We start from the raw sequence: 121896 nt of genomic DNA on the forward strand, positions 1-121896 counted from the left end.
TCTGTCCATGCACAGGCATCTAAACAGGGAGTTCTCACCATCATACAAGGTTTTTCTTTCTTGTACAGGTACAACCCATAAACCCAGCTGGCACTTTGGAAAATCAGACATGGCTGACTACAGCACAACCTGACAGCAGTGAGATACTCCGGGAGCATTAAGGTTTTTTTCTAAGATTAAACTCCCTTCACTGGAACTGTTTGCCATTTAATCCTAATTTTGTTCTTTCTAAAATAAGACTGTTTTGATCATGATGAGCAGTGTTTCTCTCAGGACAAAAATGATTTCAAGTGGAGATGTGACGTAGATCAGTATACCTGCATTAAACCACAGGACCAAAGAGTGCCTTGCACCTACGGTGTCTGCAGCAGAACTAGTGGTGCAAATGATTCATTGAGAAACCTCTTTTTCCTGCTAGGCTCTGGAGAGATGCCTGAATATGATAAGGAGCTGACAGGGCACCAGCCACACTCAAATGCCTTCTGGTTCATCTAAAGATGCAGAGCAAATCTCCTCCCCACATTTAACGTCTTTGGGACCCTTCCAGTCATGTCTTTCCCTTCTTACAGTCTTCCAGCTCCCCGCGACTTTCTGGCCCTCCTCAATATCCTCCTCTGTCTCCTTCCCCCCCAAGGACATCTCTTCCTTTCTCAGCCCCTTCTGCTTCCGCCCGGGAGGTTCCTGGGGAAGAGGCCACAGGTGGTGCAGCTTGTGCGCAGCTCAGCCTGTCGCTGGGACATGCTGCCGTCAGCTGCACCTCTTCCTTGCTGGGAGACCCGCTGGATCCTTTCAGACAAAGATTTTATCCGACACAGCAGCCGCAACTCTCCCCCAGTGGCTGTTTCTAGCAGAGAGGCCTGCACTCCAGCATGCGAAAGTGCTCTAACACACAGCACGTACTTTTCCAGGCTCCACCGCAGCATCAGGCTTAATGAAACACTTAATTATCAGACCTCAAAACTCGGGATTTCCAAGTGAGACAAATGGATGTCCTGCACTGGGGCCTGGCTGTGCAATCCTTCCTCTGCTGAACACTTGCACCTGGGGACAGGTAAAACTAGCAGGCTGTGAAACAAAGAGGCTACATAAAGTATGCTTACTGATAGGAATGAGGCCATGCTGGTAACTTGTTCTGCCAGTGTAAGGAAAGCCTGGTTACAGGATCCAAATAGCTGCTTGGCATCTGAGAAGCAAGGAACTAAATCAGAGGTCAGAGACCTAAGCATTAGTCCATGAGTCAGAATAGGAAACACTGAAATCATTGCATTCATTGATTGAAGTAGTCTCACCCAAAACAGGGAGATCCGGCTGGAAGAGTCTGGGATGACTGGACACAAGCAATGGATGCAGACAAGGAGACACCACTGTAAAGATGCCACTGAAACTGTGGCTCTTGCCCGCATTTCCACTTTCAGAACAGTTCAGTGAAGCGCACCAGCAGCTCTCTCCTGGTGCTGAGGCATGGGACCAGACCGTAGGGAGCACTAAATTCTTAGTTTCCAGACAAAGTTGCATACTCTGGTCCAAAGAACAAGCACTTCAAACCATGGTGGCAGCGTGCAGGTTTCACAATATCCATGTCACAGAGAAGCACAGGGGGTTTTGCAGTACTGACCATTTGTTTTGCGCTCAGCACAATTCACCCAGAAGTCAGATGCACATCGTTTCTCCCTCCCAGCCTGCCAGCCACAAAACACTCACCAGCTTTCTTTTCCATTAAAAATTTAACTTCTACCAGCAAAATATAAAAAGCCTCCAGCATGACAAACATGCAGAACAAGAGCAAGATGGGTTAGGGCTGTCACCACTGTCGTCTGTAAATCTCTTTGGTAGCTGGGAATTTGCGAGGTGGAATTTTTTCAGTACTGATCTGCTGTTATCTGGAATGGATTGGATGGTGCTCTGAATTTTTTTATCAAAACTGTAAAACCAGTAAAACACAACAGTTCTGGTTAGAAGAACTCTTTCAGGGTGGAGTGAAAAAAAAGACACGATTGCCGGAGAGTATCTGGTGTTGATCACAAGGAGAATAAGTACTATTTGCCCAGAGAAAACAAGATTTTTCCACTAACCTCTTCTTCTGCTTTCTCAGCAAATTTTTCTGTTTTCTCTAGTCTGCGGCCTTTCTCTAGCCAGTAAATTCAATATCTTGTGAGATCTAGAGAGAACAAAGTGAGCATTAGACAGACAAACAAGGAAGGGGTCAATTATTGTATTAAAATCCCCAAGTGCATTGTTTTAGCACAAATTTCACATTTGGTTGCGCATGCTTTTAAGTGATTCCTTATTTTGTACCTTATAAATGGGCACCAGATGCCAGAGAGAATGATCGAAATTGCAGTGAAACTCGAGATCAAATAAGTTTTTCCCTGACCTAAACCTACTTAAGAAATATCATGTATGCTTTTCCCCCAAATATTTAACAACAAAAAAAGCCTTTCTCCTAATTTGTCACCTTAGGAAGCTGACAAGGAGAAATGCGTGCACAAGTTGCAAAATCTCAAAGCCTTTGTCACTCCCAGTCACTCCCCTATTGAGGCACTAAAGGACTGGAATCATCCTTGCCTTAAAATCATGAGTTGGCTTTCCTTTCCCAAATTCAAACATCCAACAGCTGTAAAAATGGCATCCAATCAACTGCTGACTCTGCCAATTTTGCAGCGTTCCTGCTCACGTCCATCTGTCTCCTCCTGCCACGCTGCAGCACATCAGCAATGCGGAGAGGAGGTAGGGCAGAAATTGGCTTGCTACCCATGTGTGTGGGCCAGTAGTCAAGTAATTCCACTTAACAAGCTGGCCACAGATCCACCTTTCATGTCAAAACATGGGGAGAATTAGGAAACTTTTAAAATTAAATAATTCTACAATTGATGTTCTTCTGTTGTTTTTTTTTCTTAAAAGCTTTTTTCAAATTTTTAATTAGAAACACATTATTTCTCTCCTTTTAAAGCCCTCCTGGATTGAGTTAGTTGGATCAAAGAACAGCAAGTTCTATACAAGTAAGATCATGTTAAGTTACTGAATCTTTTTACGAACTATCTGGCTGCCTGCAGTGTGGCTAAAATATTTTTTTGCCACCATATGAACTGAAGAGAGACTGCAAGTCTTTCATCAGATACTGCTTCCTAAGAAAAAGTCCCTTTAGATATAGCCTGTTGCCTCACATTAACTTCAGGCTCTCTCAAAGACTATTCCTAACTATATTTTTAACAATTTGGGATATTGGAACCAATCTTCTGCTCTGCCAGAGCACTGTCATGAAGCCAGGGAGCTGAGCCTGACCCAAGCAAGGCCCTACACATCTTTCTAGAAGGTATAAGTCACCTGTCTTGCTGTAAAGCAAAGAGCCACTGTTCTTTTCTCTCTAGAATGTCGTAGGAGTTTCATTTTCGCACACCTTGGACTGAAAAAATGTTCTTTTCTGAGTTTTCCCCTTGTGTGATGGGAACTGTACTCCTCTTCACAGTCCACTAATCATAAACTTTGAACCAAATGTGCCAGCTCCTGCTGGCTTTTCATGCAATAGCTAGTTACTGCCAGCATAGAGTACTTCCAGCTATAACCCACCTTAAAGGACAGGAGCCTCCAGTGGTTGAGTGAGCATCCATCTAACCCTCAGAGATGTAAACAAAAGCTGCAGTTTGCATCATGTTATTCTAAGCTGAAAGAACCAGCAGTGAACCACCACCATGGGTCTTGTTCCCCTAGGGCAATGGGATACAGCTTATCTCCATCGGTCAGGAAAACAGAAAGAAGAAATGGTATATGGGCATCAAACTTACAATTTCAGTATTGGCCTACAAATGCCATGACAGAAATCTCTCCTCCTTTCTGTTAGGGAAAATGGCAATTGAAAGGAAGCAGCAGAAAAGACAAGAGAAGTTAGAAAAAATGGAAATTGCTGTATCACAGAGCTCCGACACAGAAATGAGTGATTGCAATGTAACAAACTACCACACACCAGCTTCTCTCAGTCCACATGCACACTCATATCCCAGGGGGACCTTTTTTTTTAAATATGGGGTAGCTTTCCCACGAGTTTAAGAGAAAAATGCTAAATCTAATTATTTTCCACTTTTGGTCAGAAATACCAACAGCAAGCTATTACTGGGCAGCTGACAGATGCTTGCTTGTGTGTCAAACCCTTCAGCTAGAAGCTGAGATGAGTCCTGTTCCTTCTTAAGTCAACAGAACTTCTCTGAGATCTTTCACTATGTCCTAACTAACATTGCTCTTTATGGCAACCTTTAACTATGAAACACCAGGGATTGTCTAAGTTAGACACCTCATTTTATATTGATTTCAAGTTAACACAGCCCTTAAAATGGGGGCAAGGTCCTTAACGCCTTTGAAAAGCCTGCTCCACATTTTGCCATAGATTTGGAGAGTGCAGAAGCATATGGAGTAAGTTTGGAAAGTCACTTGTGTGATCTCTCACTAAAACTCCAAGGTACTATTCAACAACCCAGCCTTCTGGAAATTTTTGCATGCTGCTTACAGGACATGATTCATCCTTTTGACATAAATAGGAAAAATTGTTTGCATCAAAGCTTGATAGGTTGGAAACTTTCCTCTTTCTACATATAATACGTAACAGAATAACTTCCGGAACTGAAGTTGCTGAGGGCCAAACCCTGTCAGTGGGAGCTTTGCTATTTGCTTCATTAAAACCCCAGCGTGGCCCTACAAGAACAATATATACTTTATAACTGCAAGTTAAATTCAGTGTTGTTGCATAAAATATTTTCTCTCCAGCTGACAGCACAGGAAAATTATGCCCTCTGTTGCACCTCTATATTTGTATCCTATATGAAAGTCTTTCAGACCATGCTGTCTTTCTCATCAGGTGGTGGACTCTGTTTGTCAGCCCACAATTTTGCAAATGAGAGTGATGAATTTACTACTTGATCTTAACAGGCATTTGAATTCCACCCCCTGTTAGAAGACCTCTTTATTCTTCTGCATAGGTTTTGGAGAGGACCTCACAGGATCAAACTCTTCCACCCCTTTGATGACTATTAATGACTTGCACCATCAGAAGCTGAGTTTAGCACAGATAATGTCCTTGGATGACCCACCAGCAAGAGGTCATCACTATATATACAGCTCTTAATCCAACACTATACCTCTGATATGCCTGCAGAATTTGGCATTTCACTCCACTATGTAAAACCTTTGGACTCTCTGGAATTCAGACTATTTAACTTCAAAGTTCAGGCTCATTTGCTGGTTATGGGTAGTTTCACTAAGTCACCCAGTGTGTTTACTTCTAAAAAGTCTGTCCCATATCCTGTTTTCTGGGATGTTTATAAGCACTCTTGTGATGCTCACTGCATCTCTCCCATTGAGACAGAACAGGTCTTACCTGGGATGACACCCTGGGATTTGGAAGCTGGAGGACATGTCATTACAGCTCTGTGGATGCACTTTAAACTACCTGATGGCCAAAATATTGTAAATTAATTGCCATTTACCAGTTTTCTGGTGAGGATTTTGCTACCTTCTTAACCTCCACAATACCACAGCTGGACTGCTACCAGCCCCCAAGTTGGTCCACCTGAAGTTACTTCCAATAGATCTGCAGCCACAGCACAACCATCACTACTGCCACATATTGCCATGACTGGATCACCCAAGACTATAACCCTGATGCAAATCAGCTACTGCAAATAAATTTATTCTCTGGTTAGCCACAGCACCCCACTGGTGTTTATAACTACGGCCAGTGTAGATATTAGCAGGTAGGCGGTTTCCTATGGCAGCAGGCTGCTAAAGGGCAGCAGAGTAGTCTTTGCTTCCTGTGGCTTAATTTGCCTGTGTGGAGCCCTGGAAAGCCATGATGGCTGGGAAAAGGGTAGGATAAAGGCATACTGCAACAGCATTTTGAGTAGACTGAAAGAGGAGGGGAGAATGAGGATCTGAACAGCCAGAGGCAAGGAAGCTGCAGCACTTGGATGAGTGAGTGAATCCTGGACAAAGGTAACCACCAAGAACAGTTAATAATAATCCAACACACAGGGGCACATCAGAGACAAGCACTCCAACATGAAACGCTGTTCACAAAAATCTGCAAATGACCTAACACTAATGAAAACAAGCGGCTTAGAAACTGGACGGTGGCGGGAAGACAGGAGAGGTTGTTGTACAACTTGCTTCTCCTGCCCAGACCTGCCAGTGCAGCTGGATTCTGACTTGCAGCATCATCACTTTTCCAGTCTCGGCCTCCTGAACCTGCAAGCAGCCCCTCGCAGTGACCTGCCAAACCTTTGCTATCCAAACTTTTCTTCCTTTGAACAGCCTGATAAGGGGCCAACCTGTGCAGTAGCTTCTCACCATGCCTCGGAGGAAGAATACAATGAGGCCTATAAAGCCAATTGCACTTGTTACCTGAGGCAGCTTTTGAACTCTGCACGGAGAGGCTGGAATGCCCCCTTCCACTTAGCAGAACAAAGGCCAGCCAACCTGCAGGTTTTAAATCTGAAAGTTAAACATGAATGTGATTAATGTGTGGCTTTGAATTTCATTTATTATTGAACTGTATACATTACTCCAGACTCGGAGGTTTTTCCTTTTTATACTGCAACACAAATGTATGTTCTGTTTGGGAGGGGTGCAGAGCAGAGAACACCAGGCAAAAGTATTTCCATATGTATTCCCCAAATTCTCTGCCTGAAGGACTTGAGCGAGCCGGGATTTATACTGTGTTCCACTGACCCCAAAAAAACAACTTGAAACAGATTTAGAGAAGATGCACTGGAGCTCATTGCAGTTGAAATGCTGGATACTTATTTGACAGCCTCCAGGAATCCTTCCAGGTCCACCCTTTCCTGTGAATCTGCTAAAGCTCCAGAAGATTATCAGAGTTAAGCTAATGTGCAGGATGCTGGGTTTGAGGAGATGGGTTGCCCCTGGTAAGAGTCATAAAAATGATCACTTCTTGTAACCAGTGCGCCGACTCAAAAGGCTGAGTCCTTGATCCCATTTAAGTCATAATCCTCTGATAGGAGCCAGAAAGCTGGACCACACCACTCCTGTATGATCCTGCTGGCTTCAGTGGAATGCTGCATGACCAAAAGAATATCCTGGCTTTTACTACTGCGGAAACCTTTAATGTATTTTTAGAAACAGTTAACCCCATTTGTTACATACAAGGGGCAACTGTAAAGTGCACCTGGACACTTACAGTCAGGACTTTTTCATTCTCTGTACGGCTTTGGGTAAGTCTTCTGATTTTACCACAACATAACACAAGACTAACAAAGGTGCTGAGAAATACTTGAAAACTTTATTTTAGGGAATATAGTTCTTTTTTAATTAGAGGGTTTCCCTGGAGAAATCTTAACTCTAGAGTGTCAAATGGCCAGTATCTGACGTGCATCACCTGCCTTTCTCTGGCAAGGGATCTCCTTCTGCAAGTCCTGTGCATTTTCATTCATTCACCCAGCCTTCTGCTGTGCTAGGTGGAGTTCTCATTACATTAGTGATTCTGTATAGAATTGAACAACACGTCTGTATAAACGATGAAGCTACACAATTCAGTGCCCTGACACTTTTACTTTATTTTATGATTTTGATCTCCTGAGAACCACCGTCAGCTTTGCCTCAAAGACAAGACACTAGCTTCTCTCCCACCATCTAACTCAGTCCATTAGTACTGAATGCATGCAGTGTAATCACAGGCCCCAGGATGATGAGTTTATTGAGATCATTCCTCAGTATCCAGCCAGATCTTCAGAGAACTGTTTGCATTTTGATAAGAAAACTGGGAGGAAGGATTTGCAATTGTATCATACACTACCACTCACTTTGCTATGGCTAATTCTACAGGGACCACCATTAAAATGTCCAGTGAGCTGGCCTTTCATGGGATGCTTCTTGCTGGGCTGGGCAGGGAGGATCTGAAAGAAATGGGAGACGATATAAAAATCTCCCCTTTTCCAAAGCTCAGATCTAGATGGCTTCTCATAGTTTTCCATGCTAATTTGCATCTGGAACTTCATTTGCTTGTGGAATGGAGCATGGCTATTATAGAAGGAGAGCTCTGTCTCCAGAAATAGTTTCTGGCTCCGGAGGACGACTGACCTTTGCTCTGAGCAGGAATATGAAACTCTGTTGCCTTGGGACACCTTTGAATCCTTGTCTCCTATGCTTTAGCCATTACTAGCCCTATGATTTCAGGTCATAATATAGGAATACAGGTTTATAGGAATATAGGTTTATAGGAATACAGGAATATAAGTTTATCCTAACAGCACTAATAACCTTCCTGGCTTGCCAAGCTTATTATAGAGTAATGCTTCTTTAATTCTTTACTTCCCAATCAAAAGGTTCAGACAGTGGATATGGGAATTGTAGCAGTGATTCTTAGACCTGATATATGTCCAGCACTAATTTTGCTAGAGTCTTCCTGAAATATGTATAGAAAAAATATTGACCACTTAGGACCTTTTAGGAGCAGGGAAGCCCAGAATATCATATCATTGATCCACAGCCTGAGATCAGCCCTGCAACTTCATCCTCAGTCTGAAATCTGGCAAATGCTGCGCACTTGCATGGAGCTTAGAGAACCGAGCTGAAGCTCTGATCTCTTAACTGCAAAGACAAAACCTGCTGCATCTCCAGCTCACCTTGGTGTAGCACAGATGCAAACCAGACAAAGCACAACAACCACATTTCTGTCAAATGAGTGAAAATACATTATACGGTGCTTATTCTGGCTATACAACTTATGCTTGGGCCAGAAGGACAAATAAGCTTTGAGCAGGGGACTGGAAAAGAATGCTCTTACAGTTCTGTGATCCTCGATCTGGCCATAAAGCACATATCAACATAGCAGTCAAATGTAGCAAAAATGTAAAAAGCATTCGGTCCAGATCCCATAAACAAAAAAATCTCTACAGCTCCTCTGCAAAATGATGCTTGCAACCCTCACATATTGCTCCCAAGCCCAGAAAACTGCCTGTTTGCTGGGGACATCTGCATCACTTTTGCCATTGTCTGCCAGCAAGAAGGCCTGACCTGCATCTGAACTCATTCCAGGGATATTTCAATAGATCTGCAGTTTCCCAGTAAGCCCAAAAGTCCTTGGTTAGGACATCTCTGTCCTGTGCAAGCTAAACCAACTCTCCCATTTTTAATTTGGCATGGCTGGTCCTCCCCCAGTCTCTTTAATTAAATGCAAGAGGAAGAAAATAGGTCTGTCAAGACCCACCGAGTGGCCTCTCTTTCTATGTGCTCACGTGGCTCCATTCTTGGAGGCTGACCCAGGACAGAGCTCTGCTCTTCTACATATATTTTTCAGTGGAAGCATTTTTTTTCCTTCCATAGATTTATTCAGACTCCAAACTTCAAATCCATCAAAACTGTCACGGACCATTTGCAGGATGGGAAGCTATTGTGGGTCCAATCAGCGTGGGTGTCACAAACAATTATCTGCTGCAGAATGATCCCAATTAGTAAACACCCTGCTAACAGGCCACCTCCCCAAGGATGCTGATTGCCTGTGACAGTGTTTTTTTCAGGATGTCTGCTGGAAAACTACAACTCAAGCCTTTGTGGGCTGGCTTCTGGCAAATTCCTTGTTAACTCTACAAAAGAATCTACACATGGATAATTAAAAATAGATTGGAGTAGAAATTTAAAGTACATTTAGCTTTGTCACCCAAACCCTTTATAACAAGACCTACTTCTCATCTGGAATAAAATGGAAATCTATTCCCTGTCTTAGCTTGTACAAGGCACTCTGTTTTGATGCTTTGCTCTAGGCTTTTGGAACTAAATAAAGATTTCAATATAAACACTCCTTTCCACTTGCACCTTTCTTCTCTCCTTTTCTGTTGGTGCAAAACCCTTTTAAAGAGTTGCCTGAAGGACCAGGCTCAGCCAGTGTTTGAAACCTAGCTGCTTACTCCTTGCTTAAGGCATGCTGCCTTTTCTGCTGTATGCCACTGTCTAAAAGAACAGCCTTTAACAATCACAGAGCTGTTTTTATGGGATGAAATCACAAAGACAGGAGTAAATGAAGACACAAAACTAAGTAACCTTTTGACCACCCAGTTCTCTCCTGAAATGGACTGGGGAGTGATCGGAGATTCCTCTTCACCCGCATCTACTGTCAAATCAAAAGACAGCAAGCCCAAATCAGGCGTAACCAGGAATAATACCACTACATGTAGTGGAACTGCAGAGAGGCTGAAGAGAGGAAGAACAGAACTCTGCTTTCCACCATGTGAACTCAGCCCCTGCAGTTCATACAAGACAGGCCAGAGGACAACTAGCTGTAGCTATAATTCAATATGTCGTAGGTAATGCCATGAGTACAGAAGTCTGAAGCTGCAGTATAAGATCATGCTGTGAACTACCAACTGCTTGGATCAGAAGATTTCAGCTGAATGGCTTTCACACTGAAAGCATCTCATATAGGCATTACTGCCTATAATATAGGCATTACTGCCTATAATGCAAAGGTTATAGTCTGACCTGCTTTGTACATCCTAGCCATCATTTTAAATGCTGTAATAGTCTCTGCTTCACACTGCTATCAGCAGATGCTCCAAGAGACTAAACTGCCAAATGCCACATAAAGCAATATAAAAAGCCATACCTCGAGCAAAATGTACTGAAGAGTAGCAGTAAGTTGCAATTTCCTCACTGGTGGCTGTTGAGAAGGGCCCAGGCAGCATTTGATACAAACTGTACAAAGGAGATGAGGAAACCCTTCACCCTTCTCCAGTCCCAGAAGCAGCAAGCCACGTGCAGTGATGCAGGATTGTTTCAGGTTTAGCACTTCAATTCTCACAACGCTGACTGTGTTTTACAGTGTTGCGGATGATGCAGGTGGAGACTCACCCAGAGCAGGGAGAACGATGAACAAAGTATTCCTATTCTCCAGCCAGGTGGTCAGAGCTTTATTGGATGCAAGTTGGACGGAGAAATACACTGTTGAGGCACACAGATTCCTTCCTGAATGGGCCACAGTACGTAAATGACCTGCATGCATGCATCTCTCCAAGAACAGGAGCTGAGTATGGACTATGCATTAATGGTAAAGTCATCATAATTGGACTCCTTGGATTGTGAGTAGGTAGCTTTCTGAAAGAAAGTTCATATTGAATTAAATTTGAATTCAAAATTCATATTGAGCCACAATTGGTTGGGCTAGACAATATTCACATCTACTACAGGGCAGCGTAATTCCTTCTTCTGTGGGACTGTTGGGTAAAATCCCATGACCTGCCTGTAGTGAAATCTTAGCCATAATCCACAGAGTCCAATTATATGGAGGTAGGAAGACTGATTTGGTCATCAAGGCTGCCTCCCAGCCAGCAGTTGTGCTCCCAAGGAATGGGCTGTAGTACCATACTCCATTTCCTTTCAAGTGTGCCAAGTCCTCCCACACTGCTCAGTAATACTCCCACACCTCTGCGATTTTGGCAGGCTCCTGTACAGCCTCTCTCCTTCTCCTCTGGCCTGGGGTAAGCAGACTCTCTTCTTTAATATGTGGGGGGAAGTAGATTCATTTAACTCATCACTCTTACTTTCAGGTCTGATTTCAATCCAGTTGATTGGTAGTTTCTTGGCAGTATATTCTACCCCAACTATATCTTCAGCAGGGATAAACTGTCAAATCTCTGTAGATTTCCAGGGACCTATGCTGCTTACCCTAGTCTACAGCCTGGCCCAATAACCTGACTTCAGTTACCTTGTTGTTAGTTTATCACATGCACCCAAGTATGCAAGCCCAAACTATACACTGCTCACTTTGCTGTCTCTCACCTTAAAGCTTTCAGGGTTCCTCCTTCCTAAAGAATTTTGCTTTCAGGTGTTTTTCTCAGATAGAAAAACTTATTTTCCTGCTCTAACACTCCATCACTTTCATTATTTTTATCCCACCAAAACTACCAAACTTCCTGGTTTCTGCCATGCTTCATGTACAAGGTACTCAGTAATGTTTGCAAAACATGGCACCTAAAACTTTCATTAAAATGCTTTTTACTGCTTTGCTAGTGCACAGAAGGAGCCCTCAGCAAAACAGATTAATCAAAAACTGTCATCAGTCACATTGGTCAAAAATCTGCATGATCAGACCCATGTATCATTTGTCATTTCTACTAATCCACATGACTGAGTTCCTATCCAAGACAAGCCAGTTTTGGAGGGAGGGGAAGATCTTGTAAGACCCTGTATCAAATCCTCTACTAGGCTCCAACTGCAATATATCTAATACAGTCCCTTTGTCCAATAATTTGCCTTTGCATGATTGAGGATGAAATTGCATAACTATTCCCTCCCTGCCTCTCCCCCAAGCACAATACCCTGTGGTTTGCAGCAATTTAAGACTTAGTTCAAGAATTTGTCTCACTTTACTCCCATCCTGGTGGTCCACACTAAATCCCAACTCTTTCTCCTTTGCTTTCTTATTCCTTCCTTCCTGATCCACCATGGCCCCAGCATCCAGAGCTTCACCATTCTTTTTCTTCACCTTCAGACTGCAGAGTCATCGGGACAAAATGTGAGAGAAGATCTGCAATATGACCAACTCAGTTTACACAAATCTTAACAGTGGTGGTATTGCTTTCCTATCCACCTCCCTCTTTCCAAAGGAGATTAAGACAGACTCTGAATTCCTGTCTTGGTTGAAGAGACCATTCAGCCCTCTGTAAAACAGCAAGGGGTATGGACACTTGTGAAGTAGGGAGAAAAAGCAGGCTGGCTGTTTCCCAGGGGAAGGGCTTTGCACATCAAGCTGAAGACAGAGAATCTGACTCTGCTTTAAAGAGGAGGGACATTGTGTGAGTAACTCCCTCTGAAGTCAAAGGATTTTGCGCTCAGATATGCAAGGGCAGAAACCCAGAGCCATAGAGTCAGCCTTTGTGCCAGCTGATGGAACAAGCACCCTCCAGCTGTAAAACAGCTCTGAACACTGGGATAAAGCTGGAGCCACTGGAAGTGTCCTTGCAGCCGCAAACAGATTTATGACCCAAAATTCAAACAGGAATTATCATTGCAACCACTGCTGATGCCAGAAGACATTCATTCCCTGCCTATCCATCCTGTTTGGCTCACAGATCCCAGTGGTCCTCCTCAGGACAGCCACGCAATCTATGTGAAAGCACTTGACTTCTGTGGAGGCCATGAATTTTCTGCGTTCCCTACTATGCACACTCGCCAAGTCTTGATTTAGCTACAGTAATCTCTGCTGCCTGTTCCCACAGAGAGAAATGTTTATTTTACAGGCTCTGATCTCAAATGGATCGTAATAAATGGCCTGCCTCTGCATCAGAACAAGGTCACTGACCCAATCTGCTGCCCAGCAAACGTGTATAAATTCAGCCAACCCCAGAACTGCAGTAAGAGCCAAGCCTGCCCCAATCACCCTGGGCTGCCAAGCTGGCTGCCTTGTGTTGGCATATCGCAGGCAGAGAAAGCCTGGCCTGTAAATGTGACTTGAGAGACGATGGGACATGAGGGAATTGCACCCTTGGAAGGACAGCAGGCCCTAATTGCTTTCGCCACTGCAGATTCAATATAAGCTACACAACCAAAAGGGAGAGACTTCACAGCTTGGCCAGCGGGAGCTTCCTGAGCTATGAAGGAGCAACAGCACTTTGGTGTAAGAGGGAAGTAGCCCATACACACAGCTGGAGTGGCTCGAGGCTCCTTCACAGGGAAAGTAGCTGATGCATTGTAGATCAACTTGAGAAATGGGAATGTTCTGGCGGAGCCTACTTTCTGGCCACGATGCTTCCAGGCCAGAGGACTCACATGAATGTCTGAGCTGGGCCTGAAGTGTTTTACTGCAAATGGCCACTTTGACACCACCACACGCATGTATACTGCCAGGTTTTACAGTAGGGCTCATGGCACTTCCAGAGCCAACAGCTTCGTAAAGCCTCACATCAAGTTAGCCAGCGATTCAGCATGTGGTCACTGTGCCTTCTTCAGCAGCGGCTCCCTGACCACGCGATCCTGAGATCCTTGGGGCTCTCGTGTGGGACTATGGCCTCATTTCTGTCCACTCAGACAGGACACAGGCAATGGAGTTTTCACCAGTTTCATGAGCCTACAGCAGGAGGGCAGACAACACCTGGCCCAGCATAAAGCCTGCCACTACCAAGGGAATCTGCCAGGACGGTTTGAACCAGCAGAGAGAGCTTGTGCTGGACGAGCATGCTCTTTCATGTGGCTGGAGTGTTTTGGATCCAGTACTAACAGCCCTAAAGACAGTTTTATGGTATCATTGGGGTGAGGACTTTGCTTGAACTCCTTTGGTTTAAGCCTTGATTTAAGCTAATGCATAATTCATAATGGGGATGATAACAGATGGCAACTTGTTAAGCCACAGGAACTCAATCAGTTCTGATCACATGACAACACCCTAAATAATTTAAATCATATCCTACTGCAAGAGCTGTTTGCTGGAGCCCCGTGTTACAGAGAGACGCCAATGCCACACTGTGGGAATCATCTTGCAAGGCAGTTGTTACAAGTCCCCCTGTTTGCAAAGGGAGAAACTGAGGCACAAGAGCAAGTGGCTTCCACATGCTCACTCCACGAAAGCAGATCGCAGGTGTCCTCCTGCTCCTCTGCACCAGATCCCAGCCATGAGGCCCTGGTCTCTCCTTCTCTATGTGTTGTGCATGTTCACAAAGATATTTGCAAGAGGTAACTTCAGACAAAAAGCATTACTTAAAAAAAGGGGCGGGGGTGCCTGTCCGCCACAGCATCATTGCTAATTCCAAGCAGACCTGCCAGAGAAGTTTATCACCAGACCAGACCTATAAGCAGGTACATGATTCAACCAGGACAAAGGGGTGATTCAATCTGTAAGGAAATCCACTGAAATCAATGGATCTAAAAACTAGATCCAGATCTCAGCTTTCCACTGGCAAAAACCCACCTTTGCTCCTGGTTTACCCTGCTATACCAGAGAGGTTGCAGGGGCAGGGGGAGGAGAGTGTATTCGGACCACTTCTGACTCCCAGTTTTCATACTCTACTCAGCAATGTAGCCAATCAAAGAGCCAGTGGGAAAAAAGAGACTTCATAGAAAAGGATTCAAAACCGGAGCAGTCCAAGCCATCATACCCTGAAATACTAAACCCAACTCTTGGACTCCTAATACTGGGTCAAAAAAGCCAGAGCTACATGATGCAAAAGTGATTATCCAACAGAAATTCACAGGTTTACCTTTTGCTGTTGCAGGCTCTGTGTTAGATAAGGACTTTGCTGTCCTCCTGAAGGAAAAGTAAGAGGATAAAGCCATCTCATCTGCTCCGGATAATTCATCAAAAATGCAAGCACATCCACTCTTGCCACAGATCCCATTTTTTCTCTGGGTATGACATGGCAGTGAAATGTCAACCCCCATTCTCATGTCAGAATCTCTCTTTCTTCTTCAGCTATAGGAGGAAACCACCTTTCCAACACATGGCCTAAACCTTGGTGACATGAAGACCCTTCAGTGTCTCTATGAGAACCAGGAGGCCCTGCCAAACTCCTCAGCCACTTCAGGAAGCAATGTGGGATGGACGGCAGCAGGGAGTTTTCTCTTAAGTGTTTCAGCACCTTTCTTTTATTTCCATCAATTCCCAGGCTGCCACATGCACATGAAATCTGGGGCTCTGCAGGGAAGTTTCATTCCCAGTGAGTTGAAGGAGTCTTCTGAGTGAGAATACTCTTTAGGAAAGAAAAGTTCCGGGAATATTCCAACACACTCTGGATTACAAGAATGCTTCTACCATCACAGGGGACAAAGCACCATAAAGACTATAAAACTTTAATGAGTTATTATTATCACCTCAGCATACTTATCTACTGCTTTGAGAAGACACGCTGAGTGTGAGTCTTCTCTGGAATTCCCATCAATCATAATCAGCACAGTTAGTCCCAGCTGAAGCACAGGCATTGGCTGCTAACCGTAAGCATAATTAACACAGACTGCTGCCTCCCGCCTCCTGACATATTACAAGGGAACACTGCCTACACTACATTCATCCTTAAACATCAGTTGACTGCCAGACCATTTTTACTCTTCACTTCTAAAATCACCATCCCCTTTTTTAAACACTTCAAATATAAAAGCACTCATAAGCTGAACAGCTAAATTCTCCTACAGTAACTGTTGCGGGCACTTCATCTCCTGAACAAAAAGGAAACTGCCACCTAAAAATCCTTCTCCATCACAGAGGTGCTTGAAGCCCTTTTTGTTGGTCTAAGCACAACGCATGGAGCTCTTCCGCACACTAGTTCTCACCAAAGCACAACCATGAACTTTCTCTCTGGTTGCACTAGTAGCACTTGGAAAAGATGTTTGCAGAAATGCCATTACACAAGATGGACCAGATTCTCAGCTGGACTAAACTCTTTGAATTCAAGGCAGCTATACCAAATGACATGAGCAGAGATACAGATCTGTGTTTCCTCTAAATCTGTGTGTTAGCAGTGAAAGACACAACAGTACATGGTAACAACCCTGTCCTGATCTTCACGCAATGCTGCAAATCAGTAGACACCTCATGCCATGGAGGATCCTAAAACAGAGGAGCTTCCCCTCCAAAATGATAATCATCCAAAAACTTCTCACAGATGATGCAGTTTTATGCTCAGAACAAGGCCCTGCAAAATGTCTCTGTGCTGCCTGGGGCAGGGTCCAATTCTCCATCACTTTGCTAAGTGACTCCAGAAGTCTAGAGAACTTGCGGCTGGGGGCAGCCAGTACTGAAGCAGGCCCCAAGGAAAGCATGAACCACGGGTTTAACCACAGAGAATCAGTCAAGAGTGATTTTGTCCATTTGAGTTTGGACCTAAGGAAGCCCCCTCTTTGTAAGAAGCAAAATCCATTTTTGCCACCATGAATGAACAGTCCCCAGACAAGGCTCACAGTCTCTCCTTCATCCCCCCATCCCCAAGGCTGCCTATATGAGAGCCAGCACAGCCAAGCTGCTCTCCCTGGGGTGGAGTGCTGAGAGGAACCTCTTACCAGCTGCGATGGACACTGCCTCTCTGCCTCGCCTCAAGCCCAGGCTCAGTGATCAGCCCTGAGCAGAGGCCCTTTTTACACACAAGTTACTCAACTTCCTTTTCTCAGAAGGAAACCTGCAGGAACCCACATCACTCATATGCCCACCTGTTCAGGCTCCTTAAGAATGCCTCTTTCCATCTGAAAAAGCCATCTGACAACTTTTTTTTTTTATTTCAAGCAAGTAATGACACGTCTTTCTTATTGCACAAACCATCAAGGCACTAACTTCAAAAGCAATGAACCTTACACTTCACTCTTATTACAGGGAATAGAATTATAGAACATTTTTTAACATGGGGAATTGGAGTGGTCTGAACCCAGACTGAACTTAATCTCCTAAACAGGCCCAAATCCAAATCTCTACTCTGAGTGCTTCCAAACTTCAGGGCACATTGCATCTGGCTTATGTCTCTTGGTCCCGGGCATGCCAAGTCCTGCAGCTCCAGGCAGGTCCTTTGACACGGTCCCAGCAAACTGGTGTGTTGGCTACCTGCCTCGGGGGAGGAGAGACAGAACAAAACGCAAGATACTGCAACACGGTGACCTTGTGCGATAAAATTGCCCGAGGAAAATGAACAGCCGGGATTGCAGGGAACAGCTCTAAAGAAATCAGTGCCAGAGCAAAGAGTGCCAAGGACAGCGAGTTTAGCAGAGGGTGGTGGAGGGAGGGAGGCTGAGGCCGGGAGTGCGGGATGATCAAACTGAGACAAACCAGAGAGGGAAACGCGACCTGCCATGCCGGGACGGGGTCTATAGGCTATCCAACAGTGTCCCCTGGTGGCAGCAGCTAAAGCCTGCCGTGGTGGCAGGGCTCCCGCCTGGTCACCCGTGGCCGGCGTAAAATGCATGTCTCTCCATCTTCTATTACACGATGACTAATATAAGTGGATAAATAACAGTTGCTAAGACATTTTGATCTTGCCAGTAGCTATAAGGTCAGGGTATGGTTTTGGTCAAGCTGAAGCGTGAGAACTGCAAAACAAATTGTCTACGTGAACGCACACACTCCCACTCATGATTTCCCCGTGGCTACCTGCGGACTTGCCCAAGCTCGTCACTGACAGCCAGACCTGCACAAGCTAATCACTCAGCAAGGAGGCTGCCACACATAAAATGTCTTTTGTGCAGCTGGCCAGCAGGAATCCAAGGCCATCTTCAAAACCTGGCTTGTTGCATTGGGGGGAAAAAAAAAAAAAAACCACCTTTGGCTGTTTTTCCAGCTTTCTCTTTTCATTTCAGTTTTAAAGAAAATTCTCGTTCAAAGGCCTGACCTCAGAAAGGTGTAAATCACTATAAAAATACCAAGTGGAGATTTGGAGTGAACTCAGTCAGGCTTGGAGGGTGCCCTTCCCTCGAGCTAGCCCAGCCAGACAGTACCAGCACAGAGCAGCTCTCTGCTAGCAGCGAGCTTGCAAGGCCAGGGAAAGAAGTGGTGAGGCTGGGCACTAAGTCAGGAACTTTCCACTTTCAGACGGCTGGTTTCTCACCGGCACGGGAGTAAGGAAATCACAACACAGCCAGTAGACCACTGATACACGTGAGCAGTCACTGCATGGCAGACTCCCAAAAACGATGTCACAAACCTCAGAAACCACAGAGGCGACACATACACCCTCCTGAAAGGAGGGATGGAGAAGCAGAGACAGGGGAGATCCAGCGAGATATAAGCCATTTCTTCCCGTGATGGCAAATCTGTCCTGAATTTTTTTCATGGCAAGGTTCCCCTTCCTGGTACCCCAACTTCTCCCTCCATAAGCTGACTTCTGGTGGTCCACAGGCCAAGACTGCCAGGTGTAGCCCATGGCCTGAGGAAACCCATGGGCTGCCAGAGGAAAAGGCAAGCTCAAGAAGTGGGCATGGGGCTTCTCTCCTGCTCACCAAACCCACATGCCAAAGGTGTCATCCGTCTGAGCAGTGCAGAGAAACCCCAGTGCTTTGGGGCTGTGGCTGACCCGTGCTCCCAAGCATTATGGGGGCAGGTATCAGCTGAGCTCTGTTAGCCAGCATATGCTTTCCCACCTAATGCTGTGTTTTAGCTGTCACAGGACAACAAGAGCAGGTGAGGTAACCAGCTCCATGTTAACCCAATAAATCTCTGCATCTACAGCCCCCCGCCCAGGATTCAAAAACCCAAATGAGGCACCTCAGCCACCCTAGCAAGGATTAGGCATAAAAAATATATTTCTTGGATTGGGAACTGGCAAAGGCAAGCAAGCAGAGACATCACTTTGGATGCCTCTTCCTCTGAACACTATGTGCTGTCAGGCTTCTTTACAGTCGGAGCTGGGAATGCTCTTCACGGGCAGGCACTCCCTGCTGTGGGGTACTGTGGATCAGAAGTGATTTTTTCCTTTTAAAAGCATAAGAAAGAGTACCAGACTGGCAGAGTGCTCAGCAGGTGTCCTGTGCCCCAGGACAGTGGGTTCCTAAACCAGAGATGTTTCCTCAGGATCTTAGCAAAAGTGTGCCGAGAGCAGAGCCCAGAGCCTGCTCCTCCTGTCCGAGAGCATGAGGTTTTCTCGTGTGGGTAACTCTGCCCTGCTCTACCCCTCTGCTTCCCAGCAAGAGTGCCCCAAGCCCTCCCTCAGCCTGCCCAGGCCTTCCTTGGCAGCTTGTGGTTTCAGGCAGTCTCTGGGAGGCGTGTACGCACTCCCCTACAATGCGGAAAACCTTGCCTAGGGTTTGACTCACAGTGTGGGCATAGCTACCAGGGCCTTCGCAGCTGTGGGGAGCCAGACAGCGACAGCGCAGAGCAGGCAGTACTGCGATGGTGTAGAAACACAGCTACAGGCACATGGGGCGATTTGCGATCCACACGGGGGGTGCACAGTGAGGGGAGGTGACCCATTGAGTAAGACAGGTAAGAGGTGAGACATTTGAGATCACAGTGTCTTTTTTTTTTTTTTAGAACTAGCTCTGTGGGTCCACGTACATTTAGATTAAAGGGGAGATATCCATCAGCTTGTGCAGCCCCAGGACACTCACCGTTCCGGGGCGCTCTGACCCAAGCAGTGCCTATTTCCATCTGCTGCTCCTTCAAGAGTACGTGCAGTGAGTACATACATTTCCAAGCCACATTGGGTTTTCTTGCTGACAGCAATTATTTTGATAAAAGACAAAAGGAAAGAACACAATCACTCTGAAAAACAGCTATCTTTTCCTACCGCCCCCCCCCCCCCATCTTGCTATAACATGAAATTTCAGTAATCCAAAAAGGAGATAGGGCAGGTTGAGGTTCTCCAGGACATAAAAAAGGTTGAACACAATGTCAGACACTGCCAGTACAAAATAACCCATGCAAGGACAGAAACAAGCACAATATGCATCAGAAATGTGCAGATGTGAAACCATTACATCCCACTTGTTAAAATACCTGTATTGAGCAGTCCAGCACTCAGCTTCACACTAAATCACTCAGGCAGCAGCCAGAGACAAGCTCTGAGCTAGTGTAACCCCAAAGGGCACCACTGAGATCTCTTTCAAACAAGTCTCTGTTCCCAGATTGCTCTCACAACTCCATTACATCTGGGAAGTGTAAATTCTCTGAAATTTTTATGTCATAATTACGATTTTCCAACATTTACATAAAACTTTCATGTACAAGAAAAAACAGATTAAAGTCTTCCACGATGTGTTCAAGAATCCAGCTAGCAGATTTCTGCAGTTTCTTACACTGCTTTCTTGCATACAATGATAAAATCACTCCTAAGTTATTTTTCCCACAATTGATTTCATGCGCTACTGAAGCTCTACATAAACCCTCTCGTGAGGTCCTGCAGGGGATGTTGGAATCACCTACAGAATCTGTAACTCTGACCGAGCTTATAAATCACAGCACATATCAGATTACCCCCCACAAGGCTCCAGCGATCGTCCCTTGGCCACCCGGACACTCAGGAAGAGCAGGTTTCTCAGCCCAGATCCAGAGCCCACCTAGGACCAAGAGAGGGCAGTGTGTCCTGCAGATACAGCCAGCATGCCAGGAGCTCTCAGGGAAAGAAGCAAGAGTCTCATTTCCTCACTACAACCACATAGCATTAGCCTTGTTTCTTATGGCAGTTAGACTCATGCTATCCATTTGGGGTGCATCTGCATCTGTCTAATCCTACTTGAGTCCTCTGGTCAGCCCTAACCAAGCTGGACAGTGAGGTGCAGGCCTCAAAGATAGATAATTTCCCTCAGCTTCATAAAAACTGGGAGTCAGGCAGTAGAATCATGTTCCTACTGAGGACAGGCTGAGAAGCTTGCCTGTTACTAGTCATCAGCAAACCCACATGTGGAAAGGTAAAAGACAATCAGATACACTAGAAATCCAGCTATATTAAGCTTGCCGTTCAAGAAACTGCACGCTTTAAAGAGTGAGGTAATTTGCACCTTTCAGGAGAGGAATAATGAAAGCAAATCGCTGCATCTACTTCCAGAAGAATATTTGAGAAGTACAGAGACTAACTCCCGTGTGCCTGGGACTGGACTGCTCCAGGAAAAGAGCCATTCCCCCCTGCACACCAGGCTAAATCCTCTCCAGGCAGGAAGAGTAAAAGCAAGTTAAGACTGAGGCTGAATGCTGCCCAGAACAGAGCTGCATGCATCTGCTGTGTAGAGGGAGAGGAAGACAGGAGAGGGGGCTGTGCAGCAGGAAAAGTGCCTCTCTTCGCCCTGACGATGGGAGATCATGCTGTAAAAGGCAGAGCTAACGGGGAAACAGCATGCTGCTTCTCCACTCACACTCATGCCCCCATAAATCCACCCCATCGTAAAGACAACGCTGAGGCTCAGAAGTGCGTTACTTTCAACTCTGCCACTAACCTCCTTTGCAGTCCTGGACAGATTCTCCCCTCCTGGTGGAGATGATTACCTTTAAATCAAAGCACAACCTAGAGATGTGGGATCTCTCTGTACATTTATAAATAGCTCACCTACACATTTCACAAGAGGGCAAATGCCAGTATGCAGCTCTAACAGCAGCCCCAGCAATGACAACAGCAGCAGCGAAAACACTACCACCTTTCTCCAATGTGTCCTTATTTCCAGCATCCATCATACTAATAGGGACAATTAAAACCTGGAAGAAGCCCCAGGACACTAACAATTAGTGACTGTAGGCCAGGCCTGAAACATAGTCAAGGATCAGTAGTTATGAATCTGTGAAACAGGCTGGGCAAGTCATAGGAACCGAGCACACGACTGGCATCTCTGGTCCCTGCCTCACTCTCCCCACAAGTCTGGACCACATCTCACATGTTTTCTGCACCAGGCTGTGGCCCTTCTCCTGCCCACACACCAGGCAGAGCTTTTAACTTGCCAAACAGTTTTGCACAGACCACAGTGTGGGAGAGAGGAGAGGTTTTAAGGCATAAATAAAAAAAGACCAACCTGGCCAGTGGAGGGAAAGTGATTCATCACTATTAAATCATGTTGGAATCAGCATACTGTGGTCAGGACTCCCAGTGTTAGGGATGCGTTGCAGATATGGGCTGTGCCACTTGACTGGACCCCATTAGGATTCAAACACCTAGGCAGCCACAACCTTCCCTGTATTGCATGACCTAGTGCAGCAAACATGTCCTCCACCCCGTCGCCCAGCCAAGGCCCACCCTTGAGTGCGCCGACGAAACGAGTTGGATCACTGGTCCACACCACAACAGCAGGAATTGACTGCTCTGTAGGCTGTGAGATGGCATGTGTGCTACGATGAAGTTTCTGCCCCAAATCCTACAAGTCAGGAAGGTTTTGCTAGGTCATCTGATAAGCACAATCTCCAGCAGAACCGGCTCAGATGCTGCTACTGGTCTTGCTTCCAACAATACTAGGAATTTAGCTGATTTTAAGCAAGTAAGTGTTAAATTATTGTGTTGTATCTGCTTTTGCCCATTTGTCACTGTAAAAAAAACTGTAAAACACAGGTAGTGTTTTCAGTCTTGCTTGCCCACAGAACACCTTTCTCTCCACCAAGGTCTTTAGCTTTGACAGAATCAACCTCAAATTAAATAAGACCCAGCCTGGCCAGCAAAAGGGCTGCAGGACAGGATTCATCACTGTTCAGTAACATTAGGATTTACAGACCAGTCAGAGCCCACAGCACCAGGTGCTGTACTGATGGAGTAAACAGCCCCTGCCCCACATTTTTTAAAAGCAGCAGCCAGCCAAATAGAACAGCGAGAAGGAAAGGAAGAATTAACCATATCATTGTATCTCCATGTAGTGTCTGATGGAAATTGTCACCTTGTAGTAAAGTGATTTCCACTATGCTTAGTTGAGGATTGAGGGGAACAAGAGTTTATTTCATGCTGTAGAGAAAAAGTATGGATGTACTTGTGAGAGAAGCGCAGAGACAGCAGAGACTGCAGCATTTGTGGACTGATGACGGCCTTACACAATGTAACGCAGCATGACAAAACAAGGGAAGTTGTTGCTGCAGTAGGTAACAGATGAAAGGCTGGGAGCACCTAGGAGTGAAAGGAGTAGCTGATAACAGGGTATAGCAGCAGAGCTGATACTTGGGTGCGACTCAGCCCTGAAGCGCTTTGCTGGTGAAGATAGAGAGCCTTCAAATGAGTCACTGACAGATCAAATGCATTGGGAAAGGGACATGGCTGTGCATGCCAGAGGGCAGATGAGGCAGGAGGAATCCAGGGCTTTAGGCTCTCACAGCCTTGAAGAACCTCTTGGTATTTCTGAAAACTTAAGCCCTGTGTTTGAACCAAAAATAATCACGTGCTTCCACCTCCCCTGTAGTCCCACCTGCAGATCCCTAAGCACAGCACCGAGGCCCTCCTCTGGCACAGAACGGCTGCTGCCTCCCACCCAGTGTTCAGTTTCAGTTTCAGCTGCCCTTCAGTCTGCACTTAATCATCTGCATGAAAGGACAGAATCTGCCCAAATGAGAAATTGAGAAATCCTGTGCAAATACAACTGAAGCAATGGTAATGTTAAAGAAATTCAAAAAGGGAAAGAGGCTCTTACATCACAGCCCCTTTGCCTAAATACCCCCAGATTTTTAGTCCAGATAGTGGTTTTCACCTCTCCCACCTCCAAACTCCTGCATGGGACTGCTGGTGCCAAGCAGCTGCAGTGCTCTAGTACAAAACCCTGGCAGCAGGAACACAACTTTGGGCTTCCACATCACTGAGGGCAAACAAGGTGGTGTTTTGATCAGGAGGTAGAGGTGACTCTTAAGAGCCGGAGAGGAGTTGTGGCCTAGTCTTTAATATAAACCCTTTTTTTGTGCTGATTTAAGCCCAGCACCACACAGGCCTGTGTTGCCGTGGAACAGGGTAAAGAAAAAATAAAAGGCACCAGATCTGTTAAACGGTTTCCATTTGGTGATTCTCTCCCTCAGCAGACTCCTTTCTACCTATTCTGTGTTTCACTAATTAGAGCTTAAAAAATCCTCCAGCTTCACAGACTTGTTTCTCAAGCTTCAATGCAGAATTTAGACAATGAGAAACTGAAGAACCAGGTCTTGCTTTATAAAGGTCAAAACCTAATTCAAAAGGAATCTGCACAGGGCAAAAAGCCAGCAAGGAGTTCCCTGTCGCTCTATCACATCGCACCACATTTCAGCCTACACCAGGGAAACGCCAACTGCTTTTGTTCCTGGATATCAGATACACGCGCAGTACACAAAACAGCCTTCCCCCTCAGAGTACTGCGTGTTACTACAAGCACTGTTGCCACACTGCACAGCCCTTAGCTAGACTGATGCAGTCCATAAGTTGAGCATATCCTATCAGCATTGGATTCACTGTACTGTTTCCTACCTGCCTAAACAGAATCTCCGTACTGTTCCCCTCCACAGTCTCTTGCTTGTTTGCATTGAATTCGTACTCCTATTCACAGCTCTACTGATTATAATAAGACTGCAAAGTCTGTAAATGGTAAAGCGTAAATTGGTATCACTCAAACACAGAGTGTCATACCACATCTCCCTTCCCTAGAGCAGTGTGTTAACTTCAGTGGCTCTGTATCACAGGATCGGAGGGATCCCTGAGAAGGGAGCGGCATGCAGGGCTGGGACAATTTGAGGACAAAATAAAAGCACCCAAAGGCTACCCTGTAAAACTGCGTGGTGCCTCATAGACTTGTTCAGTGGAACAGAACACCAGAAGTTTCCATTTCAGATTGTTTCGCTTCTAAAATGTCACTGCATGAGTTTGTCCCCGCACAAACTGAGCTCTACAGTCTACTACTACATCAAGTTTCCTCAGCTAACTTGGCTGAAGGATAGAGTGAGCATTCAAGTGCCTGCCTCTGGGTGGGTCTCTCAGGGTGCCGCTGCAGCTTGACACTGAATATCCTGTTTGTATTGTTTCCCCCCCTTGCCAGCAGCTCAGCCAGGGCCACTCCAGCATCAGAAATAATTCTGTCATTGCAGTTCATCTGATACTGAATTCACATGTCAACATGTCATTTATCTAAAATGACAGTAAAGAACTGTAACCATAGGGAGAGAAATGATCTTTAAAAGAAGTGATTTTACCTACAACCACACACATTAAAAATGGATTAGTCATAACTGCAGGTTTTTTCAGGGCTCTGTTCCAAAATTGATTCTGTTGAATGGCTTCACTCTGCATGTCTGCATCTTAGTGCTTTCAGCTTGTTTTAAAGTTCAGCCTTAGCTTTCATTTTCCACAGCTTGTGAAGCTTGTTTCAGGAAGAATGAACAACCTCCTTGCAATTGTTTCGTTTTCCAGCCCAGAGCTGTGGAGACGTGTTGTGAGACTCACGAGACGGTCTGAGTTGAAGAGCTGAAAACAAACCCATACAGTGAAGCAGAGGGGGCAGATCTGCTCAGCCCCTGGAGTCAGCTGTTCTCTCCTTTCAGTCGTGTTTCCCTTAACATACTGTTCCGCTCTTTTCACGCTCACATCATGCTGCTTCCATTCAAGGGAAACAGTAGGAAACTTCATTTTTGTATTCAGGAGACCAGCGGGTACTCAGCTTCTGCTGCAGAAAAAACGGTCATGGTTCAGCTCCTGTTCCCTTTGGACACTAGAATAACAACAGGGACAGACTTGCTGGAGGAGGTACATCAACACCACGAGATCTGTTCACCCTTCTTCTTTCCATTTCAGCCCCACTATGGTTTGTAGCAGTTACAAAAATTAATACATGTTGAGGAGCTAATGATACCACTCCATCCCCTATAAGGCTTGTTAGATATCCATCTTAAAAGCACTGTATTAGAGCTAAATATTGTAATTATGATTACTAGTGTACATGAGTCCCAGCTTGAAACCAAGGTAAACTGCTTCTTTGCAAATCACTGCTGACAGCAGGCTTCGCCCCAGTACAAATCTCCTTTCTAGCTGGCCAAAAGCTGTGAAGGCAGAAAAAACTCCTGCCTAAAGTCTAAAAGTATATTGCATGAATCTGTCAGCCGGTGCTCGTGAATAGATTCACAACTTCTTGTGTCTGCTAAAATCTTTTTTTTTGTGTGAAGCTGCATAGCTACCTGAGGAGTCAAATGCATTTTATCTGTCCATTGCCAAGTGTACTTTTCAGACCGTTTACATAGTTCTTCACTACACAAATGCTTTTAACCCCTCTACTAAAGGCAACCAAACACGATTCATCAATATCTACATATAAGAAATGTGATTCTCAATAATTCAGGGGGATTTGCACTATCCAGTCCCTGAGGGCACTTTCTTAAATCTCACCTATTACATTTAGCTATAAATAAAGCAGAAGCAGGAAACTGGAAGAGACTGGGTGGGACAAGGAATAAAAGGAAGGAAGGAAAGATAAAGTCATTCCAGAAAACCTAAATTAATTCTTCACAACACTATACAAAAACTGGTTTCTACAATATCTCAGATACTCCTTCTTCAGGTAGTAGAGAGTTCCTTAAAAGAGTTCCACTAAAAAGCAAGAAGTGCCTTGCTCATCCAAACCATAAGATTATGGAAACCTTTGTAAACATATTCCTCTTGTCAGTGCTTGGTATGTTTAGGGGTAGAGAGACAGGATATTTCTCACCAGCAAGTTACCTTCTTGCCTCTATTGGGTGATGAGATTTCCTGTAAGACAATGCCATTTGCTTTGCTGCCTACAAAAAACATTTACCCTGCAGCCTGCGGAGAGTGTTTCTGTTCGTATGGCAAATAGGACAGAAGCCTCTTCTTATTATCATGAGATCCAACTATATTAGGTGCCTAATCCCAAACCAGTGAGAAAAAGAGTGTTCTTCCCTTCTAAACGAAGGAGTTGGGTTTCATAGGCTCACTCCACATTCCTCATTCATGCAACAACTGCAAAGGAATTTCTTCTAGCTACTGTAACTCCAGTTTTCATACAACTCCTTCTGTGCTTATGTACCATACAGTGGTGGAGCCTTGTAATTAAATTTTGTCCTGATTTCCCATATTTAGTCATTATTTACAAAAGATTCGTGAACAGTAAGTTTTAGCTCATACTAAGCTTTCCTTGGTAATATATTCCTATGGTACTTCTAACAAAATATGAGAAAGAGGCTTTTTTATCCTGAGTAAAACATATACATAAAATTAAAGATTTGGTGGCAACATAACAAACTTTACATCCCCTTCTATCAAAGTCTCTAAGTATATATGTAACAACCATGGCTCGAAGGTACAACAAAGAGGGAAACAAAATCAGGGTGGCAAAGGATGTTTTCCAACTACATCTGAGATTTTGGATGTCATTCGCCAACAGCTGTAAACAACAAGGGACATCTTCAAGTTCAGCAAGCCAGGGAGTCACTCTTAGTTTGGCCGCACGTGTATGTTCCACCAGAACAATACAGCTGTTTTCTCTTTGAAGGAAAACACTGCATTTGCTGTTTAAATAGTGAGTGAGCTGTAAACACAGGACTGCCTTTAAAGCAAGTTTACCAGGAAAAGCATAAAAGCATTTTCAGTTAAAAAGAAAAAATAACTAAACACTCCTACTGTAACATCTCTGCATAAGTCATTGCAGTTTTCTGTCAAACTCTATTTTTAGGCTACCTGGCAACACCATGGTCAACCCAAAAAGCCAGGTTCGATGTCACAGCGCGACCACTTACCAAAACAGTAGTTTCTGTTCCAAAATGTCTCTTTTCTGTAACATAGAGGTTCCTTGTGTCCAGACATGCTTCAGGATACACATATGATGCATTCTGTAACGCGATCAAATAACTAGTAAATACGTGTCATATCAAATTCCAAGTTATCCAAAGGCAGATCTTGAGGATATTTGCTCCCCACTTCAATTTCTTTCTTTGCCTTGTCTCCCTGCACCTCTGCCTTGTCTCCCTGCACCTCCTGGTGCCCCATGAGGAAAGACTCATTCACTGCTTTTCTTGTTCTCAGTTAGACAACTTTGCTGTTCTTCTCCCTGCAACTTTTCTTGAAGTGACAATGAATGAGAAACATTTGCAAACTGGGACTTTCAGGCCGAATAACTTCTAGGAAAAGATGCACCCATTCTTTCACTAAGCTGGAATGTACGATCTTGTCCTTTAAGTAGTCTCAAGAGAGATGCTGTCAGGGAAGTCTGTAAAAACTAATTTTAGGACCCGTACACCTCACTGCCAGTTATGTCGAGCTGCTGTGTCCAAGTGTTACCCTTACATATTGGTAAATTCAAATTCCCTTCAAACTTCCTTCAGGACAGCTGGACTATAGAGCATAGGTAACTCAACTGTAAAGCATTCTCTTCTTTCTTAGTCACCTGGGATTACAATCAGTTCCGCCATTACTTTTGGTATGTTTTCATTAGTTAGCTCAGCGCAAATTTACAGGAGCACTTCCTTGAAATGAATCTGAAAGCAATAATGACATCTAATAAAAGATATTACTTTTTCCTACAAATTTTCTTCCATTAGTAGGGGAAAATGATGCCAGCTGACTTCATCAGGCTGTGAGGATTAAACCATTATTTATAATATGCGCCAAAAATGAGAAAGTGTAATTTAAATGTTGGTCATATGAGCAGTGAGTCAATATTCAGCATATTAATTGAATACATTTGAAGTACTGGAATTTTTCTGAAGCCTGCCAAGCTTGAGCCATAACAGTTTCTTTTATAACTGGAGATCAGTGTGAATGAAAGACCTTCCTTAGATCCAGAAGCTGAAGCTCAGAGTCATATGCACATTACCTCCATTCCGCTGAATGTCAGCCTACAGGAAAAAAATCAGAGATGAATGAGCAAGATGAAGGAGTCACGATTACCTTTTGGGTCAGAATACAAGGAATATGAGACCACTGGTGGCATACTGCAATCTAAAAATTAATCCGAAACCTTGCCAGTCCAACAGACTGATCCATCAGTTTGTCTCTTTCTACAGGCAAACTCAGGAGACAGACACTGAGCTCTGAAAGTTCATGTAGGTTAGACATCTAAATATTGTTGGTGTCCCCTACATTTGAAAGTGTCCTTTACACTGAATGCCATTTGTATCTAAGACTTCAAGCAGCTGTTTCTAGATTCCTAACCCCTTTCAGTGCTTTCAGTGATATCAGCCACTGCTAACACAAAATAGTTTGCCAGGAAACACGAGCCTCCAAAGATAAATGTATATATGCAGATACCAGCACTGATCCTGACAAATCTCTTATCTTTTTCTTCCTTCCTCCTCATCTCTGGACATAGAAAACACATCATTAAAAGGAGGTGATAAATTTTGCCCGGGAGATTGCCAGGATATCCAGATCTACTGACTTTCATGCACTATGACAGTTGACTAAGTGTGTTTAAGAAATATATGCAACTTTTCTGCTTTGGGCACTAGCAATTTTTAATTTTTTTTTTTCCTATCTGATTGCACTCTACTTCATTTTGTATGGATTTGCATCTCTCTTTGCTATATTATACACTTGAAGAACACATTTTTACAGAGAAATAAGCTGGAAGCTGGCAGTGATGGCAGCGCCCAGCATGCGGTCAGATAATAGGTTCTCAGTGCACTTCTGGAAACCACATCCTCCACCCGGGCAGGCCCAAAACGCCGCCGCTCACCTGCTCCGCCCCAGGACTCCTGTCCAGCTGCCACCCGCAAGTGCAGGCAGGGCAGGAGCTTTCGGCAGGGGCCAGGACTTCGTTTCGCCTCAAAACCGACCCTCATCACCTCAGAGGACACCTGCCCGCCGCCTGCCCGAGCAGCGCCCTCGCACCCCGCAGCCACCCACCCGGCGCGCCAGCCCCCGCCCGCTTTCCCGCCTTGCCTAGCGCCCCCTCACCCCCGCCCTCCCCGGGCCTGTTCGTGTTTCGCAGTGAAAGCCCAGCCACCGCCCCCCCGGCCGTGCCCCTGCGGGACTTATTCACTACTAAGAGCCGTAATTAAAGGAGGAACTACCGGCAGCGGGCAGGAGGCCGGCCGTGCAGCCTGCCCCCGGCAGCCGAGCTCCCGCTAGGCGGGCTCCGCCGCACGGGGCCGGCCCGGCCGCTGAGGCACCGCCAGGCCGCAGCGAGGCCCGACCCTCCGGCCGGGGTCCCGTTCCCCTGGCAACGCCGCTCCCCCCTCACGTGACACAGCCGGCCACGCCCACCCGCTCCCGTTGCTATGGCGACAGCCTCCCCCCCCCCCCCCCCGCCCTCGCATTCCTCCCCCGTCCCCCGCCCGTCCATTCATGCCCGCCCTGCGGCCCCCGCCCCGCTGCCTCCCCCCTCACGTGACGCGGGCCCGGCGTGCGCTCCCCAGCCGGGCTTCGCCGCCGCTTCCGGGCTGAGGGCGGGGCGAAGGGGGCGCGTGTGTGAGGGCGCGCGCGGGGGGGCGGGGGCGGCCGCCGCGGCGGCGGCGGAGGGGAGAGGCGCTCCCGTCAACATGGCGGCGCGCGGGGCGGGCAGCGCCTGAGCCCGGCGCCCCTCGGTTCGCGGCCCCCTCCTCGCCCCCGGCCCGGCCCGGCGCGGCGCGGCCCGGCCATGGAGAGCGAGGAGGAGCAGCACATGACCACGCTGCTCTGCATGGGCTTCTCGGACGCCGCCGCCATCCGCAAGGCCCTGCGCCTGGCCAAGAACGACATCAACGAGGCCGTGGCGCTGCTCACCAACGAGCGGCCCGGCCTCCACTACGGCGGCTACGAGCCCATGGAGAGCGGGCAGGGCCCGCCGGGCGGGCACGGCTCCCCCGCCGGCGGGCAGGGCCCCCGCGGCGGCGACGGGGACGGCGGCGGCGGAGGAGGCGGCTTCGACCCGCCGCCCGCCTACCACGAAGTGGTGGAGACCGAGGTGAGCTGCGGCCTGCCCCGGGCGGGCTGCCCCGGGGCCGGCCTCCCGTCAGCGCCGGCCTCCCCGCGGGGCGGGTGGGAGCTCCCCGGGAGCCTCCCTGCCGCGGCGGTGCCGGCGGGCAGGCGTCCCCCCGGGGCCTGGCTCCCGCGGGAGGGTGCCCCAGGGCAGCCCCCGCTCCTCGCCGGCCGGGGCGGCGTGCCGGCGGCTTCCCTTCCCGCCGCCCCCCCGCCTCGCCGGCTTGCTCCCGGTCCGTGCCGGGGAGTGCGCGCCGCCGCTGTTCGCGGCGATCGCTGCAAGGTGAAGAGCACCCGGGCTTCTCCTTGGCATTCTAGGAATGTGTGGCTACCGTAGGATTTTTTTTTTTTTTTCTTCCCCTCTTGTGCCTTCTCGCATAAGCCGAGTGACTAATGACTGTCTCATTTTTTTTAACTGTTTGCACAATGTGAAGGAAAGTGCAGTCTGGGTGTTGCTTTGGGTACAGTTTTATTTGGATAAGCTAAGCATAAATTCTGAAATAGGAATGCAGTGATTTCAAATATTTCCAAAGCAAAGCCTTTAACTCATAACTTAAATTATAGCTGTGTTCTAAAACGCACCTGAAGTAGATGGAAGTGCTGGAGAACACCAGCCTTTCCCAGTTTCTCTCCTTCCTCCTTGTCTGCCTTTTGCTCTTCTCTCTTCCATCCTCTTCCAGAACTCTGAACTCCTCAGCCAGCAGATACGCTCATGGTGCTTTCCTTGCTGCCTGGAACAGTCTTGTAGCGCTTACCTGTAAAGCCTTCTCCTCCTCCAGGTCTTTTTCCCAAAACTTAGCACAGTGCTCATATGAAAAGAGCTAATTAGTAGTGCCCAGACGATGGAACTTGTGGGGATGAGAACAGACGGAACAGCCTTGCTGTGCAGTACCAAAGGGCCACCTTGCATAGTCTCTGTCTCAAGAAGTGGTCAGTAGCAGATGCTTAAGCACGTGAACAAAACCAGGGAAACTCATGTACCCTCCCAGGCTTCAGTGAATGTTATCCTGGGGATTTTCTGTGCCAGAAGTGGTATCTCTCTGTGTACATGTGTGTATGTATCTATAAATATATATATATGAAGAATACATGCACGTAACTTCTTGTATGTAGCTACACTTGCACAGATCACCCGTATCCATAGCCTTGGTATATTGAAGTCTAGTCTTGAAGAATAAAGATACGTGATCCTGTTCACTGAATTAACTGGGTTAGATCCTTAGCTCATATAAGATGATGATGATGTATGCTTGTGGAGTAAGGTGATCTGTGGGACGGCGTGTGTGCTGTGTAGAGGAGTTGTCGCTGTTTAATTTCACTGATTGAAGCAATAGGGAACTGGTTTCTAAGCTTTGCTTTGAAGGGCTGGGAGTGAATGCGAGTTCTGCTTGTTTGCGTGCAGATTTCTGTAGCCACCAGGACGATGGATTTTCCTATCAGATATAGTTATGGTTGGGACAATCTGGGTTGTCAGTATGACATTTCAAGAGAAGCTGTCAGTGAAACACTGTTTCTGAAGTGCTTCAGAGAAGCACTTTTTTTCCTCCTCTTCTTCCTATTAGAAATGACACTTTGACAACTCTGACTAAGAGGATTTTTTTCACCCCTATTATTTCAGCTTGTATGTCTGATCAAACTTACTTACACTTTGTAGTTTCCTTTGCCACTCATGTTCTTGTTTGCTTTGACTTGTGTTCTTGTTAACCCACAGGAGGGAAGCCAAAACATTTCAGTATAGGCAAATGACTGCACAAAGCAGGCATTTCAGAAGGATTGAAGTATCTTGCTACGTGAAACTTTATATAAATTCAGGCCTCAATTTAGTAGTTGGATTCATTTGCATATGAGCATCTGTCAACTCCTGCACATGTATGCAAAACAGTATTTTTGTAAAGTAAGAGTTATACCTGTAAAAATCTTAAGACTTGGGATTGTTGCCTGTGCTTATTTGTCTGATATTGCAGTACAACCTAGCAGCTTTTGACATATATATTATAGAAGGGAGAAAAATGGTATACAGTCAGTTCTTGGTTTTTTTATTCTTCAAATGTAATCTAGAACTACATTTAATAAACTACAGCTATTATTTAGATGGTTAATCAGTAAGTAGTTTTCCATTCAGCACAAGCTCATGGCATATGGAGCTGTACAGAAAGCCATTGCACAAATAGCTATATTATTCATTGTAGTCGTATACATTATGTTGAAATATATTGTACCCCATACTATCTTGTGGTAATTCAGATGTTATTTCGGTTTTTCTTCCTTGGTATCATTTCTCTTTCTAACAGCTCTTAGAGTGTGTATTCCTCCTTCTCATCATAATACCAGACTTAACTTTTATTTAGTGGGGAGGTAGTGGCATGTTTGATTTTTGAATTTTATACATCAGCAATGTACATGAACATATAAATCAAAAGAGCACAGTTATTAGAAATTTTCTCCTAAACAAAATTTTCTGGTCTAGTAATCTTCTTCATGAATGAAAGTTAGGATTAGATTTTTTTTTTTAATTTAAAAATAACAAGAAAGCTTTAGTCATTCTCCAAGACGTGTAACAGGTGTGTGCTTTGTATTTACATTCTTTTTTTTGCTGAATACAGTTTACCGTGCATATAAGAATAGATTTATGAATGATCAAACACTTTACATTTTCCCTAATGAGTAATGAATCCATTATGTTTGCATATGCTTCTTTGGTTTCTATTACATAATGTTAGAATCTGTTCTGTTCAGTAAGCATGTTGATCAAAGAAAGGCTCGTCTGTTGGTTTTCTTTGAGAACAGCACAGCAACGAGATACATATCATACTAGTAAAAACATGTTTTCTTTAGATAAGATAGTAAAACCAGTGTGAATCCTCTTTCTGTGGTCCAGACTGCTGGTCTTCAGGGGTGTCTGGAAGTGTTACAGAAGCCTGAATTTGGAATAACTGGCCCAGAAGCAAGACAGCTGCTATGAGATGGCCTGATAGGCACTCTATGCTTTCTGTGTGTGAGATGAAGACATAAATAAATTCATTTTCACGAGGGCTAAAACTTCAGCTTCAGCAGGCTAATGTCTTCCAAAGGGCGTACAATTGGTTCAGTTTTAAGTTAATAGCTATGGTGTGCCTCTGGCGTTGCTGTTAGCATGACCATGCTTAACTCATTAAAAGAAAAAGGCCAGACAAACTTGGAAGTGCAAAGGGGGCTTCATATTCGTTTGTGCAGTCTTCCTGAAATAGCAGGAAGTTCAACTTTAGGTTTTACAGTTGGTTTGAAGTTTTGCCCTGTGTAGCACCAAACCACTTCGATAGGCTGAGATCACCTGCGTTTTTACAAGAGGTAACTTTGCCTGTTTGACATAACTTCTATGTTTATGGCTGTTTGCTGAAGTAAATCTAGTAAGTGCATTTTGGCAAGAATCTGGGATTTGTGTGTTTATTCCTTAGGCAGCATACAGATTTTTACAGTGTGATTCTTTGCCGGGGGGGGGGGGGGGGGGGGGGGGATGATACTCATCTTTCCATATGACTGACAGATAAGCTGTTTTATGAACTGCTGCTAAATCGTTATAATTTAAGATAAGACTGTAAATGAATGTGATGACAACGTCTGTCAGTGTGTCCATGAATTGCCATGAGTGCCATAAGTGCTGACTTTCACGAGTTGTGGAGGAATGGGATGGAAAAGAGCAGGACAAATGAACGTGGGGATTGTGACTAGAGAACCTAAAATTGTGGTAAAGGGTAGGAAGCCACTTACACCAAAAATATTGAACATACAACAACGGTTTATATAACCTTTACTAAAATAATCTTGATTTGTTTTTAAACAGCTTCTGAGAGTCATTACTATGACCTTTTGGGTAAATTGTGATTAACGGATTATATTACCTTCCAGCTATTCCTGTCTCCTTTAGCATGTGCTCTTTTGATTTTGATTTTTTTTTTTTTTTTTGGTTGAACTGGATCAAAAGCTCATATACGCCTGATTTTACTAGATAAGGTTTATAATAAAACTTCTCCAAGATTCTTTTTGAGATGCTGTTTGATTTCAAGAGAAGGGGGTTTTGTAAAAGAAACAGGCCAGCGACTGTAATGAGTAACAGTGCCAGGAACATTCTCACTAGTCATGCTGCGGAACTCTTGTGTTCAAAACCCTATCTCTCCTCATTATTAGAGCTCAGTACTGAAAGCAGTTCTGCCACAGATGCGCTGCGTCACGGTGGGTGTGTAACTTAACCTCTGTTTTAGCTTTTAGTGTGTAAAATGAGGATAACGGTGTGTGCTTTATTAGGAATACCATGGATGTTAGGCTTGTGAAGTTCTTTGATCCTTGAATGGAAGGAGCTGTATTTATTTAAAGACAAAAAACGTGTTTAGCCTTCAAGCAAATGAGGTGGATTTCATGCTACAATTTTATAAATTTAAAGTCAGTCTCCTGTCTTGTAAGTGGCGTTGAGCTTTGCAAAAGTGCATATTTCCAGCATTCTCATGTGGAAGTTTTACAGTGTGGCTTGTCTAGGAATTGGCCTTGTAAAACAATTAAGCAATTAAATAAAGCTCTGTGGTGGATTCTGGCATTGAGTCCCTGGCTGGATGCCATCAGAATGTCAAGTGGAATTAGTATTTTAGCACTTCTGGTTTTCCACATCACTCTTTTCAAAACTTAGTGGCCCTGGCATAGAACCTCTTTTTAGGTTCTGGTTATGTTAATGCTTTCTTGAATTTTGAAAGAAAATACCCTGGTTTTCATTCTTGATATAACACAGACTAATAGAGATGCTACATAAAGTTAGGGAAAATAGGGGTAATAGTGAGAGGAGCAGTTGGTTAATTTTAAATGTAAGCTTTGTTTCAAATAACTTATAAACTCATTATCATGTAATGTGGTTGTTAGAGTAATCCTCGGATTGAGACAAGCACTTTATAATTAATGGTTCATCGGCGAAGGTGATGCCTGTGGGGACCGTGGAGGTAGGAGACAACTCTGTATAGCCAACTTCTCAGCTGGCCAGGAAGTGTCTAGTGTTCTCTGGAGGCATTTTCTGGTCATCTTCCCAGTTTACAGTGCTATTCTGTGGCAGCTGTTTAATAAGGAAGTGAAATACTGTGGAAGAATGAGAATAAAAACAAATTAGCCAGTGTTAGAAGTTAATTCCAGCAAATCATTTGGATTGCTTTTGGATTAAGGAACAGTAACTCTTTGTGTGAGGAGGGCAAAGATGGAAAGGAAGTGCCTGTTTCTTTTGTAAGCTCTTATTTTGAAAAAAACACATATTTGTGCTGCCATAGGAATAGTCTTTGGTATGTATGTTTCAGTTATGCTTCATGGGCCAAATTAAAATTAATTAAAAAGCCAGTGTGCTCAGTGTTTCTTGCCACTTGATCTTCTTGCTCGCTACTTTACAGCAGTTCTGGCTTCTCTTGTTTTGATGCCCAGCAGAGCAGTCTTGAGAGGCATTTAAAGATTTTTTCATATTAGTTAATCACAATTTTGTGATTATACATCATAGAACTTGATTTCAAACTCGTTGTCAGCTGCTTAGTCAGTTCTAGTTTCTGTCTCGCTATACATCTGTATGTATCCATAGAACAGAAGTACAGATGAGTGTTTAGCAGTGTTATTGAATTAATTCTTCCTTCCAGAGCCTGACCTTTTGTCACTAAAATGTTATAATAAATACTTTATCTAATGTTTCTGCAGCACTTATCTATTAATGCCTGGTGTTTTGGCAAAGGGAGATAGAAGCATTGACTTAATTTTAGGTACTGAAATGCTAAGCATTTGTGATTCATTGTTTTACTGTATTAAAGCACAACGTTTATCTGATACCACACAAAGTTATTTTGAGTTATTTGGAAATAAGCATGGGGTTTTGTTCTTAAGAAAGCTCGAGGGTTGGGAGAAATAATGGTTTCAACTCAGAGTCTGGCTGTTTGTAGTTATGCTAATGGAGTAAGTTTTTAAAATATATCCACAGACAGTACTGAAAACACGTGCAAACATGCACGATAAGTGTGTTTTCCTTGGTTCCTTATGAATGGCATTCTTAACAGTGCTTTCCATGACCTCTCCCTGGCCTGCAACTAGTTATCAGACTTTAAAATTCATTGCCAAAAGTGGTTGTAACAAATCTGTCTCAGATTCCACTAAATACTATGGTAATAGTAGTATAAAAGGGCAAAGGTGTTCCCCTTTCTTAAGTCAAATAACTCTTTTAATTCAAATATGATTTTTATAGAGCCTCGATTATTTTGTTTTGCTGTAATGCTTAGTGCTGTGTTTATCTCTGAACGACTAGGCAAGTACATTGGGGAATATTGCTTAGTAACATCATATCATCACCCTGGAAATCAGGGAGACCAGTACAAGCAATGTTTTTACAAAATCCTAGTTATTTTCTAGCTTTGCTGAATTTATTTTTATTTTTCAAATTCATATTGTGTTCCTATTCCCAGTCTTACACAGTTCTTGGTTGTGAGAGATGAGGGGAAGGGAGGGGCATGGGGTTTTTGTGGTTGACTTGTTATAATCCCTTACAATTACTAAGAAGTGTTTGGTCTAACCATGCATTCTTGATAATGCACTTGTACTACTCTCAGTTATGGTCAGTGTCTAAAACTTTCTGTGAGAACATCCACTAAATATATCAGAATTTTCTTAGGACGTCTTTATGGTGAGGTGAGAGTCCAAATCAGCTTCAGTTAGGTGGAGTCTGTAATATAGGATTTGTTGTCCTTTAGTGATAGACTGGTATCATTCCTTTATATTAACATGATGAAATAATAATTTTTTTTTTTTATGACAAGACTACATTTGCTTGTATGAAGTACTGCATAGGAAAAAATTGAACTAGAGAGCTTAATTTCTATGCAAAAAGAATAAAACATCCATATATCTCCCCAATGAGCTTACTTTCTCTTAGCAGAACATAAATAACAAAAAGCATTCCTATCTATCGCTGTACTCAAAAATTTTTTATATGGATATTTTCTTGTGGATGAAAATGCAAGGGCAAGATGCTGTGTCTGTTTAGGACTTAAAACAGTTAAAAACTGTTACTATGCTTTGCAAATAAATGTCTGTTCATCAGTAAAACATTTAGGAAATCATAGTGGGTTTTCTTATTGCCAAATAAGAAACATAATGTGGAAATTCCATATATGACACGATTTTCTGAGACTTACTAATATTGTCATATTCATAAAAGGATACCAAGCTTGCTCTTAGCAATGTGGGTTGAATGAGTTTGATCTGATGGCAAGAACAGGCAGCTGGGAAATACTCTTCCATTTTGTTCCCATATCTGCCACTTAACATGAGTTTAAAGAAGTTCTTTAATCTCGTGGAGCACCAGTTTATAAAAAGCAAGTAGATTACAGGTATGAAAATGTAACATTTTTTTTAAACATTGAGTACCTCATGCTTAGTGTGTTCAAGTGTAAGTGCAAAGTGGTAGCTTTGATTTATTTGAAAGCCTTTTAATTCTTACCACTGTGATTCAGTTCGAGGTAACAGAATATCCTCCTTTTGGGAGTTAATTAAAAGAAAAAAGAATTGACATCCAGTTGTGAAAGTAAAAGCTTCTTTTATCAGTAGTCTGGCAGATAGACGGACTGTGAAGTCATGACTTCAGGATTCATAGCTTCTCCCACAAATTGATAGACATAATAGATCAGTGAGCAGAGAAATGCTCTGTCTGTTTTCATGGGTATATGATGTATTTCTCTTACATTGCCTCTACCTGAGCATCTTGCAGTACTTTGCAAACAGTCGTGAATGGTGCGTCAGCATGCTGTGGCAGAGGGAGGTATCACTGTTGACACTTTACAGCTGGGGAAGCTGAAGCATTGAAAAACTGTTCTCCTTTTTATTGCTTAGTATGTGTGTGATAAAAACTGAAAGGTGGACCTAGAGTTTTTGGCTTCTAATTCTGGCTTTAAACATTTTTTCATTACTGCTTTTCAGAGCAATTAAATTTGGTCCTGTTTGTAGGTACCTAGTAACAAAATCCGGTTGTTTTTTTTTTTTTTTTTAACAATACAGTGAAGCATCAAAAATCTGTTTTCTTGGCTATAAAATGGTGGTCATTTTGTGAAAATTGCTTACTAGAGAGGCATGAGAGTGAAGGGAACTGCTTGATCTACTGGTATCTTAGAAAGTCTGAGACTGTTGCTTGTTGAAAGAAGCATGACTTTGGGATTCTGTTTCATAAGTTATACTAGATTCAAGAGCCCATAATGTGACTTAGCTCTGGTGATAATAAATTCTGTTGGTAGCCTTCTATCAAAATCAAATCAACAAATTAAATTATAACTTGACTGTAATTTCATTACTAAGACTGCCAATTACCATCAAAACACTTTCTTAAACTCCTTGTTATTTTATGCAAAGTGACCGATGTGGTAAATATCAGTGGCTTTAGTTAAACAGTGTTTGATGAGTTAATTAGTGGAATACTGCAGGAATACATTTTGAAGCTTTGAACTGGGACCTTTTGGCAATTAAAGTTAATTTCTATTTCACTTCTTGTGTGAGGGCTAATCTTTGTTCTATGTTAGTCTTCCATGGAAGGTTTTATGCTACAGACTTATGCAATGCTTTGTTGATCAGATATTTAACAATTTTTGTTTATTCAGCCTTGCAAACAACTCTGGGAGGTGCCAGGTCCCCAGAGTGAGAATCTTGAACCAGTGCTTGAGACTGTTCATGTGAGGATATTTCTCTTGGGAGCCTGTGTGTGTATGTTTGGATCTAACTGCACTTTCACACTGTGAAAATAAGCCAAAAGAGTCAAGTAATGCTGTTAGAACGGGGGGATCTTCAGGGCTTTTGTGTAATAAGAGCTATATCAGAAGGCATGGAAAATGATGTTAAAGGTTTGCCAGCAAATGTTTTTTGGTCTCAAGATTTTAGCTGCAGAAGGGAGAATAGTCACAGGATGTGCGATGTGCGCCATGATTTCCTATCTTGGAAAACAGATGATTCTTACAGACTTTCAAACCGTTTATCTTTGGATGACCCGTTGGCTGCCAGGAATAGTTCCTTTGCTTTTTACTATTCTATTGGTGGCGAATATCCCTACAAATCCTTAACATGTCAGGTGCCAGTCCAGTATTAAAGTCTGTTCAGCCAGAATTGCATAGTCCTGATTTAGGTCATTATCAACTGGCAGACACCATTCTTAAGTCATCTATCTGAGAGGAGGGAGAGAGTTTGTGTATATATATATATAAAAGTATGTAATTCCCCAAAAGAGAGACCCAGAAAACCACTTTTTGGGAGGCTGACATGGCCTTGTGTACTATTTATTTTCATGTATAGCATACTGTTTCTTTCTTTAAAAGCTTTCATTTCACCTGTGGACCCATGTCAGTAGAGTCTGTAGTGACAATTCCTAGCTCCTCAGTTACAAAGTGTTAATTGTGGCTACCTGTTCAGAGCTGTGATGTGTTGCATTTGTGAATGTTGACAGAGCAAGTAAGATCTTCAGCCCGTGTTGGTTAGTGAGCCAACTTAACATTATGCAAGAGCTGAGCTGACATTGCACCATGCTACAGCAGCTGCTAGCTGCTGTTAATAAATCCCTCGCTTTAAAGAGCCGTACACAAATTGATTTAAAAGTTGGATGGTGAACAGTTTGGTTTTGGTTTTTTTGTTTGGTTGGTTTTTTTGTATGGAAAGACACTAATTATGAAAGAGCAGCAAATGTTTCTAAAGAGACTGTTACTCATAACTAGATATGTTGTAAGAAACGAGACTCAGTCTGCAGTAATAAAAACTGAACATAGCAGTAATCTCCCAAAAATGCAGGGTATTAAATTTATTAATAGTTCGAAGGGAAATTTGAGTTCTAAGTACCTGGGCATTTATTTGAGACTGCTGCAGGTTTCACAGTAGCTGTGAAGCTGCTTGTATGTGATAGGTTCTAAAATTAAGAAATAAATAAACTTGATAATTTCTGGGCAGGGTTTTAGTAGCAGAAAACTGACAAGCAAGATGACTTGTTGTCTCTAATTAGTGGAATGTGCCAAAGATGTGCTCCTTCAATGCAAATAGTTCCCATTGTTATTAGGGCAATATTCCCAGTACTGCACCCATTGCTATTTCTTGTGTTTAAAAAGAAGAAAAAAAAAAAATCTTTTCACTACGTTGTTGGTAGACTCAATCCAGCAATAGGCCAGACGTATCCTTAGTGCAATTTATAATAACGCCTTTATTTGTGGGAGCTGAGTGTACAGTGAAGAACATGTGTAGAAAGAGGTAAATAAAGAGCAACATTGCTTAGATGCAGATGGGGAAGCAGAACAACAGGTGGAGTTTTTCAGCAACAGTTGAAGGTGTGCACTGCTATTAGACTACACCTCTTAATCTGGTGTTAGCAATGGATATTTTTATTTAATGTGGATGCTTTCCTCCAGGGGATGGAGCAACCATAGCTCAGTTACTGTAATCATTTGTTGAAATGTTGCTTTCCTTTGCTACAAGTCTAGGCTGAACTGAAATGGGGGACCTAGCAATTGTGTGTTTATATTATACTCAGTCTACCTTTATTAGACTAATCACTGTATCCTATACTGTTACTGTAAGGGCTTTCTTTATGACTGCACATTTATTTTCTGCAGGAAATGGGCTTGTGTTCTGGATCGGTGTCCTTTACAAAAGCTGTAAACTTAACTGTTGCTCGTTGAATCAATACAACAGGATGATTCCTAGAAAACTTTAGCTTTTAAATGCGTTTGGTGTCTTTTCATTTAGACCTTCAAACATATCTTCTCCAAAACTTGAAGTATTTAAACAGGGCATGATTTGCTAGGTATGAATTATATTAGACTTCCATGCACAGTACTGGATGAGACGACTACAGGTTCAGAAGTTGATATTCAGGTCTGTTAAAGTACAACCTCCCATAATGACAAACTTAGGACTAAATGTAGAGTAGAGGGTTGGGGAAGGTGGCACCTTACTTCCCAAACGCTGGTGTGTTGTCTTTTTCTGAGCACTATTTTGTGTTCCATTCCTATAAACCTTACTGCCGCTCTCCAGAACCTGTTAGTAGGGCCAGCCACTGTGTGCTATTGTCACCTGCACCAGTGAACTTTAAAGGGTAAGCTCTATACAATTGCTGTTTCCTTGACTTAATATTTTTGAATCCTTGTGAAAGTGAATATGACACATTTACTTTTTAAAAAACAGGTCTAATCCTGCAAATAGCAAGTGCAGGGGGAGAGTTGGAAGCATGCTTGTCTGCATACATTGATTTCATTCTTTGTATACATTCATATATATTCATATACATTCATATATATTCATTCTTTGTCCTCCTGAGTTCACTTCTTTCTTTTGGTTTATTCCTTTCTATTTGTTCCATTCACTTTCCCGACACTGTTGTTTGGGGTTTTTTTTCTTAACTCTTGAACGTGTTTCCTGCTTGTCCTTCCTCCCTACATGTCCCTGGCTTCTCTCTCAGGGCGATCTTGTTACTGTCACTGCACTTGTGTTTTCCTCTGTCTCTGACAGTTGCTCCTGGTTGCTGCCAGGCCTGATCCAGACATTCTGTCCTTTCTCCTGCTTGAGTTGTCCGCTCGTCTGAAGGCAGGGAATGTTAGTCCATGTGAACTCTTTGACACGTTGGGTAGCTGGGGTCTACGTGAGGTTAAAAAATAAACAAAAGAAAATAAATGGATAACTTGTCTACTCTTTCATTTGGCGCTACTGAGGCAGTTACCTCATATGGGACTTAGCAAAGAACATGGGGTTAATTCTGTGTTCTGCCTGTACACAGAAATAGCTGCTGTTTAGTGGCACTAGCAAGGAAACTTGTAAAGCTGAGCTGCAGACATCTGCTTGCTTTTTCCCTGTTTGCCTTCCAGAACATTTTCCAGTAACTCATTTTGACTTCAGGAGGACAATTGTAGTTTCCTTGTTGGACAACTATATTTGAGATGTAAATTTTCCTTTGGATAATCAGCTAGTACAAAAATAATGATCCTGATATACTGGATTTTTTGTTTCTTAATGTGATGGAGTGAGAGGGTCATGAAATTGGCCTCCCTTAGAATAAACTTCCATATTCTACAGGAGTTGTTGAATAGAGGATTAATACGCAGATCAATGGAGATCAGGGTTTGTACTCTCCAGTCTCACAGGGACTGGAAGTACTTATCACTTGACTCTAGGATCTGATATGCTAAGGAACAAGATTTGCCACTTAAATAAATAGGCAATTAGTTACCAGTTAGTCATGTAAACATAGTAGTTATCACCTACACGAAATACATAAAGGTATGTAATCCCTTTGCTTCAAATTGAAATACTAAATTCTTTGAAAAACACAAGCAGCCTCAGGGTTGTTGAGAATTTGACATGCTTACTATAAGCACAGCTGCTTTTTCTGAAGGTACTAAATCCTTTAAAGTGTCTAGGAGAGAGAGAAAAATTGTTTCACTTGAACTTCCTTTTTATTCACAGAAAAATGATGAAAATGGGAATTGCTCTGGTGAAGGTATTGAGTTTCCAACAACTAACTTGTATGAACTGGAGAGCAGAGTTTTAACAGATCACTGGTCCATACCCTATAAGCGGGAAGAGTCACTAGGCAAGTGCCTAATTGCATCCACCTACCTAGCAAGACTAGGTAAGTTCTCTTTCTACACATATAAAGATTATCTGTTCAAAGGATTTCATAGACAGTATGGTGGGCAGTTATGTCTTTCGTATTAATCTTGCAGCTGTTTACTTAGCACCCTGCAGAATGGTGCAGATAATCACATCTCTGTGAAAGTGGTTAACAGTGAACTGTTCTACCCAATGCTGTAAAAAGAATGTCAGTCTCTTTTTTTTTTTTTTCCCCCTCTAAAGTAATTTGTTTACTTAAGCTTTTTTAAAAAGTGGAGCACATGTTTCTTTATGTTCTAACGATTGTAGGAATTACTGTTTTTCAGAGCTGAATTACTGACTCTTTTTTTCATTGTGCTGGTTATTTTCCATTCGTAAAAACAAGCTGTCATCTAAATCCATGTTGTACCATGCTTGTATAACTGGTTGTTTTTCCCTAGTGAAATGCTTATACTGCATTAGACCTGAATTTGACTTTTCTGTATTCAGTACTTTGGCTGGGGTTACAAGTGTTACGGAGGTATCATGCCCAACAACTGGTATATAATAAGAGTACAAGATAGTTTTTTTCCATCATGCCTGATGGCAGACTGAAAGGAGGTTATAATCTGTTGGAAGAATGGAAGCTGTTAGGTGGTTCTGGTTTGCTGCTTTGTTTCTAACCTGTGGTAAAAGAGTGTACTTAGATTTGGTTTTGGGTGGAGGCTGTGAAGCAACAGAACTGATGCGAAGTTAGTATAAGTTATAAACTTTGAAGGGAGAAATACTTATGATGCTAATAATGCTTGAAGAATTTGTAAAAGATGGAACATTGGGAAACTTCTTATTTCTAAAAGGCAAGTTCTTTTGACTCACACTTTTTGTGGCTGAAAAAGCATGCTAGGTATGAATGAACAGTAGCACATTTATTACTGCTGGTTTTGGTTGATGTTCCCAAAAACTTGCGATGAGCTCCCTGAGGTAATCTTAAAAAGTATTTTTTTTAAAAATACTTAAAAAAGGACTCTCCTTTCTGTAAAGGTCTTTCTGATTCTGATGAGAATTGCAAGAGATTTATGGACAGATGCATGCCTGAAGCATTTAAAAAGGTAAGTAGGTACAGTAGACCAATTCAAAGTTTGTTTGCATTGTTCATGGTGGAAATAGCATTTTATAATCCAGACTTCAGAAACTATGGTAACTAGTGAGTATGTTCTTAGATTAAAATCACAGGTTACTTTCCTAGATTAAAATCATACATAGGCTTAGATTAAAATCATACAAAGTCCCAGTTCTGCAATCCTAGCCAATTCTGGCACATAGCTTTTCTCCGTCCCTCCCCCCACCCACCCCCCCCTTTTTTTTTCTTTCTTATATGAAGAGCTCTGTAGTAATTAGTGGAGCCTAAAGACAGGTTTAAAGACCCTTGGATACAGCCATTAATGGCAAGTTCAGAATCAGATTTCCTTTAATTCTATTCTTTCTGCTCCTTCTTTAGAGGGTTGCTAAATTCTTTCTTACCTCTTTGAGTGATCTGTTTAGAATTTGTATAAAAACATATATATATACACCTTTTAAAAAGTTACTCAGCCCTAATCTTAAAATACTGAGAATATAAGTGTATTTAAGGAAGATAGAAATTTAAGGGGAAAAAATGTTTTCCATTTGGCTATTAGAGTAATAACTTTACATATAATGCTTTTAAATCACTTGGTATTTTTTGCATATTAAATGAACAGTGTAGATTGCTCCTCCAGAAGGATAGTCTGTAGAAATCTAAGTTCAGAATGGGCTGAATTACAATTTGCTGAAATATTTGCAAGAAACTCTCTTGTTTCTTAAAATGGTACAAAAAGTAATTGTATTTAAAGTATTAAGCTTTTTAACTGCTTATGTTCAGACACAGCTAGCAGAAATTTGCAGATGGAAGCTTAATATCCATTATAAACAACCACATTAGACCAGATCTAAAGAACATGTTTCAGTAGGTGGGAAAACAGCATTAAATACCTCTCTCTTCATGGCACGTGCTTTGTTTTCCAATAGAAACTGCTCAAAAAGTGTGAACTGGTAAACAGTTATTACAGCTGAATCAGTGCAGCTTTGTGGCACACCTCCTTGAAGATTTAATAGTTGTCTTTAATCTCCAAACAAATTATTTGCATATTAGTTGTTCTTTGCAAAGGTTACAGTCTTTACTAATGCGTGGAAATGGAAAACAGTTTGCTTTGCTACATTTTATTTTCTGTCATAAACTGTGATTTAAGGTGTTCCCCGACAAAATTACGAAGTTAATTAACTCTTAAGCCATTAGTGTAGAAAGAACATCTGAAGAACACACCAGACAGTGTTTAGTACACTCTAAGGAAACATTTGCTCTGAAAACAGTCTCAGCGGTTGATAAATTTCTCCTGTTTTGTGATTGTGCTCAAACTTCAAAAACTTACTTTTTTTTTTTTTAGCTGTTGACATCCAGTGCTGTTCACAAATGGGGAACTGAAATCCATGAAGGAATATACAACATGCTTATGCTGCTAGTGGACCTGGTTGCAGAAAGAGTGAAACAAGACCCTATTCCTGTGGGCCTGCTTGGTGTACTTACAATGGTATTTGACTCTTTGATGCAGTTTCAAGTATTGGGGTATTTGGCATTTCATATTTATGCTGCTGCTGCTTTTTCTAACTATGTTTAAGTTGTAGTATATTGTCTTACAATCTGCAGGCATTGCTTGGTGCAGATTTTTAACATCCAGTTTGCAATTCATAAAGGGGTGAGTGCTGTTCAAAACTTTGGAAATTAGCACTCAAAAAAAAAAACCCCACATCTGCTGTCTGCTGTCACTTCCCTGTTTATTTTTTAGAAGTGGTACTTTGAGTTCATCTCCCCCTTTATACAGGTATCTGGCGCACATGATCATTGGGTATTGTCTATACAGACTGAAAGCTTCAGAATGCTTTATACAGTGAGAGCTAAGAGGAAGGAGCAGGGGTCTTCTGTTAAACTTTATTTGTTGCTAGATCTTTAACTGTCAGCCAGGAGAATGCTCAAGTGAAAAAGTCAGGCATTATGACAGTCTCAAAAGTTATCTCGATAAGCCATGCTGTTCATTACCATGGACTTTTCTTTCAAGGCATTTAACCCCGACAATGAATATCATTTCAAGAATCGAATGAAGGTATGCCAGAGAAACTGGGCAGAAGTCTTCGGGGAGGGGAACATGCATGCTGTCTCGCCCATATCCACTTTTCAGAAGGTGAGCATGGCCACGCCCTAAAACCTGTTTTTAGGGTGGATGTGTTTGTTTCAGAAAAGATTGTTTGATTAGTAGGTATTTATAACACAAGAAAGCTTAAATGTGTCACCAAGAATTACAGCAAATAGATCTTCAGTATATGTTGGTCTGTAGAAATGAATTTGTCCTCTCAGATTGTCCCAGTTCTCTACTAGAGGGTGGATTTAGAAATTGGTGTACTTTTGTGTCTAAAGTATCACAACAATCGGATGGGTAGATCTGTTGTATCTAAGGACTGACATCTGTTTGGCTGTTGAGTGTGAAATGACCAGGATAACTCAAAGTGTACAGTTCTAGCAGAGAATTCATGCTTTTCTGACAGCCAAGGATAGGATATCTTTAAGTCAGACATGCTGGCAAGGAGGCAGTTTTTGAGGTTTGCACTGTCTTGTCACAGTTGTTCCAGATGGGTGGGCCTAAAAAAGGAGCCTTGGTGGTGTTGACCTCTCCCTCAGGAAAGAAGTTTGTGGCCATAGAAAGAAAATTCTACGTCTGCTGCTTTGGGAAAAGTTCTTTAGTAATGCTCCACGCTGCTAATGTGCTATAAATATAGTTGCCTGTGAGTCAGCAGCCACAGTGCATACTGTTGCCACAGCACATGGTCAGTGGTGTCAAGCAGAGTCCAAAAAAGGATGATGCTAATGAGAACCTCCCAGAGCTCCAGCTACATGCTTAGTAAAGGAGCTGTTACAAACACATTGCTGTTTTCTTTGAAATAACAGTGCATGCATTTGGGGTGTGGGTTAATGGGCTGAATGTGTCTGTCCAAATCTCTGTTTCAGAAGGTGAATGTTTAGCATTGATTGTTACAGCTACTAATTTGTTAATATTTTAATTGTTCAAGGAACCTCATGGGTGGCTGGTGGATCTGGTAAACAGGGTAGGTAAATGTAAACCAAGCAGAATTGTTATTTGTCACTTGACTTCATTGGGCTTCAGAGATAATTTCTTCTTCCCCCCTCCCCGCTGACTTGTTTTTCCACTCTTCACTTTTGTGACACCCACAAAAAAATATAGTTTAAGATTTTTATCCTGCCTACATGTAGGGAAGGGGCCTTGCTAAATAAATTTTGTTGAGTTGCTGCCTTCTCCCTTAAGCACCTTTACCCTAACAGAATAGCTATGACTAGAGGAAGTCGAGAGCTCAGCTTAGGCTGCAGTGCTGTTTCCCAGTCAAATGTGTTAGACCAGTCAGCTGTTGCTATACGTGGTCTAGCTTTCTTCCCTATATCCATTTTTACCTAAGACAGAGTTTCTGGCTTGATGTTTAAACTGGTAGCAGGTATAATTGCATTCCCCAGTGTGCCCCTGAATTCCCATGAAAACATAAAGCTTATGTGGAATGTGCTGTTCCACAATAAAGGATACTTGCTGGCATCCCAGGAACTCTCAATGGAGTATTGTCTATAAGTGCGTACTTAAAAGATAAAATACTGTAGTTCACTAACATAATACTGATTATTTTATTTCAGTTTGCAGAGTTGGGTGGATTTTCTGCAATTCAGTCCAAACTCAATTCAGAAGATATTGAACTTGGGGTAAGTTCATCTTCTGTCATGAGACTTCTCCCTTTCCATTACAGACTTCATGTAGAACCAGTAGCATCCCTTTTGGCAGTGCTCTTACCTTTGCTTTGGTACTGGGGCAACATTCCCACAGAGCCCTGGAGAAGTGCTGTCAGACTGGAGGTCAAATGAGGTTGTGCATAAGAATCCTGACTGAAGAGCTTTTGAGACTTAACAGAAAAGAGGAAGGGTTAGTGTACCTTTCTGGGTAACATTCAGCCTTCCAGTTAGACATCAATCAGTCTAGTTTCACTGTAAATTCACAAGTATGTCCCTGTTTTTCTGTTTACTTCAGCTGTAGCTGCATTTAGCTGCAAGTGAATTGACTTCTGTCATTTATTATAGAAATCATTGTTTAAGGAAAAAAAATCCTTAGAAAGATGGATGCTGTCTAATCCTAAGCAACTTTTCAAGAGCTGTGTCTAAAAACTGACTGGTTCAACAGTTCTAAACTTTTTATGGTGACAAAGCCCCACTTATTTAGTTTTAGCTTCCTAACCTATATTAAGGAGACTTCACAATCTTTCAAGCTTTGAAGAACAAGGAGGCTAAGGGAAAGCCATGTCATTTAGAATCTTGTCCCTCAGTATTCTCAGTGAAATGCCATTTGGAGAGAATTCAACTTCTTTTCTTGCAGTATTGATATTTGCTAGTTTATAAAGAGAGAGGTTCATATATTAGCATGACAGAAGAATAAGGAAACTTGATTTAAATCCTGATACTGCAATAGAAACTTTGACTTTGTTTAATGACTAATAACTGCTTGTGATAGGAAGGGAGTCTGGTTCAGCATCACTTAATTTAGGCCTTTGATTGCAGTGGTGCTCACTCAATTTCACAATTCTTGATCCAGTGTGATAAGAAACTAATTTTGATATTATTTATTATAAAAAATTCTTCATATGTTTAATTTTTTGATGATAGATATTACTTGAAAAATCATAGGATCATAGAATAGTTTGGGTATATAATCCCAAATATAGTTTGGGTAGTATAGGTATATAGTTCGGGTATAAAGTAAATAAGAATAAAATCATGCATTGAAGAGATCTTGACATGTATATGACACACTTACAAAAGCTTTCTCCTCCTTAATGCTTTGGGGAAGAAATTTGCTGTATGGTTTTAACCTTAAATCTTGCATTCACACTTCTCATTTCTGTAGAGAGCAACCAAAATGTGATGTGTCCCTTTCCGTCTGTTTACTCGTGTGACTGAAACAGGATTAGACAGACAAGACTGAACAGAATGATGAGAGGACCAAGATTAGTGAAAACTGGGAAGGCATTTTTTATTTCAGGCAAAAACATATGACACTTACTGTATGCCATAGAGTAAATCTCTTTCCTGAACCATGTGTTGTTGTAAAGGAGTTGCACACAAAAATCAACTTGTAGCAAATGACTGGAAATTATTGTATGAAATAAATAATACTTATTCACCTTCATTTGCCTTTTAAGGTATAGATCACTAGCCTCTTATATGTGCACCTAAATACTTGCTGTATTTCTTTCAGGCAATCTCTGCATTAGTTCAACCATTTGGAGTTTGTGCAGAATATCTTAACTCGTCTGTAGTACAGGTAAAATGCTTTTGTTATGAGCTCTTTTCAGCAAATAGTAAAGCCTTGAAATGTGATTGTAGTAGTTTGCTCAAATTTAGGTGGAGCTCTCTGTGTTAAAGTAGATATTGGGCAGTATGGTATCAGAAAGACAACCACATGAGAAACAGTTCTTTTTATCATAGGAATTAGAAAAAAGAGAGGACTGAAAATTAGTTTACAACTGTGTTGGTGTGAAACTGGTGACTAATTCAAAAAGCCTTCAAAACTCACTTTGCATAAAGTACAAGAATCATTTTGAGCATCCTGATGGTGATGGATAGAGGGCTCAGACAATGTTCAGATTCATTGTCTAAGCACAGTCACTTATCTACATCTGCAACAGTGAGAAACTTTGCCACTGCCATTAGTAAGCTTCATCAGTGCAAAGCATGTGGGAGAAGAATCTAGCTTTGATGGATGGATTTTGTTTTAAATTTCACTTTTTGGCTGATGAAAGCACATGGATATGAGAGTTTACACTGGAAAAAATTGTGGTACAGGAAAAAAAATCACCATGATATATTTGTGCATGCAAATATACCCCAGGCTTCACACCTACACTCACTAACAAAAACCGTTTATTTCATAAGTGACTGAAAGTCTTTATTTGAAGAGGAGGTGGTTTAGAAGCTACTGGGAGTCAGAAAGGCATATGCATCTAATAACTGATGCACTTTGAAAGTGCATCTTTCCTTTTTCTTTTTTTTTTTTTTTTAAACCTGTATTATGGTGGTCTGAAATGGCTTATTCTCTAATTGCTTCTTTTTCTGGACATACCTAGCAGGATAGTTTTATGTATGTTGTAGGCATTGCTTTATGTCCAAGATAATTGTGAGCTTTCAGCTACGTATTTCGCTTCGCTGCAGCGAGATCTGAGTAATGTAATTGATTTCAGGAAACGTAAAATGATTGTCATGCCTTTTCTCATGTTCTTTAGCCCATGCTGGATCCAATCATTCATAAAATGATTAAATATGTACAGAACGTAGAAGAGAAGGACTTGAAAGACAAGGTAATGTTTTATATATTAAATATTTAGGTGGAACTTACTGTGTGTCTTCGAAATGCTGGCAAAGTAGCCTAGAACAATAGCTTTATTTTCACTGGCAAAAATACAGCCTGTTCTGAATTTTGACTAAATGACATAGAACAAAATACATTTACCCAATTCCATTCAATACCTTTTCAGTAGATGTCTGATGTCATGCCCCTTTTTAAAATATTTTGCTGCTGTTGCTATCAAATATGGTTTTGTTGGTCCCCTTCTGAAGTGTACAGAACACTCACTTCTCTAACTGACTTGAAGAAGTTTACTATTTTGCAGTCTGTTAAATTCTTGTAACTTGTGTGCATGTGACTGTTGCATTAGCTGTTTGCTTCTGAGAATTTGGTAATTGTTGATAAAATGTCCATGTAACTTGTAACTACGTCCTGTATTACCCTGAATTTGGGATTCAGGTCTATTCAATTTTTGAGTGTTTACTTTTTATTTAGACTTACATTGTTAATTGGAAACCAGAAAGTATGCATAGGTTGTGTAACTACAGAGGAGCAATTTAGTGTACCAAATCTGTAGCAGAAGAGTCCACTTTAATCAAATGTTTTGTTGTCTTAGAATTTCTAGTGTACAAGTAATACTTTCAGATGTACATGGTACTGCATTTCACAGATTAAACAGTCTGTATTGGGTCACTAAACCTACTCTTTGTGAATCATTGAAGTCTGAAACAGAATAGCAAAAATAGCAATGCTTCTATTTGTCCTCTTTTTTTTGTTTTACACAGAGACTAGTCAGTATCCCTGAGCTCTTGTCTGGTATCAAACTGCTGTGTATGCGCTTCCAACCTGATTTGGTAACTGCTGTAGATGATTTACGGCTGGACATTCTATTGCGCATGTTAAAATCTCCTCACTTCAGTGCAAAAATGAATTCCCTCAAAGAAGTAGGTTTGTTTTGTGTGTGTGTGTACATGTACATGTGTGTAGGTGGGATGGGTTGTTAGTAAGTCATTGAAACCACAACCTTAAGAAAGAAATGGTGCAATATTTCCTGACAAATTATGTTGCCTTAGCAAAAGCTTAGTTCGTAATAAATACCAAAACAAGTTAATATGACAAGAGTTGTTTGTAATATTAGTAGCCGCTGCGAGGACCATGGCTTCCCAATTAGAAAACAACCAGACATAGTTTGAACCTTTTCTAAGAATTGCAATTTCAGATTGATTTATAAGCAATGGTCTATGCTATTCATTGAATATTCACTCTGAGATAACCCTGATAATTCAGAGCATCCTGTTCCTCACTGAGAGAAAAGGGGGGGGGGGAACGGGACGGGACGGGTTCGGGACAAATGGGACCTAATACTAGATTGGTGTCTCAGTTCTGTTATATCAGATCATTACACTGTGTAATTGTAGGGGGTTTTATTATGGTTTTAAGTGGACACTGTAGTAGCACCTAGGAGCTGGAGTTTATGGACCAGGGCTCTTTGTGCTAGAATCTTAGATATAAGTAGAAGAAGAAAATATTTTATTTTTCATGGGAGTTGTGATTCAAGTATAGAGTTGTTCATTCATCTCTTCCTTCCAGAACTTGTACAATTTAAGTGTCCCAAAAAAAGACATTTCTTTTAGCATACAGACATTGTAAGGTATTCTAGAGTCCCTCTTTTATGCTTTTTGCTTCTTTAGCTGTGGGAAAATTGAGATGTTAAACCTCATTGCTGTTTTGTTCTTAATCATAAATGTCATGTATCCTTGGTGAAGTTATAAAAATGTGGCTTTTTAAGGCTTTAGCAGAAATGTACTCTTTCTCCCTAGAGCGAGAGCCTGTATTGGTTCTGTATTGGATAAAAAATAGGACACTGATTTGAGTGTAACAAGCAGGAGCCTGAGATAACCTACTTCTGCTATATCTGTAGAAATATACCTGGCAGCACAGGCCAGCTTTTGTGTGTCACACTGGGGATAAGAATCTACTGCATCAGAGACTGATGACAAGGGGGTGTTTCTGGTTAGGAATTTGCCTTTAAACAGCTTTTAAAAAAAAAAAAAAAACAAAACAACAAAACAACCAAAAAAACCCAAAACAAACAAACAAGGAAAAAAACCAAACAACCCGAACAACCAAAAAAAAAAAACCACCCTAAACCAACCAACCAAAAAAACCCCACAAACACCTCCTGTGCTCCGAATGTTTCAGGATTCACTTTTAAGCTTCGCAGTAAGCCTTTTGAATAGATTTCATTGTGTGCATGTATAATGCATGTGGGAATCATTGTTAGAATCTCACGTTTTGCAATTTCTAGGTAACGAAATTAATAGAAGACAGCACTGTATCCAAGTCAGTGAAGAATGCAATAGATACAGACAGATTACTAAATTGGCTAGTAGAAAATTCTGTCCTGTCAATTGCTCTGGAAGGTAAGCACTTTCACAAAGACTTTTGGCATGTGCTTTGAATGTCTTAAATTTAAAAATTTCATCTGTCCCTTTCAATATATTTTAATGGAACACTATTAACAAAGGAGTTCAAGGTGTTTGTTGTCTTCAAAATAAAGTAAGGAAAACCCTGCAAATTCTGCTACTATCATCTAGGCCTCTATTTGACATCTGTGTAGATGTCTTCTGCTGTACCTGGGGTTTTTAGTCTCAGTTTATCTTTCTGTGTTGTTAGCCCCTAGAAAAGAGAGAAAAGAGGTTTTGTGGTTTTTTCCAAGTAGTAAGGCCCTATAGGTGTGAACTGCTATCAGATGTATGAAGTAAAACAAAATAAAAATGGAAGGAGCCTTTTCTTTTTCTTTGAACTGATAGATTTGTCTGTAACAGTAAAAAAAGAATTTTCAAATGAAGATAACTTTATTCTTCTGCCTTTTAAAAGAACTTGTTTATTCTTATGCATTTAATGTATCTAATACTGTTTTAAATATGTTAATTTAGTTGCCTTTCTTTGTTTCATAGGTAATATAGACCAAGCGCAATACTGTGATCGTATAAAGGGAATTATTGAACTGCTGGGCAGTAAATTATCTTTAGACGAGCTCACTAAAATTTGGAGAATTCAGGTAAGCAACCAAGACTAGGGAGGTGCTTTTAGACTGTCTTACAAAAGCAGACATTCTAGTGGTGGAATTTTTTGGTTTATAACATAGGCATCTCTTTATTGCAAAGTGGAGGTGTTGAGATTTTAACAGTATAATTAATGCAAAGGCTTTCTTCTACTTCTTCCTTTACCATTTAAAATCAAGTGTTCTGGCAATTTCTTGTAACACAGCTGTTAAATCTTATGATGAGGTTCAGTTCTTTGCAACACGTGTTAAGGGGCTGCAAAAATATTTGGCTTGGAATAAGAGGTTGTCAGCCTGAAATAGGTGATAGAGTTTGTCTAGACCAAAGACCATGCCTAAGGATATTAATTTTCGTGGCTGGAGGTAAAAATTTGAATGCAGCTCACAGTGTGATTTTAAAGAGAGTGGGCTCAAACTGTTTGAATTCCCGTTTGACTTCCTGTACATACATATAATTGACTGACAAGTCATCTTTTCACATTCACTTTATGTATATTCAACTTATCACTGTGTAGGAAAGGTGCTTTGACTGCTTAATGCGAATGACACATGGAAATTTTGACCAGAAACATAATCACTGCAGGAAATAGTTTTCCTCTCTGTCCAAATGTTGACGTTTTTGACTAAACTCATTGAATGCTGTCAGATCTGCTGTATGTGCGGGCATGGTAGCAAGTCTTGCCTGCTTAGTCTTGCCTGCTTAGTAGAGCTGAAGTATGATTCTAGCTCACTCACTTTTATTCTTTAATAAAATGCAGTACTTCTTCCCCCCTTCTGGCTGTTGTTACCATGGTGCTCCCATCAGTGTGGGAGGAGATTTTATATTGCTCACTTTTGAGTAAAGCCTTCAAGAGTGTCAGGGATGGAGCACCCCACACATGAACTTAACCAAACAATAAAAATGGTGATGTTTGTATTGCTGGCACCACACCTTACGGTGGTATGTGCCATTGCAGCATCTTGAAGCTGCTGTAATAATGGCAGACTAACTTGTTCTTTCCTGCTTTAGAATTACTTCCAAAGACCTCTCTACCAGTGAAATGAGGAGCAGAGACAGTTATTCTTGCCTTGTGTTTCTAACATGTCAAAAGCTGTTATTCTTTCTCGTTAGTATGAATAGTAGGATAAGGCTTACATGAAGATTTTTCTCTGTCTCATTTGGGATGAAAACATACCTTTGTGTGTTTTCCTTCCTCTTTTCAGTCGGGACAATCCTCCACTGTGATTGAAAACATACATACCATTATTGCTGCAGCTGCTGTGAAGTTTAGCTCTGATCAGCTCAATCATTTATTTGTCCTAATCCAAAAGGTAAGTTTTCACAGGAATTTGCATTCCTTAGGAAGAGAACTGATGAGATATACTTGTGCATCCAGCCTACCAAAAGACAAATGCCTTGAATACATTTATATTTTCTATATAAAAATATAAATATAATACTGGCTATGAAATAACACTTTTAGTACTAATTTTTTTTTTTTGTTAACCCAAAAGCCTGATGTGCTACTGGTACTGCTAATTGACTTAGATTTTAAGTACATTATGTAGGCAGTGCTAAGGTACTTCAGTGAGATTTTATTATTATATTTAATCTCTTCTAGTTATATTTGAAAAAGAGTTGGGCAAATTAGTACTATAACTCCCAGTAACAGAAATGAGGAAATATGCATGGTGGAAACATACTTGTTTGTATTTTGATTTTCCTGTAGTAAAACAATTGTAAATTGCATTTTTTGTGTACACTTGAGACTTAACAGATTGATAGTGCTTGCTGCTGTAATAGTGAATGTTATTTCTTTGCCACACAGAGCTGGGAGACAGAGAGTGATAGAGTGCGACAGAAGCTGTTGAGCCTGATAGGGCGCATTGGTCGAGAAGCACGGGTGGAAACAACCACTGGAAAGGCATGTGAATTTTTTTTTTTTTTCCTTTATTAAACGTAGGGTTGCTAGTCTCTGTAATTCCTAGGTCCTGACTAATCTTGCACTTCTTCCTCTAGGTTCTGGAGGTACTTTGGGAGCTGGCTCATCTTCCAACATTACCATGTAGTCTTATTCAGCAGGCCTTGGAGGAACATCTGACAATCCTCAGTGATGCCTATGCAGTGAAAGAGGCAATCAAAAGAAGCTACATCATCAAATGCATAGAGGATATTAAGAGGGTTGGTTTATTATTTTATCTTTTCCAAAATGAAACGTTATCTAGCCTTGACATTGCCCTTTCTTTCAAGATGCACAAATTGCGTGTCCCATCTGTAAGTTCTTACCTTGGGGAGTCCATGAGAGGGGTAGGCTTTGTGTGAGCCAGTTTGTTGACCATGAGACTCATAGTAAGTCTCTTGCCTTTGTTTTAAGCAAATTTTCAGCACAAGGAGTGATCAGTTTATGGGAAACTACACGGATGGGCCCAAGGTTAGAATTTGCAAATGGAACCACTATAAAGGTATGTCAGTATTTTAACTGTCCCTTTCATGTGAAAACCTAAATTAGTTTTGTTTGAGTTAAGCATGTGTTCTGGCATGGCCATTAAGTCTCAAAATGCAAATTGATATTTAAATCATAGTAGGTTTGTATTTTAATAAAATACTTAAATTCTTTTCATCTAACATAAAGAAGCTATTCCCGCAGCTGCCTGTGCTATGGTGTTTCCTGGCAGCAGCAGAGATGTACATGGCTTAAAAGACTGCATATACTCTATCCTGCACTGTTCACATAGCAGGCAGTTTTTCTTGAGGTCTGCAGGAATGCTCCTGTCTTCTTTTTTTTCAGTCTGAAGTATACCCGTAAATAAAAAAGGCTTGTACTTTTTTCATTCATTTATTTCATGGTAAATTAAGTTTTGTCTGTGTTGCAACATCTGTAAAGGGTTTTAGTTGTTTAGGAGGCGTAGTATGTTGCTTCTTGATATTGGTCACACTTTTTGTGTGTGGGTGTGTTTATGAATATGGATTTCAAACTTGGAGTTCTCAATCTCTGTAAAACTTGCAGTCTTTTCTTTTGGATCTTCTCTTGTCCTTTCTTGTTCTTGCATTCTTTTTAATTACATTCTGGCAAGAGCCGTAACAGAGGTGCTGCAGTGAGGAACACTAAAGGAAAGCTGTCATTGTAGGCTGGAAGGTATTGGGGTGACCATACAACAGATGTTTAGAAATACATAATTTTCTTATTTTCCTTCATTAGGGGAAATGAAGCCATAAGCTGGGAGGGAATGTAATATTGAGGCAGCATTCTCAAATACATGAGGGAGTCTTTAGTAGAGAGCGCTCTCTTATGGGCAGGTTACTGTAATTTCCCTAAGCATGTAGGTGGTGTTGGTTGTTGTCAGTATTTAAAGCAGACATCGCTTCTCTGAACAAGCAACCTCAGTACTGGTTTGTGTGGTCAAACTTTACAGAAAATGAAGCCTCCCAGAAAAGTGATGAGCAGTTCTAACAATGAGGTAGGAGGGTTATTCTTTGTAGGATCTCTTTCAAAATGCAGCTTAAGTATCCTTTGCTTCCTATCAGAGGGCTCCTTGCAGCACCAATCAGAAATTTCTTCTCATCTCTTAACCTTCAGTAGTATTTCAGGTTCTTTCTTCTATTATTCTTGCTTTAGCAATAACGTCATTTGACTGGATTTGCCCTTTTATGCCCTAACAGACCTGCTTCATCTCCCATAATCGAGGAAGGTGGTGGTTATCATCTCTACCTGGTGCAACTGAGTTCTTTTTGTCTACTTAATTTGCATGTTCTCTAGCAAGGAGGTGGTACTTTGGGCTTAATAATAAGGATAGCAAAATGGCATATATGTGTGTCAAAGGACTTTTGTAGAAAGCGAAGAAGGGGCACCTTGAGTCTGTTTGGAAAGGGACCAGGAACAAGTAACTGAAGCCTTCAGAGCTAGGAGCTGTTGTTTTGAAACAGCGGCATTGATAGACTCCTAGAAGCCTAAAAATTTCTAAGAGGAAAGTTAATTTGTTGTTGAGCATGTACACATGTGTAACTGTTTTTACCTTTCCTACTACTAGTCATCCCAGCACAATAATCCTCAATTTGTGTGGGTGGTGCCAGCATTACGTCAGCTCCATGAAATCACACGTTCATTTATTAAACAAACTTACCAAAAACAAGACAAGGTAAGAATATATGCTGAGATGATTTTTGAAACCCTTGTTATGTGTGTGTGGCTCTGCTTCTGTAGAACATGGAAGTTTGAATTTGGGGGGGGCGGGAGGGGACGGGACAAACTGAAAAACACTTTGACAAGTACAGTTTAGTGATGTAGCATAAACAAACTGTTCAAGTAGAGATGCTGTGTTGTGTGCCATCCATTTGTGTGTGTGTGTGTGTATATATATATGTATAAATCTGTTTGCTGGGAGGACTAATCTATTTTATTCTCAGCTTTTTGTAGAATAATTAACAGGCATGTCTGTTAAGAAATGAACGATGGCTAATGTTTAGCCCAGCTGCTTTGTAATTGAATTGACATTGACTCTTGGAAAACAGACTAAAATACTAGCAAGTCGCACGTGTTATACAGTGGCTGAGCGGAGGTGTGGGACTTTGTTTGCAGTCTGCAGCACGTGTATTTCAGCACATGCTGAAAACAATGAAGTCAGGGGGCTTTGGATGCTTGGAAGGGATACAGCTGACTCTGGTGAGGGGGGAACATTACGCCTTCCGATAAGAGAAACATGTCTGTAGAAGAGCAGACTGCTGTGTACATGTGCCTGTTTATGTATTTTCTTAAAAACCTCTTTTCTCAAGATTGGATTTTTTATTTTTTTTTTTTTTCTGTGCCAAGAGCATTATTCAAGATTTAAAGAAAAACTTTGAAATAGTGAAGTTGGTGACAGGAAGCTTAATATCATGCCACCGGTTGGCTGCATCTGTGGCCGGTCCAGGAGGGCTTGTTGGAGCAACATTAGTGGATGGCCGATACACTTACCGGGAGGTACTGAACCCTGAATTTCTTACTACCTTAGGTTTTTGAAAACATGATGTAGTGTATCACTGACCAAGTTGCATAAGGTTAGGTGATGTTTCGTTTTTGGAATTCACTGGTATGTATGTTCTCTCTGGTGAAAAATTACACTAGTTGTTATTTATAGTTCTGACACTTATTTATTAGGGCTTGTTGTAGCCTTGTTGTTATATTATAGAGCAAGGGAGAGCAAACATCACAATCTACAAGTTTTTTAGCAAAGTCTTTAACTGGTCAAGAGATAGATCTCCCCACCCCGGGACCTCCTGTCTCCAAGCTTGTGCAGCTTCCAGCTTCTCCCCCCGCTTCAGTTCAACTACCCTTGTAGAGACTCTACCTTTGACTGTGGTGTGAAGCTCTTGAACCCTGAAACAGATTTGCTAGTTACGACATGAAAGCCACACACACAGATACCTTGTAACAGTTTGTTGCTAAGGTTTTGAGAATTATTTTTTCCACACTAGTTGTGACTTAGTAACTAGTGTCAAATAATATCAATATCAGGAAAGTAATAGCAAATCCAAGGGGACTTCAATGTTCCTTTTTAGAAGGTAATCAAAAAGAAGTAATGTTAAAAATTGTGTAAAATAGAAATAAATCTCACTGCAGAAACAATTTCTGTTTTCCAGGCTTCGCAAAGTGTACTGTTATTTGACAGCTAAGTTTGCAAAAAATAAAAATAATGCTCAGAGTTCTTATTTCTGAAAGAAAAAAGTCTTAAGCTTGAGTTTTTGTTTCCTCTTTCTCAGTATTTGGAGGCACATCTAAAATTTTTGGCATTTTTTCTGCAAGAAGCCACCCTTTATTTGGGCTGGAATCGTGCCAGGGAGATCTGGGAATGCCTTGTAACTGGCCAGGATGTTTGTGAATTAGATCGAGAGGTAAGAAAAACTTGAAAAGTTGGTGTCTGTGATGGCAGCGTGAATCTTAATGGATCATGAATAGCACGTGTATTTGTTGAGGCACGTGAAACATAATGCATTTTTTGTGTTTGCTTCTTATATGCTTTGTGTAAGCTAATGGAGCCACTGTTAAGTGTTCACTTATGACTAGGATGCTCTTTTAACACTAAATTTGACTGAAGGAGGAATGTTGGCCAGGAGATTAGCTGCAGGTTTATGGATGCTGGTTTGAAAAGGGATACATGCAAGTTTGCGGAGTCATAAAAGAGACATTCACCCATTACGTGGGTGAAAGATGACTATGAAGATGAAGTACCCTAATGCTGCAATACAGCCTGTATAATAAGTGAGGTTACTAGGAGATTAGATTTTGAACCTCTTGCTGTAGATAAAACTTCTGTAAGATGAGTTACTGTAGTATGTGACATAGTTTTCCAATGCTGTATAAAACTAAAATATTTACCATGACAATGGGGTAAAAATACTCTGCCTTTCATTCACAGATGTGCTTTGAGTGGTTTACAAAAGGACAGCATGATCTAGAGAGTGATGTACAGCAACAGCTCTTCAAAGAGAAAATTCTTAAGCTGGAGTCATATGAAATTACTATGAATGGTAAGAAAATGGCTTTGGTCAACAGATTCGGTTTTGAAATATATACCAGAAATTTTCTTCCTAAGCCTTCAAATTAAATATCCAAACAGTTCTGTAAATCAATATAATAAAGGGGTCTTTTTCTATCATTTTGAGTTTTAATAGTTGTAGAGGCAAAAGGTCACCTCCTGTATTTAATATCTCCGTTTTTTGAAAAAAGCATAGAAACTTAGCCTGACCTGAATAAAAAGCTTGCACCTTTTTTCGCTTTCAGGTTTTAGCTTATTTAAGACTTTCTTTGAAAACGTGAACCTGTGTGACCATCGACTAAAGAGGCAAGGAACTCAACTGGTGAGTGTTCTGGCAAGTTCCTTCTTGTATACTATCTGTGGCATCTTGGGGATGAGAAGAGGTGAGACAAGGATTCTTGAGCAGCTGTTTGACATTGTCATGTTTGTATCAATATGCAGATTGTCCTTCTGCCATTAGCATTGTTAAATTCTGAAGCTAAAACTCCAGAATTAGGACAGTTAAAATTCATCAGTTGGTAGCTGGAAGCTGGTATGTAGCTTCTAAAACTTTGCAGGAGGAATGAGTGGACTACTTTTTTATTAATAATCATTAATTCTAGTATGCAGGGAAATATTCCCTTTTTTTTTAAATTTTTCTTCTTTACAAGAGGTTTAGGCTTATCATATTCAAATTCTAACCTACAATAACTTTTAACTCTATGATCCTTCAATGTTTTTGTTAAATTAATGGTTATATGTTAAGTAGTTTTCCATAGGCATTTTAGATCTTTATCACAGAAAGTTAACTTCAAATGCGTAATTTTTTGCCAATTATCATAGTAGGTTTTGTGATGGTTTATTATGTGGTTATTTACCATCTTGACCTTTGTGAAACAAATTCCATTCCTGATTAAATTTCTCTGTGCTCTTGAAGTTTTTAATTTTTCTTTTGGCTCAATTGAGTGTTCTTTGGAACTGGTTTATCTACCTGTAAACAAATTATTTTTTCCTAGTATAAATATACAAATCTGCAGCTATTGATTTCACTTTGCACTGTGCCAAAGCTTGGCAGCGTGTTGGAAAAGAAAATAATTGGTCAAATGATGCTTTTCCAGCAGATGGAAGACTGTTTTGTTCCTGTGGTTCAACTCACTATTGTGTAAGAATTCCAGTCATGTTTTACTGTTGTTCTTTCTTCCGTAGAGTGTAGAAAAACTGGAATTAATAGGGATGGATTTCATTTGGAAGATTGCAATGGAATCACCTGATGAAGAAATTGCCAATGAAGCTATTCAATTGATAATAAATTACAGCTATATTAATTTAACTCCTAGATTGAAAAAGGTAGGTATAGATTTGTACATGAAAGTGCTTTGACATTCGTAGAGCCTTGATACTCTGCATGTTAAAATGTGTAACTTGTTGGGTTCTGTCAGTTTGAGTAATTCCCATGATTTTGGTTTAAGTTCTAATTCATTTGTACGTTTTACCTTTAGGATTCAGTATCACTGCACAAGAAATTTATTGCTGATTGCTACACGCGATTAGAGGTAAAGGACAAATTTTAATTGTTCTTGTACCTACAGCCTTTTTCAGTTTTGCATCTTAGAATAATTGACTATGATAATTCTATTTAAAGAAGAAAAATTATTCCCACAAATATTTCTTGTCCTCTTAGCTCTCCAGGACATATTAATTGTCCATGTAAAACAGCACTTATGCTCTGCTTTGTATTCTAGGCAGCCAGCTCTGCACTTGGCGGTCCAACGTTAACACATGCGGTTACAAGAGCTACAAAAATGCTTACAGCAACTGCTATGCCTACAGTAGCAACATCAGTTCAGTCTCCTTACAGGTAGGCATGCCTCTGAAAGAATAAATATGACAGCAGACATTTGCTCCCAGCTGCTTCCCACATGATTTTGAATGCTAATTAAAATTCTCAGTATTGGTAGTTATATATTCTGGTGGTTTCTCAATTGAGTATTCCAATTACAATGCAATTTGAGTTCCAAAGAGACTTTTTGAAAAAACTGTGTTTTAATTAAATAAAAAACAAACAAACAAACAAAAAAAACCAAACCAAAACAAACAAACAAAAAAAACCCACCAACAAAACCCACTAACAACACCCCTCCGACCCCCCGAAAACCAAAACCAACCAACCAACCAAAAAAAAAAAAAAACCCACAAAAAAACCCACAGACTATTACCAGCCTATTAGTCATATAATATTTCCAGGGCAGCGGGATTTGGTTTTTGTTTTTGTTTTTTTTAATTGGGAGAGAAAAGAATGGTTTTTCATCCTCTAGCTTAACTTACGCATACACAAAGGTGTGTAGCTTAAATATAATGAGCACAGGGTGTGACCTTTAGAAACATGAAGCTTCTTCTGAAGCTGGCTACACGTCGAGCAGTATAACACAAGCTTCTTGGCCTTTTTTCCTAGTTAATTTCAACTGAATTAACTCCAAGTTTAAGGAATTATATTTGAAAAAAGCTAATTCATAGTAGTTACCCGTAGGTGTTGAAAATTAATGTCTGAGACAAGTTACTCTTGTTTTCAATGTTTATCTCTAGGTCAACTAAACTTGTAATAATTGAGAGACTGCTGCTGTTGGCAGAGCGTTATGTGATAACAATAGAGGTAAGATATGTCATTTCTTAATAGGCAAAGGCTAAGAACACAACTTCCAATATTGTTAAAAATAGTAAAACTTATTTAAATCTGTGCAACTCTAGTAACTTTGTTACATACCGTGTCTTTGTTTTCAAGGGTGGTATTTATTGTCATTCTTCTCTTCCTGTAGGACCTTTACTCTGTTCCCCGAACTATTCTACCTCATGGTGCCTCTTTCCATGGACATCTTTTAACACTTAACGTTACATACGAGTCTACCAAAGATACCTTCACCATAGAGGTGTGTGTGCATGGGTTATGTGTGTCACGCGGTGTTGATCACGTAGCTATTCGTGGGTTTTTTGATGCCTGGACTGAACAGAATAAGCTGGTTTTAAGGACTCCAGTCAACTTGAAAACTCTATTGAGAATATTAAAAGTGTGTATAAGGCTACTGTAATGGAAGTGTCTGTAGACTAAGTGTCTTTTGATCATCGTTCCGGGGTGGGAGAAATAAGTTGTTTGCTTACTGTCAGTGGTGGAGCATTTCTACTGCTCTCCTATCCTGTCAGTCTCTTTTGTGGACAATACCTTTACCACCCTAGGCAGAGGAGCAGGAAGACTTTAATGGAAGATTTTTCTTTTTTTCTTCTTGGAATTTACTGTTTCAGCATACTTAATGAACCACTGTCATTTACTTTTACAGGCTCATAGCAATGAAACTGTAGGGAGCGTCAGGTGGAAGGTAGCAAAGATGTTGAATTCGCCTGTGGATAATATACAGATATTTGCCAATGACAGCCTGGTATGTTGACTACAAAGAATTCTCATTCTTTATGAAATTGAGTCTCTTTTCCAGAACTAAATGATAAATGTTTTCTTGCAGCTAACTGTAAACAAAGATCAGAAACTACTCCACCAACTGGGCTTCTCCGATGAACAAGTCCTTACGGTAAAAACATCAGGAAGTGGGACTCCATCAGGAAGCTCTGCAGATTCCTCAACCAGTTCCAGCAACAGCAGCAGCGTGTTTAGTTCATCCTATGCAATGGAACAGGTACAGCATAATAGTCTGAAACCTTCCCTCAGATGTTTTCTGGAGGGGGGGATAGCTGCGGGAGACACAGCTGGGGTGGAAGAGGTACAGCAAGATGAGACAAAAGCTGCTCACATCAGATTGAGTATCCAGTCTTTACTAGTCTGGCTTTGCTTTCAAACTGCAATTGAAACAAAGCATTCAAATACACAATTGCCTTATGCATGTAGATTGGACATTATAATCTGTATTCTGTCACTTATTGTAGCCTGCTTGGTGTTTGTTAATCTCTACAGGGTCTTCTAAACAAACAAGACCCATATGATTTAATTTTGAGATTGTATATTTGTCGGAGGGAGAGATTCCTAGATTTCCACTGTTAATAAAGCAGCACTATGAAAAAAAAACTAATAAGCCTCAACTAGCATGTTCAGATCACTCCTGGTCTGCTTTGTATGTCGACCCTAACTAACAGTTGACTTCAAAAATTGATTGTTAAAAGGGAAAGAGGGTAATGTAAACATTCAAATGCTTCAGTCTAGAAAGTAGCTGGGATTTCTATGGGCCAGGTTGGCATCTAGGTCAGTTGCTTCAGTGAAGAGCTCTCTTAAATTACTTGCAACAGAGAGGGGAGAAAGAGACCTTTGTATTTCTGCTTAATTCTCAGGAGAAGTCCCTCCCTGGAGTAGTCATGGCTCTCGTGTGTAATGTGTTTGATATGCTTTACCAGCTTGCCAATCTAGAGGAGCCAAGGTGAGCAAACTAAATGGTTATTAAATATTGAAGAAATGCTCACACTGCAAAGTTTGAATAGCTATTTATTTTGCAGTGTGTAGGCATCCACCAGCCCACAGTGTGGCTGAGCCCTATTTTGCACAAGTAACTTCTGATAACTTTTCAGGATAACACTGCGAGTGAGGAAACTTCTGCTCTTGATTCCTACTGACCCAGCTATTCAAGAGGCTCTTGATCAGCTTGATTCCCTGGGAAGGAAGGTATGGATTGAACAATAACTAATCTTGGTGAGCTTAACAAAAAGGATTTTACTACCAGGTTTCTTAAATTCTCTGTCGGATTATAATCCGTGAAGGGTTTGAAACTCTACTGCAAAATAATGCTCATGTTAAGGATTATTGACTGATTTCCAAGCAGCTGGAGGCCAAAAGGGTTATTAGAGGGATTATAGGAAATGTATTGCCAATTACAACAAAATGTGGTAGACTCAAAAATATTTCTTCTGTGGCTTGTTCCTCCTAGAAAACACTGCTATCAGAACCAAGTTCTCAGTCTTCAAAATCACCATCCTTGTCTTCAAAACACCAACATCAGCCCAGTGCTAGTTCAATACTAGAAAGTCTTTTCAGATCTTTTGCTCCAGGCATGTCCACCTTCAGAGTGCTCTACAATTTAGAGGTAAGAAAACAAACTTACTTCTTTCTACTTGTGTTTCTGAGCACTAAGGCTTAAGTAGTTCTAAGTTTCTTGGGCAGGAGTCCACCATGACAGGGTCATTGTGCAAAATGCAAATGTCATGTCATAGTCTGCTTTTAGGTATGTGATAAATTCTGCACAGAACGAAACGGGTAAAAAGTACCCCTTTAGAAAGGGACTTTACTGTGAAGCCAGGCCCCTCTTTTTGTGATTTGCAAGGTGGAAGGAGTATTCTGAAGTAAGTGGAGAGGAGCAACAAAACATCCAAGTCCTTACTGTTTAGGTAAAATTCCTGCTTGAATCTCCAGAAACTCCTGAGGATGTGATTTTTAGTGTATATATAAAAAAAAAAAGTTGGCTTTTTAAAAAATTAATCGGAGCTGATTTTTAGTTTGATCGGTTTTGCTCGATCTGATTTGAAAGAAAAAGAATGCTAGCTTCCCTTCTATGTAAGTCTACCATATTCTGTCTGTAGAGGCTAAGGAGGAATATTTTTGAGAAACATTCAACTGCGAAGAATTTTCACTATCCAAATGTGCAGGGCTTTTACCCAGAAGCTTCTGGCCTGTTTTAGCTGTGCATGTAACCTCTAGGAAGCTGCACAGTTTTTAGTTCTACTCGCAGGTCCCACTGTGTATGAGGACTCATTACAAATATGGTTTGGAGAGCTTGGAGGACTGGTTGCCAGCAGCTTCAAAAACAGTGGACAAAGTTATTCTCTTTCATTCCCAGTGTGTGTCAAGATTACTGTAGGAATTTTCTTGTAGTTGCTTTCCTTTGGGTTTCTGCAGCCTAATGTTAGCTCTTCATCTTCCTACACTGTCATCACACTGCAGCGTTAGGATTCCCACCTTTTCTGTGCAGCTGTAATGAAAGATACTTGATGATGTCTTTGAAATACGTTGACAAGTTCTACAACTGAAAGTAAATGGTTTAGCATATCACAGCAAGGGTATCTTGTTGAACTGGCAGGTTATATTACAGTATGACGAGACAGTTACCTGCTGCTTCTATGCCAGAGAAAATAATAAAAGCAAGTAATAAATTGCTTGCTTTTCTGGCATGGGATAAGAAGTAGTATATTGGATTAGATGGGTAGATTATGTGAGTGAACTTGTTCCTCAAGTCCAGTCAAGCCAATTGGAAGATGATTTCTGTCAGGAAAAGGATGACGTGCTTTTTTTATCCCCTCAGCTGGTGATCTGTTGAAAATATGGGAACCAGTGTGAACTGCTTTCTGAAAAAATGTGCACAGGAAATTTGCAGAGAATGTGAAAGAGATGAAAATGAAACGTTGCAGATGTTCAGGGTTATATCATGCAGTGTTGTGATAAGATTTCATGCCTGGAACTCTGTAAACCATTCTTCTGACCTGTGAACCTGGAAAAGATGTATTTTGTTTTCCCACATGCAGCACTGTTGGCTGTAAATGCCAAAGAGACTTTTCAATAAAGTAAATAAATTCTGGGGTTTTTCTGGGGTTTTGGGAGGGGCTGAGGTTTTTTGTTTGTTTGGGTGTTGTGTTGTTTTTTCTTTATGTAAAATGAAGTTAAATTGATTATAAATGTACATGAGATCTGACCCACAGAAACCGCAGACTTCCTTATGGCTATGTTTCTGAGCGTAATTGCATTCTGTGAAGTTTAGTGCTGACTTAAAACAGGAGGGATGATACAGTGGTGATGTTCATAAGGTCCGTAGAATTACCCGGACCATCTTTAAAAAAAAAAAAAATAATAGCAGTATGGTTATGTTTCAGAAGGCATGAATCAGTAAGTAAGCCATCTGTAGGGTGTTGTATAGGATACTGTTAACTGAAAATCTAGAAAGGAGAAAGATTTGGGCTCTTAAGGAGCAGCAACTGAGCCAGAACACATTTCATGTAATAGAATATGTACTTTATCCTTTCCCTTAACAAGTAAACTGCAATGAGAAAAAAAATGCCCTTTGATACAGAATAAATATCTGTAATAGCGATAGTTGTCCTGAATATTTTTAATACGATTTCTCTTTACTGACTACAGCTTTGCGTAAGTGTATTGTTAATTGCTTCATTTGTAGTGGATTTTTTCTGTTACACTTTTAACCTTCAGCAGATAAAGAATACTAAGGGGGGAGCGTGTATGCATGCTTATTTATTCATTTATTTTAGGTACTGAGCTCCAAGCTGATGCCAACCGCAGATGATGAAATGGCAAGAAACTGTGCCAAGTCTTTTTGTGAGAACTTCCTCAGAGCAGGAGGTTTGAGGTTAGATTTCAAAATCTTGACTCAATTTATAACACTTCATTTAGTTAGCAGTTCTGCGTGGCTTCTGATTTCCACAGTGTAGCACACTAGTACACCTGTCAGCTTCTTTTTCAGAGAAAAAAAAGAAATCCACCCAAAGCTATGTTTTCCTTATCCAGTGTCTGAAAAGCTACTGTGGCTACCATAGTAATGTAATAGAGTACATGTTGTTAAACCCCAAAATAAAGTTAGGCACAGGTAAGCTTGTGAAGTGTAGCTGTTATTAAGGTAGTTGATATTTGGATAGTTAGCATTTAAGTGTTTCAGCTGAACTTTAAAAGTGTGTGCATTGCAGTATGTCCTGCATAGATACCAGTGGACGTTTTAAGCAATCAAAGATCGTGCAGTGGGAACCAAATTAAATTTTGCAGTCTCCAAAATTCAGACCCTTCAGATAAGAGTTGAGGCACAGTGTGGGTGGTTTGGAAGACCTGGCAGTACTGCTTGTGCTTGTGTCAGATTTATCAAGTATATGTTGCTCTCAGTAATTCTGTCCACCTCCCTGCCCCATAGATCCTGAAGCATTTTCCAGCAGGAACAGAAAGCTTCCATCTGTAGATGTAGGAGGGGAAAATGGGGATGTTAGTCTCCAAAGACTCCAGTCTGGCACTTTTAACTGAAGAACAGAGATAAATTAATTGCAGCTCTTTCTTAATGTAAAACATTTTCAAGTGGAGTCTGTCTTACTGATTTGTTTTTAAGTTTGGTGGTGAATGTGATGCAGAGAGATTCCATCCCATCAGAAGTAGACTATGAAACAAGACAGGGAGTCTATTCCATCTGCCTGCAACTTGCAAGGTATGTAATTGCCTTTCATTAGAGAAAATGCTGCTTGCTTGGCTTTAAGAGCGCAGCTTGTAATGTTTAAGATTAATTGGTACTTTGAGTTCTGTTTCATTCACTTGCTCTGAACATTCAAAAATAAGCCTGAACTTTTTGTTTTGTGAATGTAGGTTCTTGCTTGTTGGCCAGACGATGCCTACCTTACTGGATGAGGATTTCATTAAAGATGGGGTGGAAGCATTGTCCTCACGCCCCTTCCGTAATGTCAGCCGACAAGCAAGTAGGCAGATGTCCATTTGTGGAACACCTGAGAAGTCATCCTACCGACAGCTCTCTGTGTCTGATAGATCCTCCATTAGGGTAGAAGAAATCATACCAGCAGCAAGAGTTGCCATACAAGTAAGGAAGTGTTTGGTGATTTATGATGATGTAGCGGTGTCATCTCCAGTGACAGCTGTGTAACTCCTGGATTTTTAATCAAAAGTCTACCTTTTATACAGGTTCTTGCCCAGGCTTCATTTAAAAGTCTCTGAAAATCCTGACCATCAGTCTCTCTTGTCTCTCTTCCCCATCTTGATCTGAATTTTAACATAGTCTCAGAAATTATTTTGGCAGTACAAAGGGAAGCAGTACCCCAAAAGTGCTTACTAGAAATAGATCTACACATAAGTCTTACTTGTGATTTATTTTCAGTCACACTTAACTCTGAGATTTTATTCTTGATAATTTTCTGTGAGTAGAAAGGACAAGGTTCCTGCTTGAACTTGGGATTTATAGTCCATGTTTCTTTGAATTAGAAATTTTGGGCAAGTTTTTTGTTTCAAATAGCTCATTAAAAATACATTTGCTTGATGGTACCCTGGGGAAAAAGACAATTTTGATTTTCAGTACTTTAAGAAAATGCTATTTCCCTTTATAGGCTTGTCAGTGTAATTAATCCGAGACTGGCTATTTACTAAAACAGTCTGACAAGAACTCAACCCATTTGAAAGTTGAGTCCAGTTGAAAGAAACTTCATAGTTAATGTAACAAGTATGCTATGTTAGGTTCTTGGGCAGCGCTTCCCAAATGGATCGATACAATTGAAATCAGCATGCCTACCTCCATATAAGTAAAAAGGGTATCTACCCTAGTGGAGAATTTAAAAACTAACTACTTCCAATTAAGGGAGCAACACTAATCTCTCCTTGGAACAAAAAGACTCTTGTATCCTTGAGCCTGCTTAGAGAAGAGAGAGGAAAACAAATTCAAATGTCAACTTGACATGATCCAGAAGATACATTCCTTTTATCCCTATGATTAGTGAAGGCTGTTGAAGATTGCAGGAGTAACTGCTGTTTCTTGTTCCTTCAGACTATGGAGGTGAATGATTTCACTTCCACAGTGGCTTGCTTCATGCGACTCTCTTGGGCTGCTGCTGCAGGACGACTGGACCTCGTGGGAAGCAGTCAGCCAATAAAAGACAGCAACACTTTATTTCCTGCTGGGATTCGAAACAGACTTAGCAGCTCAGGTAGGTTAGCTGTGTCTCTAAACCAATCTAAAGAAAGCATTTTGTTTATTCTTAATTGAACACTTTCGAAGCTTGAAGCTGAATTCATTGGAGATGGACTCGATGATCCTCTTGGGTCCCTCCCAACTGAGGATATTATATGATTGAATTACACAAATCTGAGCAAAATGCTGTACATTCATGTGGCATTTGGGGAAGTTTTTTAAATTGAAGAGAACTGACCAGAAGCTGAAAGCATCTGAAAAACGTAATGGATTACAGCACTTGTTCATTTCTTAATGCAGGAAGTAATTGCAGTTCAGGAAGCGAAGGAGAGCCAACTGCGCTGCACGCTGGTATCTGTGTGAGACAGCAGTCCGTATCCACCAAAGATGCTCTGATTGCTGGAGAAGCCTTGTCTCTCTTAGTAACCTGCCTTCAGCTACGCAGTCAGCAACTAGGTATAAAATAGAGTTGGATTAGTCACTATTTGGAATATAAGTAAGGTGGGGAAGGCTTTTGGAGATAGACAAGTACAAAATAATTAGAAACTTCTAGCTTTGTAAGCTGAGACAGCTCAAGTTAAAAACACGCAATTTCATTAAAAAATACAGGTTTTTTTTCCAGAACTGAAGAACAGGTGACATGAAACAAGGCATGTAGTGCTGTGCCTTAGTGAAATGTTCTGCAAAAGCTGACTTACTGCCAGTATATAAATATTTGCACTGGCTTTGAAGTATGTAATTCTGTAAGTGCTGCTGTTTGCATAGCTAGTGTTTAGTACTTGAACCTTTGTGTACAAGAACTGTAAACAATGGTGGTGGTGGAGGGCGAAGGAAAATGCTGTTATAACATGGTGCCAGTCTGGTGAGGGAAGGAGATGGGGAAATATGCAAATAGCCGTTACTGCTTTTCAGTGTTGACGAGGGGATGTCTTCTAGGCCCTGTGGTATTTTAATGCAAGACTGTAACTGACTTATATTAAATTATTATTTTGAAAAAGATAGCCTGGTACTCTTCTGTTCTAGGATCTTTTTACAATTTGCCTTGTGTTGCTGATTTCATCATTGACATACTGCTTGGATCGCCAAGTGCTGAGGTGAGGGTCTTTCTCTGAAAACTTCTTAAATATTTTACTTCTGAAATGTGTATGCTTTGATCATTTAATATGGTCTGAAGATAAAATTGTTCATTACACGTATTCCCACAGTGTTTTGTATTTGAATGAATAGCCTTTGTATAATTGTTAGTAATTCCAGTATCTAGTGACGTGTTGATAGAAAATGCTGAAGTATTACATTCTTTAGGCTTGTTTAATCCGTGAGGTGCACAGGACTGTGCTGTGGCTAATCTAAAGAAAATACTCTCATTTTGGTGAGACAAATTCTGTAAAACTAGTACTTTAGGAAAAGTTCCAAGTAACTTTCATCTCAAAAGATTTGAGTAAGATTTAATGGGCTCTTCTGAACTTCTGAAGAATTCTTCCAAATATCAGAACCCTCCTAAAATTCATTCTTTATGATTTAAGTTTATTCTGGATATTGTAAAGTGTAGAGATTTTCAAGTCACGCTTACTTCATTTCACTGCATCTCATATATTTTACATGAAGTCATTGCATCTTTTCCCCCTTATCTGAATTTATAATCTGTGTTTAATAACGCATCAGAGCTTTTAGCTCAGGGATGAAAGTGGATTGCTAAATCCCTATAAATGGAGAAACCCTGCCTGGCGGGTGTAGAGCTCAGTCTGGTTTACACAAGCTTTTCAATGTCTGTTTTTCTGTTAGTTTTCTAACAAAACAGAAATGTATTTTTTGCAACCTTTGAGCAACTGCTAGTGTTTGACAATGACACTGTTTCAGATTCGTCGTGTTGCCTGTGACCAGTTGTACACCCTTAGCCAGACAGACACATCAGCTCACCCAGATGTACAAAAGCCAAACCAGTTTCTCCTGAGTGTTGTTCTTGGTGCCCAGCTGCCTCTTTGGTCACCAACCAGCATCATGAGAGGAATCAACCAGAGGTAAGTCAGATGCGTGTTTATTGAGGAAGCAAATCTATCACGTTTTTAAATGAATAGTGCTGTGGAAGCTCTGAGGCACAAGGGATTAGGACTTTGCAAGTCTGTTGAAAGCAGACATCCCTGTCACACCCCAGATAGTTTTGGAAGCATGTAAACTGAAGGGAAGTAAAGCTGAATTCTCAAGGTACGACTCTTCCTCTGTGAACTCTTATAGTTCAGCTTATTTGACTTCCCATTCAGGAGGTGGTAATTGCTAAATAGGCCTGCTCTTTCTAGGATGTGGTCATGGCAGTCAGAACCTGGCTGGAATCCTGCATGAGGTATAGAGGCAATGGGATGTATAACAGTAACATTGAATTTATTTGATAGTACTGCATAGATCCAGATCAGAAACCAATCCTAAAGGCTCCAGTCTTCTCAGTGATGTCTGGACCCATGACTTCACCTGATTTCTTGTTGCTTATGTTACCCATGACACCTGTAAAGATTGTAGGTGTCAGTTCTGTTAACTTGTCCCTGACTGGCCAAAGGTTGTTGAATTCAATAGTAACTTTAAACGGCAATTTCTAGAGGAATCTGAATAGAAGAGTAACTGAGAAAGAAGTTAAAACATGTTGTTTTATTGTTGTCTGATAATTAACTGAAATTGTTATGAGGTGAGGGAAGAAAGCAGGATTAAATGTTATTCATAACATTCAGAAGTAGCTGTTGGGAAGGAATTTGTTTTAAAGCTGCAGCATGTGCATGCAGAAGCATACCCTGATAGCTATGCTATTTTGGATTAGATGGCCAGAGCATGCAGGCCTTAAAGGCAACTGCTTAGAAAAAAAGCTTCTGATTTTAAATTAAACCTTTCTTCTCTTTGTACCTCTTCTAGACTTTTGTCCCAGTGTACAGAATATTTTGACCTGAGATGTCAGTTATTGGATGACCTCACATGTAAGTATGTACGGGCACACGTCATTCTGATTGCAGCTTCCAAGCATGTCTTCCTTCTGTAGACAAGATGTAGAATCGCCTTCACGGAGGGGTTACTACACCATGAACTCGATGTGACCTGCCTGTGTTAATGCCTGGCATGGACTGTTCTTGGCGTTCAGTAACAGCAAGGTAGCTCCCTCCTTTTGGAAAGTGAAATGAGTTCCTTTGTGGAAGGTACACATTGCGGGGGAAACTAGACCATTACCAAACCGTTTGAAATTCTTTGTATTTATATTCTACATTTATAGAGCTGTTAATTTTTCTATGTTTTCTTTCTCTTGCAGCATCAGAAATGGAACAGCTAAAGATAAGCCCAGCTGCCATGTTAGAAGATGAGATCACCTGGTTAGACAATTTTGAACCCAACCGCACAGCTGAGTGTGAGACCAGTGAAGCTGATAACATCCTGTTAGCAGGCCACTTGAGGCTCATCAAGACTCTCCTTTCACTTTGTGGGGCAGAGAAGGAAATGGTTGGTAAGTATACCTTTTTACTCTAAAGTGACTAGACTAGTGTGAATTCTGCATAGCACTAACAGATGACTTGGTCAGTAGACAGTACGTGTGAAGACATTGTGATACATCGGTAGAAGTGGTACAGAGCTATCAGCAGTTATTTTGGCAGTATCTTTGTTGTACCTTTGACATTTGATAAAATATTTGGCTATGGTTTTTTGTTGATATAGTGCTATTAAGTGATTTTGCTATTATGGAACACCTTTTGACATTTGCAGTGATAGTGTAAGTATTTAACAGTAGATGTGGATTACTGTGTTACAGGTTCATCTTTGATTAAGCCATTGTTGGATGATTTCCTCTTCCGAGCATCCAGGATTATTCTGAATAGCCATTCTCCAGCAGGCAGTGCTGCAATCAGTCAGCAAGATTTTCATCCAAAGTAAAAATTGGTTTTCTTGTTTATGTTGGGTTTTGTCCTAGGTCTCATGAATGCAAATGTCACACTGGGGCTACAGATACTAGGATTTAATACCAGTGTTGGAGCACTTCTCCAGTTCTCTGCATTTGCTACATAAGTGTCCAAATAGCATTTTTGTAAGTTTTTGTGTGACACAAAATCTTTACTTTTCTGTTCCAAAGTCTGTGCTTGAGCATGAGCAGAAAATTACCTTTCCAAGCCCCTTGTAGACGAGAATCTCAAAAGTTCTGCTATTTTTACTTTTTCCCTTCAAAGGAACTGTGTTTTTTTTAAAAAGCTAATACCAAGCAAGTCTCCTTGCACCTGAGATAGCTAATAGCCCAGAATGTATCAAATGGTGAAAAAAGGGCAGGCTTTGTCTTTCCTGTCACACTTGCCTTCTGTTATTGCCGTACAATATCTGAAGGGGTGGGTATATTAGCTCATGTGGAGTTTTGTGCTGCTGCAGCTGAATTGCTTACATTACACTGACTAGTTGGTGTTAGAGTTGGATCGGGCATGTCTGCACTGCCTTTCCGCAAACACTGAAGAAGGTTCCAGCGGACCGTTTAGCAACCCCTGAACTGAATGGGGCGTGCTACACCTTAGTGTTTTGCTACAGCTTTGCTCCATTGCAATTCATCTAAAGCATGCTCCTTTTTTTGCTTAAAGTAAATAAAGCCTTTTCTTTGGCCTTTAGAAGAAAGGGCTAGTGTGTTTGGTCCACTGAAAAGAGCTAAGTAGAAGTGTTTTGTACTGGTCTAGAGCAGCTTAAGTCTAAGGTCATCTCTTGTAGCAAGTAAGTTATCTGATCTAGCTCTTTCAAAGCTTGTCTCCCTGTAAATAAGTCATTACGTCTCCATCAGTGCTACAGTGATAGAAAGTATCTGTCCATCCTCAGACATACAACCAATTCTGTGTCTTCTTTTTAGGGCACCTGCTTTTCCTTGCTACTGAATGTTAACAAGTGTTGCCATGTCAGTAAGGGAGGCTTATTTAAAGGAGTGTTCCTGGTGCTGCTGTTCTGATTCGATTCTTCCCTGTTCCCCTTCCCCAGGAAAGAAAAAATAGCTCTCTGCTGTCTCTCAGGAGTGTTTTATCATCTAAAGTGTTCCTTTTGAACATTAATTGTCACTTGTTCTGAGTAATATCGCTTTCTGGAATTAGAAATAGAGTCATCTATGAAGTAGATCTCAAATGTGGTTTTCTTTTTAGGTGCAGTACAGCAGATAGCCGATTAGCTGCTTATGAAGTGTTAGTAATGCTGGCTGATAGCTCACCTTCCAATCTCCAGCTTATTACAAGAGAGCTGCTTTCTATGCATCACCAGTGTGACCCTGCGCTTACCAAGGAGTTCGATGTAAGCGAGAAGCCTTTTTTGATTTGTATTAGCATTGTTTGGAGTACTGGGTATGACTTACTTAACTGCTTCATTCATGAAATTTCCTTGGTCTTCAATTTAAAATGACAAAAAGCAGATAAGAGTAAATGTAGACCCATTTCGTCTTCCTCAGAAGCAAATACTCCAGTGTGTCTTTGTCAGTTATTATCTGGATAAGAATGAAGTATTTCCTAAATATCACCAATTTTATTTAGATATATTTTAGGCCATCTTTAACAGTTTTGTGCAAAGTGTTAAATATCTAAATGACCAAATACAGCGCGCTTGCAATCTTTCAGAATTTATATTCCTGGTTTTCCATTAAATTGCTCTTAACAGCTCATATAAAAGTGATTATAAAAGCTATAATACGTTGTTGGAGTCTTGTGCTTTTTAAAACTTATTGGGACAAAAAAACGTGTTTGTCATTCTAGTATCTTCCACCAGTGGATAGTCGCTCCATTTCAGGATTCGTGGGACTGAAGAATGGGGGTGCTACTTGTTACATGAATGCCGTCTTCCAGCAGCTATATATGCAGCCTGGTCTCCCAGAGGTAACTGGTTCAACATCCAGTAAAGTCCTCTTTTTGGAATTACTGTCACCTTAACTGCAAGGTCATCTTAGCACCATTTATAAATGAATTGTTTAAAAAAAAAAAAAAAAAAAAGAACTGTGTATGTACATGTGTGTGCATAAATATACAGACACAATAAATATATAAATTATAACTTGTCGCGCAGTGTGTCATGACAACTTAGAGTAATAATTTTGCCAAGAACCAATTTAATAAGGTTATTTGTTTCCTTCCAGGCCTTGCTTTCCATTGATGATGATACAGACAATCCAGATGACAATGTGTTCTATCAAGTTCAATCTCTTTTTGGTCATTTGATGGAAAGCAAGCTACAGTATTATGTACCTGAGAACTTTTGGAAGGTATTACATCTTTTTATTTAGAATATATAGCTTTCCTGCTGAACAAGTAATTGTTTATTCAGCTTTTCTTATTGCAGAATTTCTAGAGGTAAAGTAAGTTCTACTTCAAAAAGTCGAAACATGTAAAAATAAATTTCTTCTAAAAATTACTTTCTTTAGTGATATGTATATGGAACAACTACCTTTTTATACATATTTATACTTTATATAGATTTTCAAGATGTGGAATAAGGAACTTTATGTTAGAGAGCAACAGGATGCTTATGAGTTCTTCACCAGTCTTATAGATCAAATGGATGAGTACCTCAAGGTAAAAACCTCAGTCATTTCTTTCCTTGTTTATATGCATCTCCTTGGTGCCTCTTCTCTCTTTCTCCTTTATTCTTCAGAAAAGAAGGCAGAGAGCCATTCAGCTTACTTTATAATCTATGTAGTATTCAGAAGTTTAAAATTCCTGTTGCTTTCTTGGTCTTTCACTTTGCAATATATCCAACTGATGTCTAACTTTACACCTCCAACAGAAAATAGGAAGAGACCAAATATTTAAGAATACTTTTCAAGGAATCTTCTCTGATCAGAAGATCTGCAAGGACTGTCCTCACAGGTAATGTTAAATTTAGTGCATTATTTACCAAGTTATGTGCTCCCATAACTATTAAAATATGTAGGTCAAAATAGCAGAAGAAGGCAGAGACATAAACCTTTGTGAGCATCACAGCTGTTGATAGCTATGGGGCAAATGCAATATTCTTTCCTAAGCGTGTGTCTTGTTAATGCGAGTTGAATAGGTTCTACTCTGTCAAGGCCTTGACTATTTTTCTTCTTGAATTTAGGTATGAGCGCGAGGAAGCCTTCATGGCGCTCAATCTAGGTGTGACTTCATGTCAAAGTCTGGAAATATCATTGGATCAGTTTGTTAGAGGAGAAGTTCTGGAAGGAAGCAATGCCTACTACTGTGAAAAGTGCAAAGAAAAGGTATTGGTTCTTAATGTATGTGAAAGAAGATTCAGCTGTAGCTTGGTATTTTCTTAAGCATTACATGGTTATAGAAGCCATCCTTAGATACTGCTTATTCTTTCTGCATTGAAGACACATAATTAAAAGGTTAAATCCATAAATCCATGCAGATAGCATTCTTCATTCCCTGTAATTCATATTGTAGACTGAAGATTTAGAGGGATGGCAGGATGGTAAAATGTTCTGTAATATACCAGCCCACTCCACAAACTCTGTATTAGCTGCGGTAGTACTTTATCTGTCCATATTATAGTCATCCTATGGTCATTCTCTCTCCTGTGGCTGTATTGTACATCAGTTCGAGACGGCTGGAATTGGGCATCTGTAGAAGAACACTACAGAATGTTTGAGGTATATAGATAGAGGTGATACTCTCTTTTCTTTTTAAGAGAACTACAGTGAAGCGCACATGTATTAAGGTCTTACCTAGCCTGTTGGTGATTCACCTGATGAGATTTGGCTTTGACTGGGAGAGCGGACGTTCTATTAAATATGATGAACAAATAAGGGTAAGAAAACATTTGTGTGGCACCACCCCCCGCCCCAGCCTCGTGAAGTGGAATCTCACTCTTCCTATTCATTCTTCCTTCTTTCCCTCACATTTTGATACTGGGATTTTGAGTACGTGGTACGCTTACAACATGATCATGCTGCACAAAATTAGTGTTTTTCCTTAGAGCTTTCCTTGTCTGCAATGTTCTCAGGGTACTTCCAGAAAGCAAGAGCAAAAACCTCTGTAAAGACATTTTTATTGAACTTCTGTGTCACAAGGATAAAAAGTTGAAGTACCATGTTTTCCTCTGGTGTTCCCAATGCAGGAAGTATTAATACAATTCTCATAAAATTACACTAAGCAGCTACACAACATAATGTCTCAGTTAATCTGAAATATCTCTTCAAACAGTTTCCCTGGATGCTGAACATGGAACCTTACACTGTGTCAGGAATGGCTCGCCAGGACTCATCCTCGGAAGTAGGGGACAATGGCAGAAATGCAGATCAAGGAGGCGGAGGCTCCCCAAGGAAGAAAGTTGCCCCTACAGAAAACTATGAGCTTGTTGGTGTGATTGTTCACAGTGGCCAGGCACATGCAGGGCACTACTACTCCTTTATAAAGGACAGGAGGTAATGGCCAAGAAGGTTGCGGGGGGGGGCATTGAGAGCGGTCTAAAGACTACTTGTTTTGGGAAGACATAGTGAGCTATTCAGAACTCTTTTGGAAGCACTCTTCCCTTTCTTAACACCCAAAATTGTGGGTGTTAAGACAATAACATGACACACCATATTATGAAAGTCTCAGGAATCCTTATGTACCTTGTATTGCAGTTTGAGGGCTTCCTATGACATTTAGTTGCAGGTGATGTGCTTCTCGTATTTTTAATCAAGCTTTTTTTTTTTTTTTTTAATGGAACTTTGACATTGATTGAACCAAGCTTTCTATTTGCTGTCAAAAGAAATGTGATTTCAGGGTTGTCATTTCTAGGGTATTCAGGGTGGTTTGTTTTTTTACTAGACAGTCAAGTAACTTTGTTCTGTTTCTATTCTGTTTTGATCACAGGGGATGTGGAAGAGGAAAGTGGTATAAATTTAATGACACCATTGTCGAAGAATTTGATTTAACTGATGAAACCTTGGAATATGAATGTTTTGGTGGAGAGTATAGACCTAAAGTCTATGATCAATGTAAGCAGAAGTACAGATTGATTTACAGTAGCTTTATATTTCATACTGGTTTTCAGTAGAGGTAGAACTCAGTCCATTGTATCTAGTTTGAGTGACTTGGTCTAATAATCCTTCTGAAGCTGGTTTTTTCCTAAGGCCTTCTGTTTACTGAAGGACATAACAGCTTGTATGTGGCCTAATATTAATTGAACCATATTCACTGTTGTTCAGCACTTTGTAGACTTAGTAGCAGAGGAGATTCAAAAGTAAAATGGCACCTTGTTAAAATAGTTTAAAAACAAAAAAAACAGGCCTTGTTTTAGGCTAGTGAAAATGACTGTGCATAGAACATGGTGTGGCATCATATAGTTAAACTTTAAGGAATTAATTCCAAATACATTTCCACCAGTATTCACTTGTTTCATAATTCTGATAATATCTTTTTAAAATACATATGCTTTTTGCAAAAATATTTTAGAACTCAGGTTTTCGTTATTCGCCAATATAGACCCATGTTTTAATCTGACAAATAACTTTATACTGCCACAGTGTATTACTTGCACACCCAGTTTCACTTCCCTATAGGAATGAAAAGGGTACTAAACCTTCAAAGGCTTTAATCAAACGCCTTTTCTCCCATCAGCTAACCCTTACCCTGATGTGCGTCGGCGCTACTGGAATGCCTATATGCTGTTTTACCAGAGAGTGTCTGATCAGAACTCTCCGGTCTTACCAAAGAAAAGTCGAGTGAGTGTTGTGCGTCAAGAAGCTGAGGACCTCTCGTTGTAAGTTCCTCTTGTGTCTGTAAAGGTTTCTCTTATGTTGATATCTAGACCCCATCTCCAGAACTAAGAAATGAATAATTCCTGTTCAGCAAAGGAGTATACTCACCCTTCTGTTGTTTTGGTTTTTTTAAGCTGCTTAATGGCTTTTATAATTTTGTCTTTTATTGCTTTTATAATTTCCTCTTCCATACTGCTGTCACTATAGCAGTAAGAAGTTCAAGCTGACTGACAGCCTTAAGAAGTATTTAGACTGTCATCTAAATTTGCCTTAAGATTATACTGGCTGTACTGGTATTTTAAACTTGAACTGTAGATTCATCATAGGATTTCATTATTCACCTTGAGCTTGTATATATTTCAGATCTGCTCCATCTTCACCAGAAATTTCACCCCAGTCATCACCTCGACCCCACAGGCCCAACAGTGACCGCCTCTCCATCTTGACCAAGCTGGTTCGAAAAGGAGAAAAAAAGGGACTTTTTGTAGAGAAAATGCCTGTGCAGATATATCAGGTAGAGCACTCCAAAAGTGGCAACTAAATCCTACTTATAGGAAATTTAGGCACATAGTAAGAGGAACACAGTAACTTTGAAGGTAGCCTTGTGGTAATTCCCTTCTTGAAAGCGAGGCTGGAAGATAATTCTGGATTCTGATGTAAAGTTATTAACAAGCTGCTCAGTGGTATATTATTGGAAGTTTTGCTGTCCCTTCTTACAAAATTGACCCATCGTTCTTTGCTTTGAAGAAACTGCAGGCAAGTTAGTCAAATATGAGATAATGGCAGCAGTCAGCATGCAAGCAGGGAGAGATGAGAGCAGAGAAGATGCTTCATTTGAAGTATACTTGAGGAATAATGGAGAAGATGGCAAATTAGAGTCATCCTCTAGTTCTTGAGTTCAGAAGAATGTAAAAAGGGGAGAAGAGAAACCAAAAGCAGCTTCAATTCTGTTTGTGTCTGTTAGCTTATGTAGTATGAATGTGTTCTCAAAGGGGAAAACAAGGATGTTGAAGGCAATTTTGCAAGTCAGGGCTGAAAATGGAGGTGTGATGGCATTGGCAGAGCAGTGGGAGGATGGTAGAACCTGAATATCGGTTAGCTGTCGTAAGAGGAAGGTGTCAGTCTGTCAGGCCTGAAGCTCTGGTCCATACATAGGAAGATACAATCTTGCATATATTTGATCTTCTGAACACACCATCCTGCTGATCTGCACATGTGCAAGAGAGCCTACATCACATACACAGTCAGAATAAACTCTGCAGGCTATGTATGGCCCTCCACGTGGGCTTTATCAGGGCATTTATAGTCATTTTAGGCATTCTTGTATCTGGGATTGTATTATTACAATAAACAGAACTTGGCTCAAATTTGAGAGTCTTTCAGCATAATCTCATTTGGGAAAAGAGGGGCTTGGCATTTAAGTACGTTATTGTGGCTGCAGCTTGTAATTATACTGTGGCTCCTTGCTCTACGTGTAAATTTGCTAAGCAAGTCTTTCAGGTTTGAAGGATGTTTGTTCTCTTGGCTTTTTTATTAAAAGCAAGCAAAATGTAGAACTTGCCAGCAACTCTTCCTTTTTCTTTTCCCTTAATGGACAAATGATTAAGTCCCTCATCTGTTGTCTTGTGTTTTGTAATATCCTTGGGAGAAAATCACTTCTAAGTCTCCTATATGTATTTTCCCTTCCACTGAAGTGGTAATTCAGAGTGTGAACAGAATAGGTCTGAGAGTGGTTTTTAAACACCACATGTTTGCATAAAAGATGCAATTTTAGTTAGAGAAATGTACTTTGACAACATTTTAAATTTTTTTTGCCTTCTTTTACTTTTACAGATGGTAAGAGATGAAAACTTGAAATTTATGAAGAACAGAGATGTATACAGCAGTGACTACTTCAGTTTTGTTCTGTCATTAGCTTCACTGAATGCTGTAAGTACCTAGATTTTAATCTTAGAGTATTTGGAATGTGTTGGGTAGAAAGGGCCACAGAAGCTATTTGGGTCACAGCCAGGAAAACTGGAAGAGAAGGGTTGACATGATTTTGCTTTTCCAGCTGAGCAGTTCATTGTCTCCAAGAATTTTTCATGCTGATAACATCTGTCTCAAAGCTGACTCCAGCCTCCTGTTCTAGTAGTGGGAGAAACATCATTGTGCCATAGTAAAATTTATGAAATAACACGCACCTTTTTTTAATGATGCAAACTGAGCTCTAGAGGGACAGAAAGTCCTCTCTATATGAAAGATTCAAAAGTTGGTGTTAGTCACCTCAAAGTTGATAGACTTTCACTGGAAATACAGTTTACTAATTAAGTTTTTCTAAATGGAGTAATAAACAAACTAGCATTTATTAAATTTATTAAATCCACAGATCTAGTGGGCCTTACAGCAAGTTTGTTCTTGTTTTAGCATATTTGTTAACTAGCATAGTCAGCACTGGAGACTGTTTTTAGCACAGAAAAATGCTTTGTTTTGTTTTTCCAAATGAAGTAAATTACTTGAATAGAACATGTTGATGTGTTTAAGAGACAGCATATGTGCTGCAGGCATACTTCTGCTCTGAAGTAAATTTGTCATTTCTTTTAGACTAAGGTAAAGCATCCTGATTATCCATGCATGGCAAAGGTGAGCTTACAGCTGGCAGTCCAATTCCTCTTCCAAACCTATCTCCGAACCAAGAAGAAACTCAGGTAAGGCCTTGTTCTGGGTACTGTAACAACATACTCTTGTTTTTATACCTACATTCTTGCTTGTCATACCTACAGCACCTTGAAATAAATACTGCATAGACATTCACAGGAGTAGCAATACATTTCTGCTTTGCATTGGAATCCCATCACAAAGAAATCAGAGAGGAAGAAGGGTCATATATAACCTGACAGTTTGCTGTCTCTCCCAGCTGTCCATTATTTCGGTGGTAGTGGACTGGGCATGGAAAAGCTTTAATGAATTTAAAGACAGCAAGTTGTTCCAAAATACTTCTCTAAGTGTTTTTGTCTTAAGCCATCTAATGTATGTTCAATTAAAGCAAAAATTCTTTCTGTTTGGCAAACAAGAAACATGGCTTAGATTTTGGAGGTGTTTTTTCTCTTTCATTACTGATAGTTGTCCCTGTTTTGTAAAAGGGCTGATACAGAAGAATGGATTGCCACTGTAGATGCACTGCTTTCCAAAAGCATTGATGCTTGTCAGTGGTTAGTTGACTATTTCGTCGGGCCGGAGGGTCGCGAGCTTGTAAAGTAAGTACTGGTAATTCTGTCTTAGGTGTTTTGTGTCTCATGTATGGATAAAGCTTCCTAATAACATGATCTGGCCTATACTGCTGTATTTCCAAAGAGTTGACTGTGCACATTCTTTAAACAGACACTCTGGATGATCACTTAGGTTTTTTATTTCTACTATTTTCTCTGATTGTGCAGCTTTCTGAGTAATTCTGAAAATCCAATAAAATAGTGCAGCATACCTGGAGGAGGATGCAGATGTTTAATTCAGTGCAGTGCCTTGGAATGTGTTTTAAGTTTATGTCTAGTCACTCCTGTAAGTAGTGGGAAAGGAGAACGTGGTGAAAGTGTTTGGGGTAAAGTAAGTTAAATACGTACCTGACAAAGATCACAGATAAACGGGAAAGAATTTTTCTCACCAAGCTCAAGATCAGCTAATAGGTGTTTTGAAAACACCTAAGACAAATTCTTGGAGAACTGACACACTTACAGAGGTGTGTCAATCTAAAGGAAATTTTATCTTTGAAGTTGCATTGAAAGACAGGATCCTATGATAGCTTTTAGTTTCAGCTTTTTTTGTTACTTGAGGGAATAAATATAAAGTAATATTACAGGCCTTACTAGTGACAAGCAGGAGTGCAGGAAAATAAGTTAAAGCTTATTCACAGAAGTACAATACAAGAATTACCTGGACTGTTTTCCTTCTTAAAATAATAAACACCACACTTAATCATAGTAACCGTGTGTACACATTCATTCCAGTTCTCTTTGCAGCTTTGCCTTTTATCTTCCAGGACTTTCCTCCTGGAATGCAGCGTAAGAGAGGTGCGAGTTGCTGTAGCCACTATTCTTGAAAAAACCCTCGACAGTGCCTTGCTTTATCAGGAGAAGGTTGGTGTCACCTCATCACCAATGATCCTGTCGGTTGTCTCTACCTAATGGCTCTTGCTGTATTTGCAGACAGTGCTGTGTGATTTGTAAATGACAAGGTGAAAGGCTCTCATCTTGATCATGCTTGTAGCGCTTCATTTCTTGAATAGGTTGATGCTTGTCTGTTCCTACCCTAGGAGGTAACATGCTGCTGTAATTCTCAGAATTTAAGTTCAAAGTGTTACTTTTAAACAATTCTGCCTGATTTCAGCTTGTCTTAAAAACTGGTATCACCTATTATTTTAATAGTTTGGAAACAGTGTTTTCTTAAGATTTATTCTTTTTTTGATTCTAGAAATCAGCTTAATTTTTAACTGATTCTCCTTCCTCACTCAGTCAGAAGCCTATAGCCGTAGTAACTGAGTTATCTAGTTCCAGAGAGAGACCATAAGTATGGTTATTGTTCAAAGCTTTCATTTTCTATTAGAAAAACTTGGCAAGTAAGTTTGGGAAGTGCAGCTTTGTTACATTTTGGTGATCTCAATATTCTAGGAAGACCCAGCAGGAAATTTGTGAAAAGGGGTTATTTGTAGAATGTTTGAGATTTACCTGTTTCTCTTGGGATACCTGAACCAAATCATTTGTATTAAGAGAACTCAGACAGAAGTATTATCTGTGTTCTGGCATGTTCCTGTAAGTCATCAGTGGAGACCTGGACACTTTTAAATGTCCAAGTCTTGTTTAATCGCAAATAATTTTTTTTTTTTTTTTTTTTTTTTACATCAAACTTTAATATTTGATGCGATAGGATGTTTTTTCTATACAGTTTCTGGGATCTATCCTTTTTCATCCAGTGTCATGGATGGAAGGCACTACTGTTGTACAGGCTTCTGTTAAGAAAGTTTGTTGTGTTTAGAGCTTTAGGACCTCATAACAATCTTTCCTTACAAGCTGAATACAGTAGTAGGGAGATGAACATTTACAATACAGTTTGATAGTTTTTGATCACTTCCTCTTGGCTGTTAGTTGCTATCTGTTAACTGAGATGTAATATATTATATACCAGTGTGTATACCCTTAGTGTGCTTTGATGCAAACTAAACACTAACATTGCATTGCTTTTTGCATAGTTGAGTGTGATAGTACGCTAATGTGAGACCTTGAGTGACAGTTTACTTTTAATTTGGTTTGTTTTGCATTACTGTAATGACTGGAATGTTTGAACATCAGTTCACTTGGAGTAATTTGAATTGCTTTAAAAATGTTGCAAACTTACATAACAGCTGAGTTCCACTTCTTTGAGCAAGTTACCTACATGCCAATGCTTTCGTTACTTTCCTGTTTAAAATATGCAACATTCATTAAGAAGAGTTAAAAATGGGAAGGCTGCAATCCTACATTAGCTATTCATATTCATCACAGCAAGCGTATGTGACCACACATATGATTTTGTTAACCATACCTTAGCTCTGATATGTGAAACACTTTTGTTTTTTAAGCAGTCGACAACTCTTTGAATTCAAATTAATTTTTTTTTTTTTTCCCCACAGTTAAAAAGTCTACATCAATTATTGGAGGTGCTACTTGCTCTACTGGATAAAGATGTACCTGAAAACTGTAAAAACTGTGCTCAGTATTTTTTGCTATTCAATAACTTTGTACAGAAGGTAAGAAACCTTTTTTTCATGCTAGTTTAATTTTAAAGGACAATAGTAAAGCAGCTAGTCATCCATATTCATAGAATGTTTAAGCAGCATGGTGAAACTTTTCCAGAACTTTTATTAGAGTATTCCTTTTCTTTTTCTTTTTTTGAAAAGTAAATGGCTTTGAACACTGGATTAGGATAAAATTACACAAAAATATGCCAGCAAAGTATACGAATTGAAGATGTCATTTCCAGAGTCTGAATTTTGGGTTTCTGTTTTGGGGGGGTTGTTCTTGGCTGTTCTTTTTGGGGCAAAAAAAAAATCCAATGTTCAGGATTTTTGTCCTATAGAAAGCAGAATAACTGACTGGGCTGTTCACCCCAATATGGTTTCTCTCTATTCTACTATTCTTTTTTTCTTTTTGGTTGGTTGGGTTTTTTTTTTTGGTTGGTTGTTTTTTTTCATATGAGACTTATTTTGCTTATGCTGATTCTGGTCTGGTTTATATAATGTGCTCTATATAACGAGACAGCTTTTTAGAGGTGTACGTTATTAATCTGTGTGACTTTCTCTTTTGGAGTAGAAAATGCAGTGTTTAGCCTATGCATTTTATTTTTGTTCCCTAGAGCATTAATTCTGTACCTGCACAGGAATGTAACTTTTTATTATTGTCTAAACAGCAGGGTATAAGGGCTAGCGGTCTTCTTCTCAGACACTCTGCTTTGAGGCACATGATCAGCTTTCTCCTTGGCCCCAACCGGCAGAGTAATCAGGTAAAGCTTACATAACCTGTGTTTTTGTGCTGTAGTTTGTCCATCCCTGTGGTTTTTATGATGCTTAAATTATGGATAAATACTTTTCATGTGATAGGATAGACTAACCGTTGGATTATTCTGTAAACTTCATGCAAGTCTTAACTCTACCTATTTGTAGTTAACATGGAAATAGCTGTTTCGTCAGAAGTGGTTTTGCTAATAACAACATTTTCACCAACTTCAAAGTATTAGAATGTGGTGATGGACTGTTAAGGACATTGCTTGGTTTTGACTTGATAAGTTAATTAAATCTCCTTTGGTTCAAGCAGAATCGCAGGTGGAGTTCAGCACAAGCACGTGAGTTTGGATATCTTCACAATACTGTAGCACTACTTGTTTTGCACTCTGACATCTCCTCACAAAGAAATGTTGGTAAGAATTAAGTTTTTGCCTTTTGGTGACTTTGTATTTCAGTTACTTTTACTGGGAGTAACTTAATATCAGTGAAGAAAAATGCAATCGCTTTGAATTTAAGGCAGTAATGGTTAGCATAGTTTTTATTATTTTATTATTTTATTACTATTTTGCTGTAAATGTACTGAGAGTCTGTGGCAAACATAGTATTACAGGCACGTGGAATGGGGGGAATCTTGATATGAACATTATTGTGCCTTCCCCCCTCCCCTACGCCTAAAAGGTCTTTCCTCATGTGAGCGAATCAAGCTGTGTCATTGTTGCCTGGGACAGACTCGCAGCCTAACAGGCTGTATTTTGCTTAGGTCTGTTAGGCCTTTTGCTAATCTGAAGGGGAGTATTTAGACTAAGCTACTGAATAACAAACAGTGAAATACTTTCCTAGGTATTTCTAAAAAGAGACAGAGATATTGAAATAAAGATAATCACAGAGTAAGTTGAGATCTTCAGTTTCCTGAAGGAGGAATTTAAAGTTGTCTTTTTTCAAAGAATAACTTTATTTCTGTCTAGGGCTAAAAGTTTCTGGTGTTGGAGGGAGTCAAAAATCATAAAGTAAAGGAAGGATGATAAACATTCTGAATATGATGAATATGCAACAGTGATTGGAAGTGAAACTAAAGCTCAAAGTACTGATAGTAAATATGAACATTTTGCTTTGGCCTTCTTGCAGTTCGTTTGCCTGTGTTGTCACTAAAGTAAATGGCACTTCAGCGTGCAAGAGTTACTTGGAGTGGTACCATATGAGCGATAAGCTAGTTGAGATGAATGTCATTACAGGTTATATGGTGCCAAATGAGCAGCAGTGTCTTCAAGGTGTGTAAACAATCTAATTTATTAGTGGATTGTTTTTGTATTTGCTATTATAGCTCCTGGTCTCTTTAAGCAGCGTCCACCTCTAAGCATCACCGCTTCAGGTCCGCTTTTGACGCTCCATGAAGAAGTGGAAGCCTTGTTATTCCTGTCTGAGGGAAAACCTTACTTAATGGAGGTATCTGTTCGAAATTCTGCCCTACTTGAACCTAAAAGCTGATCTGATGTCACTACTTTGAAATATCCTTACATGAAAAACACTGAATATTGAAAAGCAGACAGTTGGGGAGTATATGGCTATTATTTTGAGCCTAAACAAGAAGGCACCTTTAGTTTCTTCTTGACACCTTCTTATTTTCCAGTATATCCCTAAACTTGGGAGTCTGATTAGAGAGTTTATGAAGTTAGCAAAGACAGCTGAACACATTTTGCAAGTGCCCATGCAGTTGGTTACCGTATGTCAGCCGCAGGTGCTAGTTTGGATTGCTCTGACTTAATGGATCGTGCTTGACCAGACTCTTAGAGGTGGGCAGCAGGAGCTGAATGGAGTGCTATGAGGGCAGGGGTTCAGCTCACTGGGACGAAAAAAAAACGCATCCTTCCTGGAAAAGAGTAACATTCTGCTATAAACTTGATCCCTCTCTTAGAAATAATTGTGTGGCTGTGTCTGACACTGTTCGTACCATCCCATTAGGTGATGTATGCATTACGAGAGCTAACTGGATCTCTGTCGGTTCTCATTGAAATGGTGGTCTACTGCTGCTTTTGTAATGAGCACTTTTCCTTTACTGTGCTACACTTCATCAAGGTATGGAGATAATCAAGATAAGCTTTTTGCATAAGTGTTTCTTCTAGGCTTTGGTCATACTGTGTCTTATGGGTTATAATGGCACTGGGATCTGCAGAACAATCAGTACAGTCCGTTGGATTGGGGGGGGGGGGGGGGTGTCGGGTTTTCCTTTTAAACTTCTACTGTTTAAAACAACACATTTTTAAAAATCTGTAAAACTGTCTTGTAATTCTTTGCTTCATCAACATATTTTACTAAGTAACTTTGTTTCTCACATGCAGACTCAGCTGGAAACTGCTCCACCTCATGAACTGAAAAACATATTCCAGTTACTCCATGAGATACTGGTAGGTGAAGGGTAAAGACTTGTACAGGATAGATTTTTGTATCAATGCATAATGAAAAAAAAAAAAGTGAGGACTGCATTAGTAATTTCAACATCTATGTATCTTTTAATCTTCAGTTTGGAGTTTTTATTACTTTTTAAATTGCTGTCTTGATAATCCGGTGATATATGAAACTTCACAAGTCTTATTTGTTTTTCATGTTGACGTAGTTAAAAACATTTCATAGAATAGATACAGGTATCACACACATGTCGTAGAATAGATACAAGTATCACACAGGTATCTATTAATCTTTTTCTTTCCTAACAGGTTATTGAAGACCCGTTACAAGTAGAGCGCATCAAATTTGCCTTTGAAACTGAAAATGGATTAATAGGCAAGTAAGCCAGTGGGCGAATGCTCCTGTCTCATACTGACCCTTATGTTGATGATGGTTCATATCATCTCCTAGTTTCTGATCCCTCTAAACTGTTTGACTTCTCAGGGAAAACAACTTGACACTATTTGATTTAGCCAGCACCACCCCACAGAATGATCTAAGAAAATCCAAAATAAGCATTAGAATATTATAGTAACAGCAAACAGGAAAGGAGTTTAACTGGGAAAAATTAATTCTCTCCAACAACAGCAGTCAGTGAACCCAGAGAAGAGTGATAGTTATGTACTTAAAAAGTGACATTAAGGAACCTTAACCGAGAGGGTGGCAAGAGAGAGAGAATTTTTTGAAATAGGAAGCAGATCAGGGTGTATACATAATGCTGGGGAAAAAGAAGTACCTTCAGCATGGAAGGATGCTAATACTACTAACTGCAGGATAGCCTCATAGTCTGACAGGTGCCTCCCATTTGTTGCTGCTCATACAAAGTGTTGTCTCTCCATTTAGTACAGAAACTTTATTGAAGTGTAGTTACTAAAGCATTCGAAAGCAGCAGAAAAGTCCCAGAAGCAATGAGAGCTTACGTCATGTGAATTAGGAGAAGAGGCTTTGTGTGCAAGAGAAATGTGGGGGTAGCCACAATGTGTTCAAAGAGCAGCTCTGATGAGTTAGTGCAGCTTGAGCGTCTCTTTCGTAGCTGTTTGGATGAGGAGCTGCTTCAGATCGTGGCTTTCACCTTAAGTTATTTTGGATTCTGTTTTAGTGAAAGGAATATTTAGCTTTGTTCTTTATTTCTTGCTTATACTCCAGTGCTCTTCTGTTTAGTAGTTTCCATGTATGACTGATAGAAGAGAAGATAAGATGCAGTAGTGTAAGAGAATAGCTGAGTGGTTATTTCTCGGTAAATTGGTCCCACTTGGATCAATTCTGTTCTGTAACTTGGGCAATACATGACCTTTTTTCCTCTACAGAGAAGAGATACAATTATTCAATTGGATTTTCACGTTGAAGGCTTTTTGTGTAATGTTACTAAATCATACATATTTTACAAGAATTGCTGTGAGTTTCGGGAGTGAAAGTTGTAGTTTTACCTTGGAGTTTCCTTGCAACAGCACTGAAGAGCATCCAGTCTCACTGCATGTGGACCATGACCTATCAGTCACATTGGCTAGTTTTACTCTAAGGAAGGAAATCAGCAAAAAATAGTTTTCTGTGGTCCTCAAGAGGGTGTTTGTGTATAATTTGCAGTACACCAGTGCTGTAATTTTAATCATCTGCTGTGCTTTCACGGTAGAAAAACTGGCAATTTGCAGTTCCCTAGCAATTGTTTGTCTACTTTAGAGGTTTTACTAGTGTTCTTTGCTGACTCCTATGGACAGAGCAACTTTTGAGTAACAGATCTGATTGTGGCAGCTCCATGGAAATCTTTGTGCTTCTCCTCAGTCAAAGAATTCTGTTAAAAGACGTGGGAATTCATGGTATAGCAAACTTCCTGGTACGAATAGCCTGGGGTTTTGCCCAGGTCTCCCATAGAAGAGATTCATGGCTGTTGAATTTTTCTATGCTTGTTTGTGTGAAGAAGCTTTAGCATTCTTCTGGCTTTGCAAGTTTTGATCCAGGTGGAAGCTGATGATCTGGTCCATTTATGGGGGTTTCAAACATTATTTTTTTTCCTTCAGATAGATGTAACCATAGTGATTATCTAACATAGACTGGATTATAGGGGAAGAATAACTGCATTAGGAGAGGACTGTTTAAAATTCAGGTACCGCATTTGAAAGAATTACTGCATTTTCACTTTGATCTATTTTTAATCCAATAGAGTTGTGGAAGTACTCAAAACTGCCAGCAATACAGTAGTGCGTTTAACACAAATACTTATGCTAACATCTGTAGAAATAACTTCCACCACCTAAGTTAAAATTTTAGCTTCATCTTGGTTATGTTTTCAGACTGGCTGGTACACAGAAATCTGAATTGTGTTTTTTTTAATCCCTGTGTTTCTCCCCACAGCCTTGATGCACCACAGCAACCATGTGGACAGCAGCCGTTGTTACCAGTGTGTCAAGTTTCTTGTTACTTTGGCTCAGAAGTGAGTAAGACGGGTTTCAGAATTTAACCTCATGCCTACCTTAGGCCCCTCTGTGGCTGTTAAGGCTGCTGCTCTTTCTACTTTTGATCAGCTTTATCTTTTGTTACTGTGATAGAATTGGTGCTCAAAGGTCTTGATAGTGCATGTGTCAGTATGAAGTGAAACCTTTACTGATTAGTACCCGAGGTGGATTTCTCATATAACAACCAATAATCACTGTTTATAAAGGCAAAGGTCAGCTATGTTCTGTAAAGCAGGAGCCTAGGATTAAGACCAAGATAAACATAAGGAAACTGTCCCAGATTTTTGAAATACTGTGATTCCTGAATTCTCTTTGTTTGGAACTTGGCATGTGTCCCGATAAAGCATAGTTCTGAATATGTGAATCTGTGTAGCAGACTACTTTGTGTAAACTTTACTAGGCATTATTGCTCTTGCTAATTCAGTTAATAACAGGGCTGTACAGTTTAGGTCAGAGTTTGCAATGATAACAGTGCGTACAGAGGGCAGCAGCACAAAGAAAGAGAAGTCCTTGGATTTTTTTTTTTTTTAAGTTTGCCAGAATGCCTTGTTCATGACTAATGAATATCATTTCAATTTCCAAGGTGCCCTACTGCGAAAGATTATTTCAAGGAGAATTCCCATCACTGGAGTTGGGCTGTGCAGTGGCTACAGAAAAAGGTAGTTTGGCTGTAACTTTACAGAAAGACTGCCACTTTGTTTACAATGAGAATTATGACATCTCCATCCTCTATATGGCTCTTTGAGATGACTCTTAAGACAAAATACAAGCTACTGCATTTTTTTACAAGGACAGTTTGGATGCAGCTAAATCTGATGCGTGCAGGAACTTCTGTAGGCCCCCACATGTTTCAGGCATAGATGTGTGTATAGTGAATAAAACCAAGTGTGAATGGTCAGAATGATTATCATTCCTTGCCATGTGGGAAGCTTTCAGTGCCACTGTATTCATGTTAGAAGGTTTCACTTTTCTAAAAAAGCAATTTTTCTGTTGCCTGCAGGTTAATGCAAGGGAATGCGTAAATGAGTGGATTCCTTACAGAATCACTGCAGCTTTGCACAAAATATAGCTGTTGACAGATACAGCTCTTTCCTCCCACGCATGTATTTTTTGTTCTTCTTTCTAAACTTAACGTAGGTTGGCCAACACTTCTTTAATAAATACCCAAGGACACTTTGGAAACGTAAAGCTCAGCAGAATTAGCCCAGGTTTGCCTACGGTCAAGCAGGGTAATGCTTGGTCTCCCAGCACTGCATGTACAACATGATAGTATCCCAGCTCCAGGCTGCCTTTCTGTCCTGACAGCTGCTGCCAGGCAGATGTCAGATGCATAACCTAGTACTGTACTCAGTACTGGAAGCATAATTAGTGAGATGCTTGCAGTGCAGCTGGCACAACTTGTTGCCACTCTTCTCTTGAAACACAGCGAACTGACAGGTCTGGATAGTCCTGCTGTACCCATTTTTACTTTGTACTGGCTCGTGTAAACCCTGAATCCACCACTGTTCAGCTGGCATCCAGTAACTTGCACCCATGCACAGTTACCAAATAAAGGGAGTTGGTTGCTAGTTTTCAGCTGAGGGGGCAATAGCCTCTCTGACTCTTCTGGCTGCATTAAAAGTGCATGCTTGTCTATGCCCCAGATCTCCAGCTCATTGCCAAAGGATTCAGGAAGCTTCTTCCAGACTTGTTAGTTCACCTACCATCATAGGTGGATGAGGTTTTACATGTGTAAAACTCGTATAGCGATTTTATGGCTTTCTTGGCTTTTTATGCAGATGTCTGAACATTATTGGGCTCCACAGAGTAATGTATCCAATGAAACATCAACCGCAAAAACCTTCCAGCGCACAATTTCAGCACAGGTATGTGTCACAGTCTTGGGAGATTATGTTAAACTTGTATTATTTTCTTTTTTGCTTTTCAGTTAGTGTCTTTGGTTTTGGCAACTTTAGCGTATTCCAGTGCACTTAAGACCATTCTTCTTTTAGAACCCCAGATGCCGTCGTTGTTCCTGAAAAAAACAACCCTTAAATGATATTTGTCAATACCTCACAATTACCTGTGGTGACTGAACTGTCTCACTACAGCAGCTATATTGTTTCACAATCAACTTTTAAAATAATAATAATAATAACAACAATAACAATAATAATAATAATGATGATGATGATAATAATGAGATTAAGATATCGCCATGGCCTCTGACACTCTCTTGGACTGTTTCCAACTCAGGACACGCTGGCCTATGCCACAGCCTTGCTGAATGAGAAAGATCAGTCTGGAAGCAGTAATGGGTCAGAAAGTAGTCCAGCCAACGAGAATGGAGAGAGACATCTGCAGCAGGTAACAATAAAATAAGGGCATGTCTATTTTCTGTTGTGTTGCTCTGTTAGAGAGCTTGTTCCTGGGGGTCGGGTCAGAAAGATCACTGAATGTAGACAAAATAATTGTGTGCCTTACAAAAATAACATCCTGTATCTTTCTCTCCCCATCCCTTGTGTGTATTGAAAGGGCTCAGAATCTCCTATGATGATCGGTGAGCCTAAAAGTGACCTTGATGATGTTGACCCATAGAGGATACCTATGAACACAAAACCAGAACAACTCAAACATTTAATGCCTGGTACTTACTGAAACTGGAGTCCCGTTGCTTGTGCCGTTAGAAGAGTCTGGAAGAGAAGTGGCTTCATAGGATCGAAGGCAATGCTGGAGGAGGTTGTTTCCCTGAAAGCTAAAAGCATTTTTTTAGCCACGAAGGCTTCAGATCAATAAATGCTCTAGAAAACTGCATCTTCACCTGCAGTAGCTTATGACAGTCCAGACACCGAAAACAGTTTGTCAAGAAGATTTTATCAAATACACAAATGCTAGTGGTTGACTTTTTATGTGAACATTAAATAGTGAATGTAAAACTGTTGCTTTTCTGTGATGCTGCAAAAAAAATTCTTTTGGTTTTTATACAGGAAAAAAAAAAACCAGACTGCCCTTATGTATGGAGGGCAAATTTTTAATCTTTCAATAATATTGAATAGGAATATTCAAATTTCTGTAAAGATGTGTGATGACTTACATTTCATTGTAAAATATTAGTTAAAGAATGGGTTTACATAAGGACTTCTGTATTTAATATGTCTCCCTGCTAATTTGTAAAGCTCTTTTTGAGAAGGATCAGCAAGATTGCTCTGTAAGGAGAGTGATTCCTTACAGAATGGTTTGGTCAAGGAGCTCTGGAATGGGTCATCTTTTCTGGTGCCCTTCTGAAAACCACAGATGATTGGGAAGGGCAATAAAAGAAAAGCTTTGTTTTCTAGGTATGCAAGTGTTTATTATTAAAGGATGTTGGTGAATTTAGGAAAAAAAAAAAGTTAATGAGCAGTTTAAAAGAAAAAAGCACTTTAAGACGGAATTCTGTTGCAGTTTTACTCATTAAATTTTTTTAACCTTTGGAGACATATTGAATAAAATGTAGTCTCAATCATGTGATCTGCAATCACTTGCTTATGCTTTGAAATTACTGAGAAAGTTGGTATTGGTTGTATATGATGAATAATTCCTTGAATGAGTTGGGGACACTGTTGTGCAGATTTTATAGCAATTTTAACACAGGGAAAGAATGATTTGGCTTTGTTTGTGTTTTCACTTGACCAGGCAACGTTTAAAATATCACAGCTCTTTTGATTTGCTCATAAACGACTGGAAACCAGTTGGGATGATTTGAGCACGGTTTTGTTTTCCATGTCAAGTGCAGTTCAGTGATTTCTGGCTCTGGATACTAGCTTCTTTTGTGCTAACTAACTCTTCATCTTTTGTACATTTTGCGTTTGTCACATTTTCTGCACTGCTTTTTGCCTTTATTTATGGATTCTGCCTTACTTTAAAAAAATTATGTAAACAAACATGCACAGAAATGGGGGACATCTTAAGGAGTGCCTGGGTACCTCCAGAATAGATAAATTTGCCAAGTTAAAGGCACAACCAGCCAAAAAGTGCCTTTTTTTCTTTTTACATACTGTTGCTGAAACAAGAAGCAGCAGACAGCTTTTCACTGTTGTGCACTAATATTGAAATTAACCAGTCATTTCACTGTTGGAAGTAAACATCTGATCTGATTTCAGCTGTACAGCTTTATAACTTATTGCGGGTTAAGAGAGCCGTTGTCATAAATTGCGTGTGCAAAGAAGTAAGGGTGACATTGTAGTGAATCTCTCACTTTCTTTTCCAAACATTTTCATAGACACATGGCAGAGTTAGCATTTTATAAATGTTTCTGATAATGTGCTGGGACATTTTAAATGTGACGTTTTAAATTAATTTTGAATAAATCATTTCTTATGGATACCCCTTCTTCCTTCCCCCATCCCTAATACTTTGTTAATGGGTCATAAATCATCACAAGAAGTCAGTACGCAGCGGTGATGGTGATGGAAGAAGCTGGTAATGTTCCTATGGGTTGGCACCACTTGTCACTTCAGGTTCCTGTTATTTCCTATGGAAACAACGTCCTCAATTACTGTGGGCCCAGAGAAGCATGGATAAGAGAATTGCATCAGGATGGCTCATCACCACTGTATACTTGAAACCAATACAAACTTTTTCATGGTTCTGCTCACGCTTGTACAAAGTCAATGGTTATAATTTGCAATAAGATGATACTTGGTCAATTATTTTTGTTTCCAGCTGCTGTCATTTGAACCTGCTGAAGATTATTTTTTGGAAAACAGAGTTCAACAAGACTAGTTTTTGTGTAAATTGTGATGCATTTCTATGTTGTAATTTTTACTGCCAATCTTTTTGGATGAAAATGTTTTTATACAGCTTACAAAATGTTCAGTGAAGAGCAGCCGCAGCCTGCCTGTGAGCATTCGGGGAGATATTGTCTGATTAATACGTAGACATTGGGCACTGGAAAAATAGGCAGTCTTGATGAACAGTCTTGGGATTCCTGGTCAATGGAATAAAGTTATTCCTTTCACAGAAAACTATTGTAATCTTTAGACTGCGCATACACTGCTACACTGTTGTCTTGTTGATCCTCTTACCTTGAAACTTCCTAAGCCAGTCCTGCAGACGATAAGCTCTGAGAGGTTGCCCTGATTGCCATTTTGACTCCCGTCCAGAGTAAATTGAAGCAGCTGAACGGCCCTCGGAGCTGCACCGCTGGATGTCCTTATGCTGTGGCATGTTCTGGTGCACTGTCAGATTTGTATCTGTGTGCGGTTTCTTCTCCTGACCTTCTTAGCAGAATCATTTACGCTGGCTACGCTTGCAGTCATGGATTAGACCGGCTTTTGTGTGTCAGATAGCAAGATTTGCAGGCAATCTGGACTTGAATTAATACTGCCTTTTCTGTTGGTGCGAGGTGCAGAAAGCTGGACATGCAGCAGTGCCACGGTGCTGGTATTCCCCCGTAAGCAGAGCTAGGAGCCACAGCCGGGGCCGCTGTCCCGGCTCTGCTTTCCTGACAGGTGCCTTTATCCTCCGTTCTAAGGGCAAAGATTTTTACGTTTCAAGCATGACCCAGCCTGTGCTCTCCAGTGGCAGTGCCAGTCCTGGGAGCGTGGACTGGGTATTGCAGAGAGGGTGCGGAGGGGACTGTCTGTGGTGTACGTGGGATCAGCGCTGCTTTCTCCTGAGTGAGGGAGGCTTTTCTGCCTACCCACATACAAGCTTCTAAGCAAGGGCTAATCTTTTAGTATTGTTTCCTTCCACCAGGCTTATGTATGCTTGAACTAAGCCGGGAAAGCTGTATCTGGCTGACTGTGCAGGGAACGTGCTCGCACCTGCTGGGAGCCGGCGGCTGAGCAGGCAGCAGCATCTTCCCCTCTGGCAGGGAAGTCGGCAGAGGTGGAATATCTGATGTGTGTTTTGAGATGTTGCAGCCTAGTATGCTGAAAAATAACCAGCTGTGTCAAAGCTGTTCAGGAGCTCTTAGGCTAGCATCCCTTTTTCTTTCCCTCTTTGTGCAAAATTCACATTATAGCTGATAAAATTATGGGCTGTAATTATATACATGTTGTGTAATTACATGCTTAGATGAGGGTTTGGCTTTTGCCATCTTTTAGGTAACAAGTTAGAAATAGTTTAAATCTTTCAAAGTAGTGCTTCCTCCTCGGTTTCTGTCTTTGCTTGCCAATTAAAGCTGGAGTAACGGATCGGTAAGGGGCTTTTTGATGGGGAAAAACACCCAACCCAGAATAGCCCAAGTTTGACAGGTTAACCTGGCGCTTGTGGGATCAAGCTTTATTTTTTCATCTATCCTCAGGTAACACTACACAAATTATATGTTGTAGTACCAGGAGGCTGCTAATCACCCCAAAAAAGTGAGCCCCAGCTTTGGTGGCTTCTGGTACTACCCAGTCTTTCTCTGCTGCTGTGCATCTCTCCCTGAGCATCTATGCTGTATCTTCTTTCTGGGGTTCAACGCTTACCGAGTGAAGCCCAGTGTTACTAGCAACAGCAACAAAAAGCACAAGGGCACTGGATGATGGTTTGTTTCCGTAACTGGAAGCTCTTGCCCTACACCACTGTTTTAAAAACAAACTTCTGTTCTCGCGTGTGTATGGGACAACAAGACCTAGCCCCTGGTCTCTGCCCTGGTCCCAGAGCTCAGGCCAGCTGTGGGCAAGGGGAGGGTGCCCACGCTGTCTGCCCTGACCTCTGAGCGTGCCAGCGGTCGCCCAGGGGCACCTCCTACCCGAGGCAGGGATCAGAGCCCGAGGTGGTGGCCTCTGGCTGGCTCACTAGAGAAGGCAGGGATCAGAGCCCGGTCTCTGGCTGGCTCACTAGAGAAGCAGAGCTCGCTTTGGGGAGCAGTATCCCTGCCAGATGGGTGCCAGCTCCCCCTTCCAGACTGGTTCCCCGTGGGGACGTACATGAAGCCAAACAATGGATCATTTCTACTGAGCACTGGTCTATGAATTTTATTTTAAAAAGACATTTATAAAATGTTTATTTATAAAATTTCAAATAAATATTTAAGGTACAAATGTAAAAACCAAAGTACTATGAAAGCTTTTTCTTCTTTCTGGTTTGGGTTTGTTTGTTTTGGTTTTTTTTAAAAAAGGAGTTACAGCCAGTTCTATATGTCTTGGGAAGCCCTGAAAGGGAAACTGTTAAAGCAGTGCATAACACCAGCAGATCATTAACTTTGACTTAACAAAAAAAACACTAGCAAAGCAGTAGCTGACGTAGCGACGCAGATTAAAATCTAATTAAACAAGCAGACTGTTTAAACTAGAGCCTTTACACTTGACTAAAAAGTAAAGAAGTCTCCTAGGTACGTGAGTAGGCAATTATAAAACTGTCCAAAAATGGCTAAACTATGATTTCCCAGGTGCTAAGCAGCATTAGCTGACATCTAGTGAGCAACTAAACAGGAAATAAAGGAGAAATCCTCATCACAATATTTTTTTTTTTAAAAGGTGGTGGTTTTGTCATATGCTGGGTGACAACACCAACAAACAGCCTCCAGACGGCTCGTACAGTCAGGATATTTATAGAAAGACCCCGCGCACAGTGGGGAAAGGATGCTGGGATGGCTCCTGTGATGGGGCAGGGCTCCAGCTGCATGGGGACTGCTTGGAGAGCTTTTGCAGAGCCCCTCGGGTCTTGGCCCCACTGTGTGCGAGAAGGTGACGAGCTTGTACCCCACCATCACAGCAGGCCAAGCGCAGAGGTCATCAGCAGCCGTGTCTCAGAGCATAGACTGTGCCAGGGAGCGGCAGCTCAGCCCCGGGAAGGTACCCAAGCCGGCAATGCTGTGGTCCAGCAAGGCAACCATCCCTGCTACGCCGGGCACGCCAGGCCAGGGCAGCTGCGTCTCCGGCTCAGCCCATCCCTACTGCTGGCTCCGGCAGCAAATGGCGATGACTGCAGCTGTGCTGCTGCCCGGGATGCTGGCTGCCACGCAGGTGTCGTCCACAGCATAGGCTCCCATGGTGCCGGGGCTCTGGGAATGGGCGTTACAGCCTGTCAGCGTCCAGCCGTTGTCACAGGACACCGTCACCTAACAGGGGAGAAGAGGTCATCCTCCACAGGTCAGCAAAGGGGCAGGGGTCTGCCCATCCCCAGTGGTCCCTGGGCTCAGGGTGATGTGGCCAGTGTCACACTGAGCCACTGGACCCTAGCTGGGTGGGGTGTCCCATTACAGGTGGGCAACTGGGGACACCAGTGAAGGCTGAGGTTGCAGTGGCTGCAATGAGATGCAAAGCCAACCTGACCCCCCATCAGGGCGGCAGAGGGACAAGGAGAGGGGAGGACACCACCACGGTGGAGGAGCGTGCACCATCCCTACCTTCTCCGCAGAGCCCAGGGACGTGCGCTCCTTCACCCGGCACTCGAGGCTGGTGGCAGGGCAGCACAAGGCGTGTGCCGTTACCTCCGTCTTGCCGGCGCAGTGGCTGGGCCCGCTCCCCGGCCCCGCGACAGGTCTGCCGCTGTCACCCAGCGCCGCGGCTGGGGAGTGGAAACTGCACCCTGCCGAGGGAAGGGGGGCTGGCAGTGTGGGGCGGCCACGGCAGCACCCCAGTGCACATGCAGGCGCTAAGGGATGTCCCGGCTGAGCCCCGAGCCTTCCCTGCCTCCATGCATGCAGAACATGTCCCCCTTCCCTGTCACCTCAGCACTCACACCCACCCGTTTACCCCCAGGTCCCAGAGTTTTTCTGGAAGAAACATCCTCGGCCACCAGCGTGTTGGCTCAAGGCTCTGTAACCGGACATGTCAGGCATTACCGGTCAGCACGTGGTCCTGCGGGGAGCAGCCGGCACCCTCAGCCGCCAGGGAGCTGGCGTTGATCCAGCACTCGGCCCTGGGCCATGTGCAGCACCTGGCGATGGCGTAGACGCCCTGGCCCCGGAAAGCGTTGTGGGCCACGCACTGCTTCTGCCCGTCCTTGTCCTGCAGCCGGAGCAGCAGGGCATCACCGGGGGTGCTCGGGGGTCTGGGGACGCCCCTCCGAGGCCGGCAGGCACCCTGGGGGACGTACTTCTGTCTCCGCACCCCCTGCTCACCTCCATGTGCTCCCCCAGCCGCCTGCCGCTGTGGGAGAAGCTGGAGCAGCTGAGCATCTCCTCAGTGCCGGCGCAGCGAGCCACGGCCGTGGCGTGCCGGGTGAGCCCTGAGCGCGCCGACCACACCGAGCGGCAATACAGCTGCTCATCTGCAAGGGGGCAGATGGTGTCAGCAGCAGGATGGACACCCACAGCAGCACCCAGAGCCCACGGCATGGACCAGGCTGCCAGCGAGGGCTGGCAGGTCTCCCCCCTACCCTCTGCGTGGAAACAGCCATGCTCGGGTTTAGCCATACCCAGCACAGCTCAGGGAGGGACATGCCTCTTCTTACCCTAGTAAGGGCAGAGCTCTGCTGGGCACCCAGCAGGCGGCCAAGGTTTTTACCTATGCCCAGCTGGGTGGGCAGCCCGGCCACGCTGTTGGGTGTCTGGAGCCGCTGCTCCTCAGGGAACCACACCATGTCCATGACATTCTTGGTGGCGAAGTGCAGGAGGCGCTGCCGGAGCTCGGTGAGGCTCAGCTGGGGCTCGGCGGTGAGCAGCATGGCGGCGATGCCTGCCAAGAGACAAGGGGGGCCATGGTGAGAACCAGGGGCCACGCAGCTGCCTATGCATGACTCCCCCAACTCCAGAGAGACAGGAGAAGGAATCACTGCAGCCCATCATCCACATGCATAAGATGCGGGAGCTCTGTGCCGGCTGCAGCACCCAAACATGCCGAAACCGTGGCACAGAAAAATGTCCCCAGCACAGGCAGCCCCGATGCCCTGCACCTGCAGGGACACATGCCCAGCGCCAGCACAGCTTGGGGCAAGCGGAGAGCGAGCCCTGCCCACCACCCCAGAGCCCAGCTCGCCTGCCACATGCGCGGCCGCCTGTGACGTCCCGCTCTGCGCCGTGAAGCACGTGCTGCAGTCACTGGAGGCGCCAATGATGTCATCCCCCGGGGCAAACAGGTCCACGCAGCGGCCAAAGTTGGTGCCCAGGGTGCCGATGGAGGCAGGCTGGTCCTCGCTGTTGGTGGCGCCAACTGTGATGACCTGCCAGGGCGGTGACAGAGGGGAATGTGGGCGGGACGGGATGCGCAGCCCAAGCCCACTCAGCCAACTTGGTGCTGGAGCGGATGAGCCTAGGGAGGGGGCAGCGTGTCCCCGCACACCCCCACACCTCAGGGAGCCTCCCCAGCCCGTACCTCTGGCTCAGATGCTGGTGAGTACAGGCAGGCATCGTCCTTGTAGTTACCAGCAGCCGCAACCATCACCACCCCCATCTGTGCCATCTGCCGACAGCCGGCGTTCAGCACACGGCTGTACGCGCCGGCGAAGGGCAGCAGCACCACCAGCGGTGCGTGGGGCTGAGCCTCCAGCGTCGCCTTGATAAACTCCAGGCCTGGGGGGGACAAGATGAGGGACAGGACACTTTCGCAGGATGGCGACAAGGCAGGGGGCTCCGGGAGGGAGCGCGCTCCTCTCCAGGGCACGGGGTGACTCACCGATGAGGGTCCCACTGATGGTGCCCTTCCCCTGGCAGTTCAGCACGCGGAGGCTGCGGACATTGGCGCCCGTGGCCACGCCGGCATCGCGCCCGCTCAGCACCCCAGCCATGTGGGTCCCGTGGCTGTCACACTTGCTGGCCTGACACAGGCACCACGGTTTTACGCCCCGGCCCATTGCATCAAAGCAGGGTTGGAACACTCCAGTGTCCTCCCCATCCCACCCCACCCCTTGTGCTTCACACCAGCTAAATCCCACTGCAGAATAAATCTTCAAAAATATTTTGGGGTGGGGGGAAGATAAAAAATTATACTGTGCAGAAGGAGAAAAGCTGGCAGAAAGGATGGGGGAAGCAGCCAGCCTTCCCTGGGGCTGTGCTGGTGCTGGGCTCCCCTGCGCACGCAGTGGTGCAAGCCGTGCAAAGCAGCACCAGCACCCACCACAGGGTGCAGGCAGCCTTTTGCGGCCCCGGGTGTGGGGTGGACCTCAATTCCCTCTTGCAACAACACCTTGACATGCACCCATGCCCCCCCAGCCTGCCTTCCCCAGAAAGGAGCCCTGCCCTGCTCAGCCACAGCCCCAAATAGACCATACTGAGGGTCCCAACATCCCCCAGCACCACAGCTCCTGCTGCTGTGTCCTGCTCAGCATTTTGCCATGGGCCGAGTGACTCTCCTGTCATGGGAAGCCCCACAAACCTGTTCAGGGTTCGGTGGGTGCAGGGGATGCTCTTGCCAGGCTGCAGCATGCAGCACCTCGACGCTCACCTGCCTGTGGAAGCGGGTGCCGTCCTCCTCGGGGACGCTCTCGAAGTCAGTCACAAGCACCCTGCCCTCTATCTCCCGATGGGTGCTCTGCACACTGGTGTCCAGCAGGTAAATCTCCACCAGGTCACCTTTATCTACCAGGGACACAGCCGGGGGGAAAGGCAACCACCGCTGCGGTCAGCCCAGGCCACCTGGGATGCTCCCAAAGTGCAGCTCCAGACCTGCAGCACCATGGGGCAGGGGGATATCCCCATCCCCTTGAGATCAGGAGAGGGGACGGGGTCACTGACCCTTCCCCGAACCCCCGTGGTCCTCCCCCCACGCCCCAGCGCTTACTGGGAGGGCTGTAGGCGCCCGAGCTGGGCTGCGGCGGCACAATCCTGCCCAGGTTCCAGGGGATGCTCTGGGCAAAGACGTAGGCGTCCTCCTCGACGTACTCCACGTGTGGCAGCTTCAGCGCCTGCGGCGAGGAGGTGCAGCGCCCGGCGTGGTGGCAAAGCTCCTGTTCCCCCCAAGGCTGGGGCTGCCACCCCCCACCAGTGCCCACCCCTGCCACTGCCACCCACCGCGACCCACCGCCCTGGGACCTGTCCTACCGTGTCCAGGACGTCGCTGCTCATCTTCACCAGGAAGGCGGGCAGGAGGTGGAAGACGTGCAGCAGCTCGGTCAGGTATCCCCGCCGAGCCGCTCGGGCCTGCAGCCGCCGCGCCGCGCCTCGCACCTCGGCCTCGCCGCCGCCTGCCCGCAGCACCACCACGTAGCGCCCGGGCAGCCGCCACGACGCCTGCAGCGGGGACGCAAGCGTCGGGCTTGGGTTGTTGGGCACACGCACGCCTGGCCGCCCCCGCCGCCCCGCGCCCCTCACCTTGGCGGCGCGATGGAAAGCGGCGGGCCCCGACGGGGCGGCCCCGACGGCGGCTGCCTCCTCCTCGGCCGCCCCCAGGGCCAGCACCAGCTCCTCCGCCAGCTCCGCCGCCGCCGGCGCCAGCAGCAGCGCCAGCAGCAGCGCCAGCGCCCGCGGGGCCATGCCCGCCCGCAGCCCCGACGGCGAGCGCCGAGGAGCCCGCGGCCGCCGAGCCCCTCAGCGCGGCGCGGCCCGGAGCGCGGAGCCGCTGCGCGCCCGCGGAGGAGCCGGAGCGGAGACGCCGAGCCGAGGAGCCGGAGCGGAGCCGCCGCTGCGGCTTTGCCCGGCGCGGCGGGGCGGGGATCACGCCACCGCCGCCGGCCCCATCGGCCCACCCGGGCGGGTTAACCATTAACGGGGCCGCGGGCGGGAAGGGGCGCCGGGCGGGCGGTGGGTGGCAGCCGCGGGGGCAGCGGCGCGGCGCGGGCTGGCGGGGCGAGGAGGGGAGCTGGCGGCGCTGCCCGCACCAGCCGCGGCTCGCCGGCGAGCTCGAAATTCCCCCACGAGTCCCCGTGCATCTCTGGGGGCTCTGGCAGGGAAAACGCAGACGCTCAAGGACTATTTTCAGAAAGGGCTGAAAGCTTTTATGTGCCTCTTATTGGCTTACTTCAGAGATAAATTTCCGTGAAAGCCTCTAATCCTGTTTAGGCATTTTTTACAGAGTCGTCACACATCGCAAATATTATTTTCCCGGGACGCGGTTGGTGCTTTCCCGTGGCTCTCACCGCTGCCTTCCACCTCTTCCCTCCCGCAGCGCCGGGCTCCCACGCTGCCCCGACATCCCCAGTGACCTTCGGCAAACCCCTTCCCTGCTCCTTGCTGTTGAGGGAAATAGGGATTTATTATTTTTACTCGCTATTTATAAGCTCCTCAGAGCTTTTATGTTTTATATGGAGGCATGTGTTTTATATGAATATATGTTTTGTAATTATATGTATGTTTTATATGGATACGTATGTTTTATATGGATGCGTATGGTTTATACGGGTGTATATATGTTATTTTTAATGAGACCTCGAGTGGGTGCCTGCACCCTGGTTTGGGTAACTGGGGGGACGCCGGAGCCCACTTGCCACCCACTCTCTGCCGTGGCGAGCTGACATGGCCAGGGTCCGGTGTCCAGCAGGCTCCTCACAGGGCCAAGTCTCGCTCCTGATTTTTGGCTCAGCTTAATCAGGCGCCGCTAAGCCCTCCTGCAGGATGGAGCTGATGCCTTGGGGCACCTTCAGGGCAGCTGAGCACTGGGGAACCCCATTTCGAGGGGGACAGTCTCCCTCTCCCTGCAGAGTCGCTCGCTTCCTTTCTGCACAGGGGACAAGCTGTGTCCGAGGGAAGGCTGGAGAGCCCAAAGAGGAGGGGGTGGAGAAGGCCCCCCAGCCCCACACGCACCCCATGTGCTGAGCAACACAGGGAGGTCTTGGCATGAATACCCAGCCCCAACGCCTGTACAGGGAGTGGGAGAGACACCCAGCCCCGGAGCTCTCTGGAAGGAGTGGATATCTGAAGAAAGATTTTTTTTTTTTCATGGAAAAATACTCAGAAATAGCAAAAACTTGAACGTTGCAGAGAAGCGATCCGTGTCCCATCCTGGCACACAGGGGAGCTTCTAGCAGCCATTGCTGCCGCTGCTGAGGGCAGCGGTACCCTCCGGCTGTGTCTGTGTAAAGGGGGGAGGAGGGAGAGAGCAGAAGAGGCAACAGAGAAGACCTCCAGAAGGGGGAAAGGGCACCTAAATCCCCTGCTGCCCTCCAACCCTGGGGAGCCGCGGAGCTGTGGGGCAGGGCTGGCAGAGGGCAGGCTGATGCTGGGCCGGGGGTCCCCGGCATCCTGCTGTGGCTGCAACAGCGGGAGGCCTGGCGGCGAAAAAGAGGCAGAAAAACCTAGGCCCGCACTGTTGAGGGCCATTTACTCTGATTTAAGCACATAGAAACACAGGAAAGTCGTGATAACTTAAAGGTAGAAGGGGCGATCTGCACCAGCCGGGAATCGAACCCGGGTCGCAAGAATGGGAATCTTGCATGATACCACTACACCACTGGTGCGCTGGCATTTCGGCGCCCCACGCGCCACCAAGGCCACGCGGCGCGACCCCCTCCCGCGTGGGCTGCGCGGGCGGCGGCGCCAGCCCCTCCCCCCGCTCGGCCCCTCCGCGAGCGCCCCACGGCCGCGGGGCTCCGCCGGGGACACGCGGGGCGAGCGGCCGGGGACACGCGGGGCTCCGCCGGGGACACGCGGGGCGAGCGGCCGGGGACGCGGGGCTCCGCCGGGGACACGCGGGGCGAGCGGCCGGGCGCTGCGCCCCCCGGGAGCCGAGGGGCGGCCGGGGCCTCGGGCTGGGCGCAGCTCGTAACGCCGTGCAGCAACGTCCCGCTTCTCGCAGCGTTTAACCCCGTCCGGCGTGGGGGAGCTGAGCCCTTCGGCCCCGGCGGCCTCTGCGCCCGGGGTGCTCCCGCCGGCGGGCACGGCAAGGATGCTTCCCCATCCCTTCGCCGAGGGATGCGGGGACCCAAATCCAGCTGCCCATAGGGTCCCGGGGTGGGGGGAGAGGCTCCAGTCCCCGTCTCAGCCCTCTCCTCTGCCCCCGCCCAAGGAAAATGCTTTTGAAAATTTTCTTCTGCCAAAAGTGTGAGTGAGTCCCAGGACATGAGGTGGGCAACAGCTTTCGGGTCTCTACAAGGCTCCTACGCTCAACACAAGCCAGCGACACAGGGCCACGTCCTGCCCCAGGCACCCTCCGGAGCCCTGCGAGATGTGGCCCCATCCAACGGTGTCCCTGCGGCCACCACGCTCCCCCCCGCCGGGAAGGACGGGCAGGAGTCGAGTAAGTGTAAACAGTTGGGTAATGCTTCCTCTTGGACAGCCGCTCGCGATCCTGTCGGCAATATTTAGCAAACACCAGCGTCTTTGTTCCCCACCCTCCTGACAGCACTGTTGGCCATAAACACCCCGAGCGTGCGGGGTGCTGCCTGTCCTTTTCCCCTTGCTGCTGCGGCGACGCGAAGGTGAGCAAGGGGTGCAGTGACACCAGGGAGGGTGGCACAGGGGCATGAAGTCCCCAGGTAGAGCCATTTCTTGCACCACCCTGAATTGTACCGGCAAAACGCTCACTGGGCGGCAGGGGAGCGCGGGGAGCATCATTTCCAGGGCTTCCATGCTTCATCCCCCTTGGATGCCAGAGGACAGCTTTCCCCCTGCTTTTGGACTTGTCAGCCCACATAAATTTGCTGAAGAGCCGCTCTGCCAGCAGATATGTGCCCCCAAGCCTCCTGGGGCCATGCCGGCCACATGCGGCATCTAGCCCAGCCTTACCAAATCAGGGCGAGGGACTCTCGGCATCCCCATACTATTGGATCTGCTGATGCTTTGATCCAAACCCAGTTGCCTTGGGGAGGCTCAGCCACGCAGCTCCCCGCGGCCCCGAGCTGCCGAAGGGCAGGCGGAGGTCACAGCTCCCAGCGGCGCTGCCGTCTCTGCGTGTTGCAAACAGGCTGCGGAAAGCCACTGCGTTGCCCCTGTCGTGGTGACAAACCAGGCTTAGCTCCATCAGCGTGACTTGAAACGAGCGCTTATTATTCAGAGGGAGTTTGGGGATGGCGGACGCCAGCATGCAAAGCCACCCTCAGTGCTGCGGCTGTTGACACCGACCCCGTGGAGAGAGAAAATGTTGCCCAAAGGCACCACCTCGAGCGGCCCTCAGGAAGCCACAGCCATCACCAGGGTTTCGGCTCAGCCGAGTCGTCCTCCCTCTGCCCCTGCCGGCGCTGGAAGCTGGTGCTCATGCAGGAGATGGGGAACAGCATGGTCTATCCCCCACATCACCCCTCTTCCAACCTGAAGACATGAAGGCTGCCTGCTGCCGGAGTCTCAGGATCTAATTTTAATTCCAGGGCAGCTTTGATAAGAGGGAAAAAAGCTTTGTGGACATGTCTGCCTCATAAAGCCTACCTGGGGTGAATACATCTTTACCTACCTAAACGCTGATCCTGTTTCAAGCAGCAAAGCTAATCTTTTCCCTTCCTAAGGACATTATTTAGCCCTGATCCTGCCCAGCCAAGCATTCACACTTATCTGTGCCCACCCAGGGGGCTCTGGAGAGGGGGGCCTTGCTGCTGGCTGTCTCCTCTGCTGCAGAAATTTGGGGGTCAGGAGGTGGTGATGCTCCCCTGGGGTTTTGCAGGATAGCAGCCTCCCCTGCGGCTGGGTGGGCGCAAAGGGCGCAGCATGGCACGGGGGACAGGCAGGAGCGTGGGGACTCCTCCATGCTGCAGGCGCTGAGCATTCAGGGGGCAGCCCCAGCCCCTCTCTTCCAGGCTGCGATGTCTGCATCCCCTCCACGAGATGGGTCCATGCCAAGTGGCCATTCTCCCCAGGAAATCAGTTTTCAGGCTCAAAAAGGCAGTCGCTATCCTCGAGCAGAGCGTCTGGCCCCTCTCGGAGCCCATAATAGAGGTCCTCCTCCTCTCCAGTGCCTTTGCGGGGGGAACTGGGGTGCTTTCCCCCCGCGGGGGAGCTGGTCGGGGTGCAGCCAGAGCAGGATGGCGGGAGGGCTCGGCCCCGTGGCACTGGGCTGCCGGGCACGGAGCCCTCCAGCGACGGCGTGTCCATGTCCTCCAGGAGGGATGCCAGTGGCGCGTCCCCTGGGGCCGGCCGCGGGGGGCTGCAGGAACAGAGAGGGCAGGGCGGGGGTTACACTAAACACAGCTGGGCTGGAGCTGGAGTTTCCCCTGGAACCTGCAGCTGCTGGGCTCAGCGTTGCTCAGCCAGCGTCCCAGCATCACCAGTCCCCTGGCTGGGTGGCTGGGGCACCCTGGGAGGGCCCTTTCTCAGCTCCCAGTGCCTGCCTTTATGGGGACAACCATCCTGCCAGGTTCCCTCTCCTGCTCATGGGACAAAGTAGTGGCTGTCCTCGCACGCTGTGCCCGCATCCCGGGGAGAAAGCAGAGCGCCTCGTCCCAGCTGTAGCTGCATTTTGGCAGAAGGGGTGCCTGAGTCCTACAACCCAAGGCTGCACGGTGACTCCCATTGCCTGCAAAGCACTTCTGAGATCTCCTGGACCAGTGCATGGGCATCATACAGGGCATCTGGTTTGAGGGACACATACTAAGTGTCTCATTTCTATCAAAGTCTGACCAGGAACTTGGGATTTCTTCTGGTGAGAGACATTGCTCATATTTATAAAATGAAAATAAAGGCAAAATGCAAATCACAACCAAAGGCAATCCAGATTTCCTCCTGATTTCACCCTGGTAAATAATTTGGTACTGAGAGACCCCATGGGCTGAGACACTGTCCGGGCTCCAGAGGGGCAGGAGAATCTGGTGGTTGGTGCTGTGAGAGCAGCAAAGACCCCTCTGCCTCCTCTCCCTCCCCCCACACTGGGGGTCTGACCCACCCCTGGTTTCACCTCGCATCCCACCAGTGCCACCCCGACCCTGTGGGCCTCGCATACCAGCTGCCTGCTGCCGTTTCCAGCTGAGGCACCAGCTCTCCGTGGGGGTCTCCAGCACCCCCCAGCTCCCGGTGGACCTCTGCTTTTGCCTGCACCACCGGCTGGGAGCAGCTGCGGGGTCTGGGCTGGACCATGGGTGGGAGTGGGGCCGAGCCCACTGCCTGCCTCTGGATCTGCTCGTAGGATGGCAGGCTTTTCTCGTAGGTGCTGGTGGCCTCTTGGTTGTGGCAGGGTACGATCAAGCTGCGGGAAAAGGAGGAACAGGGTGCTGAGCAGGACCTGGATCGCTGTGGAGCCAGGAGGTGCTCGGGGACATGCACAGAGGACTCCACCAGGTGCTTTAGAGGCCACTGAGGCCACACCACTGCCCAATCCAGCAGCAGAGCCAGAGGGTCCTTTGCAGAGTGATGCCCGCAGGAACGCAGCTGGATGCTTTGCACCCTCCAGCATCGCTCCGGCTCCAGCCCCGGGGGGGCTCAGCCAGCCCTTGCCTTCCCCACCCTGGCCCCTGCTTGTCATTTTTTGCTGCAATAGGTGCAGTTGTCCCCAGTGTGCTCAGACACTGCCCTTGTCCCCGGAGGCACACAGATAACCATGTGTACAGATGAAAACACCCGCCAAAAGTAAAACGGCCACCGGGGCCAGGTACTGGGACCTACCAAGTGTCCTTCTCTGGCAGCACAATGGGTTTGTGGTCCAGGAACCGCTCAGCCTCAAGGTCCACAGGAACAAACGTTATCTGGGGGTAAAAGAAATGCAGAGCCCAGGGCGCTGCGCTGGGCATCACGGGGAGCCTCGGCCCTCGTTAATGGTAAAAAGTCCAGGGTGTCCCTTCAGCTGGGATTTTGGTCTTTTCCCAGCACATTTGGATGTCTTGCTTGGAAATGGGCTTTTTGGGGGAAATCAATAAGGGATTGAATGAACTCGGCGCTGCCTCGCTCTCAGCACCTTGTCCTCAGCAGGGTGACGTGTGTCCCTGAGCCCAGGGTGGGTCCCAGGGCCCACGGGGGAGGTCGGTGGCCAGGGACAACAGCAAGGGTGCCCTGTCATTGAGCCCCAAGCACAGTGACAAAGCCACATCTCCCTCCTCACCAGGGCTGAGCTCAGCTTTGGGGGAGCTGGAGTAAGCTTCACCCCAGTCCCAGGGGACTCAGCTGGTCCCGGGGGTCCCGGGTGGTCCCAGGTCCTGGGGTCCCATCCACCACCCCACATTTCGGGGTGCAGCCAAGCTGTTGATGGGCCATCCTGCAGCACTGAGATCAACCTCACAGCCACCCTGCCCTTGGAAAAAAGACTTTTCTACCAGCTCTGTTTCCCAGAGCAGGGACGCGTGGCCGCCCTCCCGTGCTGGCAGTGCCCTCTGCCAAGGAGACCGGCAAGTGAGGGCTGTGCTTGGGGGGGCTGAGCCCCTCCGGACCTCCATGGCCATGACAACCCCTTCTTCTGAAGCCCTGGGAGCCTGACGAGCCGCTGGGCCCCGTGGGTGCAAGGAAGGGGCTGGTTTGGGGGGTTTTGCATGGGATGAACATGAGCTGATTTCCTTGGGCTTATTCCCCACTACCTGCTTGGCAAAACCCCAGGCTTCGGAAGGTGCAGAGGCACAGTGGGGTGAGGAAGTGGGGCTGCATCCTGCAGGCATCGGTGGGGAGGTGTAGCAGGGTGAGAGCCCCCCACACCAACACTTCTCCCTTCAGATCTCCCCAGCTGGCTTCCCCCTGGGACCTGCCGCAACCCCACCCTATGGATGGGGAAACTGAGGCACAGCCCAAGGCTACACATCCGCAGTAGCGAAGGAGCTGAAGCCCGCCAAAACCCAGCTGAGCCCTCAAGCCCCCAGAGATGTGCAGCGGCGGGAAGGACCCTACCTTTGGGTAGCACTGGCACATGCTCCAGGTGATGCCCACGGCTACGAGCAGGACACCCAGGGCGCAGAAGGTGATGTAGATCTGGGGTTTTTCCACGCTCATGATGAACATTCCCGTCATCACCAGGAAGAAACCCAGCATGATGAATCCATAGCGAAAGGTCTTCTCGGCCATGGGTGCTGGGTGGGAGAGGCAGGGGAGGAGAGATGCCGGTAAGCCCGTTTACCTGCGGCCGCTGCCCGCTGAGCACACCTCCAGGGTAAGGCAAGGAGTGGTTTCTTTCTCTGGAGGCTGCCAGAGGCTGAGGATCAGCTGCACATTGAGCCTGGTCCTGCCCAGGGCTGAGCCAGCCAGTTTTTAATGGGTTTGTAATGAATGCAAACACCAACCCGCCGTTCACACTCCAGTGAAGCTGCCCGGCACGTGTCCGGGTAACCTTCCCTGCAGGCACGCGCGGCCGGACCCCACGCCTGGGGAAGGGACATGGAGGGAGAGGGGGGGCACGGCGGCAGAGACGGGGACCCGGAGAGCAGTTGGTCCCAACGGGATTTTCCCAGTCCTGGGGCTGGAGCTGGACTTGGCTGTAAATCGGAGCTGGCAGAGCCCCAAAATAAGGGGGACGCCAGGGCGCAGCATGTTTTCAAGGGCTGCGGGGCTGCAGCAGGGGAGGAGGGAGTGCTCCGGGGCCTTTTTGGAGGCCAGTGGGTTGGGAATAGTCCCTGCCTTGCTCCGGCTGGGTGCTGGGGAACCACCGGTGGGGCTGCCTCAGTGGGGCAGCAACCAAGGGAGCGAAGGAGGGGCTAAAGCCAGGGGAGGATGGAGCAGTGTCGGTTCACCCAGGGGAGCAAGGACATAGCACCCATGTGCCCTGTGTTTGCTTGAGATGGAGCAGGGGTGTTAAAAGGTGTCCCCTTCCCACCACACAGACAGCAGCAGTGGCTTTAATTAGCCTTCGGTTTGTTCCCTGGCTTGCCTGCCGATGTGGGAAAGCATGTATCTGGCTTATGAAAAATACTATATTATATTATAAATAATATGTTATGTTTGGCTGTGGCTCCACAGCCACTCTGCAGCCCTGCAGGCCTGCAGGGGGCCCAGGGCAGCCCGTTATTTTGGTGGGATGGAGCAACTGGCAGCAGCCCCCGATGAAGTTGGCGTTTCCTCTGAGCAAGGCTGCAAACCCGTCCTTGGTGGGCAGGGAGGGGGGTGAGCCGCTCAGGGTGTGTTTTTATAGGATACTGCCTGAAATGCCAAGTGCACTTGGATGCCCTGAATGCACGTACGAGCCACTGAGCATCTCTTAAAGCAAATGAAGTGAGGCGTGGGAGTCACTATGCAGGGAAAGCAAGGTGGAAGGGATGGAGATATGGCTGGAAGGGGCATTGAAAAGGCAGGGGAGCGAACGGAGCTGTTTTTTCTACAGCCAGATTCCTCGTTCTTTGCTGCAGCTTTTATTATATAGCTCTTGCTTTGAGTGGGCAGCCCCTGGCCTGATACGAGCTCCCCAGGGTTGGTCAGAGCAGGGAATGCAAAGCATCTGCAACCAGCAGTGGTTTTATTAAAAATACGAAGGCTTTCAAACATGCCAGTTACCCCCGCTGCTCCAAACGCATCATCCCCAGGACCCGCCATCCCGACAGCCCCAGATCGCTCAGAAAGCCAGACGGACCACGCCGCCTTCCCCCTCCTCACCCACCCTCCTCTCACCCTGGCAATGGAAGGGGCTCGGTTTAAAGCCAAGGGACCGGGCAGCCACCCGCAAAGTCCCGGCCCCCTGCCGCCATCAGCTCAGACCCCCCGGATGCTGATGTTTTCATAGCTGGGGGGAGGAGTTGCCTGCGGCTCCCCGGGGCCCTGGGTCTCCAGCCAGGATGGGCTGGGGCGAAACAAGGCGCTGTCAGAGGAGCTGCGCCGGCGGCCGCCCTGCCAGCTCTCGTCCTCCTCCAGGTAGCGGTACAAGGGTGGCGTGAGCTCCTCCTTCCTCCCCGGGGGCTGGACGTAGGCTGGGGTGCAGTGGGCAGGTCTGCAGGTCAGGGCTTCTTCGTAGGTGGGGATGGCGCTGGTGTCCCAGTTGCTGCAAGGGGAAGAAGAAGAAACCCAGCAGCACAGCCCGTCAACCAGAGCATCCCAGCACCCAACAACTGAAGCACCCCAGCATTTGTGCACTGGACCATCCCTGTGCCCTGTCAACCAGAGCCATCCCAGTGCCCCGTCAACTCCATCAGCTGGAGCATCCCTGAGCATGATGGACACATGCGCTGTGGACAGCACATGGGCAGGTTTTGCATGCCCAGAGTCAAGGGAAGACCACATCAGCCGCTTCCCAGCACCAGGAGGGTGGGGAGCCATGCAGGAGGAAGGGCACCATCCATCAGACCTTGCAACAAGGCAATGCCGCCCAGTTCCCACTGAGTTTATTAACCCCTCACCCAAGAAGAGGAAGGGCAGGCTGGCAGGGCAGCCTCAAAGAGCTGCCCCCTCCAGCGTTAGGAGCTACAACTGTAGGTGTGGCTGACCACAAAGCAGCAGAGGTGCTGCCTCTTGAGACATCTGCCCCCTGTTCTGCACTGCGCTGCTTCCCACAGGCAGGAGAGCATCCTCATCATCTGCCTAACCCCAAAGTCACCCCCAAAGCACAGAGGCTGCCGGCAGCTGAGTGAGCGGTTTGGCACGAGCAGCCGGGCGAGAGCCAGGCATCCCAGTTCAATGCGGTCATACCCCACTCTTGCGCCCGCTGGTGCCTTCCATGCACCGGCCAAGCCTGGTGCCACTTCCAGCAGCACTTCGCTGAGCAAACACAGCTTGTGTACAGGGAAAACCTCCACCCAACCTTTGCCCTGTGCACAGCCCCGCTCAGCACCCTACGAAACGGTGTGGCCCCAGAGACGGGGAGGCTTTGAAAGCAACCCACCATCCGCTTGCTTTTGTAGATGAAAACCCAGTGAGCCGTGCTCAGGGAGGCTGCAGGCATTGGAGGGGCACACCTGGTCCAAAGAGAAAGCTGCGACGCTCTGCAGGGATGCCTCCATCCCAAACTCAGCAGGCCCCTGTCACTGACCTACCACCCGGGGCATCCATGCCATGGCTTTTGCCAAACAGCCTCAGCTTGCAAAGGGATGCTGCCTGGGAAATGCGGAGAGGGCGGTTTCTCCCAGCACAGGATGTCATGCTGCCAACCCTCTGCAGAGCGGCATTTTCTGCTTTGGAGGGCTTTGCTGCGTGAATGCCAGCGCAGCTGGGGCTGCAGGAGCTGCTGCAGCACGAGCAATGCTGGGGCAATGCCTTCCTGTCCAGCACAGGAGCTGGGAGCTCAGGGAAGGGGACATTCCCCACGGGGGACACAGTAAAGCCCTCCATGGGAGGAGGAAAACCTCCCAGACTGCCCAGACCAGCTTACGATCTCACCCCCAGATGGGCACTGAAAACCCCAAAGAACCAGGAACGTGCCTCCCACCCCAACTGAATTTTTATGGTTTTATGTTCTTAAGAGTTTCTTTTAGTGCTGCTTTTCCCCAGAGCCCAATTTATGCTGGAGCCAAGATCTTTGCTGTGACCCCATAAAACAGCACCGGGAAGGGCCAGCTGGCTCAGCTTCCAAAGCAGTCTCCGGAAAAAAAAAACGTTTTGATCAAAAGAAGTGGGAATGAATCTCAGGCTCACACAGGAAGAGTCTGGGGACCCAACAAGCAGCAGTGGTGTTTGGGGGAGTGAGGGGTCCTCCCACACCCCAAAACAGGCTTCATAGAGGGACCCTCCACCTGCACTCCCATCTCAATGCCAACCCGGGGATTATTTTCCTTCTTTTTTTCTTTTAACTCCCTTTTAACATAGATTTTGCTTCCATTAAAGATGGCAGAAACCCCATCATCCTTACAGGGCACTGCAGACCTGTGGCACCGGGGAAGGTTTCAACAGCTGGAGGTCTGGATGACTCCCCCCACTCACAAATCCAGGTGCTCTGTCAGAAAACCAATGCGGTCTTCTGCTCGGTGACTTTACTAAGGAGATGTCTGCCTCGGCCGGTGACGGCCCCACAGGGCAAGGAGAGCTGTCTGTGGCTGAGCCAGCCACGGGAGCAGCCAGCGTGGGCCCAGAGGGTGCCTGCAGGGAGGGGAGGGTGCAGGGGCTCGGGCAAGGGTTGACACTAATGAGCAAGAGCTTCTGCTCAGGGAGCAGGAGGAGAGCACAGAACTGGGTCTGGGCAGTGGCCGGCAGCACGGCGGTGTTACTGCTCATTTGAGCTTGCCCATGAGCAAGCCTCAGAACAGGCTTAGGTACGTGGCCATGCCGGGACAGTCAAACCCACCCTCGACTTCTTCCCACCCAAGCGCCGCACGAGGACGTAGCACCCACCTGCAGTTCCACTTCTCCAGAGGCTCCGCGGTGAAGTACTGCAGGTCCCTGGGGAAATGGTACTGGTAGCGGCGAGAGACTACCCTGGCGTTGGCTTTCATAGACCAGAGGAGCCCAAAGAGGAGGAGGATGCCGCCGATACCGCAGCAGAAGAAGCTGACGGAGCGGAGCAGGGCGCTGGAGGAGGAGGAGGAGCTGGGAACTGCCTCGGCTTCCTGGGGAGGCAGGAGGCGAGCCCCGCTGCTGGCCGGGGTGCCCACCTCCCCGTCGCTCCACCAGGCAAAGCACAGCGTCCCCGTCACCAGTAGCACGGCCCCAGTGATGGTCATGCCGTAGCGGAAAGAGGCAGCTGCCATCCTTCAGAAGGAGGTTTTAGGAGGGGAGAAGAGTGAGACAGGGCATGAGAGAGCCCACGTCCTGCAAGACAAGAAAGGGACTGGGTTCGAGAAGGACGAGGTCACAGAAAAAGACCTACCAGAGGAGAAAACTACTGAGCTAGGACCTCTCTGGGGGTTGCACGTTCTTCAGCTACTTATTATTGACCATCAAAAGGGGCATTTCCACCATCTCAGATGGGAAGCCCTTGTGCAGAGCAAAGTCAGCCGCCAGTTCGGACCCATAAATGTCCCAACAGCCTTGTAAACGCATCCTCATTTTCAAGAAATGACCCAGCACTCCCATGGAGGCAGGATGGAAACCCCAGCCAGGGGAGCTACGGAGGCGGCTCCGGGGACTCGTATAGCTCTTGCCTTTGGGTTTTATTCCAGACTTCCTCCCAAGCTCAGAGGAATGCCAGCTGGGTTTCTGACCAAAGCAAGGCTTATGGAAGAGGTTAGGGAGAGGGACATAAATTTAAGATGTCATCATTTCTGAATTATCAGTGCACATGTCTTCTCCTCTGAAACTGGAGGTAAATCAGTCCTGCAGTGACAGTAGGTGTCTGGCATCACTGCTCAAAAGCCCGCAGCGCAGGGGATTTCAGGGCTGCACTGCCTTTTGCTTTCTCAGGGAAAAGGGCCAAGTACCATCTCTGAAAGTCACAGAGATGCTATTTCAGGGAAAAATAAACCCTCAGATGCTGGCAACCCAGGGTACCTCATCTAGGGATGGCTCCCGAGGCACTGAGTGAGTGGAGACCCCAAAGAGCTTTCCCATGACTGACGGAGGCCACAATAGCTGCGCTCCCCACCACGACCAAGCTCGGAGCAAGGACGGGAGTGGGAATCACTCCGTACCTCTGTTAAAAGTCAGGAATGTGCTGGATATCAGGTAAACCCTCAGAGAGGCTGAAGTAGGTGTTTCTGCTATGCTGGTCAGGGGGTTTGAAGCAACAGACCACAGAGATCTATGAGGCTCTTGCTGACCCAGCTATGATGTTCATTTTGAGACTCCAGAAGCACAGAGGGGCTTCGGTTTATTTTGAAGGTGGGGTAAATACCCTGACACTGCAAGAATCTGCTCAATCTTCATCCAAACGAGCTTTTGCACATCAAATCTTGCTCCCCTGGGTCAGCTCCAGCACACACCTTCTCAGCTCCCCAGCACGATCGATCCCGCAGGTGTTATCGCCACCTTCACTGTCCCTATCAGGGTGGCTTGGGGTTGGTTTGACAACCAAAGAGATGAAGCAGTGCCACATGTTCCTGCTGGGTGGCCCTTCTCAGCTCAATGTCACTTGCTGAGAGCAACTGTCGTTCCCCAGCGCAGGAAAACTTGGGGAGGGGGAGCTGGTTTCTGATCTCTGGGGCTCTCACTCCCCCGTGCTTTCTCCAGCAAACAACAAGCATCTGCTCTCTGGGCTTGGGGTCCCCAGCCCCCACTAACCAAACAGCACCAGCGAAGGGAAGGGAAGCGGAGAGGTCCCACCACACCCCCTCTGGCCTTGCTCACTGACCAGCAAGAAGATGCCGGTTCAGCTCCCACTTCTTGACAGACAAAAATCTTTGGACTGTGTGGGATACAGTCTTTGATGACTCCTCTGTGAGGGCTTCTCATGGTGGCAGTGCCAGGGGGGAGCCTGCACATTGGGGGCTGTCCGGGACGGAGATGGGGCTCAAGTGCAGAGGTGGATGAAGAACTGGGTGACCCACGCTCAGCGCCCACCTCTGCCTTCATCACTTTGCCTGTATGTCAGTAAAATGAAGATAATCTGGTAGCTTTGGTCTCCACTCCTCCAGGCAGGGCTCTCCTCCTACAGCGGGGACTCAAATTGTACCCTGAGATCTGGAAGTGCCAAGCCAGAGCTAAGGAGGGAGCAGAAGTCCAGCACAGACTCTGTGTGATCAAGGGCGGGTGGAATTACATTATTTCAAGCCATTATTTATCAGATGGGCCCACTAAATGGAAAGCCAAATTACTTTGTAGTGAAAGAAACACCATCTGATCTAATCTACATTTAATTAAGAAATCCAATGAGAAGTGGGATTTAGGAAACCTGCAGGAAGGCTGCAGGACTGGGAGCCCCAACAATATGTTCCAGCTCTCACCCCGCGGTCACGAGCCCGAATCGCTGCCTGGGCTGGCGGTGGCCAGTGGTCCCCACCAGCAGCCGCAGCCACCCGCCAGGAGGGAGGTGGTGTTTCTGGGCTGAGAGGAGGCAGAGCTTCCCCCTGTCATGAGGGGACATGTTTAGATGCTCCCTCCTGAATGGCAGGGGCTTGGCTGAGACGAAGGGACTGTTAGAGACCGGCTAGAGATGCTATTAGATGCTGTTAGGGATCAGCATCCTCCAACTCGGCACCGAACACGAGCAGGACACAGCAGACAAGCTGGGCTCATGCTGCCTTGCAGCAGCAGATGCTCAGGAGAGCGCAAGGACCCTACTGACCCGTGAATCCAGCTCCTTTTGAAAGCATTGCATTTACCTGGAAAATTTCAGCCAATATTATTTGAAAAAAAAAAAACACAACTCAAAACACCCTACAGCAAAGCTCTTGATCCAACTGCATGGAAATTACAGGTCGTCCCACACTGAAAGCCTGGACTGAAACAGCACCAAGAAGCTGAAATGTTCAGCTCCTGCAGTCAACTCTCTCCTCATTTTGGGGTCAGCCTGGTGAGCTTTGGGACATGCTGCGATTCCCCTGGTGAGGTTTGGGAGATGCTATGATTCCCCTGGTGAGGTTTGGGAGATGCTGCGATTTCTCTGCCTGGGTACAGGGAATTTTGCAGCCCCCGGCGCTGCGCACATCTGGGAGCACTGGCAGCGAGGGGGAGGCGGACGTGGAGGGAAGGCGGAGAGCCTCTGGGAGGTGACGGATTGACAGCTCGAGAGAATAAACTCTTCTCTCTTGACAAAACCAGCGCAGCGCGGGGAGCAACGCTAAAAGCTCCTCCAGCCTACCCGGCACGTGCTCCCGCAGCGCGTGTGCGGGGGCGGCTCCTCCGCGCTCGGTGACATTGCCATCGCACCGTCCCCTTGCCAAACCCCGTCTCGGGCTGGCACGGCTCTCCTGAGCCTCTTTATAAGACCCACGATGTTTTTCTCTGCACACCAACCGCTGGAAGAAGAGGCCGAAGGAGCAGGGGTGGGAAGCGAGGTGTGATGCTGGGGCAGGACCTGAGTCCCTGCTCCCCAAGCCTGCTCCCAGCTCCGCTCCCAGGGCACTCAGCATCCCGCACATCAGGTCTCCCGCTGAGCATTTCCAGCACAGGCTTCCACGGAGGGGCTGCCCCTCCGAAGACGGCAATTGCTGGCTCCCAAACGCCCATCTCCACCCACCAGCTACCCTGACATTTTGTTCTGCCCTGTCTCCTCCTTTGACCTGCTCTGAAATAGTCTTCCCAGGGAAAGAGATTTGCACATTGCATGGACAAACAGATACGAATGGTAATAGTTTACATAGTTCCAGTAAGATGCTGAGAATAGCATCCCCCATATAAAGTTATGCAGATGGGTGATTCATAGGGTCTACTAAGCATTACTCAGAAAAACACTCTTTTCCAGCGACACAAGAAATGAAAAGAGTTTTAAATCTCTCCCACCGCCATCAAGCAGAAATCTACCTCCACACCCCGTCCCTCCGCGGCGCTTGTCCTTCCACACCACACGGGCTGGAGACCTTTAACCACATGCAGACGTGCCAAGAGGAACGACGGGGAGAGACACGCTCCGCCGAAGCACGAGTGTGTCATTAGGGAGATTCCTTCCTGCCTTTATCTGAATTTGCGATTATTATCATTATTATTATTATTATTTTATTATTATTATTATTTAGGGGTTCGGTACCCATCCAAACCATAGTAATAATGAAGCTTTTGAAAGAGCATCCGAGAAGCGCCGGCGTTGTCAGCCTCCCAAACGCAGGTTCAGAGGGAGGGGAGCCCCCACGGAGCGCAGCACACCTTGCCCCCCAGCCCCCCGGCCCCCAGCAAGGCCAGCCGCCGCCTCGGCCGCCCCGACGGCGGCGACGCCCGAACCCGACGTCCCCGCTGAAGAAGCGGCTGGCACCCGCTGGCACCCCCGGGGGGCCCGTCCCCGTCCCCGCCGCCGCCGCCGCTGCCCCCGCCGTCTCCCCCCGCAAGGGACAAGCCGGGGGGTCCGCCTCCCCCTGGCCCCCGGAGCCGGCGCCGTACTCACCGCCGCCGCCAGCCCCGCTCCGGCCGAGCGGCGGCTGCGGCGGAGGGCGGCCCGCGGGGCGGGCGGGGCCGCGGCCGGGCGGGGCCGGGGCCGGGGCGGGCGCGGTGCGGCGCTGCCGGGCGCCTTCGGGCCCCTCCCGGCCCGTCGGGGCGGCGGCCCGGGTCGCTCCTCGCAGCGCCGCTCCGGTCCCCTCCCGACCCGTCCCGTCCCGTCGGGGCGCGGCGCCGGCCCGCAGCCCCGCTCCTGGAGAAGGGGAAAAAAAAAAGATAAAAAAAGAAAGAAAAAGGCAAAGGAAAGTCTCCCCGCAGGCGCTGTGTGGCTGTATTCGGCTTGCTAAGGAGGCGGCTTGCTGGGGGGGTCTCATGGTCTGCGAGTGCTGGGGAGGTGAGGCCGGTAAGGCTGGACGTGCCCCGGGTGTGGTGGTTCCCGTGCTCCCAAGGGACGGGTAGCACAGAGCCCGTCACCCCCGGGGCGCAGGGAACAGACGTGTCAGGGACCTGGAGAGAGCTTCGGGCCGCACAGCCCGTGAGAGGTTCCCCGGGGACATCACTACCCTGTGGCCGGCACACCTCTACCCTTGGACATCACTACCCCATGGGTGGGACACCAGTACCCCGCGGTACATGGGTGGGACACCCACGCTGCAGCACGGGGGGATCTCGGCCACAAGCTTTGTGACCACTTTAGTTCTCCTCACCTCTCTGGCAAATGCCAGTATTGCCCCTTTTTCCCGGTCCCAGCTGGATCTTTTTGCCCTGCAGCACCCATGAGGGTACCTGGATGTTAAACAAGCCAAGGCTGCTCTGATCTGAGGTTCAGGACGGTCCGTACGCCTGGCCCCCGGATTCACGCACAGTTCCTCATCACACAGGTGGAGGCAGATTTCATTAACAGCTATCGTGCTGCCCGGTGCTATTGCTGTGCACTCACACGGATCCACGGCATTGCTCTTGAGCTACAGCTGAGCATCGCTGACAGACAAAGCCATTTCTATGGATACCCCTGCGCTGTAGCTGAAGCCTGGGCTGCTGTTCCTACAGTGCTTGCAGCTCCTCACCTTGCTGGTTCAAAAACAGCTCAGGGTTTTATCTGCACAGGCTGCAGGGACTGATGCAAAGCCCCGTCGTGTAATTCCTATCTATCATCTGCTTCGTATGTGCTTGGTAGCCACTCAGGCTAGCTGGAAATATGTGGGTGTGCAGTCCCTTTTACCTGCAGACACGGAGGAGTTTTACAAATGGTAAACTGAGGCACAAGAAGGGCTGGTTCACGTGGGGCTGGCCCTGTAGCAGGTTGGGTCTCCATTGCAGAGGAGCATGGGGCAGGGGTCCCCAAAGCCAGCACGCCAGCATGGCCTCACCCCCGGGCTGGGATGCAGCGGGGTCCTTGAACCCCAGGGTGCAAATCCCCAACAACAGATCCCACACCTCCTCCAAATGCTGTGGTCACGGCTCCTTGGCAGGACAGAGGTTGGCCCCAGGGATCCCAGGAGTGAACATCTGGATTCCTCTGTTGCAGATACGCCGGTGCTGAGCACTCGCATTACCATCCACGAGTGATGCAGGCACTGTGAATCACCAGTTCCCCTATCAAAGGACAATAAGACATCTTCTGCTCATTACCTGCTCAGATATTATATTTAACAGAAATTTGACTGTCAAATGGCTTCTGAAGCATTTCAAGGTGGCGTTTGCACACGGCTCTGTGTGCTCTTCCTAGCACAGGGCTGCAAAGAGTGAGGTGGCTCAGTGCCAGCGCATTGCTCTGGCCCTTTGGTCCTCCAGCCCCAGAACCAGCTGGGGTCTTCTGTCTTCCCCAGAGGGATGGCCTACAGGCAGCCACGAACCCACGACAAACATTTTGCAGCAGGGCAGAGCTGCAAGTGCTTAGTGTGCCCACCACAGAAGAGTGCCAGCACCTCT

The 121896-nt window shown here is 44.5% G+C and overlaps 4 protein-coding genes across 7 annotated transcripts; 1 reads left to right on the forward strand and 3 right to left on the reverse strand.

Moving 5' to 3' along the window:
• The first annotated feature begins 30801 nt into the window (after positions 1-30801).
• USP24 (ubiquitin specific peptidase 24) lies at positions 30802-98089 on the forward strand. 4 transcript variants are annotated; one of them, XM_082313430.1, is made up of 67 exons: positions 30802-31200; positions 43674-43839; positions 44841-44908; positions 46262-46405; positions 46931-47053; positions 47937-47972; positions 48565-48630; positions 50174-50239; positions 51198-51272; positions 52045-52203; positions 53568-53682; positions 54220-54323; positions 55530-55637; positions 56135-56230; positions 56326-56487; positions 58335-58442; positions 59114-59263; positions 60043-60174; positions 60699-60810; positions 61064-61140; positions 62004-62144; positions 62297-62350; positions 62540-62655; positions 63381-63447; positions 63611-63721; positions 64127-64225; positions 64307-64477; positions 65124-65209; positions 65358-65451; positions 65714-65869; positions 68040-68137; positions 68879-68974; positions 69130-69358; positions 70313-70472; positions 70757-70912; positions 71480-71550; positions 72314-72474; positions 73352-73413; positions 73740-73931; positions 74235-74352; positions 75586-75730; positions 76186-76305; positions 76563-76688; positions 76900-76998; positions 77210-77292; positions 77522-77663; positions 78095-78214; positions 78610-78830; positions 79264-79388; positions 80011-80152; positions 80514-80664; positions 81984-82079; positions 82734-82837; positions 83273-83386; positions 84163-84259; positions 85789-85905; positions 86565-86657; positions 86966-87071; positions 87980-88101; positions 88618-88731; positions 88995-89060; positions 89370-89436; positions 91450-91528; positions 92134-92209; positions 93329-93415; positions 93786-93896; positions 94065-98088. In XM_082313430.1, the coding sequence occupies exons 1-67, from the start codon at positions 30895-30897 to the stop codon at positions 94125-94127; spliced, it is 7797 nt and encodes a 2598-aa protein (XP_082169556.1). In that variant the 5' UTR covers positions 30802-30894; the 3' UTR covers positions 94128-98088. The 4 variants fall into 4 exon arrangements, 3 of the variants coding, with proteins under 3 accessions (XP_082169556.1, XP_082169557.1, XP_082169558.1); XM_082313431.1 differs by having other exon boundaries at positions 86969-87071; positions 94065-98086; XM_082313432.1 differs by lacking the exon at positions 47937-47972 and having other exon boundaries at positions 94065-98089.
• Positions 98090-99390: 1301 nt separating this feature from the next.
• On the reverse strand, positions 99391-103851 carry PCSK9 (proprotein convertase subtilisin/kexin type 9; the record flags this gene model as incomplete). The annotated part of the gene is made up of 12 exons (XM_082313973.1): positions 99391-99558; positions 99847-100028; positions 100285-100450; positions 100564-100712; positions 100949-101119; positions 101420-101603; positions 101756-101952; positions 102056-102197; positions 102824-102957; positions 103160-103283; positions 103420-103608; positions 103690-103851. 12 exons carry the CDS (start codon positions 103849-103851, stop codon positions 99391-99393), a joined length of 1968 nt encoding a protein of 655 aa, XP_082170099.1.
• Positions 103852-108102: 4251 nt separating this feature from the next.
• On the reverse strand, positions 108103-111216 carry BSND (barttin CLCNK type accessory subunit beta; the record flags this gene model as incomplete). Its single annotated transcript, XM_082311963.1, has 4 exons — positions 108103-108385; positions 109178-109420; positions 109837-109916; positions 111043-111216. The coding sequence occupies 4 exons, from the start codon at positions 111214-111216 to the stop codon at positions 108103-108105; spliced, it is 780 nt and encodes a 259-aa protein (XP_082168089.1).
• A 1614-nt stretch (positions 111217-112830) lies between these two features.
• TMEM61 (transmembrane protein 61) lies at positions 112831-115751 on the reverse strand (the record flags this gene model as incomplete). The annotated part of the gene is made up of 2 exons (XM_082311859.1): positions 112831-113116; positions 115396-115751. The coding sequence occupies 2 exons, from the start codon at positions 115749-115751 to the stop codon at positions 112831-112833; spliced, it is 642 nt and encodes a 213-aa protein (XP_082167985.1).
• Between the last annotated feature and the right edge of the window lie 6145 nt (positions 115752-121896).

This window comes from Platalea leucorodia (genome assembly GCF_965183815.1).
Source record: "Platalea leucorodia genome assembly, chromosome: 5".
NCBI lineage: Eukaryota > Metazoa > Chordata > Aves > Pelecaniformes > Threskiornithidae > Platalea > Platalea leucorodia.

Excerpts from the sequence above, each read along its gene's own strand:
- USP24 (XM_082313430.1), top strand. The coding sequence starts at position 30,895 with ATGGAGAGCGAGGAGGAGCAGCACATGACCACGCTGCTCTGCATGGGC. Across the intron at positions 65,210-65,357 it reads GCCAATCTAGAGGAGCCAAG|GATAACACTGCGAGTGAGGA; the intron begins GTGAGCAAACTA and ends ATAACTTTTCAG. Across the intron at positions 88,732-88,994 it reads CTGTGCTACACTTCATCAAG|ACTCAGCTGGAAACTGCTCC; the intron begins GTATGGAGATAA and ends TCTCACATGCAG.